The following is a 144179-nucleotide window of genomic DNA, read 5'->3' as shown; positions in this document are numbered from 1 at the left end:
CCCGCTCCAGTACTCTTGCCTGCAAAATTCCATGGTCGGAGGAGCCTGGTAGGCTGCAGTCCATGGGGTCGCTAAGAGTCGGACACAACTGAGTGACTTCACTTTCACTTTTCACTTTCATGCACTGGAGAAGGAAATGGCAACCCACTCCAGTATTCTTGCCTGGAGAATCCCAGGGACAGAGGAGCCTAGTGGGCTGCCGTCTATGGGGTCACACAGAGTCAGACACGACTGAAGTGACTTAGCAGCAGCAGTGATAGAAACATCATTTTAAATTTACTGATTCAAGATAAATCCTACCACAGCTCCATCATCCTCAGCTTCCTCATTAGGTAACAGTGTAGCAGATTGACAGCAAAGTGGTGTGTATGATCTGATAATTATTGTGTTCTAATATAAACACCTCAGTTCTAGAAAGAGTGAGATACTTAAGTATGTAAGGAGCTGTGCATCTATTTTACAAGTAAGGTACATACTTAAGTATGTGAGAAGCTGTGTGTCTGTCTGTTACGTGTAAGTAACATTCTGACATTAATTTCAAATTCTAGAAAACTGCTAAACTGTAATAATGTTGCTTCTGGCCCACCCCTTCAAAACTGAATAATGGCAAGATTAAAAGTTCATGGAATATCTCCAGTAGGAAACCAGTTAAGTGGGTCTGCTGAGGGACTTAAACCTTATTTTTAAGACCTTACATGTGATACATTAACTAAAATAACTTATACAAGAATAATATAGTTTTGGATGGAAAAAAATATGAAAATAGTTATTGGGTACAACATACTGAGGGGAAACCTGAAGAGAGAAATGAAACTTTCTAAGTTAGTAACTCGGAGGAAAAGACCGTACCTGGGTCAATGACAGTATCAGCAGATTGTCAGCACTTCTTCTTCGTGACTTAAGTTTGAGGATACAATTTTTTAATTCTTCAAAATACTTACCTTTAGAGTTAGATTCCACAAAAGATGAAAAACCCTCTATAAAACAAATCAGAATATGAGATAATTTCAAAGTTTTCCCCCATGGTGGCAGTATCAATCACAAAGATGTATTTGGAGCATTCTTGTAAAATGCAATTTTATAAAATGATATTCTTTCCTAGTACATGGTAATGTATTCTAAATGGAAATTTAATCTTTTGAAAAAACACATTATTCTGCATTTATAATCTTTTAGTGCAAATATGACTCACTAATATTGTTATAAAAGTATTCTACAATTCCAAGGAAAAAAATTAAGGCTGATTTTGGTAATGCTATTCCATTTTAATGGTTTACTTGGTACCATCTTCTTAATATGAATTAAGAATTAATGTGAACAAAAGAATTCAGTTCGCTTCTAATAGCTTAGCCAGCGAGCTTGTTAGATTATTCCAACAAAGCATACTGGGAAACATCACTGATTCAACACATTTGACCATTTGTAGTTGCTATGTACTGAGGTAAGCGCCACAGGGCAACACTGATGAACTGTAAAATGAGTTTCAAACCAGTCACTGTGTTGTAGGAGAGTAAAATGTTTACAAACGACAAAAATGTCCTGAGTGTCACTGAAGAAAACCATAAAGGAAGATCTGTGAGGACAGAGATTGCTTACGTTCTACTTTCTGTTGAATCTTATGTACCACAAAGATAATTTTGGCACTTAGTATGTATTCCTGAAAAATAAACAAAAAGGTAGCATGTTCTTGATGTAATGGTATGTGCTGCTGCTGCTGCTGCTAAATCGCCTCAGTCGTGTCCGACTCTGTGCGACCCCATAGACGGCAGCCCACCAGGCTCCCCTGTCCCTGGGATTCTCCAGGCAAGAACACTGGAGTGGGTTGCCATTTCCTTCTCCAATGCATGAAAGTGGAAAGTGAAAGTGAAGTCGCTCAGTCGTGTCTGACCCTTAGTGACCCTATGGACTGCAGCCTACAAGGCTCCTCCATCCATGGGATTTTCCAGGCAAGAGTACTGGAGTGAGGTGCCATGCAAGAAATGATAATAGGGGCTTCCCTAGTGGTTCAGGTGGTAAAGCATCTGCCTGCAATGCAGGAGACAAGGGTTTGATCCCTGGGTCAGGAAGAGCCCCTGGAGAAGGGAATGGCAACCCACTCCAATATTCTTACCTGGAGAGTCCCATGGATGGAGGAGCCTGCAGGGCTACAGTCCATGGGGTCGCAAAGAGTCAGATACAACTCAGTGACTAATACACACACACACACACACACACACACACACGACATGATAAAGCACATTTGTAAAAATCAGAATTATTTGTGGTTTTTCCACTAATTCAGTTCTTTTCCAGCTGTTGATAAATGGCATAGCATGATTTCAAACTTTCCTCTCCACATTTCCCTGACATTGCGAACCAGGAAATCATCAATCGGCCTAAGGGTACTGCAGGCCCAGTAGGAAGTGCACTGAATCATGGTTCATCCGTCCAATGACTGTTGTTTCTTTCAAAGGAGTTACTTTGAAATACGTGGCTCAATTATGCTACCATCACTCAATATATGCTTGAAACTCTTCTTTGTAAATTACCTTCAGAATCTGCATCAGTTGCTTTCAAACATCTTCATCCTCCTCTGTGTTCACAAAAGATTAGAAATCAGAATGACCTTGGACCTCTCAACAGGAAAAAATGGAAAATAAAAAATGGCAGAGCAAGGGCTGCACAATTTTGAAGAAATTTTCTTATGAGACATATTTACCTTCTGTATTACAGATTTCTTTATTTAATCTTTACAATGATTATGAAATATGTTAGCTTTTAGGGGGGAAAATTGAGAATAAATCCCTGTCTTCCTCCACCTCAAATCACTATTCATATGTCAGAAAATGTCCTTTTCCTTAGAGCCATAGAATCAGGATTCAGAAAAAAAAAAAAACTTGGTTTATAAAAGAAGGCAGTGGTGAGCAGAGATCTTGTCTGGTTAGGAACGGTATGTGAACTTGTAACAATGAATAATGCATTAGACACGTGTATGTATTTGCATAGTTTTATACATATGTATATGTTGAATAATAGTAAACTGTTGTAGAATTCACAGTTAATTCAGCACAGTTTCTACTTCTGCCTTTGATAAAGATGCTCTCTGACCTGTTGTTACCACTTCTTTGTTTTTTCATTTGCTTTTATTGAGATATAATTGACATAAAACATTGTGCAAGTTTAAAGTGTATAAGATGTTTACTCAAAACATTTGTGTCTTGTGATATCATGACCACTGTGGCACCAGTGACACGTCTGTCGTTTCACATAATTACCATCTCTTTTTGTGGTGGGAACAATTATGTTCCAGTCGCCAAGCAACTGTGAGGTTTGCAATACAGTATTGTTGGCGTTAATTACCGTGCTGTGCGTTAGATCTCCAGGACTCATTTATCTACTGGTTAAAAGTCTACCCTTAACAGCATCTCCCCACTTGCCCCAGCTCCCAGCCCCTGGCAACCACCATTCGACTCTGTTTTTATGAGTTTGGTTTTTTTTTTTTTTAATATTCCACAGATAAGTGGTGATGTCATACAGTTTCTGCCTTTTTCTGACCCCTCTTATTTTGCATAATGCACTCAAGGTCCATCCAGCCAGGTTGTCACAAATGGCAGGATTTTTTACTTCTCATGGCTAAAACATATTCCATTGTGTGTGTATATATATGTGCGTGCATGCTCAGTTGCTCAGTCATGTCTGACTCTGCAACCCCAAGGACTGTAGATCAGGCTCCTCCCTGCATGGAATCTTCCAGGCAAGAATATTGCAGGGGGTTGCCATTTCCTCCTCTAGGGGATCTTCCCGACCTAGGGATCGAACCCACGTCTCCTGCAGTAGCAAGCAGATTCTTTATCATTGGGCCACCTGGAAAACCCATGTATATGTCAATACATACATGTGTGTATATATATTTGTATGTGTGTGTGTGTGTGTGTATGTTTTTAAAAAAATGTATCTTCTGTTTCCACTCATCCATTGACAAACATTTAGGTTGTTTCTATATCTTAGCTACTGTGAATAATGCTGCTATGAACTTGGGAGTGCAGCTATCTCTTTGATATCCTATTTTCATTTCCTTTGGATATATACTCAGAAGTGGGATTGCTAGATCACGTTGTTGTATGTTCACTCATGTCTGACTCTTTGTGAACCCATGGACTGCAGCACGCCAGTCCTCCCTGTCCCTCACCGTTTCCCACAATTTGCCTAAGTTCATGTCCATTGAATCAGTGATGCCAGTCAACCAGGGCAACAGAAGATAAGATGCTGAATCATATGGTCAGATCAGATCAGACCAGTCACTCAGTCGTGTCCGACTCTTTGTGACCCCATGAATCGCAGCACGCCAGGCCTCCCTGTCCATCACCAACTCCAGGAGTTCACTGAGACTCATGTCCATCGAGTCAATGATGCCATCCAGCCATCTCATCCTCTGTCGTCCCCTACTCCTCTTGCCCCCAATCCCTCCCAGCATCAGAGTCTTTTCCAATGAGTCAACTCTTTGCATGAGGTGGCCAAAGTACTGGAGTTTCAGCTTTAGCATCATTCCTTCCAAAGAAATCCCAGGGCTGATCTCCTTCAGAATGGGCTGGTTGGATCTCCTTGCAGTCATGGGACTCTCAAGAGTCTTCTCCAACACCACAGTTCAAAACCATCAATTCTTCAGCGCTCAGCCTTCTTCACAGTCCAACTCTCACATCCATACATGACCACAGGAAAAACCATAGCCTTGACTAGACGAACCTTTGTTGGCAAAGTAACATCTTTGCTTTTGAATATGCTATCTAGGTTGGTCATAACTTTCCTTCCAAGGAGTAAGCATCTTTTAATTTCATGGCTGCAGTCACCATCTGTAGTGATTTTGGAGCCCAGAAAAATAAAGTCTGACACTGTTTCCACTGTTTCCCCATCTATTTCCAATGAAGTGATGGGACCAGATGCCATGATCTTCATTTTCTGAATGTTGAGCTTTAAGCCGACTTCTTCACTCTCCACTTTCACTTTTATCAAGAGGCTTTTTAAGTTCCTCTTCACTTTCTGCCATAAGGGTGGTGTCATCTGCATATCTGAGGTTATTGCTATTTCTCCTGGCAATCTTGATTCCAGCTTGTGTTTCTTCCAGTCCAGCATTTCTCATGATGTACTCTGCATATAAGTTAAATAAGCAGGGTGACAATATACAGCCTTGACGAACTCCTTTTCCTATTTGGAACCAGTCTGTTGTTCCATGTCCAGTTCTAACTGTTGCTTCCTGACCTGCATACAAATTTCTCAAGAGGCAGATCAAGTGGTCTGGTATTCCCATCTCTTTCAGAATTTTCCACAGTTTATTGTGATCCACACAGTCAAAGGCTTTGGCATAGTCAATAAAGCAGAAATAGATGTTTTTCTGGAACTCTCTTGCTTTTTCCATGATCCAGCAGATGTTGGCAATTTGATCTCTGGTTCCTCTGCCTTTTTTAAAACCAGCTTGAACATCAGGAGGTTCACGGTTCCCATATTACTGAAGCCTGGCTTGCAGAATTTTGAGCATTACTTTACTAGCGTGTGAGATGAGTGCAATTGTGCGGTAGTTTGAGCATTCTTTGGCATTGCCTTTCTTTGGGATTGGAATGAAAACTGACCTTTTCCAGTCCTGTAGCCACTGTTGAGTTTTCCAAATTTGCTGGCATATTGAGTGCAGCACTTTCACAGCATCATCTTTCAGGATTTGGAATAGCTCAACTGGAATTCTATCACCTCCACTAGCTTTGTTTGTAGTGATGCTTTCTAAGGCCCACTTGACTTCACATTCCAGGATGTCTGGCTCTAGGTTAGTGATCACACCATCGTGATTATCTGGGTCGTGAAGATCTTTTTCGTACAGTTCTTCTGTGTGTTCTTGCCATCTCTTCTTAATATCTTCTGCTTCTGTTAGGTCCATACCATTTCTGTCCTTTATCGAGCCCATCTTTGCATGAAATGTTCCTCTGGTATCTCTGATTTTCTTGAAGAGATCCCTAGTCTTTCCCATTCTGTTGTTTTCCTCTATTTCTTTGCATTGATCGCTGAAGAAGGCTTTCTTATCTCTTCTTGTTATTCTTTGGAACTCTGCATTCATATGTTTATATCTTTCCTTTTCTCCTTTGCTTTTTGCTTCTCTTCTTTTCACAGCTATTTGTAAGGCCTCCCCAGACAGCCATTTTGCTTCTTTGCATTTCTTTTCCATGGGGATGGTCTTGACCCCTGTCTCCTGTACAATGTCACGAACCTCATTCCATAGTTCATCAGGCACTCTATCTATCAGATCTAGGCCCTTAAATCTATTTCTCACTTCCACTGTATAATCATAAGGGATTTGATTTAGGTCATACCTGAATGGTCTAGTGGTTTTCCCTACTTTCTTCAATTTCAGTCTGAATTTGGCAATAAGGAGTTCATAGTCTGAGCCAGTCAGCTCCTGGTCTTGTTTTTGCTGACTGTATAGAGCTTCTCCTTCTTTGGCTGCAAAGAATATAATCAATCTGATTTCGGTGTTGACCATCTGGTGATGTCCATGTATAGAGTCTTCTCTTGTGTTGTTGGAAGAGGGTGTTTGTTATGACCAGTGCATTTTCTTGGCAAAACTCTATTAGTCTTTGCCCTGCTTCATTCCGTATTCCAAGTCCAAATTTGCCTGTTACTCCAGGTGTTTCCTGACTTCCTACTTTTGCATTCCAGTCCCCTATAATGAAAAGGACATCTTTTTTGGGTGTTAGTTCTAAAAGGTCTTCTAGGTCTTCATAGAACCGTTCAACTTCAGCTTCTTCAGCATTACTGGTTGGGGCATAGACTTGGATTACTGTGATATTGAATGGTTTGCCTTGGAACAGAGATCATTCTGTCATTTTTGAGATTGCATCCAAGTACTGCATTTCGGACTCTTTTGTTGACCATCATGGCCACTCCATTTCTTTTGAGGGATTCCAGCAGTAGTAGATATAATGGTCATCTGAGTTAAATTCACCCATTCCAGTCCATTTCAGTTTGCTGATTCCTAGAATGTCAATGTTCACTCTTGCCATTTCTTGTTTGACCACTTCCAATTTGCCTTGATTCATGGACCTGACATTCCAGGTTCCTATGCAATATTGCTCTTTACAGCACCAGACTTTGCTTCTATCACCAGTCACACCCACAGCTGGGTATTCTTTTTACTTTGGCTCCATCCCTTCATTCTTTCTGGAGTTATTTCTCTTCTGATTTCCTGTAGCCTATTGGGCACCTACTGACCTGGGGAGTTCCTCTTTCAGTATCCTATCATTTTGCCTTTTCATACTGTTCATGGGGTTCTCAAGGCAAGAATACTGAAGTGGTTTGCCATTCCCTTCTCCAGTGGACCACATTCTGTCAGATCTCTCCACCATGACCCACCCGTCTTGGGTTGCCCCACGGGCATGGCTTAGTTTCATTGAGTTAGACAAGGCTGTGGTCCTAGTGTGATTAGACTGACTAGTTTTATGTGAGTATGGTTTCAGTGTGTCTGCCCTCTGATGCCCTCTCGCAACACCTACCATCTTACTTGGGTTTCTCTTACCTTGGGCGTGGGTATCATTTGTTGAGGAACCTCCATACTGTTTTCATAGTGGTTACCAATTCACATTCCCAGCAACAGTGTACACACTTCCTTTTTCTCTGCATCCTCTCTGTACTTATTATCTCTGATATTCTTGATAATAGCCTTCTAACAGGTTTGAGAATATGTCACTGTAGTTTTGATTTGCTTTTCCCTAATGTTCAGTGATATTGAGCATGTTTTTATGTATCTTTCTGCCATTTGAATGTCTTTAGTAAAATGTCTGTTTAGTTCCTCTGCCCATTTTTAACAGCGTTGTTGAGTTTTATTATTGAGTTGTATTAGATCTTTATATATTTAGACTTTAACACCTTATCAGATACACAGTTTGCAAATATTTTCTCCCATTCTGTAAGTCATCTTTTCATTTTTTGATTGTTTCTTTTGCTGTGCAGAAGCCCTTTAGTTTGAGGGACTTCCCTGGCAGTTCAGTACAGGGCACACAGGTTTGATCCCTGGTCAGGAAACTAAGATCCTGCATGCCTCATAGCATGGCAAAAAAAAAAAAAAAAAAAAAAAAGAGGAAGACTTTTAATTTAATGTAGTCCTATCTGCTTTTTGCTTTTGTTGCTTGTGCTTCTGATACCACATCTAAAAGTTAATTGCCAAGACCAATGTCAAGGAACTTCTTTCCTATGTTTTCTACTCGAACTTTTATTATATCAGGTCTTATATTTACTCTTTAATTCAAGTTAATTTTGTAACTGTAAAATGGGGTCCAACTGCATTTTTCTGCCTTAAGTTATTCAGTTTTCCCAAGACCATTTTTTGAGGAGACTGTCCTTTTCCCATTGAGTGTTCTTGGCTCCTCTGTCAAATATTAGTTGACCATAAAAGCAAGGGGTTATTTCTGGGCTCTCTTCCGTTCCATTGGTCTGTTGTCTAGTTTTTTAAAATACCAGTACCATACATTTGAATTACTGTAGTTTGAAGTCAGGAAGTGTGATGCTTTCAGCTTTGTTATTCTTTCTTTGATTGCTTTGACTGGTGAGGGTCCTTTGTGGTTCTGTACTTATTTTAAGATTGTTCATTTCTTTTCTGTGAATAATGCCATTGGGATTTTGATAGGGATTACACTAAATCTATAGATGACTTTGGAAAATATATTCATTTTAAGAATAATTAGTTTTTTATATCCATTATACTACCTTTCCATTTCTGTGTTGTCTTCCATTTCTTTCATCAATTCTTGTAATTTTCATTGTACAGATCTTTCACTTCCTTAATAAGATATATTCCTAAGTACGTTATTGTTTTTGATACTATTGTGAATGGGGTAGTTTTCTTTTTCAGATGTTTGTTAGTGTATGGAAATGCAACCGACTTCTGTATGTTGATTTTATATCCTGCAGCTTTGCTGAATTCATTGGTTCGTTCCAACAGTTTTTTTGGTTGATCTATAGCATTTTCTCGGAGAAGGCAATGGCACCCCACTCCAGTACTCTTGCCTGGAAAACCCCATGGACGGAGGAGCCTGGTAGGCTGCAGTCCATGAGGTTGCTAAGAGTCAGACACAACTGAGCGACTTCACTTTCACTTTTGACTTTCATGCATTGGAGAAGGAAATGGCAACCCACTCCAGTGTTCTTGCCTGGAGAATCCCAGGGATAGGGGAGCCTGGTGGGCTGCCGTCTATGGGGTCACACAGAGTTGGACACAACTGAAGTGACTTAGCAGCAGCATAGCATTTTCTATATATAAGATCACATCATCTGCAAATACAATTTCACTTCTTCCTTTCTGATCTGGATGCCTTTTATTTGTCTTGACTAATGCTCTAGCTACAGTTTTCAGTATTAGGATGAATAACAGTGGTGAAAGTGGGCACCATTGTCCTGTCCCCGATCTTTGTGGGACAGCTTTTAATTTTTTACCCTTGAGTATAATGTTAGCTGTGAGTCTGTCATATATGGCCTTTATTAAGTTATGTTGATTCTAAACCAAATTTGCTCAGGATTTTTATTAAGAAAAGATGCTATATTTGGACAAATGCTTTTTCTGCAGTTATTAAGATGATTGTGTGATTTTTCTTTTTCATTCAATTAGTGTTGTTATCACATTTATTGATTTGCCCATGTTGAACCATCCTCGCATCTCGGGGATAAATTCCATTTGGTCATGGTGTATAATCTTTTAAATATGTTGTTGAATTTGGTTTGCTAATACTTTGTAGATATTTTCTACCTATATATTCATCAGGGATATTGGTCTAGTTTTATTTGCTTGTAGTGTCCTTGTCTGGCTTTGGTGTCAGAGTCATGCTAACACCATTTTGGCCTCGTAAAATGAGCTTAAAAATTTTCCCTCTTCTTCAGTTTTTTGGAAGAGTTTGGGAAGAATTGGCATTGATTCCTCATTAAATATTTGGTGGAATCTGACAGTAAAGTCATTTGGCCCTGGACTTTTCTGTATTGGAAGGTTTTAATTTCTGATTCAACCTCCATACTAGTAACTGGTCTTTTCAGACTTTCTGTTTCTTCCTGATTCAGTTTTGGTAGATTGTACATTCCAAGAAATGTATCTATTTATACACTATCGAATTTGTTGATGTAGGATTGTTTAATAGTAGTCTCTCATGATCCTCTATTTCTGTAGTATGTTCTAGTGTCTCCTCTTTTACTTCTGATTTAATGAATTTGAGCCTTCTCTCTTTTTGTCTTAGCTGACTTATCTAAAGATTTGTTAATTTTGTTTGTCTTTAAAAAAAAAAAACCAACTCTTAAGTTTTTAATTTTTTTCTATTGTTTTTCTGGTCTCCATTTATTTTCTTTCTCGTTATTTTCTTCCTTCTGCTAACTTTGGGTTGAGATTATTCTTATTTTTCTAGTTCTTTGAGATGTAAAATTAATCTGTTTATTTGAGGTACTTCTACTTTCTTAATATATGCATTGATTACTATAAACTTTCCTGTCAGAAATGTTTTTTGTTTTGCAGCATCCCATCAATTTTAATACATTGTTTCCATTTTCATTTGTTTCAAGATTTTTTAAACTTTTATCGCCTCCTTTTATATTTATGTTTATGTAATTACCTACCTCTTTTTATATTGTATATTTATTCCCAGATTTTAGTAGCTATGACTATTTTTAATAGTTTTCCTTTAACCTTTATACTGTAGCTTATTTGTTAACACACTGTCCTATTACAGAATTATCATTTCCTAAGTCTGACTACACATTCAGTTTTACCAGTGTGTGTATACTTCAATATGTTTTTATGTCCCTGATTAGTGTCTTTTCATTTCAACTTGAAGAACTTTCAGCATTTCTTGCAAGCTGAGGTGATAAACTCCCTCAGCTTTAGTTACTTCTCCTCTGTCCAGAAAATAACTTTATCAGATAGCATAATCTCAATTAGCATTTTTTAATACTTTGAATGTTGTTCCACTCTCTCCTGGTCTTTGGGGTATCTGCTGAGAAATCCACTGATTGCCCAATGGGTTCTCTGTAGATGAACAGGAATCTTTTTTCCCCTGGATGTTTTTAACATTTTCTTTACCTTTAGTTTTAACAGTTTCATTACAACATGTCTTGGAGGAGGTCTTTTTGCACTCAATTAGAGATAGCTGCCATTTTTCAATGAGCTAATAATGAAGATTATGGTTGTTCTCAATCTAAAGAATTAATCTCTGTTCCAAAAATCCTATTTTTTAAAATTTTTTAATTAAATGTATTTTTAACTGAAGGATAATTGCTTTACAGTGTTATGTTGGTTTCTGCCAAATGTCAACATGAATCAGCCACAGGTTTACCTGTGTCCTCTCCCTCTTGAACCTCCCTCCCCACCTCATCCCTCTAGATTGTTACAGAGTCCTGGTTTGAATTCCCTGAGTCATACAGCAAATTCCCATTGGCTATCTATTTTACATATGGTAAAGTTTGTTTCTCTGTTACTTTCTCCATGAATCCCACCCTCTCTTTCCTCCATCCCCCACCCTCTTGTCCATAAGTCTGTTCTCAATGTGTCTCCATCATTGCCCTTCAATTAGGTTCATCAGTACCATCTTTCTAGATTCCATATATATGCGTTATTATACAATATTTGTTTTTCTCTAACTTCACTCTGTATAATAGACTCTAGGTTCATCCACCTCATTAGAACTGACTAATATGCATTCCTTTTTATGGCTGAGTAATAGTCCATTGTGTGTGTAGATAGATAAATAGATACCTTACAACTTCTTTATCCATGCATATGTTGATGGACATCTACGTTGCTTCCATGTCCTAGCTATTATAAATAGTGATGCAATAAACATTGGGGTACATGAGTCTTTTTCAATTATGGTTTCCTCAGGGTATATGGCTAGTAGCGGGATTGCTGGGTCATATGGTAGTTTTATTGCTAGTTTTTTAAGGAATCTCCATATTGTCTTCCATAGTGGCATATCAATTTACATTCCCACCAACAGTGCAAGAGATTCCCTTTTCTCCATACCCTCTCCAGCATTTGTTTTTTGTAGAGTTTTTGATTATGCCCATTCTGATCAGTATGAGGTGATATCTCATTGTATATTTAATTTGCATTTCTCTAATAATGAGCAATGTTGAGCATTTTTTCATGTATTTATTAACATCTGTACAAATATCCCATTATTATATACTACCATTCCCCAAACTCTTCCAATTTATGATCCTATTATGCTGCTCTTATCCTTAGACTTGCTGAGGTAATTATCAGAATTTTGAAATTATATCACTAAGGCTTTATTTAAGAAAGGATGCCAGAAGGGTAACATAAGTAGAATGAAAATGAAAAGATTTCTCTTTAAAAGTCCCAATATTCCAGACTAAATACTACTCATAAAATAATATTTCAGAATATATGAATAAAATAAATTATCTGGTGACTTCTTAGGCTGAGCAACTTAAACCATGCCCCCATTTCTCTTTCATAAGACAAGAACAATTTTGTTTTCCATGGCTAAGTAATTAAAATGGCAACTATCATAAAACTGTTATTTGTTAGTTTAATAAATGGTTATCTTACTTGGCACTCCACATATTTCAAACTGAAAACAGCCCTCTGGGGGACTCCCCTGGTGGTCCAGCAGTTAAGACTCTACATTTCCACTGCAAGGGGCAGTGGTCAGGAAACTAAGATCCCACATGTGGCATGGCATGGTCAAAAAAAGAAAGAAAATAGCCCTCTGGCCAAATAAGAACATATGTAACTTTTAGAAAAATGATTACACAGGAATATTTTCTCATAGCTCTAAAGTTATTCTCATATATGTTTTTAACTTACCTAGTGTACAAAGATAAATTTTTCTGATAATATTGTTGGTCTTGAGTTTTATAACCATCCTGGATTTCCAAGCCTCAGATATTCAGTATCCCTATAGCCTTCACAGAGTCATAGAGTCAGTATTCAAAAAAAGAACAAAAAAATCTTGGTTTATAAAAGAAGGCAGAGGTGAGAAGAGATCCAGTCTGGTTAGGAAGGGTATGTGAACTTGTAAAAATGAATAATGCACTAGATATCTGTATGTATGTATAGTTTATAGTTTTGTACATATGTATCAGTTGTATAATAGTAAACTGTCGTAAAATAATAAATTATTATAGATAGAGGGAGCTTGTCTTTTTCTTCATCTCCTATTTTCTTCCCCTATTTTTACTTGATAAAGAGAAGATCTTAAGGCAAGAAAAAAGAACTTTTCATATTTTATGCTACAAAGTTCTAAGGTTTGCCTCAAAAGATGTTTGATATCAGGAAGAGAAAGGTGTACAACAGCTATTCCATTGTGAAGAAATAAAGAGACTTTACTTCATTCTCAGGAAGGCCCTCCCAGGGACCTTGCAATGAGGGAGTGGGGGGCCTGTTTCGCACCTTTGAGATTGGGGCGGGGGAGTGGGGGGTGCTTTCTCAGGCTGCAAAAGACAGAGGAACCCCTGCAGGAGTTGGAGGAGTGGGAAAGAACTGAGTGACCAAAGGCCACTCTTGGGGAAAATGAGGAAATACTTTATACCTCTCTGTTCTTTATTCGTGCCTGCGTGCTCAGCCTGGAGAAGGCAATGGCAACCCATTCCAGTGTTCTTGCCTGGAGAATCCCAGGGACGGGGGAGCCTAGTGGGCTGCCGTCTATGGGGTCGCACAGAGTCGGACACAACTGAAGCAACTTAGCAGCAGCAGCGTGCTCAGCTACTCAGTCATATATGACTGTTTGGACTGTAGCCTGCCAGGCTCCTCTGTCCATGGACTTTTGCAGGCAAGAATACTGCTGTAGCTTGCCATTTCCTTCTCCAGGGATCTTCTCAACCCAGAAATGGAAACCAGGTGTCCTGCATTGGCAGGCGGATTCTTTACACTGTGCCACCTGGGAAGCCCTTGTTCTGTATTCTGTGTGTGTTAACTGGTGATAAGAGAATTTTTTTCCCTTGGTAATGGAGTGTATGTACCTCAGTACTTTTCCAGATGCTGTAAAAAACATGAGCAATGTCTGTCTGTCTGTCTATCTACTGAAGGAAAGTTTCAAAGATTATGCACTGAACTGTCAAATAATAATAGGGAAGAGTACAGAATTTTTTTCTACTTCATTCACTTCCATATATTTTGAGTCTTAAAAATTAAAACATAAATTATGGGGGAAAACTGTTGCCAGTATTCTTTTCTCTGATTGTACTTTTTCCTTAGGGGAAGAATCTCAGAAAGATGAAGATTTGGTTTTCAGTCTTTAATTATGTTCATCCGTCTTTAGTCAAAGGGTATACAGCAATCAATGTGACTTCCTGGTGGCTAAGTGGTAAAGAATCCACCCGTCTGGGAATGCAAACTAATACTGCCACTATGGAGAACAGTGTGGAGATTCCTTAAAAAACTGGAAATACAACTGCCATACCACCCAGCAATCCCACTGCTGGGCATACACACCAAGGAAACCAGAACTGTACCCCAATGTTCATCACAGCACTGTTTACAATAGCTAGGACATGGAAGCAACCTAGATGTCCATCAGCAGATGAATGGGTAAGAAAGTTGTGGTACATATACACAATGGAATATTCAGATTCAGTTTCAGTTCAGTCGCTCAGTCATGTCCAACTCTTTGCAACCCCGTGAATCACAGCATGCCAGGCCTCCCTGTCCATCACCAACTCCTGGAGTCTACCCAAACTCATGTCCATCGAGTCAGTGATGCCATCCAGCCATCTCATCCTCTGTCATCCCCTTCTCCTCCTGCCCCCAATCCCTCCCAGCATCAGGGTCTTTTCCAATGAGTCAACTCTTCGCATCAGGCAGTCAAAGTATTGGAGTTTCAGCTTTAGCATCAATCCTTCCAATGAATACCCAGGACTAATCTCCTTTAGGATGGACTGGTTGGATCTCCTTGCAGTCCAAGGGACTCTCAAGAGTCTTCTCTAACACCACAGTTCAAAAGCATCAATGGAATATTACTCAGCCATTAAAAAGAACACATTTGAATGAGTTCTGATTAGGTGGATGAAACTGGAGCCTATTATACAGAGTGAAGTAAGCCAGAAAAAAAAACACCAATATAGTATATTAACGCATATATATGGAATTTAGAAAGATGGTAACAATGACTGTATATGCGAGACAGCAAAAGAGACACAGATGTAAAAAACAGACTTTTGGACTCTGTGGGAGAAGGTGATGGTGGGATGATTTGAGAGAATAGCGTTGAAACATGTATATTACCGTATGTGAAATAGATGACCAGTCCAAGTTCGATTCATGAAATCAGGGGACTCAAAGCCACTGCGCTGGGACAACCCTGAGGGATGGGATGGGGAGGGAGGTGGGAGGGGGGTTCAGGATGGGGGACACATGTACACCCATGGTTGATTCATGTCAATGTATGGCAAAACCAATACAATATTGTAAAGTAATTAGCCTCCAATTACAATAAATAATTTTTTTTAAATAGTAGCCACAAGAAAAAAAGAATCCACCTGTTGGGAAGATCCCCTGAAGGAAGAAATGGCAACCTGCTTCAGTATTCTTCCCTGGAGAATACTGGGAATTCTGGGAATTCTGAGAATACTCTGTCCCATGGACAGAGAAACCTGGCAGGCCACAGTCCATGGTGTCAGAAAGAATCAGACACAACTGAGCGACTTAGTACACATGCATGTGGACAGCTTTCTGCTCAGGAACCTGGAGGGAAAAAAATGTTCAACTTCAATTTGGAGGGATGAGGCTCTGAACACGAGAAGCAAGTGAGGGAATTTCCTGGTGGAGTCAGGGTTCAATCCCTGGTCAGGGAAGATCCTGCAAGCCACGCAGTAAGTCCAAAAGAAAAAGAAGAGTTGTGAAAATTGACTGAGATAAAGCAAAAGTTATACACCTGCAGGTAGTAATATTTATTGCATGACCAGACAAGGAAGTGAGGTGATTACTCACTTAGATTAGTCAGAGAGAGGAATCAAGAGAACCAGGAGAAAGATGGTCAGGTCACTTGCTATAGACCCACAGTTGACAACTAACTTTTTAGTGTGTCATGTCAACAGAGCATTTGAAAATTAGCTGTGGGAGAGTCAAAGAATGATGAGAATAAGCTACAAGGGGATATATCGTACAGTATAGGGGATAGAGCCAGTATTTCACCATAACAGTAAATGGAGTATTTGCTCGGTCTCATCCGACTCTTTGTGGCCCTATGGAATTGTAGCCCACCAGGCTCCTCTTCCCATAGAATTTTCCAGGCACGAATACTGAAGTGGGTTGCCATTTCCTCCTACAGGGGGTCTTCCTGACCCAGGGATTGAACCCACATCTCTTGTGTCTCCTGTATTAGCAGGAGGATTCTTCACCCTAGCGCCACCTGGGAAGCCCTAAATGGAGTAAAACCTTTAAAAATGGTGAATCACTATATTGTACATCTGTAACATATAATATTGTACAACAGTTATACTGTATTTCAGAAAGAAGTCCAAGTCTAATCTAGAAAGAAAAAGTCCAGAACTTAAAATACAGTAAAAGAAAAGCTAAAAAAAAGAGAGAGAGAGAAAATATGAGTAGAAAGAATAAAGTCTAAATTGGAGGCATGTAAAGAACTTAAAAGAAGCTCTTCTCTTCAGAGTCCCAGAGCTTTAACACTGGCAGAAATTTGATCAGCCAATCCCTTTCAATTTACACGTGTCTGTAAACGAGGCTTAGAGAGGCTCAAATAACCAGAGAGAGGTTATACAACCAGTTTGCTGCAGAGTAAAGGCTAGAGTGCTGATCTCTGGACTTGTGACCCTTCACAAGAATTATATCCTTATGGTCTTGGTTTGTTTTTTCTAAATAAAAATAATATTCACATATGTACCATTTTTTTTGAATCTATAATAGTGTTTGAGAGCATAACCATGAAATCCAGAAAATTATACATGGTAATTCTAAGCTTTCTTTGCATGAAATTTCCTGAGAATGGAACTGAATTCCAGAGACTGTCAGCCACCCAGTAAGTTACTTGGGTGCCTCTCTGACTGTTTATTTGGATAACATTTGGATGTTCTGAAGAGCTGAAGATACCACCGGGGCCTAACCCTTCTTTCCAGGGAGGTTTTCTAGCCCCAAATAGAAAAAGATTCTCAAGGTGAGGGCAAGCATTTGAGAGAAACCATTTTTACCTTTCAGGCAATTTTTCATGCAGATTCAAATTGAATCCCCGTCACTGGTTTTAATGAAGAGGATTTAGCGTCTTTCAGAAACTCTTTTACCACAGTATCTGAAAATCAGTGACACCGTCAAAGCATATTCTCATCTCATACTCAAAACCTTTTGTGAGTTTAGAGAAATTCTGTATTTTTGTACACTTAAATAGTTTAACACATAATATACATGGAAAAGATTGTTTTGAGTTAGCTTTATCAAAGCCGCTCCTGGAGGATGTCAGACTGGTAGTGCTGTGCTGTGAGGGGAGGTGCTGAGGGAGGTGCCCACAGGGAAGTTCAATGTGCTGCTGCCCCCTGGCTGCCAGGAGACCCCGGGGCTGCAGAAATGCACCCTCTGCAGAACCTTCTCAGAGGAACACACAGTTGCCAGAAGAAAAAAATTCCTTCCTTCTGAGAGTCTCTCCTGACAAAGCTTGATATCACGCCCACTGGCAAGGGAGAAATATTTTTAGGGCCGATTGTTACAGAGAAGAAAATAAGGGGGAAATCAGAGCTGCCAGGAGCTTCCCAGGTGGTTCCATGGTAAAGAAGCCGCAGGAGCTGCAAGCTCAGTCCCTGGGTCAGAATGATCCCCTGGAGAAGGAAATGGCAACCCACTCCAGTATTCTTGCCCGGAGAATCCCATGGACAGAGGAGCCTGGGGGGCTGTGGTCCATGGGGTTGCAAAGAGTTGGTCACAATTTAGCGACTAAACAAGTTTGTCACTGTAGGGGGCACACTTTTCAACTTTGATCTGTTTCTCACTTGTTTTATTATCTTCCCTATCATACTTTATTTCTACTCCCATTCTCTCCTCCTCCCACCTCGATTGTGGCTCCCATATGGTTGTATGTGTTTTGGAAATATACGTTACCTCTGAAAATGATATGATTTTATGTAGAAATATAGAAACAGCGACATATCCCTGTTTATAGTATGCAATTGAATCTTACATAGAGATTTTTCTTTTGCTCTGCAGAGCTTGTTCTCTCTTGACCTACATGAATGATCTGCACCATAGACATCATCCTCTCTTCCTTAATTTAATACTGTTGCAATACCCATCCCTGTAGCCGTTCAGTATGCATGGAGCTGATTTCTGCTGGCTGACACACGGCACTCCCTGCTTGCGTTCTCTAGGACACATTAACCTTTTCCCTGAAAGTGGACAACTAGCAGCCTCCAACTCCCAGTGGTGCTGTGATAAATAAATATCCCTGTTCACATCCCAGATATCCTGAGTCGGTCAATTGAGGGGTCAAAAGGTCAATGCACGTTCAGTTTCACCAACCTCCAGAAAGGCTGAGTCTGTTTGAATGTCCACCAGCAATGCATGAATAGTCCTATTTCTTCACATGATCCCAAGTACTGCACATTATCCAGTGTTAAAACTTTGGTCAATCTGATGGATAAGAAGTCTCTCTCTCTCACATACACACATACATACATACATACATATATCCTTTCTTAGGACAAACTGTATAATTAAAACATTACTAAGAATAATAACCAACCAGTTGAGAGTAAATACATAAATAGCAAGGTGGGAAGGGAGGGTGGAAGGAACTGGGAGACTGGGATTGACACATGGGCACCACTGATGTGTGTAAAATAGATAACTGATGGCAACACTCTGTACGGCACAGGAGCCCCACTCAGTGCTCTGTGGGGCCCTGAATGGGAAGGAAGTCCAAAAGGGAGGGGATATGTGTATATGTGTGGCTGATTCATTTTGCTGCGCAGTAGAAGCTAACACAACATTGTAAGGGAATATACTCCAAAAAATTAATTAGAAGAAAAAAAGAGTGAACAACCAAAGTAAAGTACTTGGGACCTACAAAAGCTTTGAATAGATCAGGTGCGCCCTGAAAGGCTGTATTTTGACTGGGTGAAGAAACTAAAGTTAACAGAGCTGTGAGTTAAGACAAGTAAGGTGCTGAGTGAATTTAAGAGCAAATCTGACTATGATTTTGCTCTATTTGGTGCAAAAATGAATAAATCATGTTGAAATTTTCCCACTGTATTTAAATAGCTGCAATGCAATCTTTAAATTTTAAGCCTGGAAGAATGGCTGAAAGTCAAGAGTCACTGTTTTTTTTTTCCTTATTGCAAAAGTGTATAATAGCTTATAAAATACATTCCTATTAGCCTTCACGTAAGTTTTAAATGATATCACCGATACATTTCTCCATTTCAGTTTTCCCTTCGACACAAGACCTATTCATGTATTTTGCCCATTTTTAATTGGGTTTTCTTTTTTTCCCCTTGATTCATTGGAGCTGCTTATATGTACTAGAATAATGTTTATTTCTTGTTACTTTCAGATATTATAAATATCTTTCCCCTCTCATTTCCTAATTATGTCTTTGGTGACATCACATAAGAAATCCAACTTTCAGCCACATGATTTATGCTTTGAGGTCTGGTTTAAACAATCATTTCTTATATGTATGCCACAAAGATATTCCCCTATATTTTCTTTCATAAGCTTTATAATCTTACCTTTCTTATTTAGGCTTTTAAAACACCTGGTATATTATTTTCTATAGGACAGTAAAACAATTGTTTTTTTCCAGTGCAAATAAATTTCCTGATTGATTTATGAGGCCACCTCTATCATAATATCAAGATTGACCACTTATAAAGATTATCTCTGGGCCTTTGTACCTTTGGTTTACTTTTCTATCCTCATGTTAGCTCCAAACTCTTTTTTACAGTTATGTTCTAAAGTGTGAGAGGGCAAGTCCCTTGCCTTTATTCTTCATTTTCAAAATTATCTTAGCTGTTAAGAGACCTGTGTTCTTCCATGTCGTGCTTATTATTAAGCTGCGTCTTTCAGCTTCTAGCCTACCCTTTACAAGCCTCTTTGATGCTGAAGCTGGGGTCAACAAATCACATTTCTCATTTACTGAGTGGCTACCTGTCACCAAAGGATAACTGGGGGCTGGAGAGGAACGAGGGCTTGTTCCTTAACGTCTGCCTTTTGGTTGCTGCCTGTGTTGCCCCAGCCCGACTCCTTCACCCCAACAGCAGCAACTGACTCCAATTTGCGGTGCTTCCTGTTCTCCAAAAACCAGCCTCATCACACTGCCTTTGGTTTCCTGGAATCGGCTGGCTGGGCTGAGCTTGTCAGCGCTCTGAGCATGAACTGCCCTCCACCCAACTGTCTGAGTCCCAGCTCCAAGAGACCAGACCTCTAGCCCCATCTCTTTGTTTCTCCAGCCCTAGAGAAACTCACTGCTTTCTTTTTGTCTCTTAGTTCCGCAATACCTGCTAACAATTTTATATATATTAATTTACCTCTGCTATATAACTGGTGTGGTTTTAAATTTCCAACTGTATCTTGACTGGACAAATAACAAGTTCAAAATCAATCTGTCAAATTCAAAAAGAAAAATTCCACAATATTTTTATTTCTTTTTTTCCCCCCAAACTTTATAAACTTTTTATTTTGTATTGGGGTATAGCCGCTTAACAATGATGTGGTATTTTGAGGTGAACAGCAAAGGGACTCAGCCCTACATATACATGTATCCATTCCCCGCCAGACTCCTCTCCCATCCAGGCTGTCACATAACATTGAGAATATTTGTATTTCAATTGCTCTAAATGTGCAGATTAATTTTGAAAGAATTTATTTGGAAACAATATTAAGTTGGCCACATATTAATATGACAGCTCTTCATTTACTCAGATCATCGATATAGTTCAATAGGGTTTTAGAAACTTTATTCATTTAAGACTAGTGTGCTCTTTGGGAAAAAAGGAGCAGATTCAGGTTTCGTGGGGCCCAAAGCATATGCTTAACTTAGAGAACTATCTTTTGGAAAAAGAATATAAGATTACACATAAAGAATTAAATACACAAGTAAATTGATTTAGAATGAGAACAGAATAAAAATAAATTACACGTTTTTTAAACTTTACAATAGCAATGATGTAAAAACAAATGCAGAAAGATAACAATGCTTTTATTAACTAACTACACAGCACACCTCTATACATTTTGACTTCACATTCATTGATCACATATCCACACAAAAACAATTTTATAATATTTTATAGAATAATATAATGCTAATTCAGTCTCTTTTCATAGTAGATTGAAATTTGTTTTTTCTTATTGATAGTTTAGAAATTTTTTCTTTCAGTTTCATGTCTCATTCTTTGTAAGTCATACATTTTTTAAATTGTTACCAAATTTGTGACTTCAAGTTTTGTTTTTTGTTTTTGTTTTTTTACTATATATAGGAGTATAAGATTTTAGGACATTTCAATAACTAACAAGTCTTAAGACAGACTTTGAATTGGTGATATTCAACCAGTTTGCTGTTGATGTGTATTATAAATCTTGTGATATAAATGTAAATTATTTCATGGAAAACTAGCAGAAATTTTAATTTTTTTCAATTTTTTCATATGATTTACTGTTCTATAATTTTCTAACATGGCTGTATAAAGCCTCTAGTCAAGAATGGTTATTTTTCTCCCCATAGATCTATTCATTGTTGCTTTATATATTTGATCTATATTACTAAGTGCATTAACACGACCTTGAGCAAAATCTCCTGATCTATGTTTTTATATGTTTATAATGTCCTTTTTTTTTTTTCCCCCACTAACGGAGGCTAAAATGTTACATGTAGTAAAAGAAATTTAAGTAATTTTTAACAAATATCTGTGCCTTTGCTGTTGACTATTTTTTTTTAGTTTTATTTTTTAATAGAAGTATAATGGCTATACAATACTATTTTAAGTTACAGGTGTACAATATAGTGATTCACAATTTTTAAAGTTATACTCCACTTATTGCTCTTATATAGGTTATATTCACCATGTTTACCAATATATCCTTGTAGCTTATTGCATACCTAAGAGTCTGTACCTCTTACCTCCTACCCTGTTCTGCCCCTTCCCACTTACCTCTTCCTACTGGTAACCACTAATGTGTTCTCTGCATCAGTCACTCTGTTTCTTTTTTGCTACATGCACTAGTTTGTTGTAGTTTTTGGATCCCACATACAAGTTGTATCATACAGTCTTTGTCTTTCTCTGCCTTATTTCACATAGCATGATGCCCTCCAAGTCCATCCATCTTGTTGCACATGGTAAAATTTGGGGGCTTTTTTGTGGCTGAGTACTATTCCTATATATGTGTGCATGTGTATATAGATACAGATATAATGAGTGTGCCTGTGTGTGTGTGTGTGTGTGTGTATAAATTCTATATCCACTCATCTGCTGACAGACACTTAGCTTGCTTCCATATCTTGACAGTTGTAAATAATGCTGCTATGAACACTGAGGTGTGTGTATCTTTTCCAATCAGTGTTGCTATTTTTCAGTATATACTCAGGAGTGGAATGCTGGGTCAGTTCTATTTTTAGTTTCTTGAGAAACTTCCATACTGTTTTCCACAGTGGCAGTACCAATTTACATTCCCACCAACAGTATTCAAGGGTTCCCTTTTCTCCACATCCTTGCCAACATTCGTTATTTGTGTTCTTTTTCATGATGACCATTCTGACAAGTGTAAGGTGATATCTCATTGTGGTTTTGATTTGCATTTCACATTTCCTCTTTGGAAAAAAAGTGTCTATTCAGTTTTCTACCCATTTTTTAATCAGATTTTTTGTTCATTTGATATTTAGCTATATGAGCTTTTTATATAAGTTGAATACTAATCTCTTATTGGTCACATCATTTGCAAATATTTCCTCCTATTCAGGAAGTTGTCATTTTGTCGATGGTTTTCTATGCAAAAGCTTTTAAGTTTAATTAGGTCACATTTGTTTGTTTTTGCTTTTATTTATTTTGCTTTAGGAGACAGATCCAAAAAAATATTATTATTGCTATGATGTATGTCAAAGAGTGCTCTGCCTATGTTTACCTCTACAAATTTTACAGTATCTGGCTTTACATGTAGATCTTTAATCCATTTTGGGTTTATTTTTGCATATGGTGTTAGAGAATGTTCTAATTTCTTTCTTTTACATGTAGCTGTACAGTTTTCCCAGCACCACTTGTTGAAGAGATTGGCTTTTCACCATCATATATTCTTGCCTCCTTTGTCATAGATTACTGGCCATAAGTACATGAGTTTATTTCTGGGCTCTCTATTCTGCTTCATTGATGTGTCTATTTTTTGTACCAGTTCCATACTCTTTAGATTATTGTAGCTTTGTAGTATAGTCTGAAGTCAGGGAGCCTGATGTCTCCAGTATTGTTCTTGTTTCTCAAGATTATTTTGGCTATTTGGTCTTTTGTGTTTCTATAAAAATTTTAAATTATTTGTTCTATTTCTATGAAATACACCACTGGTATGTTGATAGGGATTGCACTGAATTTGTAGATTTCGTTGGGTAGTATGGTCACTTTTACAATATTGATTCTTTCAATCCAAGAACGTGGTATATCTTTCCATCTGTTGTATTATCTTCAATTTCTTTCATTACTGTCTTAGTTTTCCAAGTACAGGTCTTTTGTTTCCTTAGGTAGGCTTATTTTTAGATATTTTATTCTTTTTTATGTAACTGTAAATGGGATTGTTTCTTTAATTTCTCCTGTCGATAGTTTGTTGTTAGTGTGTAGAAGTGCAGCGGGTTTCTGTATACTAATTTTGTATCCTGCGATTTTGCCAAATTCATTGATGATCTCTAGTAGTTTTCTGGTGGCATCTTTAGGATTTCTTTTACATGTGGCTGGCACAGTCTTCCCAGCACCACTTGTTGAAGAGATTGGCTTTTCACCACCATATATTCTTGCCTCCTTTGTCATAGATTACTTGACCATGAGTGCATGAGTATAGTATCACGTCATCTGCAAACAGTGAGAGTTATACTTCTTCCTTTCCAGTTTGGACTCCTTTTATTTCTTTTTCTTCCCTGATTACAATGGGTAGGACTTTTAAGACTATGTTGAATAAAGATAATGAAAGTAGGCATCCATATCAGATGCCTTTTTGTTTTTTAATTTACCTGCAAAAGTGGAAAAACAACATTTTTCAGATTCCCCTGGAGCCATGGCTCAGAATACTGATTAGGTTCTGCCAATTGGAGGTACACACCCAGGATTGGGAGGACGGCCTTTTTGGCTATTTTTCAAATCAAAGTTATAGAGACGTGAGTTTCTGCACACTTACATCCACATCTGCTGTCCAACTTCTTGTGTAATTAACAAGAAATTCTGGTGGTTGCAGCAGTCGGACTCTGGATTCTGGTGCCCAGCCACAGTGGATGCAGCATTGCTGGCATGAACCTAGCCTAGATGGTGGTGTGTCTTTGAACTCAGGGATTCCAGGGATGACCTCTACAGTAGTAAGTCCCCTAGTAGGTCAGATGTGGGGTCTGGGAATGATTTCTGGAGACCTAGGCTAGATTCCACTCTTCTGGCTGTCCTGTGATTTTCAAAGCATTGATTACTGCTATTGAATCTTTTTCTACTTAATAACTGAAGACAGTCACTATTTTCTGCAGTGAACCTCAAAGGCTTATTCAGTTTTTCCTCTTTCATCATACAAATCTAAGAAGTAAAAAAAAAAAGCCATTCCTGCTTCCAGAAATTCTTATATCCAATCACCCTTTTCCCCTTTCATAGTTCAGGCTTTTAGGATATAAAGGGAAAAGCATCAGCTTTGGATCCTGGAATCAGTTTATGGCCATACCACTCACAAGCCATTCCATGCCTATCTACTAAGTAAAATTTTTGAGATTTTTCTACATCCTTGCTTATTTTTTTTTTCCAGTACACTTGTCTTATTCTAAAAATATGTACATTAAAGTCTCTCACTATGGTTGTGCTTCTGCCAATCTATCTTGCAGATCTAATACTGGTTGCTTTATACATTTAGCTGCTCTATCTCTTGGGGTGTGTGATTCATTAAATTGTTTTCCTAAATTGCACTGTTATGATGCCACAGTGTCTCACTTTTCCCATTAATATATCTGCTCTTGTGTGAGGAGGACACGGTTAAGTTTGAGGTCCCCAAAGGCTATAAGGAAGGTTGCTCTCTTACAGCATATCAACACAAGCTTTCCATCTTTCCAGATGATGCATTCTACTTCTTCAGAACAAGCCTGTCACTTTTTTGGCCTGGGGCTATACTTCTCTCTCATCTACCCTTCAGGAACTTGGGGGCAGGGTTGTACAGGAAGATACCTGTACTGATATGTTTTCTCATCAATCTTACTTTTCACTCCCAATTTCTGTGACATGTGCTGAACCCAAACCAAAGTCAGTCTGATGTTCTGAAGGGCAGAGAGGAAGGGAGAGACAGAGGGGAAGAGAAAGACAGAGAAGGAAAATCAGTCTGGAAAGTTCAAGGTCTGTTATATTTTGATTTTCCTGACGGAAGAACGGATTCTTCTTATGGTTCCATTATTGGCTATGGGTTCCTCATCAGAGGAGCTAGTGGTTAAAGGCATGAGTTTTGAGATAGACTTCCTTGACTCAAACCCTGTTTCCATCATTTAGCAGTTGTGTAACTTTGCGCAAGTTACATAATCTGTAAATCTCCAGTCCTCAATTTACAGAGCAAGACTATAATCATTTCTGTCTCACGGTTACTGTGAGGAGCAAATGATATAATGTGCTGTGTTTCATACAACACTTGCCACCCAGGACCTCTTCGTAAGTAGTAGCTGCTGTTACTGCTGTTATTAATATTGCTACCCAACAACATCACGCTCCTGCATTCTCATTTTCAAATGCAGGCGCTGGGAGTTAATTTAATGCTATTTCCTTAGAAATGTGTGCATGTAAAGTTTTCTCTGTCAGCCTTCCTGGCTCGGGTTTATTTAAATCTACTTTAATTGTGGAGGACACAGAGTTCTTTTTGTCTGACCTGGTATTTGCTTCATCCCATTAGCAGCTCCCTGCAGCGCCTGATGCTCAGTACTTACAATTACTCACCTATCACTGAGATCTCGGCTCTCCAGCAACACTGGTCTTGGCAGCTTCACCTTGCCTGCCCCTCCTTTGCCTGCCCCTCCTTTGAGGGAAGGGCTTAGGTTGCACTTCCAGCTCCTGAGGCAGGATGAGGTGCGGAAGGAGCGAAACTTTCCTTCTCTCTGAAACAAAATGAGAATTAAAAATGAACTCTGAACTTACACAAATCCCACACAAGCACCTTGAAAAGTTGATGCCCTTTTCAAAGGAGGTAGGAAATCAGATTTCCTTATTGACAAGGAATGAACATGGAACATTTTAAGTGCTAACAGCAACCTCTTAACTGCTTGTGAAAGGAGAAAGGAATGAGATTCTGATAAGCTTAAGAAAAGACATAGTAAAAATTACAGGAGTAGGACCTTGCAATATACTAATGCTATTTGTTGGAGCAGGAGATGGCAGCCCACTCCAGTATTCTTGCTTGGAAAATTCCATGGACAGAGGAGCCTGGCAGGCTACAGTCTAAGGGGTCACAAATTGTCAGACAAGACTGAGCGGCTAAGCACAGCACCAATGCTATTTGTAATACCATATTGGTTACTTTTTGTCTTTTAAGGAATGCTCATATGCATGTGGATAATACACATTTGCAGTCTGGTCCCCCAAACATGCATGTCTAATCAAAGTTTATTAGAGAGAGAAACAGTCATCAGTCTTGTCTATACTTTGTAGAGTCCAGGGTAAATGTCTCGTATCACAGAGTAAAAGCCAGAGCCTCATAGGAGTCCTTGTGATGAAATAAAGAGAAAAGGGCTTGGTGTCAAGGCTGTTTCTGAAATAAGACTCTATCCTTTATTATCTTGATGATTTTGGACATATTTATACTTCTACTCTATAAAATATTCCTAGCTATTTCATCTCTAAAATATTATAACAGCTACTTTAAAATATTGCTGCAATGATTAGAAATCATTCTTGTAAATACCCTAGAATATATAAGGTATTTAAATGGTAGCTACTACAAAGAATGGCTTCTTGTCAGACTGATGTGAGGTATATTTAAACTTTTGTTTAGATGTGTGTGTTGTAAAGAACTCACCCTTGCTCAAAGAGGTCTGGAGAATATCCCACCTAATAAAAATGTCTTTGTTTACCTGGGGGTTTCAAGTCTCCAAGATAGTCTAACAATGTGATTCAGGGTGGGGATTTGGGTCCCATGATATTAGCTCAGCCTCTCCAGGAGCTGGGGACTGAGGTCAGCCATATGTACAGCCAACCAGGTCTACATGACCAATAAAACAAATGGACACCAAAGCTCCGGTGGGCTTCCCTGGTTAGCAATCCTTCCTGTGTGTTGGCATACATTGTTGCCAGGAATGTTAAGACTATTCAAGACTCCACAAGAGGGCAGTAGGAAGCTCCATGCATCTTGCTTTGGCTGATTTTAATCTGTATCGTTGTAGTGTAACAAACTGTAGCTGGGAGTCATTTCAGTGAGTTCTATGCCTCTTTCTAATGCTAATGCTAATGCTAAGTCGCTTCAGTCATGTCCGACTCTGTGCGACCCCACAGATGGCAGCCCACCAGGCTCCGCCATCCCTGGGATTCTCCAGGCAAGAATACTGGAGTGGGTTGCCATTTCCTTCTCCAAGTGAATATAAAAACTGAGGATCGTCTTGGGGAGCTCTGAGCTTGCAAATGGTATAAGAAGTGAGGGTGATTCTGTGGAATGTTCCCTAACCTTGCAAATTGATTTGCAACTTCTTCATATGTCTAGAGTAATTTCAAATAAAAATGTTCACTTGAAAACAAAACAACAACAACAACAAAAAAACCCAGAATATACCCGAATCTTCTCTGGAATATAAAGCAGATATAGGATTCTAAGTGGAGGAGTCTTAAGGTTAAAGAACAAAGCCTCAAATCACACCATTAAATTGTGTTAACACCAGGAACTTGACTTTACTGCAACCACTGTAGCTCTTTCACTAGGGCTGTTTCTGCCTTAGAAACTCAACCCTGCAAGCACTAGAAAAGCAGCGCTACTGCTGCTCCTGTGACCTGTGCCAGCAGAAAGTGGAGCCCCGTTGACAGCTTTCTATCCTATACCTTAACTGCAAAGGAAGCTTGCAACTTGAATTCTGACATCTCCCTTTGGGGAGGGATGGCTTATTTGTGGGAAAAAAATTAAAAAAGAACAACTAAATGGATGATGGAATAAATACACAAAAGAGAACAAAAAAATTGCAGCTCTAACTAATTCACTCATGATTAGAAAGATATTATTAACTCCATACATTACCATGCGACCTCACTTCAGTCATGTCTGACTCTGCAATCCCATGGACTGTAACCCGCCAGGCTCCTCTGTCCATGGGATTCTCCAGGCAAGAATACTGGAATGGGTTGCCATTTCCTCCTCCTGGGAATCTTCCCAACCCAGGGATTAAACCCGTGTCTCTTATGTCTCCTGCATTGGCAGGCGGGTTCCTTACGAAGAGTGCGATCAGAGGCAGAAGTGGCAAATATAAAGCAATAAAAGGTATCATTTGTTTAACATGGGCTTCCCTTGTGGTTCAGCTGGTAAAGAATCTGCCTGCAATGTGGGAGACCTGGGTTCGATCCCTGGGTTGAGAAGACCCCCTGGAGAAGGGAAAGGCTACCCACTCCAGTATTCTGGCCTGGAGAATTCCATGGACTATATAGGCCATGGGGTCACAAAGAGTCAGACACGACTGAGCGACTTTCACTTTTAGCATCTGTTACGTGCCAAGCACTATATATACCCCATCTCTAAAGTCTTTAAAAACCCCGTATGGCAGGTATTAGTATTCTCACGTCACAAATATTGGGAACAAAACTGGAGTCAGAGAAGTGGGCATGCCAGGGTCACACAGCAGCGGATCTGACTCCTATCCCTCTCCTTGTTGCTGCTTCAGAATGTCCCCAGACAGGGCCCCTGAAACTAGGTTCGCATTTCTGCACAAGAAGTTGGTAAATATATTAAAAGCCTATTAACGTACATTTTCTTGAAAGAGTGGTTTCAAGAAACCAGTCAGTGTCACGTGTTCCAGGCATTGTGGTAGTGGAAATCTCTCAGCCCAGGTAAATGCTAGTGGGCAAGACTCAAGAAAGCTGTCCATGTACAGGCGGTCCTGGAGTGGGCTCTGCTGGACAGGTGGTGGTGGACATGGAGGATCAAGAGGCACCATCTGGCCTCAGGATCACTGTGGAGGGAGGTTCGCCTTCCTGGGGATGGGAAGATCAGGTCCGGCCATTGCCCCACTGTTCAGCTCCCCAGCTGGTGCATCCTGCCAGACGCCCTGATGATGACACATAGGAAAAAGAACACTGGCCTTTTTTAACTTCTAGCAAGTGTATCATTAGGACATTGTATACCTTTTACCTTGTGAACTTCCATTAGGTTTTCTGCCAAAGACTTAAAAGACATATTTCTTTGTTTTAGCTGAAATGTTACTTTGGGAAGGTTATGATTTCCTAATAGAAAATTCACACATGGGAGAATATGAACGTGACAGGCTAAACCCTTTGTCTGACTTAAATTTAAATTTCCTTCTAGTCATCCTTGGAGATTTCAATGATGTGGACTTGTTTTTGCATAATGCGTATGGTATAAATGGTTCAGTACCCATGAACAATGCTCTCTTTAGTATCAAAATAGAAGCGTAGCAGAGTGATATACTTAACATGTAAATTGAATCATGGGCCTCCTCTCCTTCAGTGGCATTCCTTTGCTTTTATAATAAAATCCAAACTCTTTACCTCAACAGAGAAGGAAAAAAATAAAGATTTGCTCGCCTTTGATCTTTTGATCTTGACTTTATAAGTAGGAGTACAACATGTTACAAAGATGCACAAACTATAGTTCAACTTAGTTAAACAATATTAAGTACGTATCATATGTCAAGTTCATGGTAGGCGATGGGGGTATATATATGTACATAAAATATGGACAATGGTGTAGTCTGTTGGAGGAGACATATATAAGTCAGTAGTTACAGAAAAATGAGACACATGCAAGAAAAGTACATTCAGGATGGAGTTGTGGGGCAAGGCAGAGAATGACTGTTGGGAGGTAGACAGCCAGACAAGACTGCACAAAGATAAGATGACTAAATAGGGGACTGGAAGGTGAAGTCAATAAAGCAGAAAAAAGCGGTCCAGGGAGAGGAACCAGCATGTTAAAAGGCCCAGGAGCATTAACAGCACAGTACAGGTTTTGCTATGTTGGGCCATAAAGCACATGAGGACAGGTCATAGAGGGGGGTGACAAGGCTGGGGCTAGACACGAGGGACTTGAATGCCATGCTAGTGGGTTGATTGCCAGTCTTCAAGCCAACGCTTTCCAATACTCCATGAGTCTATGGTAGCAACTTGAATGGAAAATGACATGGTGACATCATGTTTAAAAAATACACCAAGATATACAGCAGTGTGTGTGCGAATATACGAAGAAAACAGTATTTATATTCTGCGGTGCTGTGCTAAATCGCTTCAATTGTGTCCAACTCTTTGTGACCCTATCTGTGGCCTGTAGCCTGCCAAGCTCCTCTGTCCATGGGATTCTCCAGGCAAGAATCCTGGAGTGGGCAGCCATTTCCTTCTCCAGGGGATCTTTCCAACGCAGGGACTGAACCTACGTCTCCTGCACTGCATGCAGATTCTTTACCGTAATTGTGTGTACTTTTGTGGAGAGAGAATCCATAGCTTTATAAATATTCAAACAGGTACAAGACCCAGAAGAGAAAGCTTTAGCCTAGGAAGGCAAAGAGAAATGCCATTCCCTCTCAGGGAGGCACGTAGGTCAGCCCTGAGTGAATGGTAGGAAGAGCTTGTTGAGGATGAAGAATGACTGAGCCCTGAACATGCAAGTTACTATGAAGATTCTTTCCAATGGAGACAAGGAGATGGGCGTGTTGAGGCAGCAAAGTTTTCAGGAGTCACTGATGAGGGAGCTTGAGATGGCGGTGAAGCATAAAACTTTCTCAAGTTTGTGTCAGGACTTTCATCAGAGCCAACTGAGAAAATGAGCACCGGCCCAGGGTTTACAGAATGGGTGGGGGAGGTAAACGCGGCATGCATGGATGCACGCTAAGTCACTTCAGTCGTGTCTAACTCTGTGCGACCCCATCAACTGCAGCTCACCAAGCTCTTCTGTCCATGGGATTCTCCAGGCAAGAATACTAGAGTGGGCTGCCCTTCCCTCCTGCCAGGAGATCTTCCCGACCCAGGGATCGAACCCAACTCTCTTATGTCTCCTTCATTAGCAGGTGGGTTCTTTAGCACGAGGTGTTTCCAAATAGGGGAAATGATGAAGGAGGAAGCTCCTGTGTTAGTGGTTCAGGTGTCAAGTGACCAGAGACAGTGCTAGTGGCCGGGGCAGTGCTGGTCCACACAGGGTTTGTGAATCTTTAAAACCATCCCCGCTTCTTCTAAGGGGGTGCCATCTTGTAAACCCCACTCATCCCCTCAGCCATCTGCCGTGTACACCAGCCCCACCTGCACAACAGTGCGTAACAGCCCTGCCCCGGTGTGTGCAGACAATCAGACAGCATGTCAATAGCCCTTCCGTGAATCCTTTCAACCTGCTTTTGTGGCTCCCTTCTCCACACACCAGTTGCCCCAGGCCCCCAGTTACTCCCCCACCACTGTACCCTCAGAGTCACACTAGAAACTCTCCACGCCCTTGCCATCTTCTGCATGAAAAGCTTCCTCACCCATCATTTCCCTCCCTCTAAACATGCCTCTTAGGTAGAAAGCCTGGAGACATCTTCCCAGCCTCAAGCCCTGCCACGCATGTGCTCTGAGTTCAGAGCATCCCTGATGGTTATCAGGCCTTTCTGCTCTCCCTCTTCTCATTCTATCTTCTTCCCTTCATATCACCTCTCTCTCTTGCCCTCTGTTCTTTTTTTTTTTTTTTTTTGCTCCCTCAGGCTCTCTGATCTTTGTTACTTGCTTTCTTTGTAGAATCAGGAGCTTAAAGCCAGACAAGTCTGGAAGTAAAACAACGTCACTGTGACTGTCAGCACTCCACAGCTGAGTGCCTCCGTGTTCTGCCAAAACCTTAAAACTCAGTGCTTGATCTAATTCCTCTCCACGGTTCTGGGACCTGAAGAGGGCACCTGATGTGTATTATGGCAAGGCCTCTTTGCTGCCTGTTGGCACCTGCCATTCACTTTCTCGGTGGTCTCAACTCAGCACGGTGGTGGTTTCTGCCTCTGCTGGGACCCCAGTGGCAGGGTGTGCAAGTCGTCCCCACCATCGCTTCTCCTCGGGGCAAGGCTGCCAGTGACTGGAGGTTAAAGGTGCTGACACCTGCCCAGGGTGCCAGCTGCCATTGGTGCCAACACCCGTGCTGCTAGCATCTAAGGCGTTTAACATCGCAACGTCCTTTTCAGTATTCCTAATGCCGTCCTCAAGAATCAATTCACCTGCTTTTCTCTTGTCATTGTCTAAAGTTATTCAAACTAAGCTGCCAACACTTTGATAAATTGTCAAATGTATTTCGGTTAGCATAAAATAACAGTGAATATTTAGGATTCTAATACCTGGATCAGGCCTCTGACCATCATAAATTAATTTTCATTCATTTAACAGATTTTCTCTAACATTCAATTTCCACAATGCTATTTATTAAAGCAGCCTGTGATCTTAATTCTGCATCAGAATTCGCCTGTGAAAGATGGTGAGGAAGACACAGACCATGCCTTCCAAGGAGTTTCCCATAAGATCCTTACTAACTGTTATGGCTTGAATTGCATCCCCACAAAAGATACATGACCCCCACATACTTCACAATGTGACTTTATTGGGGAATGGGGTTGTTGCAGATGTCAGTAGTTAAGATGAGGTTGTGCTGGAGTGGTGTGGGCTTTTAATCCAATATGACTGGTGTCCACATAAGAAGAGAGGGATTTGAACAAAGACACAAAGCAAAGAGGGCCATGTGAAGGCTGAAGCAAACTGGAGTTGTGCTGTGCAAGCCAAGGAACATCTGGGGCTTCCAGAAGCTGGCAGAGGCAAGAACAGAGTCTCTCCTGGATGTTTTGTAGCAGGTATGGCTCAATGACACATTAATTCCAGATGTGCAGCCTTCAGAACTGAGAGAGAATAGATTTCTATTGTTTGAAGCCACTCAGCTTGTGTCACTTCATTACAGCAGCCCTAGCAAACTAATACACCATCCAAGAAATAGCTCTGCTGCTACTTCACTTAGTCAATGAGTATTTGGGTGTCCACTGCTGTCTCTCTACACCGTGTGCTAGGAATTCAGAGATTAATGGGATGAGCCCCATTTCCAGGGGAGCAGGGCTGGGGGAGGCAGACACACCAAAGGCCAACACTAAGCAGAGGGTTGCCCAGAATGAGACAGAAATGAGTACCAAAGACAGTGAGTGCAAACACGTGAGCTGTGCCCCAGGGAGTTGAGGAGGGCTTCACAGAAGAGGTGCTTTTAGGCCAGATGGAAGGAACACATAGGAATTCTAAGGAAATGGAAGGAACAAGGACTTTTGAAATGGAATAGTATTAGGAAAGGACCCCACAGTAATATTTTACTGTGGGATTTCCCTGGTGGCTCAGACAGCAAAGAAACTCCCTGCAATGCAGGAGACCCAGGTTCAATCCCTGGGTTGGGAAGATCCCTTGGAGAAGTGCATGGCAACCCACTCCAGTATTCGTGCCTGGAGAATCCCATGCACAGAGGAGCCCTGCGGCGGGCTACAGTCCATGGTGTCGCAAAGAGTCAGACACAACCGAGCAACTAACACTTCACTTCATAGCTGAATCACTGTCCGTGTTCAAACACAGCGATGACCTCCTATTCATTCAAACAAACCTTATACCTTCTGACAGTGAGAGGAGTTAACCCTAAGGTATCCCTTTGTTTCGTGCACAAAGTCTGTTTCATTTCCCAAGACGGCACAGCATACCATGGATGCCACAGGGGGAGCAGTGGGATTAGTCAGGAGGCAGAGGCAGTTGGAGGAGAACATGACAAAAATAACCTTTGTTGTGGTTTCTGTGGGGAGGAACAGGAGGAGCAAGGTAAGCAGGCTGGGGCTGGCTGGTTTGGATCATTTCAGAGGGCTCTGGGGTGTGAGGGCTGTCTCTGGTTGTCTGGTGCCAGGGTGAGCAGGGTGGGTGAAGAGCAGTCCAGAGTGTGAGAGCCAGATAGAGGATACATGGTGTCCATGTTTGGGCTGGTTAGTTTGTGTATGAAGGTTATGCTCCTGGCTTTCCTGAGTTTACTGCCTCCAGGACTTGGCAGCCCTGGGAGGAACAGACTCTCTAGGGTCAGCAAGGCATCCAGAGTCAAAGCATCTGAAACGCAGAAGATAAAAAGGCGTGATGAAGGCAAACACCTTTACTACCACTGAGTCCAGTGTAGATCAAATGCAATTCTACTTCCTAAGTTGCCCACCTTAAATTATTTTAGCATTAAACACCTTTTTTGGAATGGTAGGATCCAAAACAAATACCAGTGGCAGGTTTCAGGTTCCAGTGCTGTCCCAGCGTGGCATCTCATGGGAATATGTCTTCTAGGTGAGACACATTAGGACTTTTGCTAGGACATGTGTGTGTGTGTGTTAGGAGCTCAGTTGTGTCTGACTCTTTGTGACCCCAAGGTCTGTAGCTTGCCAGGGTCCTCTGTCCATGGATTTCTCAGTCAAGAATACTGTAGTGGGTTGCCACTACCTTCTCCAGGGGATCTTACCAACCCAGGGATTGAAGCCAGGTCTCCTGCATTGCAGGCAGATTCTTTGCCATCTAAGCCATCAAGGAAGCCCAGAACTAGAAGGAGACCCTTTTATTTCTTTCTGTATGAAAGAAAGTCAGATGAGTAGCTAGCAAGGAGTCATTTGGACTAAGTGATTCATTCATTTTTTATGCAGAATACCAAGAGAACCAGATCCATCATGTCCACAGACAATTATCTGAGGAGTAACTTTAACATAATGATTCCTTTAAAAAATAACTTTTCTTCCTTTTTTCCTTTAGTCACCCTTTCTTCCTTCTTTCCTTGGTTGCAGGTGGGGGACTATATTGGAAGTTAAGAAGGCAAAACTAACATAAGAAATTCAAATTCTTCCTCGACATTTGCTATCATTGACACCTGGTGGGCTGCAGTCCATGGGGTCACTAACAGTCGGACATGACTGAGCGACTTCACTTTCACTTTTCACTTCCATGCACTGGAGAATGAAATGGCAACCCACTCCAGTGTTCTTGCCTGGAGAATCCCAAGGACAGGGGAGCCTTGTGGGCTGCCGTCTATGGGGTCACACAGAGTTGGACATGACTGAAGTGACTTAGCAGCAGCAGCAGCAATATCAATCCTTAACCTTCACTGACTATGTTCGTTTGTTCTGTTTGAGGGGGTTGCTACGCACCGTGCTAAGAGCTTTACGAGCATGACCTCATTTTATCCTCCTATAACCGGTTGACATAGGTACTCTCACTCCCCTTGTATTGGACATTTAAAAACTGAGGCGTAAAGACATTCAGGTAACCACAGGGGCCCACTTAGAAGAAAGCATGTGATAAATCGAACTCAGAACCAAGGCCACCTGATACCATACCCCGTGTTTCTGACCTCTGCTAAGGCTTATCCTGCCTGGAAACCTCTCCAGGATCTTGTTCAAATGCAGATTCTGACTCCTCCCCCTTCAGCAGGGGCCTTGGGAGGCCTCAACTCTAAGGAGCTCCAGGTGATGATGGTCAGTGCCCGCGCCCTCTAGCAAGGTGAGGCTGTTTGCTGGCATTGGGATCTATTCTTTCAGAAAAGCAAGAATCCCATTTTTCCAAAGGCCACAATGAATGGTGAAATTGCATATTACATTTTAAATCTTAAGATTGTTTCTATTTGTACCTAAAGTTAATTTTTTTTTAATTCAATGAATTTCAAAGTTTTTCTAGCTGCAAAAATTCTTTTTAGAATTATTACTTTATGTTTTAGAACAGTTTCTGTTTACAGAAGTTTACATAGTAGAGTCCCATATACACCCTCTCCTCTCCCCACACACTTGTGTGTGTTAATTGCTCAATCATATCCAACTCTTTATGACCCCATGGATTGTAGCTCACCAGGCTCCTCTGTCCATGGGATTTCCCAAGCAAGAATACTGGAGTGGGTTGCCATTTCCTTCTCCAGGGGACCTTCCCAACCCAAGGATGGACCTGGGTCTCCTGCATTGCAGGCAGATTCTTTACCATGTGAGCCACCAGGGAAGACCCACATGCACCCTTAGTATTCCCTTTTATTAACATCTTGCATTAATGTGGGTCACTGTGCAGCAGAGTCAATATTGATGAGCTATTATTAACTGAAGTCACAGTTCACATTAGGGTTCGGTCTTTGGGTTGTACCTTCCCTGGGTTTGGATTCTGCCCTCTCAGACAGGACCCAGATGTTGGCCATCCTGTGGATGTGCTCCTCACCATACCCTTTGCCTCCCCAACATCTACCATTGATCGTATGTGTGTGCTATGTCATTTTTCTTACGAAAGAAAAACACTTTTGGTACTCATGTCTAGACCAAACATAAGAAAATGAAAGACCGGAAAAAGCTTCATGCTTCCAGAAAGTAGATGAGCGGGTATCACATAGCTTCACGTGCATTTGTCACCTGTATAGTCCAGAGAGTTTGAGATGCTCAGTAGAGAACTCCTCTGTCCTGCGGCTTTGTCCTTTATGCCTCCAGCCAGGTGGGATAACCATGATAGAGGAGGACGGGACACTTCCGGAAACCCAGCGTGCTCCCAAGGCACCTGGTTCTGGCCCCTCTTGCAGCCCTCTTTCAGCCACTGCTTCCTTCCCGTCCCTGCCAAAAACTGCACCAGCGTCAGGCCCCATCTCCTGCTGCAGCCCTGCGTCCATGCTGAGACTGTCTCGGGTTCCTTTGAGATGAAAGAAAGGCCCGGTTAAATCTGAACTGAGTATATTCATTGGATTAATCATCTAGCGTGTCCATTGGGACTGACAAAAACGACACACAATTTTTTCTTTGAAATTCAAATGTGACTGAGTGTCCGGTTTGTTTTTGTTCCTGTGTTGCATGTTCTGCTTCATTTTGTTATCAAATCTGTCAGCGCTGCCTCTAAGATTCCTTCCTGCCTGCTCACATCTCCTCCCAGAGACCGTGACTCATCTTTTGCTAGGACCTACCTGCTCAGCGTTCCCTCCCAAGGGAACCCACTATCTTAAGTCAGTGCCCCTGTCTCCACTCTAACATCCTAGTTGGAAAACGAAGTGTCCTGTCACATTTTTCTGACGTGACAGTAGCAGTAGACTCTAGTCATTTCCACTCCTTTCTGTCTTTTCTCTGTCACCAAGGCAGACATTAGGGCAATCCTGAAACAAACTGGTAAAGGAATGTTCTTCCTAGGAATCCTTCCTTGGCCCCACCATCTTCCCAGGAACAACCTCGTATTTTTAGGCTGCACTTTAAAGTCTTTTTTCCCCAACTTTATTTGGCACATTTATGTGTTGCTACTCACTCCACTCTTTTTATTTGATCCAATTTTGAAGTGTCCCCTTTCTTTATTAGGGACAGAATAGTATGTGGTTACAAGCTTGCTCTTTTATATATTAGGATTATTTATGTGATGAAAACATTTCTAAAGACAAAGATATAAAATAGAAAATATTTCCCCAACTCTGAACTTAATGAAGCCATGGCAACTGGATCTCTGAGCACCTTGAGTGTAAAAGGGATAGACGTGTAGACCTCACAAAGTCCTGGTGATTTGTTCTTATGTCACAGAGGTGGACAAGTGAAGGGACTCATTTTATATTTATTTCCCTCAGAGGTTGCTAAGCTTTCCAGCGGCTCTTCTGGCCTGCCCACTCTCTAAATTCCCCAGTCAATAAAGGATTTCAGACCTTTTCAGATAAAAGCACATTCTGGTCTCTTCCATTATAGACTTGCTGTAAAACTAGGAGGAAAAAGCCAAAAGAGCTGGAGGTCATTTTGAGAAGTAATTTAAGACCTATAACCTAGCCTCCGAGTTTAAAAACTGAGAGGGCTGGGAATTAGGGTGGACCATGAAGAACTGTGCAAGTGAATATCAGAACACAAAATCCTCCACGAAGGAGCCTTATCAATCCTATATCCAATTCCTCAACAGAACTGGTTCTCACCTGCCCAGGAAATCAGCCTTGTTTATCATGAACTTTTTGTATAATACACCAGGTATAGCGTCAGATAACTCATCCACTGTATTTACTACACTTGACTATTTTCCAAAATCAATCACACCCTCAAAGGTGAAAGATAATGCCCCTGAGAAGTATTCAAAAGAATTTGCCAAAATATGTTAATGTTTTTTGTATCTTCTTAGTTATCCCTACTATCTGCATTAAGTGACTGGACACAATTAGGTTTCAGTCCATTAAACTTATAAAAATAACCAACTTGGGGAGAGAGAGGTGGTCTGGTGACCAGTGCAGTGAGGTGCATTATCACTTGCGGTGAGAGGATTTTTCATTTCTAATTTATTCATAGCTTATCTCTCAGTTCTGCTTCTGTAGTCATTATGCCCTTTCACTAAGAAGTTTTATCATTCTAAAAAGATAATGAATAGACCTCTACCATTCCTGTGGCAAAAGCACTTAAGAGGCAGATTTGTGAGGAAAGCTAAGTCAGAGGGAAAGATCCCAAGGCAGTAAATAAATGGCCACATATAGACATCATGGATACACAACCATTGATTAAAACGTGGTTTTCTGTGTGTTCCCTGATAGCTCAGTCGGTAAAGCATCTGCCTGCAATGCAGGAGACTCCAGTTCAATTCCTGGATTGGGAAGATCCCACTCCAGTATTCTTGGGCTTCCCTTATGGCTCAGCTGGCAAAGAATCCACTTGCAATGCAGGAGACATGGGTTCAATCCCTGGGTTGGGAAGATCCCCTGGAGAAGGGAAAGGCTACCCACTCCAGTATTCTGGCCTGGAGAATTCCATGGGGTGGATAGTCCATGGGGTAGCAAAGAGTCGGACACAACTAAGTGACTTTCACGTCACTTCACTGTGTGTGTGTGTGTGTGTGTACACAGAAGTGCCTTTTGAGATTTTAACTTAGAAGATAATGATCTGACACTTCTCTCTACTATGGATTTAGGTTCAATGGAGGTACTTTTGCTTTTGTCTCTACAGTTGATGCCACGTAATTTTTTATGTAGTGCTATTTTCTTCACAAAAATATTTTCCCATAAATTAAATGTCCAGAATAATTTAAAAATAGAAATTTCAAATTTGTAACATTGAGGATTATGAATGTGAATGAAAGTCTCTCTCATGGATCCTTTCTTAAAGCCAAGTAACCATTGTGTTGTGCTGTGTGCCTAAGCACTTCAATCATTTCTGACTCTTTGTGGCCCGATCCTATGGGCCACAGCCCGCCAGCCTCCTCTGTTCATGGGATTCCCCATGCAAGAATACTGGAATGGGTTGCTGTTTCCTCCCCCAGGGGATCGTCCTGACCCAGGGATCGAACCCGAGTCCCTTACACCTCCTGTATTGGCAGGCTGCTTCTTTACCACTAGCACCACCTGGGAAGCCCGATCATTGTGCTGGGTAAGCCTATTGTGCCTTGACAGTCTGGGTAACGATCCAAATGGGAAACTCACTCTGGTGACCAGGCATTAAGGGTCTGGCTGCGTGTGACTTGGAGGCAGAAGGCAGCACCTGACTGCTCATGCTCCTGCTGCTCCTCTGGGTAAAGTTGGGCTGAGTCCGGTGCTGAGATGACTGACCCTGATTACTGAAAGGAAACTGGGTTGCTGCTCTACATGAACAGAGAGGATTATTTGGATTCCGGGAATTCCTCTACGCCCCTCCAAAGCAAGTGCACTGAAGATTCTGACCCTTCAGGAATGAAGGTTTAGAACACCCCACCAGGCATGAAACCATGACCTTCTGAAGTTACGGCTGAGGCCAGGAAACATGAGATGGGAGTGGGAGAAGGGAGTTACATCCTGTGACTAGCTGCAGAAACAGTGAGTAAAATGGCTCTACGTTATTTCCTCTTTGCTTGTTCTATGAGTGGGTGTATGTCTGTGTATTTGTAAATACAAATTTATTTTTCTTTCATGTCCTTCCACTTATACAAGTTTACAATTTAGGTGACCAAATATTCAGACAGAACTGGGACTGAAGTTCTGGAATAATTAATACAGCCCAGAGATAAATAGTGTGACTAACAATGAAGGTAGATTCATTTATTTTCAGAAAAGGGTGAGAATATATTTGAACCAAGCATAGTTGCATTTCTGGGTGAAAACGTTGTTGTTGTCATTGTTTGAAGAAAGATAGGCATATAAAGGATATGGATGTGCTGAGTAGTTGAAGGAATGGAGTTTGTCAGTTATTAGGTAATTAATTGTCCCTTCGCTTTAAACCCACCGTTTTGTGATGTTGGGTTTGGAACTCTACAGATCCCTTTGCTTTGCCAGAAGGCTTTATTAGTCTCTGCCACTAGGGGGCGCCAGAGGAAAACTACTGGACAGGTGGGCTTGCCTATCAATGTCGCCTCATTCACTTTAAAAGTGGCAACTCATTCTCTGACATTTGCAAACCAGCCTCATCAGCCCATCTCAGGGACACAAACACCAGCTGTCCACTGCCCTCTCCTCAAAGGTCTGGGCTTCAGCTGCTCAAATCACTATCTCTAAGCTTCTAAGCTTAATCATTTCAACCTCTCCATTTTTACTCCCAGCCCTAGAACTGAGAGCTGCTTTCTGGAATCTTTCTGATATCTTAGTGTTCTCTTTTTGCTTTCTCAGTTCTTCAGTAATTACTTAATAAGTCTTTATATTAAATTAGCCCAGTAAAAGTTCCTGGTATGGTTTCTATCTCCTGCATGACCCCTGATTCAAAAGATACAGACTGGATCATAAAGCATCCTACGAAACCTGGTAAGAAGTTTGGACTTCTCCTCAATAAAATGGTTTAAGAGTTTTTAATGCAGGAAAGTGACATAATCAGATTTGAATTTGAGAAAAATTGTCCTGGCTGCACTCAGAATAGGTTGGAGGGGTCAAGACTAGAGACAGTTAAGCAGGTAGGGCAGAAATACAGATGAGATACTGGCTTGAGTGAAGTGAAAGTGTTGACGGAAAAAAATGAATGCATGTAAGAGCCGTTAGAATCAATAGGAATTGGTGATGAATGGCACCAAAGTGGGAAGGAAGAAGGAATTTATTTCACTTGGAGGAGAGAAAGGACACCATCGAGGATGATATGCAGACTCTGGTGAGTCAGTTCAGAAAAAGAAGCCCCAACACTGAAGGGTCATCAGGTTTAGGGCAGTTCCATCAATTCAGTTTTGAACTGTGGTCTTTAGGTCTTAAGACATTGAGGGGGGTGGGGGGTTGGATTCAGAGAGATAGTGCTCAAGAAAAACAAATTTGACCTGGAGACTCATCTCCCCCAAATACTTTAGAAAAGTTGGTTTAAAATACTGACGAATTCAAATCCAGTTCATTCAACTGTTTTTACCATAATCTTTTTGTTTAATCATATTTAAAAATCAAAATGCTTTTGAGTGAGCTTGTCTTACAAGTTCATTAATAATATATCTTTAAGTTTAAAATTTTACTATTCTTTTCTATCCTGGTGGTTGGTTCCCCTTTCAGTCATCTAGGGTGAGTGGCAGTATCATTAGATATGCTATTACTATGCAGATATTTATTTCAAAGTTGCTTAGCAACAATTATTCAATATTCAACTTTTATCAGCTTTTGCACTAAGATGTTTTAAACCCTGAAGAGAGTGTACTATTTCAGGTATATAGCACTGAATTCTATTATTTCTTTGCTAAAATAGAATCAGTTAATCTTAAAATTTGTACAGAAATGATACATCTGTTAAAGCTCATGATAACTGCCAACTGAACCCAGCATTTCTGTATGTTTCTGTCAGAAATCCAGAACACAAAATTAGTTGGAACAAGTGAATTTCTGTTTCACATTCACTCATCTTGAGAGTCAAAACACATTTCTAAATCATTTCTGAGAATGAAAGGATGAAAAACAACATTAGGCTATATAAACTTACCATCATCTTCAAAGTCAATAATTTTGTATGAACCTAAGTGACATTACAAAGATCCTCTAGTCTTTTTTCTACCAGGTCTCTGAATGAAAGAACAAAATTACAAACCAAAGAGAAAATGCAAACAACCCCAAGTGTTCACTGCAAAGCCAAGTTTATTTGAAACATATCAATATAAAATGGTGCCAGGGCTAGAAAGCAAAGACTTTTATAACAGATGAATTAAAGCGACAAGTGCAGACACAGAACTAACACTTTTTATTTCTCTCACAAATGGGTAAGTTCTTACATCACCATTTTGACCAACTTCATGAAATGTTATGAATACATCAAAATTGTGGAGAGTTGGTTTATGCTAAAAGAGGGGAGCTAACTAAGCTGACGGAAAGAAAACTTGTGGTTGCTCCTTAATTGAAATAAAATAATTATTCCCCTGCTTTATTGGTTTTATTTAATGATGGACTGTTGTTTTTGTAAAGCAGTAAAACTCAATCTCAGAAATTCATCAAAATTTCCTAGAGAGCTTTTAAAAACTCTAACCCTCTAAACTGGTAATCTATCCCATACCAATAAAGAAGGAAAATAATTACCCAGTAATTTGTAGTTTTAAAAATCCAACACCATAGTCAATGGTGAAATGCTTTTTAAACAAGGCCCACTATGCTGGGTATTGGGCAGAGCAGGAGGTTATTGGTATCTTCTTCAACCATCTTACCTTTTTTCTATGACCTTAAGCAAATGTCTCCAAAAGTCTTTCAGTTCAGAGATTTTTATTATTTCTCTGTTTCCTCTGCTGTTATTTTGAACAATAGCTATCTTTCCCACTTCCAAAGTTTTTACTAGTTTAAAAAATTAAATAGTGAGGTATACCATATATACAGGAGAATGTATAAAACAAAATTAAAGAATCATGATAAATATTCACACGAATATCACCTAGTCAAAATATAAAACACTGCCTCCTAGGACCACAGAAGACCCTATGTGTCCATTCCCAGTCACACAACCTTGTTCCCATGCAAATAACCATCCTCCCAGTTTTTATGACTATTATTTACTTGCTTTTCTTGACAAGTTTACCATTAATATCTGCATCTCTTACAACTTTTGTTTCATTTGGCCTGTTTTTGAACTTCTTCAAATGAATTCATACTATATATATTTGACTTCTTTCAATTAGTATTATGAGAAGGTATACCATTCCGTTTCATTTCTACATGACTATACCATAACTTCTTATCCATTCTACTAATGAAGGACATTAGGACCATTTCCAACTTGTAGCTGCTAAAGTGATTCTCTCTTCACATGAGCATTCTTGTATAGCACCCTAATCGTCCACAAGTACACGCAGGATGGGTTGTTGGTGTGAAGTAATATTAACAACAACGGGATTCGCAGGTAACAATGACAGCAAGCACTTTGTAGTGTTTATTCTTTTCCAGGTACTGTTCTGAGTAGTTCACAATGATTGACTCACTTCACCCTCACAAAAATCTTAAGAAGGCAAAACTGATTCTTGCAGGAAGGGGCTAGGGGAGGAGAGACAAAACCTTACTCTTTTTATGTATCAAGTCCTATGCTCAAGGTCACAGAACTAGAAAGATGGGAATCAAGTCCATACAGTGGGCAGCAAAGTCTGTACTCAATTACCACATCATAATGCAACAGTAAGTACAGACTATGGAAAGGAAAGGAAAGGGAAGTCGCTCAGTCATGTCCAACTCTTTTCCTTGGCTGTAGCCTACCAGGCTCCTCCATCCATGGAATTTTCCAGGCAAGAGTGCTTGAGTGGGTTTACTATAAACACCTTCAAATTTGTAAGAGAATGTCAAAATGTTTTCCAAAGAGGTTATAATCCCATTAGTAGGATAACAGAGTTTCCATTACTTCCTATCTTTGACAGCATTTGTTATTTGTCAACTTCCTTATTTTAATCTGGAAGTTGTGTGATGCAGTACCACTGATTTATATTTTCATTTCTCTATTACAAATGAGGCAAAGGATATCTTTTATGTTTACTGATCATGTGGGTTTCCTATTTGTGAATTACTTGTTCAAGTTTTTTTGCCTATTTTCTATTTGATTTTACATCTTTCTCACTGATATGTAGGAATTTAGATGTTCTGAGTATTATTTCTTTGGCCATTATCTGAGGTGCAACCATTTCTTCATACTCTGAGGCTTGCATTTGTACTCTTTAATCCTTTTAATGAAAAAAAAGTAATGGATTTTGTTCCAATCACTACTCTACCAACTTATATGTTATTCTTGTGTTTTTAAATCCCTCACTTCTTAACCCCAGGAAACATCATTACTGTTCCATATGGTAAATGTTCCTTTAGATTAATCTAAGTAACAGTCTTGGTCCTTTATTCCTTCTTTCATTACCTTTCTATATACCATATAAAGCATTTCCTTTAATAAGAACAAACCTGCAGGGGGCAACCATGCTCGTGCTTTGCCGTCTTAAACTGTATTCAACCATCATTCTTGAGATAAATTTGCTGAGTGTAGAATTTTAAGTTGAAAATTATTTTTCTCTCACACATTGTAGACAGTTATCCAACTGGTTTCTGGCTTCCACTGCTGCTGTTGAGAAGTCAGCTAAAGAAAAGTCTAGCTGGCGCTGCTCTGAAGGTTATTACATGACTTATGTTAGCTGCTTTCACAGCTTTTTGTCCTTAGCATCCTACTGTTTCACTATTGTTTACCCAACTGAGCATTTCATCCTTGTCCTACTTGGGATAAAATCTGTGGACTGATATTTTTCATTGATTTAAAAATTCTCACCAGTTATTTCTTCAAATATTGCTTCCGCACCATTTATCTATCTGAGACTATTATCAGCTAGACATTAGACCCTTTAGCTTCATTCTCCACTCTCATTTTCAAGTTTCCCTTCAGTGTTACATCCTGTTCTGTTCTGTATTCACTGGTTCTCTTTTCAGGCCCATCGAATCCTGAGTTAAACCTCCTCATTGGCTTATTTTTAATTTTAATTATTCTATTTTCCATTTCTAGAATTTCTACTTGGTTCCTTCTCACATATGCTAAGTCAGTTTTCATAATGCCTTGTTCCCTGTAGATATTTTAAAACTTGATTTTTATTTTTTAAACATATAAACACAGATGTTTTGTACTATACATGTGCTAATTTCAAAGTTGTTCTCTTGTGGGCTTTGCTGCCTTTCATTCATGATGCTAGTCTCTTCCTTACGGACTTTGTTCATTTAAACTTAAAAGGCATTCATTTCCTAGGAAAACTGTTTGTGAACCTAGCATCCTCCAAAGATTTGTCCACATCTGCCAGGTATTCATTCTGGGGCCGCTAAATTCACAACTTAAGTTGTTTTAGCACCCAGACAATTTGAATTTGGGGTGACCAATTCTGCAGCAACACTGGAGCTGGTTCACTTCTGGCACACTCTTACCTTGAGGGTGTAGTCCTTAGGGGCTGGCTTTCCCCACCTCTGCTGGGCTGTACATTTTGTCTTCTGCCTACTGGGTTCAAAAGGACCATCAAAACCAAAGCTGAAATTCACCCCTGGGGCAAAAGAGGCTTCAGCAGTTTCACTGAGATATTGGCCTTATAATTACATAATCTCTTAGGATACTGCCAACTCTAAATGCTCCTCAAACATGCTTTTAAATTCTGCCTAAAAGTTCATTTTCATGAGAACTGTTAACAAAGTCTGCCACAGTACTGAAAAGGAAATCTAACATCTTTGTTGAGAATGTTGTCTATTTCATAGCATCCTTTCCATGCTTATTAATGTCAAGAAATTTCCCATGTCCTTAAAAACCGTTTGTAAACCTAAATTTAAATTTTTCGATTATCAAGTAATTACAACTCAATCTTTCTGACATATGGGAAATTTTTGTTCTCAAATTTTGACTCTTTTAAACACCAATTCTAATAACATGTTTATATCAAAGGTTTTGTCCACACTTCTAATTTTTTCCCCTTAGGATAGGATTCTAGAAAGAGTTACTAGGTCCAAAAAGGTATGATAATTTTTAAAGTTATCAATACACATTGCCAACTGATTTCCACGGTGGAAAGGAGCTACCCCACGTCCAAGGTAAGGAGGGGCAGCTGTGCTTTGCTGGAGCAGCTGTGAAGAGATACCCCATATCTAAGGTAAGAGAAACCCAAGTAAGATGGAAGGTGTTGTCAGAGGGCATCAGAGGGCAGACACACTGAAACCATAATCACAGAAAACTAGCCAATCTGATCACACGGACCACAGCCTTGTCTAACTCAATGAAACTAAGCCATGCCGTGTGGGACCAACTAAGACGGGCGGGTCATGGTGGAGAGGTGTGACAGAATGTGGTCCACTGGAGAAGGGAATGGCAAACCACTTCAGTATGCTTGCCTTGAGAACCCCATGAACAGCATGAAAAGGCAAAATAATAGGACACTGAAAGAGGAACTCCCTAGGTCAGTAAGTGCCCAATATGCTACTGGAGATCAGTGGAGAAATAACTCCAGAAAGAATGAAGGGATGGACCCAAAGCATAAACAACATCCAGTTGTGGATGGGACTGGTGATAGAAGCAAGGTCCGATGCTGTAAAGAGCAATATTGCATAGGAACCTGGAATGTCAGGTCCATGAATCAAGGCAAATTGGAAGTGGTCAAACAGGAGACGGCAAGAATGAATGTCGACATTCTAGGGATCAGCGAACTAAGATGGACTGGAATGGGTGAATTTAACTCAGATGACCATTATATCTACTACTGTGGGCAGGAATCCCTTAAAGAAATGGAGTAGCCATCATGGTCAACAAAAGAGTCCAAAATGCAGTACTTGGGTACAATCTCAAAAAGGACAAAATGATCTCTGTTCGTTTCCAAGGCAAACCATTCATATTATGGTAATCCAGGTCTATGCCCTGAACAGTAATGCTGGAGAAGCTGAAGTTGAACAGTTCTATGAAGACCTACAAGACCTTCTAGAACTAACACCCTAAAAAGATGTTGAATCATTATAGGGGACTGGAATGCAAAAGAAGGAAGTCAAGAAACACCTGGAGTAACAGGCAAATCTGGCCTTGGCGTACAGAATGAAGCAGGGCAAAGGCTGATAGAGTTCTGCCAAGAGAATGCACTGGTCATAGCAAATATCCTCTTCCAACAACATAAGACAAGGCTCTACACATGGATATCACCAGATGGTCAACACCGAAATCAGACTGATTATATTCTTTACAGCCAAAGATGGAGAAGCTCTATGCAGTCAGCTAAAACAAGACCGGGAGCTGACTGTGGCTCAGATCATGAACTCCTTATTGCCAAATTCAGACTTAAATTGGAGAAAACCACTAGAGCATTCAGATATGACCTAAATCAAATCCCTTTTGACTATACAGTGGAAGTGAGAAATAGATTTAAGGGACTGGATCTGATAGACAGAGTGCCTGATGAACTATGGCCAGAGGTTCGTGACATTGCACAGGAGACAGGAATCAAGATCATCCCCAAGAAAAAGAAATGCAAAAAAGCAAAATGACCGTCTGAGGAGGCCGTACAAATAGCTGTGACAAGAAGGGAAATGAAAAGAAAAGGAGAAAAGGAAAGATATGCCCATTTGAATGCAGAGTTCCAAAGAATAGCAAGGAGAGATAAGAAAGCCTTCCTCAGTGATCAATGCAAAGAAATAGAGGAAAAAAACAGAATGGGAAAGACTACAGATCTCTTCAAGATAATTAGAGATACGAAGGAAACACATCATGCAAAGATGGGCTCAATAAAGGACAGAAATGGCAGGGACCTAACAGAAGCAGAAGATATTAAGAAGAGGTGGCAAGAATACACAGAAGAACTATATAAAAAAGATCTTCACGACGAAGATAATCATGATGGTGTGATCACTCACCTAGAGCCAGACATCCTGGAATGTGAAGTCAAGTGTGCCTTAGGAAGCATCACTATGGACAGAGCTAGTGGAGGTGATGGAATTCCAGCTGACCTATTTCAAATCCTAAAAAATGATGCTGTGAAAGTGCTGAGCAATATGCCAGCAAATTTGGAAAACTCAGCAGTGGCCACAGGACTGGAAAAGGTAAGTTTTCATTCCAGTCCCAAAGAAAGGCAATGCCAAAGAATGCTCAAACTACCGCACAATTGCACTCATCTCACACACTACTAAAGTAATGCCCAAAATTCTGCAAGCCAGGCTTCAGTAATATGGGAACCGTGAACTTCCAGATGTTCAAGCTGGTTTTAGAAAAGGCAGAGGAACCAAACAGCAAATTGCCAACATCCGCTGAATCATTGAAAAAGTAAGAGATTTCCAGAAAAACATCTATTTCTGCTTTATTGACTATGCCAAAGCCTTTGACTGTGTGGATCACAATAAACTATGGAAAATTCTGAAAGAGATGGGAATACCAGACCACCTGACCTGTCTCTTGAGAAACCTGTATGCAGGTCAGGAAGCAACAGTTATAACTGGACATGGAACAACAGACTGGTTCCAAATAGAAAAAGGAGTACGTCAAGGCTGTATATTGTCACCCTGCTTATTTAACTTATATGCAGAGTACATCATGAGAAACGCTGGGCTGGAGGAAGCACAAACTGGAATCAAGATTGCTGGGAGAAATATCAGTAACTTCAGATATGCAGATGATACCACCCTTATGGCAGAAAGTGAAGAGGAACTAAAAAGCCTCTTGATGAAAGTCAAAGAGGAGAGTGAAAAGTTGGCTTAAAGCTCAACATTCAGAAAACGAAGATCATGGCATCCAGTCCCATCACTTAATGGCAAATAGATGGGGAAACGGTGGAAACAGTGTCAGACTTTATTTTTTTGGGCTCCAAAATCACTGCAGATGGTGATTACAGCCATGAAATTAAAAGACACTTACGCCTTGGAAGGAAAGTTATGACCAACCTAGACGGCATATTAAAAAGCAGAGACATTACTTTGTCAACAAAGGTCTGTCTTGTCAAGGCTATGGTTTTTTCAGTGGTCATATATGGATGTGAGAGTTGGACTATAAAGAAAGCTGAGCACCGAAGAATTGATGTTTTTGAACTGTGGTGGTGGAGAAGGCTGTTGAGAGTCCCTTGGACTGCAAGGAGATCCAACCAGTCCATCCTAAAGGAGATCAGTTCATTAGAAGGACTGATTTTGAAGCTAAAACTCCAATACTTGGGCCATCTGATGAGAAGAGCTGACTCATTTGAAAAGACCCTGATGCTGGGAAAGATTGAAGGCAGGAGGAGAAGGGGATGACAGAGGATGAGATGGTTGGATGGCATCACCGACTCAATGGACAGGTTTGGGTAGACTCTGGGAGTTGGTGATGGACAGGGAGGCCTGGCGTGCTGTGGTTCGTGGGGTCGCAATGAGTTGGACACAACTGAGTGACTGAACTGAACTGAACCTGTGTTAGCTTCCCCTAAACTATCACCACCATGGTAGGATGCTAAGTGTACCATTTCCAAATCAGATTTGCATGTCAATAAGGCAACGTTTACAGCCGCATAGAGAATATATTAAGAAGTATGCCAAAGACAAGGAAACCACATGTAAGTTACTACAGGGAAAAAAAAACTCTAAGTCTAAAATCTCAGGTAGAGAAAAAGTAATGATTTTAAAATTAGTTATTTTTTCTATATAACAAAACATAGGGATTTAAAAGAACTCTCCTTTACTTAACTTACACTTGGCAGTCTGGGCTGGTGGGATCAGCCAGGCGGTCCTTCAGAGCTTGGCTGGGGTCCTTGGTGCGTCTGCACTTGGCGTGAGCTGGCTGGTGCAGGATGGCTTTGCCTCTGCTCCACATTCTCCACAGGGCTGGGTTTGTTCCCACAGCAGCCGGGCAGGTTTGCAGCAGCACAGGCGTGAAAGGACACAGCTCCACAGCCTAGCGCCTAAGCTTCCCTAATGTCACACTGCCCACACTCTTTCTAGCAAATCAAGAAACAAGACCAGTTCCAGGTTTAGGGAACTATAACATGGATGGCATTGCCAATGGGAGGAGCTGCGCAGTCACAGTGCAAAGGCCATGGGTACCAGGAACGATAGAGAACTATGGTTATTTTGCAATCCACTACCTGGAGTTGTTAGAACTGAATAATGAGGCGGCGGCCTCCAGGCAAATCGTGAAGATCTAGGCTAAGTTATAGAATTCTGGACTGAGTATATGTTAATATCATTCATTCCCTGAGGAGGGAAGAAAAATAAGTGTAGTTTTAAATATGAGTTGGAAATGCCAAACAGAATTTCAAACACAGATCTGAAGCTCAGAAATGAGGTTTAGGTTGGTGCTATAGATTTGAGTACAGCTAATATCTGAAGTAATGGATGTATAAAGTGGGAGTCCTAAACATGAAATCCCAGAGAATACCACTATTTTAAAAAGAAGAACTATAACCTAAAGGAGAGTTAGGCAGTATACAAACCAGGCAGTAGTGATTTAAAAGCAGGAGAGAGTTAATAACATTCTCAAGTCTCATAGGGTAACATATCGATCTTATACTGATGAATACACTATTAATTTTGGCAAGTGAGCGGTTACCTTGGTGGAGCAGCAGATGAGGAAAAAGCAGACAGTGACATCAAGGGTATAGCTACACGGCCGAAGTGAAAGATCACAGAAATCAGGGCAGATTGGGATGGAAAGGAAGGTAATAAAGGAATAACAGGGAACAAACTGAGTGGTAAGACTAATGAGTTAATGAGTTCAGTTACACACCATTCTCCAATACTGCTGATTCCACCAGTTTGCACAGTACACCTACATGAAACGGAATTCCACAACAGTTTCAGAACACAGTTCAAACAACTCAGAGGTATTAAAGGCCTAACAATTTAGCACCTGTTGGACACCACAGTTTCTCAAATATTGTAATCATACCGAACATTTTCTGTCACTAATTTTTGTGTGCTATTTGCTTTTCTCACATCAATTGCTAAAGCCCAGGTTTACAAAGATACGTCATCCAAAAGAACGTTGCAATAAACAGTAAACTATGAACTACCTCAAGCAAGTAACTGTGTGATATCCAATCAACAGAGCTGTGATTTCCTGAAAAATCTGACATACGCGGTAACACCACTGCAGGGTCTCTGTGGTGCCCTGGGGGATCAGCGTTCATAATGTGGGAACCACGGCTCTGTCCCCCACCCCTGCTTTATTTTTCTTCATGATTCTTACCACCTACCTATTTTGTGCATTTCGTTCCTCTCCTTTAGGATGTAAATTCCGTAGGGACAGACATTTGGTCTTTGACAAGTGTTGTATTCGTCTCTAAAATGATGCCTGGCATATAAAGGTTCTCAACAGGTATTTTATTTACTTATTTATTTTTAATTAAAGGATCATTGCTTTACAGTATTGTGTTGGTTTCTACCAAACATCAACATGGATCAGTCACAGGTTTACCCATGTCCCCTCCCATGTGAACATCCCTCCCCATCCCACCCCTCTAGGTTGTTACCGAGCCCCAGTTTGAGTTCCCTGAGTCACACAGCAAGTTCCCACTGGCTGTCTATTTTACATGTGGTAATGTATATTTCCTGGTTACTCTCTCTGAGCCTCTCACCCTCTCCCTCCTCCCTGCCAGCCACTTCCAGAAGTCTGTGCTCAGCGTCTGTCTCCATTGCTGCTCTGCAGATAGGTTCATCAGGACAACAGGGATTTGCTGAAAGAATGACCAGGTACAGCAGGAGTGAAAATCTAATCACATTAAAAAGCAATGACAAAAGCATGGAATGCTGCAATTAATAATTTCAAAATTGAAGCTTTATTCAGTTTTGAATAAAGCAGTTTTAAGTGTAGCCAAGAAAATGGGTGGCTGCATTAGTGAAACCAACAGAGAATCATCTGGTTACTAGGTAAGTCGGCCACGTGGATTAATACTAAGGTCACTAAAATGCTGGCAGACATGAGATGAAGAGATATGAGTCTGGAACCAAAGAACAAGAAAAACAAAGTATAACCAAATTGAAAATAGTACTATACAGTTTTGAGGAAGTAGTGTATCTGTTTATGATGAAACAGCATTCCTGCATGTAGCTGAGATTTTAAACTTCAGGGTAAGAGTTTTATATTGTTCACTGTCTATTCCTAGAGCCTGTTATAATGTAAAGACTAATTACTGACCACTTAGCTTATTCGGAAAGCCTCACCCATCCATCTACGGACTGACTCCAAGATAGATGGAAGAAAGGACTGAGGGACCTGGCGGCCATACATGTTCATTTTAAAAATATTACTCTGATATTTGTATGAGATAGATTGTATGTGGTCACAGAGGATGCAGAGAAAATGATTAGCAGTAAGTTCTTAAAATTCCAAGTAAGAGAGGTGAGAGTTTGGACTAACAAGGACACGACAGCAAAACAGAGCAAATATGAATTAATTTTTTAAAAAAGCTGATATAAACAACTGCATCTGAAAATGATCACTTAATCTCAGAGTAAACATACATAATTAATATCCAAGTCATTTTAGTGTGTAATATATTTTTAAAATTCATAAGCATTTTAGAATATGAATGGTATTTTCATTTGATTTTTTCAGTTTATAAATCAAGTGTAAGAAAAAAAATAATGAAAGTGTTTTTATCTCCCCATGAACTAGGCCATGAGATTCTCCAGGTAACTACAAATTATTTAAGGGGTCATCTGTTACTAACAAACACCACAGAAATGTATTATACATTGTATAATCTATTAGACAAATGATAATATGTATAATACTGAATTCTAAAGCTACTTTTTAACCTTTCATTGTAAATAAACTGACTTAGGAAGACGAAACACTTAAAAGAGTAATCTTATGTATTATTAAAAGCAGAAATGAAGTTTTCAGGATAACAATGTATTTAAATAATAACCTTGCAGGACTTCAGGTCACTGCCTCTCATGAAAACACCAAAATCACAACTGACTGCTGAACAACCATTGACAAATTAGACTTGAATCCGCCCCCAAAGACTTTCTATACCCACAGACGAAGAAGTCACAGTGAGAGGAGGAGGGGCACTTTCACAATATAATCAAATCAAATCAAATGGAAAATAATTACATCACAGATGTTCTTCCACAGGAGTGAGGCTTCTGGCCCCACGGCAGGCTGCCCAGCTTTCGGGGTCTGTCACTGGGGGGAGGAGCCCCCGGAGTTCTGAAGGGCAGCAGGGCTTGAGTGCAGGAGCTCCACAGGACTGCACGAAACAGACTCCACTCTGGAAGGGCGCACACAAGGCTTCACATGCACTGGGGCCCGGGACAAAGCAGTGGCTCCACAAGGAGCCTGGGCCAGACCCACCTGCCGCTCTTGGAGGGTCAGGTGGTGGGGCCCCAGGAAATACCTGTTGGTATGAGCTCTCCTGGAGGCCATCATTTTGACACTGAGACCTGGCCCCACCCAAAGGGATAAACACAAGGAGGAACACACCAAGACACATATTAATATCTGATTAAATATTAAAGACAAAGCGAGAACATGGAAAGCAACAAGGGGAAAGCAACAACTAACTTTATGGGGATCCCTTATATGTTAGCAGTTGATTTTTCAGTGGAAACTCTGCAGGCCAGAAGGGAGTGGCATGATATATTTATTTAAAGTAATGAAAGGGAAAAACCTACAACTAATAATACTCTGGGGTCTGGAATTCTCAAGGAGGAAGAAAGGACTAACTTTTTTTCCCTCTACGTTTCTTAGGATTATATAACAATAATGTATCCTGCTTGAGGACAGTCTCTGGAAAAAACCTTCTGGCTAGTCCTGTAATCTTAAAATGTAAATTATGGGAGCAGGTTTAGTGAGGTCTTTACAACCTCCAGATATTCTTTTGATTCCCTGGTGGCTCAGACGGTAAAGTGTCTGTCTATCAATGCGGGAGACCTGGGTTCGATCCCTGGGTCGAGAAGATTCCCTGGAGAAGGAAATGGCAACCCACTCCAGTACTCTTGCCTAGAAAATCCCATGGATGTAGGAGCCTGGTGCAAGCTACTGTCTATAGGGTCACAAAGAGTCAGACACGACTGAGCAATTTCACATTTCACAATAATAGTCTACCCAGCAAAGCTCTCATTCAGATTTGACAGAGAAATCAGAAGTTTTATAGACAATCAAGAGCTAAGAGAATTCAGCACCACTAAACCAGTTTTATAACAAATGCTAAAGAACTCTATAGACAGAAAAGAAAAAGGCTACAACTAGAAATAAGAAAATTACAAATGGGAAAGCTCACCCATAAAGGCAAACATACAGTAAAAGTAGGCAATCATCCACACACAAATCTATCAAAACCAGTGACTGTGAGAAGAGAAGAGAGTACAAACGCAGGACACTGGAAATGCATTTGAGACCAGCAACTTAAAATATAGACTGCTGTATTAAAACTTCATGGTAACCATAAACCAAAAAAAAAAAAAAAAAAAAAAAAAGACCTACAAAAACAAATTCAAAATAATTAACAAAATGGCAGTAAGACCATACATGTTGATAATTACCTTAAATCTTAATGGATTAAATGCTCCAACCAAAAATCAGACTGGCTGAATGGACACAAAAACAAGATCCCTATAAATGCTGTTTATAAGAGACCCACTTCAGATCTAGGGATACTGAAAGTGAGAGGATAGAAAAAGGTATTCCATGCAAATAGGAATTAAATAATGACCTTGGAATTCTGTATCTATCATGATATACTTATCTGATACAGCTAGAGCCACAAGATTAATGCTTAAACATGAATAGCATTAAAACAAATTTACATATAAAATTTGGGGGAAAATTTCACAAGCTTGTCCAGTTTACAACCATTCTTTCTTATGTAGTCCAAAACACAAATCCTACCCAGCAACTGTTACTACTTCAATAAATGCAGTTTCATCCACTCATGATCCTGATCTGTATATTACAACATTCAAAATACCCCAAATAAAAGAATATTTCATTAACACCAGGCATTCTCAAAACCTAAAAGCTTAAGAAACAAATTTTAAAAACAAATTAGTTAAAGGGCTCTGAACTGGAAATGCTTTTTGAAACTGTATTATATAGACTAAAGCTTCGGTTCCCTAGACTCAGTAATATTAAATTGCCTGTTGGGTTTAGTGGCTTCTTGCATCAGTTCCTGCAACTGTCCAATCTGTTCATCACGAAAGTCATTAAGTTTTTCTTCTGGTAGGGAGATTCCAAAACACGCTTTTTCAGTTGAATTTTGTCTGCTTTCCTTAGCTTGTTGCCACAGCACTGCTGCATATGCCTAGTAAAAAGAACAACAACAAAAAAATGAAGGCAATATATATTAAAATAAGATCTGTATTCATTCATTTAACACTGAAGGACTTAATTCTACCACCGAGTCTTATGTATTTGGCAAATCAGATATGAACAATATATAGCTGTGTCTTCACTACTCAGTGATAATTTCAAATACCCTGTATCTTATTATTAGCATTTTAAGAATTTTACCAAAGTGCTGAATCGGAAAATCTGGAAGTCTCAAAGGGAGTAGGAGCGGTCCACGAACAGGCTTCAGGAACACGCATAAACTACCCAAAATCATATGCAAAATGGCACGTACACGAAAACACACACAGTTCCCAGACATAAATTTCATCACATTTTCAGATGCAGAACTATGGGTCTTATAGGCTTAAAAGTGAGTCTTGAAATTCTTAAGGTTCATTCCTCTGTCTTCAATTTGAAAACCAATTTAAATCACAGAGAGAAACTTTTCAAACTTTAAGCTTTCAATATTTAACAAACATCTTTGTCAGAAAAAAAAAATTCTACATTTTTCACACTGTATTTTTTCTCCCATTCAGTCAACTTGATACTACAACTACCATTGTTCAACACAGATTAATTAGCAGCAGATTCTCACTCTAAAATCAATATTGTAATCAGGCAGGAAGTACAGTTCACAAAGTTAAAAAATTACGTGCCCCTCTGGGCAAGTAAACAAATTAAGTGAACTCTGGATAATGCTGCTATTTTATCTGGTTTAAGACAATTAAATTGCTTATAACTGCTGGATTACCAGCATCACCAAAGAAACCTTCATTTTAATTCCAGGTATTCCAAATAAAACCTTTACTTGAATTGGAAATAATATCTTCATGTTTTATAGAAATCCATTAATATAATAACAAAAAAACTGTACACATCCTGAAAGTCAAAGTGTTAGTCATTCAGTTGTGTCTGACTCTTTGTGACCCCATGGACCACAGCCCACCAGGCTCCCCTGTCCATGGGATTCTCCAGGCAAGAACACTGGAGTGGGTTGCCATTTCCTTCTCCAGGGGATCTTCCCAACCCAGGGATCAAACCTGGGTCTCAAACTTTGCAGGCAGATTCTTTACCACCTGAGCCACCAGGGAAGCATTCTAGGGCTTTATAAATCCCACTTCTAAGTATATGCCCCAGAGCAGAGTTTCTCAACCTCGGTACTATTTGCAAATTGTATAATTTGGATCATGCTTTGTAGTTGGGTGGGTGGGAATCTGCTCCACCACTGTGGCATGTTTAGCAGCACCTCCGGTCTCTCCCTGGTGGCTCAGACGGTAAAAGCATCTGCCTACAATGCGGGAGACCTGGGTTCGATCCCTGGGTTGGGACGATCTCCTGGAGAAGGAAATAGCAGCCCACTCCAGTATTCTTGCCTGGAAAATCCCATGAACAGAGAAGCCTGGCAGGCTGCAGGCCATGGGGTCACAAAGAGTCGAACACGACTGAGCAACTTCACTTTCACTTTCTGGTCTCTCCACCTGCTACGTGCCTGTAGCACTCCTCCTCAGTCTTGATAGTCAAAAACGTCTCCAAACACTGCCAAATGTTCTCTTGCAGACAAAACTGCCCAGGTTGAGAACTACTGTCCTAACAAAACTTTCCAACACATGGACAAGTATCATGCAGAGAATGTTCATTATGGCATTGTTTATAAAAGCAAAACACTAGAAACAATTCAATTGTAGAAGAAAGGACAAGTGTTTAGACACTTCTTTATAATCCATTATGTGAATTAAATGTCTGTATTGACCTGATTAAATCTCTAAAGTAATCAGAATCCAAAAGCAAGTTTTTTAAGAAGTTATTCATTTGTAGAAATGGAAAAACCAAAACTCAAATTCATATGAAAATGTGAAGCCTTGAGTAGCCAAGACAATCTGTTGGAGTATTCAGTTCTCAATTTTAAAACTTACTACAAAGTTACACTAAATAATCAAAATAGTGTGATACTGGCTTTAGGGTAGATATATACACCAATGGAATAGAACTGAGAGTTCAGAAATAAACCCTTACACATATGGCAAACTGACTTTTGATAAAGGCAATCAAGTCCATCAATGGGGGGAAAGAATATCTCTTCAATAGATACTGCTGGGAAAACTGGGTTTCCACATGCAAAGGAATAAAGCTGCATCCCTACCTCCCACAACATACAGAAATTAGTGCTGTGAGATGGATGAAAAACATAAACAAACAAGCTAAAATCATAAAACTCCTAGAAAAAAAATGGGTGAATTTTCATGACCTTGGATTTGGCAGTGGAGTCTAAAATATAGCAAAAGTATAAACAAGAAAAGAAAAACTAGATAAATTGGATTCATTAAAATTAAAAATTTTGTGCATCAGAAGACACTCAAAGTGGAAAAACTACAGAACGGGAAAAAATATTTGGAAACCATGTCTGATAAGCATTTAATAACCAGAATGTATAAAGAATTCCGACAAGTTAACAATAAAAAAGACCACTCAAAAAATGGGCAGAAAACTTGAATAGACATTTCTCCAAACATATATAAACCATCAACAAGAACATGAAAAGACACTCAACATAGTCATTGCTGCTGCTGCTGCTAAGTCGTTTCAGTCGTGTCCGACTCTGTGCGACCCCATAGACGGCAGCCCACCAGGCTCCCCCGTCCCTGGGATTCTCCAGGCAAGAACACTGGAGTGGGTTGCCATTTCCTTCTCCAATGCATGAAAGGGAAAAGTGAAAGTGAAGTCTCTCAGTCGTGTCTGACTCTTTGCGACCCCATGGTCTGCAGCCTACCAGGCTCCTCCGTCCATGGGATTTTCCAGGCAAGAGTACTGGAGTGGGCTGCCATTGCCTTCTCCAAGTCAGTCATTAGAGACACAAAAATCAAAATCACAATGAGACACCACTTCATACCCAGTAGGATGACTATAATAATAAATAAATAAAAGGAAAATACATGTGGGCGAGAATCTGAAGAAACTGCAAACTTGTAATTACTAGTAGGAATATAAAATAGTATAGCCACTGTGGAAAACAGTTTGGCAGTTCCTCAAGAAGTTAAAGAATTACCATATAATCCAACTCTACTAATAGATATATACCCTAAATAAATGAAAGCAGGAACTCAAACAGACACTTTTACATCCATATTCATTACAGCATCCATTATTTACCACAGCAAGTATGTGGCAACAACCCAAATGGATATTAACAGACCAATGGATACATAAAACCTATCTGTACGATGGAATAGTATTCAGGCTTAAAAAGAGTTCTGATACATTCTACAACATGGATGAAACTTGAAAACATCATGCTAGAACTGAAATAAGCCAGACATAAAAGAACAAATATTGTAGGATTCCACTCATGTGAAATATGTCGAACAGGCAATTTTATTGAGACAGGAAGTATATTAGAGGCTACCAGAGGGTGGGGAGAGGGGGTGGGGATGCACTGCTTTTGGGACACAGCCTCTATTTGGATAAGAAAACGTTTGGGGTAAAGACAGTGGGAACTGATGAACAAGACTGTAAATGCAACTAACGCCCTGAATGTACACTTAAAAGGCTAAAAGGCAATCTTTAAATATATTTCTACCACACTAAAAAGAAAAGTTATGTGAGGAGTGCCTTCTCTCAGACCAACCCTTCTACAGGTAACATGAAGTCCAGACGAAACATAATCCAAAACATAATCCAACAGCAATCCAAAGACGCTGGAGAGCAACCAGTCAGAAAGTAGAAAGGATTTGACAGAATGGAGAATGGCAGAGAACACTGGGTCAGGTTGTCATTTTTATGACTTTTTTCCTGAGGGAAGATGCCAGTTGGTACTGCAAGGTGACTGAGGACTCACAGCAGTGTGGGAGAACAGGAGGAGTTGAAAAATAAGAAAGGGAAATCTCAGAAAAAGAACTGCAAAAGAGGATCCCCAAATTCTGTAAATAAACTCTGACAAAATCTCTAGTTAACCCCTTAACTATGTATGCCCAGGACAAAGATCAGCTAAGGCAAAAAGAACTAATAGATAATTCTTCTGGTGGTTCTTGTCAAGGTGAACACAGAATTTAGAGAACGGCATTGAAATACGTATAATATCATATATGAAACAAGTTGCCAGTCCAGGTTCGATGCATGATACTGGATGCTTGGGGCTGGTGGGACAACCCAGAGGGATGGTATGGGGAGGGAGGAGGAAGGAGGGTTCAGGATGGGGAACACATGTATACCTGTGGCGGATTCATTTCGATATTTGGCAAAACCAATACAATATTGTAAAGTTTAAAAATAAAATAAAATTAAAAAATAAATAAATAAATAAATAAGAATTTAGAGACGACCCAGAGGGATGGTATGGGGAGGGAGGAGGGAGGAGGGTTCAGGATGGGGAACACATGTATACCTGTGGCGGATTCATTTCGATATTTGGCAAAACCAATACAATATTGTAAAGTTTAAAAATAAAATAAAATTTAAAAATAAATAAATAAATAAAAAAGAATTTAGAGAACGAGTCATACCAAGTTAACTGCTTTATGAAACAACATTCAATACACTTTGAAAGAATATAGTGGAAGAATGTCTCTACAATTTATATACCATCACAGTGTCCAGAAAAAAATCTAAAATCACAAGAAACATGAAGAAACAGAAAATGTGACCGATAATCAAGAGAAAAGACAATGCCTGAAATGCTTCAGACATTAAAATTAGCAGCAAAGGATTCTAAAGTAGCTATTATGAGTGTGTTTAAATACACAAAAGAAAATATGGTCATAATAAAACGCACAGATGAGAAATCTCAGCACAAGTAAAAAACTGTAAGAACCAAATAAAAACTCTAGAACTCTTAAATGCACTGTCTGAAACTTAAAAATCTTCACTGACTGTTCAGTTCAGTTCAGTCGCTCAGTCGTGTCCGACTCTTTGTGACCTCATGGACTGCAGCAGGCCAGGCCTCTCTGTCCATCACCAACTCCTGGAGATTACTCAGACTCACGTCCATTGAGTCAGTGATGCCATCCAGCCATCTCATCCTCTGTCGTTCCCTTCTCCTCTCACCTTCAATCTTTCCCAACATCAGGGTCTTTTCATCAGGTGGCCAAAGTACTAGAGTTTCAGCTTCAACATCAATGAACATTCAGGACTGATTTCCTTTAGGACAGACTGGTTGGATCTCCTTGCAGTCCAAGGGACTCTCAAGAGTCTTCTCCAACACCACAGTTCAAAACCATCAATTCTTTGGTGCTCAGCTCTATTTATAGTCCAACTCTCACATCCATACGTGACTACTGGAAACACCATAGCCTTTACTAGACAGACCTTTGTTGGCAAAGTAATGTCTCTGCTTTTTAATATGCTGTCGAGGTTGGTCTTAACTTTTCTTCCAAGGAGTAAGCATCTTTTAATTTCATGGCTGCAGTCACCATCTGCAGTGATTCTGGAGCCCAGAAAAATAAAGTCTGACACTGTTTCCACTGTTTCTCCATCTATTTGCCATGAAGTAATGGGACCAGATGCCATGATCTTCGTTTTCTGAATGTTGAGCTTTAAGCCAACTTTTTCACTCACCTCTTTCACTTTCATCAAGAGGCTCTTTAGTTCCTCTTCACTTTCTGCCATAAGGGTGGTGTCATCTGCATATCTGAGGTTATTGATATTTCTCCCAGCAATCTTGATTCCAGCTTGTGCTCCTTCCAGCCCAGCGTTTCTCAAGATGTACTCTGCATATAAGTTAAATAAGCAGGGTGACAATATACAGCCTTGACATACTCCTTTGCCTATTTGGAACCAGTCTGTCGCTCCACGTCCGGTTCTAACTGTTGTTTCCTGACCTGCATACAGACTTCTCAAGAGGCAGATCAGGTGGTCTGGTATTCCCATCTCTTTCAGAATTTTCCATAGTTTATTGTGATCCACACAAAGGCTTTGGCATAGTCAATAAAGCAGAAGTAGATGTTTTTCTGGAACTCTCTTGCTTTTTTGATGATCCAGCAGATGTTGGCAATTTGATCTCTGGTTACTCTGCCTTTTCTAAAACCAGCTTGATCATCTGGAAGTTCACAGGTCACATATTGTTGAAGCCTGGCTTGGAGAATTTTGAGCATTACTTTGGTAGTGTGTGAGATGGGTGCAATTGTCTGGTAGTTTGAGCATTATTTGGCATTGCCTTTCTTAGGGATTGGAAGGAAAACTGACCTTTTCCATTTGTGTAGCCACTGCTGAGTTTTCCAAATTTGCTGGCATATTGAGTGCAGCACTTTCACAGCATCATCTTCCAGGATTTGAAATAGCTCAAGTGGAATTCCATCACTTCCACTAGCTTTGTTCATAGGGATGCTTCCTAAGACCCCCTTGACTTCACATTCCAGGATGTCTGGCTCTAGGTGAGTGTGAGTGATCACACCATCATGATTATCTGAGTCGTGGAGATCTTTTTTGTATAGTTCTTCTGTGTGTTCTCACCACCTCTTCTTAATATCTTCTGCTTCTGTTAGGTCCCTACCATTTCTGTCCTTTATTGAGCCCATCTTTGCGTGAAATGTTCCCTCGGTAACTAATTTCTTGAAGAGATCTCTAGTCTTTCCCATTCTATTGTTTTCCTCTATTTCTTTGCACTGATCATTGAGGAAGGCTTTCTTATCTCTCCTTGCTATTCTCTGGAACTCTGCATTCAAATGGGTATATCTTTCTTTTTCTCCTTTGCTTTTCACTTCTCTTCTTTTCACAGCTATTTGTAAGGCCTCCTCAGACAACCATTTTGCCTTTTTGCATTTCTTTTTCTTGGGGATGGTCTTGCTCCCCGTCTCCTGTACAATGTACAAACCTCCATCCATAATTCATCAGGCACTCTATCAGATCTAGTCCCTTAAATCTATTTCTCGCTTCCACTGTATAATCCCACATTCGTTAGGGATTTGATTGAGGTCATACCTGAATGGTCTAGTGGTTTTCTGTACTTTCTTCAATTTAAGTCTGAATTTGGCAATAAGGAGTTCATGATCTGAGCCACAGTCAGCTCCCGGTCTTGTTTTTGAGGCCTGTATAGAGCTTCTCCATCTTTGGCTGCAAAGAATATAATCAATCTGATTTCAGTGTTGACCATCTGGTGATGTCCATGTATAGAGTCTTCTCTTGTGTGTTGGAAGAGGGTGTTTGCTATGACCAGTGTGTTCTCTTTGCAGAACTCTATTAGCCTTTGCCCTGCTTCATTCTGTACTTCAAGGCCAAATCTGCCTGTTACTCCGATGTTTCTTGACTTCCTACTTTTGCATTCCAGTCCCCAATAATGAAAAGGACATCTTTTTTGGGTGTTAGTTCTAAAAGGTCTTGTAGGTCTTCATAGAACCATTCAACTTCAGCTTCTTCAGCATTACTGGTTAGGGCATAGACTTGGATTACCGTGATATTGAATGGTTTGTCTTGGAGACGAACAGAGATCATTCTGTCGTTTTTGAGATTGCACCCAAGTACTGCATTTCGGACTCTTCTGTTGACCACGATGGCTACTCCATTTCTTCTAAGGGATTCCTGCCCGCAGTAGTAAATATAATGGTCATCTGAGTTAAATTCACCAATTCCAGTCCATTTTAGTTCATTGATTCCTAAAATGTCGATGTTCACTCTTGCCATCTCCTATTTAACCACTTCCAATTTGCCTTGATTCATGGACCTAATATTCCAGGTTCCTATGAAATACTGCTCTTTACAGCATCAAACCTTGCTTTCAATAACCAGTCACATCCACAACTGTGTGTTGTTTTTGATTTGGTTCCATCTCTTCATTCTTTCTGAAGTTATTTCTCTACTGATCTCCAGTAACGTATTGGGCACCTACTGACCTGGGAGTTCATCTTTCAGTGTCATATGTTTTTGCCTTTTCATACTGTTCATGGGGTTCTCAAGGCAGGAATACCAAAGTGGTTTGCCATTCCCTTCTCCAGTAGACCACATTCTGTCAGAACTCTCCACCATGACCTGTCCATCTTGGGTGGCCCTACATGGCATGGCTCATAGTTTCACTGAGTTAGACAAGGCTGTGGTCCATGTAATTAGACTGGTTAGTTTTCTGTGATTGTGGCTTCAGTCTGTCTGCCCTCTGATGGAGAAGGATAAGAGGCTTATGATGGGATAGACTGACTGAGAGGGAAACTGGGTCTTGTTCTGATGGGCGGGGCCATGCTCAGTAAATCTTAAATCCAATTTTCTGTTGATGGGTGGAGCTGTGTTCCCTCTCTGCTATTTACCTGGGGCCAAACTATGGTGGAGGTAATGAAGATAATGGTGACCTCCCTCAAAGGATCCCATGCATGTACTGCTACAGTCCATGCCCCCAGCCCTGCAGCAGGCCACCACCGACCCACACCTTCACCAGAGACTCCAGGACACCCAGAGGCAAGTCTCCTGTGGGTGTTTATACACTGAATGTTATACATTATCACTGAATGTTAATAGCATATTGGCATTGAGAAAAGATCCAGTGAACTTGAAAGTATAACAGAGAAGTTATCCAATCTGAAAAGCTATTAAAAATGAACTTAAGATCAAATATCTGTGGGACAGTGTCAAAAACATGTTTCGGTGGAATCCCACAGGAAAATGAGGCAAAAATATTTTTGGAAAATCAATATCTGAAAAATATGTATATAGGTTCATAAAGCTTAGCAAGCCCCAACAATATAGATTCAAATGAAGACACACCTAGGCATATAGTAGTCAGATTGTTGAAAAGGATCCATAAATTAAAATCATAAAGAAATTTATCAACAGTATGGCCACATGTATAGAAAATATATATTCTTTGTAGATATATACATATGCTCAAAATAAATGAAAACAAGTATGGAAAGAGACACCAACGTCAGGATACTGATTTCCTCCTTCCTTATTCTGTAGAGGCAAAGACTGGGATAAAGTTTTAGCTGTACTTTTAGTATTCAATTTGCTTTTTAAAAGGCTAACCTAAAGCAAATACTGTAAAATGTCAGTATTAAATGTGGGTGGTGGATACACACATGTATATAATTTTCTTCTTCTTGTATATTTTGGAATTTTTCCTAATTTTACACTTATAAGTTTAAAAATGTAAAATACCAAAATATTTTCACTGGGGTATAATTTATAATAAGGTAACAAACTAATGCTTATCTAAATTTTTTAATTTTATTTTTAACTGGTGGATAATTGTTTAACATCCTTGTGTTGGTTTCTGCATTACAACACGAAGCAGCCATGTGTGCATGCTAAGTTACTTCGGTCGTGTCCAACTCTCTGTGACCCTATGGACTATAGCCCAGCAGGCTCCTCTGTCCATGGCATTCTGGAATAGGTTGCCATCCCTCCTCCAGGGGATCTTCCGGACCCAAGGATCTAACCCATGTCTCCTGCGGCTCTGCCCTGCCATAAGTATGTCCCCTCCGTCTTGAACCTCCTTCCCCCATCTTCCCTACCCCCGCACCCACCCAATCCCGCCCCTCTAGGTTGTCACAGGGCACCGGGTTGAGCTCCCTGTGTCATACAGCAAATCCCCACTACCTATTTTACACATGGTAATGCATATGTTTCAATGCAACTCTATGTTTCTTGAGAAAACTAGAAATGCATTTCACAAAGAAGTGTGAAGAGGAGGTCCCAGTTAAAGATGATAGGTAACAAAAGAAGGCTCCTGAATGCCTCTCTTCCCACAAACACACCAAATCCACAACTACATATGGAACAATTCCCTCTGAAAAACAATGCAGAAACTAGCTGCATGACTCTTACATACTGGATAAATAAGAAAAAAAAATCCACACTGAAAGAGGTAAGAGGCTGAGACATTCTCCCCATAAACCCCGTCTCAGCCCTGAGGATCTGCAAATAGGCGGGCACCATCCTGGTACACTCCCAGCTTGCCCCATGCTCCCAGGTTGTCAGTAACTATAAAAGCAGCCTGCGCACAGGTCTGCTGTCCCATTCTTCATAGCTGCTGCCAAGAGGACACATCTCTTGATGGCCTGGTTCTGGTGGCCACTTAGGCTTGCTTTCACTGTTTCAGAAGGACATTAGTAAAAGAGGGAACAATCGGTAACCACCATCCAGGGCTTCCGTGCAGACAGAGTAGGCAGAAACGCCCACCTCCCAATCTTCCCCTGAAAGAGATCTATCTGCATACTCTAAAGCCCTTGCCTGATGGCCCAAATTCTAAACAGTCTGCATCAAGGTACTGACTGAGATCCCACTTTGGGACACTGATATGAGTTGGCACACCCCAAGTACCCAGAGCCATTAAGACACAGAGGGCTCCTTAGACAATCGCAAAGGTTTCAGAGACAAAAGACAGGGAAGGTTGAACGATAAGCTTCATCTCCTAAACAAGGCCACTCGTTCAGGAATGGAGGAAATTAACTGTTTTATCTAATGCACAGAAATCAACATGGAGTCCAAGAAAATGAAGAAATATGTTCCAAATAAAAAACAAGATAAAACCCCAGGGGAAAAGCCTTATTAATAAAATGGAGATAAGTGATTTACCTTATAAAGAGCTCAAAATGATGACAATAAAGATGCTTATCAAGGTCAGGAGAATGATGCATGAATAAAGTGAATTTCAACAAAGAAAAAAATATAAGAAAATACTAAACAGAAATCACAGAGCTGAAGAATACAATAACAAATGAAAAGCTCCACAGAGAGGTTCAGAAACAGATTAGATGATATAGGGGGGAAAAAAGATGAGTGAATTCCACAAGAGGACAGTGAAATTCATCCACTCAGAGGAACAAAATGAAAAATAGTGAAGACAGCTTAAGGGACTTCTGGCACAACATCTTTGAATCAATATTTGCATTACCAGGGATACTGGAAGGAGAAAAGACAGAAAAGAGGGAGAAAGCATATTTAAAGAAATAATGCCCGAAAACTTCCCTAACATGGAAAAGAAAACAAATGCCCAGAGCCAGGAATCCCAGAAAGTTCCGTAAGATGAATCCAAAGAGACAAAGACACACTATGATTAACTTATTGTCAACTACCAACCGGCACCTGCCACCTACCTCTACAAGACTAAATCATGGCCACTGCAGCTGCTGACCTTCAACACCCCTGAGGAGAGGTCAGGGTGGAGAGCAGAAATGAGGCACTCTGTGCTCTGGAAAAACTGGCGGAACAGGTCTTCACATAGATATATTCAGGAGCCCAATTCTTGCATCTCCTCATATCCAGAAAAGCACTAAATTCCTTCATGATGATGTTTGCTCCTCGTGACTAGGAGAAATCTCTTCTGCAAAAAATATGTGCTTGATTACAAGTATTTCCTCTTCACCAAGATCACATACATACTGACCTTCCCCTTACCTCTTTGGAGCAGTTTTTCAGAGCTATCTGAAACGCTATCTCCTGGGCTATAGTCCTCATATTGCCAGTAAAACTTAACTCATAACTCTCACATTATGTATTTTTTAAAGTCAGCATTATCAAAAATTAAAGGACAGAATCTTAAGAGCAACAACAACAACAAAAACTTGTTATGTACAAAGGCACACCACCCATAAGACTTTAAGCAGATTTTTCAGTAGGTACTTTGACTACATTGTGTTACTTTCTTCTTGCCTGCAAAGTGCCAAAAGAAAAAAGAAAAAAAAAAAGTCAACTCATAATATTCTACCCAGCTCAGAATTGAAGGAGAGAGAAAAAGTTTTCCAGAGACATGAAAGCTGAAAGAGTTCATGAGTATTAGATCAGCCTCACAAGAATTGATAAAAGACCTATCCAGCTGAAACAAAAGGATGCTAATAAATAACAGGAAAACACAGAAACACAAATGTCACTGGTCAAGGTAAGTAGTGTAGTAGTATAGAGTGCTCAGTTGTGCCCGACTCCTTGCAGCCCCATGGACTATAGCCCGCCAGGTTCCTCTATCCATGGAATTTTCCTGGAGCATGTTGCCATTTCCTTCTCCTGGGGCTCTTCCCAACCCAGGGACTGGAAATGCATGTCTTGTGTCTCCTGCATTGGCAGGTGGATTCTTTACCATTAGTGCCACCAAACTGAGAATACTCTAATGTTATAATGATGGTGGACAAATCAGTTATAAATCTAGAATGAAGGTGAAACACAAAAGTATTTAAAAATTATTAATGGATACAGATGGTAAAATGGTGCAAATTGTGAAATCAAAAATAGATGGAGCAGAGGAGTGAAAAGCGTGGAGTTTTAGTGTGCATTTGATGTTATCAGCTTAAAATAACCTGAAATGTTTCATATAAGCTTCACAGTAAACACAAAGCAAAAATCTATGAGATTCACAAAAGACAAAGGAAATCTAACAATACCACTACAGAAAATCCTCAGATTACAAAGGGAGAGAGCATGAAAAGTAACCAAAGAATCACAAAACAGAAAACAATTAACAAAATGTCAATAGTAAGTCCATATCTATCAATAATTATTTTAAATGTAAATGAACTGAATTACTCAATCAAAATATACAGAGGGCTGAATGGATTAAAAAACGGACCTAACTATATGCTGCCTATAAGAAACTCAATTCAGCTTTAAGGACACACAAAGACACGTGGAAAAAGATATTCCATGCAAGTGGAAACCAAAACAAAGCTAGGGTAGCTATATATCATAAGACAGATTTTAAGACAAAGACTAAAAAAGACATAAGGAAAGCCATCAAACAAAGAAAGAGTCTTTGAGTATAGTGAGAGAAGATGTAGTGGGCTGAATGGTGTCCTCCAAAGATAACAAGTCTTGAAACCAGTGAGTGTTACTTTATACAGCACACAGTCTGCAGATGTATTTAAATTAAGAATCTCTGCACCGAGGAGATGATCCTGGTGTGCTCTAAATATCATCACACATGTTCTTAAAGGAGGGAGGCTGAGAGAAATTAGATACGCCAGAGGAGGAGGTGTCGTGAACACGGGATGGTGTCGCCACAAGTCAAGGAATGCCCCCAGCCTCCAGAAGCCAAGAGCAGCAAAGCGGATTCTCCCTGAGAACCCCCAACGTCTTGATTAGGACATACAGCCTCCAGAACTGTGTGAGAGAATAAAATTCCGTTGTTAAGTCACCAAGCTGTGCTCATTTGTTACAGCAGTCCCAGGAAACTAATACAGCAGCAAACTACAGAACACGTCAGGGAACTTTTGTAACAAGAAAAACTACCCTTCATGCTATGATAACAAACTGTTACCAAAAAGGCAAATTAAGTGTGGCTTGCTAATTCTGCTTCTCACTAGAGTTTTTGAAAAAGCAGAGGACCTACAGTGCCAGGGTACCTAGTCTTATTAGGGATAATAATTAGAAATATTTTGAGAGACTAGTTATGACTTCACTGTACTTTTATTCTCTACCTATGAATTAAACTTGTCTACAGTCTGAAATCAATTGATACCACTGAATTACTGGGAACAAACTAGACAGAATCTTTTATAATATGACTTTAAAAGATTTAAAAATAAGCTATCAGTGTAATAAAATTACATCAAAGTATCAACAAAATGCTGGCAAAGATTTTTTTATGAATAAACTGTATTGATTTTTTTTAAAACCAGATTTGAGACCTAAAAAACTAAAGGAATAACACAAGAGAAACAATCAGATATTATGGCCTCCTGATAGAAGTACCTTCCCTGGTGGCTCAGTCAGTAAAGAATCTGCCTGCAATGCAAGAGACCTGAGTTTGATCCGTGGGTTGGGAAGATCCCCTGGAGAAGGAAATGGGAATGCACTCCAGTAGTCTTGCCTGGAAAATTCCATGGACAGGGGAGCTTGGCAGGCTATAGTCCATGGGGTCACAAGAGTAGGACACAACTTAGCGACCAAACCACCACCACCTGATGGAAGTACTTAACCACCTACACTGAAAATCAGTCTGTACGGAATACGCCTCTACTTTTAAGACAACTTACAGAATATGTGAAATATCACTCTGGAAATTCCATTAGAGAAATCGAGACTCTGAAAAGACAAAAACAAACAACCCCAGTCTTAGAATCAATAAAGAAAAAACATCAACTTAACCGTGGAGAAATCTAGAAGACTGAGCAAATGATCACAATTAACACCACCAGTAATGAGTGATACTGAAAGCATTGTGATGAAATGAGATGCTCCCTTTGTCTCTCCCCTTTAAGCTGCAACCACTAAACATCTGTACTCAACAAAGGTACCTCTGCCCAACACACTGTGATGCCCGAGTTTCACACATCTGAACACCTACCTAAAGGTGGGTAGACTGGAACACACAGAGGAAACAGACCAGAAGAATACAAAGGCTGCCGCTGCTAAGTCGCTTCAGTAGTGTCTGACTCTGCGCAACCCCATAAATGGCAGCCCACCAGGCTCCCCCATCCCTGGGATTCTCCAGGCAAGAACACTGGAGTGGGTTGCCATTTCTTTCTCCAATGCATGAAAGTGAAAAGTGACAGTGAAGTCGCTCAGTCGTGTCCGACTCTAGCAGCCCCATGAACTGCAGCCCACCAGGCTCCTCCGCCCATGGGATTTTCCAGGCAGGAGTACTGGAGTGGGGTGCCACTGCCTTCTCCAGAATACAAAGGCAGTGCCTGCCATTCCAACTACTTGGTCGCAGCAGCTGAGCCCACAGCCCTAGGGAAGCCGGTAGCAGCAGAGGAGGTAGCACATGTGACTCCAGCCTCCTGGCCACAGTGGCTCTCATGGTCACAACTAACTGGACAGCAGTGGCAGAGGGGCCTATGACGCCATTCCTTCAGGTATGGAGGCACCCACAACTCTGACCCCTTGCCCAGAGCAGTGGTGCCTGCAAAGACAACAATCCCAGACACAGCAAGGGCAACCTTGCCCCAGCTCCTGCCCACCTGCGGCAGGGCCTGTGGCTTGAGAGATCCTGGACACAGCAGAAGCATCACCATCCCAGCGTGCCAGGTGGCAACGCCGGCAATGCCACAGCAGCAACACCAACAATGTCAATGGCAACACCTATGACAGGGGCGCAAAGTGCCAAGGCTCAACGTAACCAGAGGCAGCTACGGTTAAGAAAAACAAAAAGTTTGTGTCATAGTACCACCCACTGGCAAACAAAAGAAAGGACTCTAATTTCTAAACTGTTGAATCCTTAGAATCCAAACAAAAACAAAAAACCCAAACCAAAAACTACCTAAAGAAGAAAGACGTTTGCTACTTCAAATGAACCAGCAGAGGAATAGGTCATCAAAAAGAGAAAAAAGAAATAATGCCCTTTGCAGCAACATGGATGGACCTAGAGACTGTCATACTGAGTGAAGTCAGGGAAAGACAAATATCATGATATTGCTTATATGTGGAATCTAAAAAAAAAAGTACAAGTGAACTTATTCACAAAACAGAAAGAGAGTCACAGATGTAAAAAACAAACTTATGGTTTACCAAGAGAGAAAGTGGGAGGGCAGGGATAAACTGGGAGATCGGGACTGACATGTATACACCACCAGATGAAACAGGTTACTAATAAGGACCGACTGTACTATATAGCACAGGGAACTGGACTTGATACCCTGTAATGACCTAATAAGAGGAAATAATCAGAAAAAGTGTGGACATATGTATAGCTGATTCACAATGCTGTACAGCAGAAACTAATACTGTAAATCAAATACTCTTCAATAATAAATAAGTAAAATATTTTTTAGAAAGAAGAAATTCTGTAAGAACTATCTGACTCTTTTAGGAAAGGCAACATTAGGATAACAAGCATCTGAGAAGGAAGCATAGTTTGTCCAAAGAAATAATAGCTGAGAACTTCCCAATCCCCAAAAGGAATTGGATATACAAGTCCATGTACCTACAAGAACACATAATCACCTCCGTGCAAAAATACTTCTCCAAGACACACTATATTAAAACTGTCAAAAGTCAATGATGAAATTCAGAGGCAGCCAGGAAAAAAAACATATGGTAACCGACAAAGGCACCACCACTAGGAAATGAGCAGATGCTACAGCCCAGGCTGTAGTGTACAGATAGTGAAATGAAAAGCGCAAAATTCTCAAAGATAAGCACTGTCAGCCAAAGACCCTCCAGCCAGCAAAGTTATGCAGGTATGCAGGACAAATACTTTCCCATCAAACAAAAGCTGAAGGAGTTCAACATCAGACCTGCCTTACAAGAAATGTAGAAAGGAGCTCTTCTACAAGAAACAAAAGACAAGAGTACAGAGGACTCTGAATAAAGTGATGAGTAGGCAGAAATCAAAGATTTCAACTCTATATCAGGTGTTTTTTTCTCTTTTAAATTATGAAAGTATGATAACACATTTATAGGAGACTTGGAAAATACAGAACAAAGTTACATATAGTTCTACAATATATTATAATTATTTTTTAAATAGAAAATTAAGATTTTTAGTTGGGAGTTTCAGTATCAAACTTTAAAAAACTAATAGAATGAACATACAGAGAAGTAGAAGGATATAAACCTGAAAAGCACTATGAACTAATTCAACACAATTAAGATTTATACAATTTTCACACAACAGCATAATATAAATTCTATTCAAGAGACTATAAATCAGGAGACACTGGAACACATTCAGGGACGTAACACAAGATGCAAAAATTTCATGGTCTAACGGTATTGAAATCATATTGAGTCTGTTCTCTTATCACTGAATTATGTTAGAAATCAGTATCAAAAGATACTCAAAAGTAACCTACATATTTTCAAGTGCAGTGTGACACTTATCAAGAGAGATCTTTGACTTAGCCACTGGAAGCCTCGATAAAGGTAAACGACTGAAAAAACACAATAGGTGATTGCCAAGAAGAATGCATTTAAATGAAAAATTAATAAAGATACTTTAAAAATCCCATGTATTTGGAAATTAAATGTCCATTTTTAAATGATGGGTGTATCTAAGAAGCCATAACAAGTAAAATTAGAAAATACCTGTAACAGAATGAAAGTGAAAAGAGAATTTATCAGAACTTGTTGCATGCAACTGAGTTGCTCGATGCAACTAACCATAGTGCAGAATTTTTAGTAAGGTATGAAAACAAATAATGGACACAAGCATAAAATTCTGTGAAATCTGAACAAAATCTATACTTTAGTTAATACTGTATTACACATTACTTTCCTGTTTGCTTTTTTTAAAAAACAATATAATATTTCTTTATATTCTCAGAATTGGATTAGAAGTTTCAAGCCTCAAAATAGGTTTTTTCCACAAAATAAAAAACATTAAAGCATAAATGTTAAAGAGAAAAAAAAAAGCAGTAACAGTAACTATAGCTACTTCAACTTGGTAATAAACTCACAACATAAAAAAGGATAATTTGAGACAACAAAAACAAGGGTGGCAGAGGAGAGGAAAAGGCCAGAACCCATATAGGCAAAAGAAGACAAGAAGCTATCATCAGAGAAAGGACTATTTTAACTTATGAGACATTCTATACAAAACTCATGGTAACTTTAAAACACAAATCCAGAGCAGACGCAAAAACTACAGGGAAAAAAAAATGGAAACTGAGGGGAAAAAAAAAAAACAACAACACAGATACACAGATCAATGGAACAGAAATGAGAGCCCAGGGCTAAACACACTTATATGTGGTCAACTCATTTATGACAAAAGAGTCAAAACTATACAACAGAAATAGGATGGTCTCTTCAACAGATGGTGTTGGCAAAACTGGATAGTCACATGCAAAAGAATGAAACTAGACCCTCATCTTATACCATACACAAAATTAACTCAAAATGGATTAAGGACTTGAATGTAAGACCTGAAACCATAAAACTCCTAAACAAAAACTATAGGCAGTACACTCTGACATCAGTCTTAGTGATATATTTCTGGATATGTCTCCTCAAGCAAGAAGCAACAAAAGTAAAAATGACGGAATGGGACATCAGACTAAAAAGTTTCTGCACAGCAAAGAAAACCACCAGCAAAATAAAACACAATCTATCAAATGGAAGAAGATATTTGCAAATCATATATTTGATAAGGGGTCAATATTCAAAATACATAAAGAATGCATACAACTCAAATAACCTGATTAAATAGGCAGAGGAACTGAATAGACATTTTTCCAAAGAAGATATACAGATGGCCAACAGACATATGAAAAGATGTTCAACATCACTAACTATTAGGGATAGGCAAATCAAACCCACAATAAGACACTGCCTCTTACACGTCAGAATGGCTATTGTCAAAAACAAGGGTTGGCAAGGATCTGGAGAAAACACTATACTGCTGGCAGGTATGTAAATTGGTTCAGTCACTTTGGAAAACAGTATGGAGACTCCTCAACAACAACAACAAAAGAACTACAAAATAATCCAGCTGAAAAGGAGAGTGAAAAAGCTGGCTTAAACTCGATATTCAAAAAACTAAGATCATGGCATCTGGTCCCATCACTACATGGCAAACAGAAGGGGAAAAAGTGGAAGCAGTGACAGATTTTATCTTCTGGGGCTCCAAAGTCACTGCAGATGGTGACTGCAGCCATGAAATTAAAAGAGACTTGCTCCTTGGAAGAAAAGCTATGACAAACCTAGACAGCGTATTAAGAAGCAGAGACATCACTTTGCTGACAAAGGTCCATAAAGCTATGGTTTTTCCAGCGGTCATGTATGGATGTGAGAGTTGGACCATAAAGAAGGCTGAAAGCCAAAGAATTGATGCTTTTGAACTGTGGTGTTGGAGAAGACTCCTGAGAGTCCCTTGGACTGCAATGAGTTCAAACCAGTCAATCCTAAAGGAAATTAACCCTGAATATTCACTGGAAGGACTGCTGCTGAAACTGAAGCTCCAATACTTTGGCTACCTGACGTGACGAGTCCATTCATTGGAAAAGACCCTGATGCTGGGAATGACTGAAGGCAACAGGAGAAGGGAGCAGCAAAAGATGCAATGGTTAGATAGCATCACTGACTCAATGGACGTGAATTTGAGCAACCTCTGGATGACAGTGGAGGACAGGAAAGCCTGGCATGCTGCAGTCCGTGGGGTCGCAAAGAGTCAGGCAGGACTCAGCAACTGAATAATGACAAATGATCCAGCTATTCCTCTTCTGGGAATTTATCCAAAGAACACGAAAACACTAATTCAAAAAGATATGTGCTTCCCTATATTAATGGCAGCATATTATACAACAGCCAAAAGATGGAAAAAAACAAATGCCCATTATCAGATGAATAGCTAAAGAAGAAATGGGGTGTGTGTATGTGTGTGTGTGTCTATAACCACTCGGTCATAAGAGATGAAATCTTGCCTTGTGACAAAAGAGATAGACCTTGAGGGTATTATTCTAAGTGAAATAAGTCAGACAGAGAAAGATGAACACCATATGATTCACTCGTGTGGAATATAAAAAAACAAAATAAGTGAACAAGACAAACCAAACAAAAAGATAGAAATAAACACATAGGCACAGAGAACAGAGTAGCAGTTGCCAGAGGGATAAGTGTGGGCAGCGCAGAGCGAAATGGGTAAAGAGGATGGACTGTATGGTGACAGCGGACATTAAACTTTCAGCAGTGAGCACACTGTACTGTATACAGAAGTAAAATTATAAGGTATATGTAAAACAAAGTTATAAACCAATGCTACCTCAATAAAGAAAAATAAAAAACAACAGGTGATACTAATACGTTCCCTCAGATGGGTACACACTGAGACAGGTATATTGTCTCTGTAATATTCTTCACAATAATGCACAACCTCAATCTAATCAAAATAGACACTCTACAAAATAACAGACCAGGAGCCTTCAGAAGTTTTAATGTCCCCAAAGATAAGAAAGAACTACGGAACTATCAGATTAGAAGAAACTAAGGCAGCACGACAACCAAATGCAATGTGGAACACTAGATTAGGTCCTGGAACAGAAAAGGAGCATCAGTGTAAAAACTGGGGAAATATAATACACTTAGTAACTAATATTGCACCAATGTTAATTTCTTAGTTCTGATAACTGTACTATAACTATGTAAGATGTTAACAGGTAGGGAAGCTGTACTATTTTTACAACCCTTCTGTAAAATTAACTCAAGGGAATTCCCTACAGGTTCAATCTCTGCTTGGGAAACTGAGATCCCTCATGCCAAGCAACATGGCCAAAATAAAAAAAACCCGCAAAACATTAACTGAAAATATAAAGCTAAAAAAAATTTTTTTCAAAAAGAGATTTAATGGATATATTAACAAATTACAGTGCATCAGTTTATTTGGGTTCTTATTGAAACAAGGACTCCCAGGTGGTGCAGTGATAAAGAATCTGCCTGCCAATGCAGGAGGCACAGGTTCAATCCCTGGGTCGGGAAGATTCCCTGGAGGAGGAAATGGCACCCCACTCCAGTATTCTTGCCTGGGAAATCCCACGGACAGAGGAGCCTGGCAGGCTACAGTCCATGGGGTCGCAAAGAGTCAAACATGACAAAAAGACAACCAGGAAATTTTAAAAACTGATTAGATGTTTGATGATACATGTTATTAGGAATTATTTCTTGTTTTGGAGGTATTATGGTCATTATTATTAATGACCATGGTATTATGGCCATTATTTTAAAGTCTCCTAGAGAAATACTGAAATATTTGTGATTAAAACTATATGCTTGTGATTTGTTTTAAAATAACCTAGGGTTGAGAGGAACAGTAGGTGGGAGTACAGAGGAGACAAGATTGGCCTCAAATTGATAAATGTTGGAAACCAAGTGATAGGTACATGACGGTGGTTCATGATATTCTCTCTACACTTGTCCATGTCTGCAAATTTTTCCATTTACTAAAAAAATGTGTGTGTATGTATACACACACACACACAACACATACCTTAAATAGAATTAACTATGTGTGTATACACACACACACACACACACAACACATAATTAGAATTACCTATGTTTAAATAGCATTCAACTAAAACTATTTCAATCACTTCTAAATTTAAACTATGAGTTTGAAATTTAACTTGCCTAACAAAGCTTCCCAAACACTGAAATGCTACCTTTGGCCTAATCTAACCCGAAGACTCTAAAGAGTTCTCTCATATCGCTTTAACTTCTCAAACCGAAAATCATAGCCCTCAATTCTTCTCGTTTCAATGAGTGAGAGAGATTAAGTGTCTTCAATACTAAATTTAAGTTAATTTTTATGAATCAGCACAGAAAAAAAGCAAACTTTTATTCAGATTCAAATATTATTTGTTCTTTGCTATCTCAACTTCTAAAACTCTTCAGGGTTTTTTGGTTTGTTTGTGAATTTGTCAGGGTTCAAATAAGAAAACTAGTTAGCTTTGAGGGTATCTTTTCTCAATCTTGAGAACTCTGTTTCCAGTGAGGCCATAGTGATTACCTGGGTAACAAAGTTTAGTCCCTTTTAGTTCTTGCTGTTACTCTTACTTAAGCCTCATTCTCTCCTGCTGCCAATTTACCATTTCTTTAGGTTTGTCCTTCCTCTCTATTAAGTGTTCATTAGAGAACACACTAAGGTTCTTTAGTTTAAAAAAACCCTACACTTACCATCAGTTTTTCTATTGTTTGCTTCTGGAAATATTCTTAAATAGCTTAGAAATATTATTTTTTAAGACAGACATTTTTAAACCTAAGTAAAACATATCAAAATCATTTAAAACTAGATTTCACAACAATTTCCTCACCAAAAGAACAGAATTTTTAATAGTTACTTTAACACACACTTTTGACTGCTGAATTAATTAAATGTGCACCATTTAATTACCATCTGTATTTCTAATTAATGTGAATCACTGGATTTGTGCTACCTGATCCCACAGGCTAGCATCCAAGTGCAATAAAATTCCTTATACACCTGACATATAAAACTTGAGACTGATTGGTTCTTACAAACATATCTGGGCCACGACTTTCTAAGATGCCAATAAGAAACACCACTGGAAAGAAGAGAAGAGAATGAAATTGAATATGAGATGGTGACGGAGTCTCAGAACGCCAATAATCTACAGATTTCAGAGAACAGAGACTTTAAGTGCAAGCAATAGGAAGACTGGCTTCCCTGGTGGCTGAGTAGTAAGAATCCTCCTGCAATACAGGAAACCCAGGTTCAATCCCTGGGTCAGGAAGATCCTCTGGAGAAGAAAACAGCAACTCAGTCTAATACTCTTGCCTGGGAAACCCCACGGACACAGGAGTCTGGTGGGCTATAGTCTTCAGGGTTGCAAAAGAGTCAGACAAGACTTAGCAACTAAGCAACAACAACAGGAGCATTAGGGCAGAAAAGCTACTGACATATTCGTATCTTGAAGAAATATATGTATACAGAAAAAGATATAAGGATTGGTCAAATTAACTATGGTACATCTATACTATAGAATAGTATGTAACAGTTAAAAGAATAAAGTAAAAAAAAGTACTGACATAGTTTCCCAAAACAAGCGAAAAAGGCAACTTGCAGAATACTATGTAAACACGATGCCATTTATATGTTTATTTTTAAATATGTACAAATTTAAGTGCTAGATGTTTATATACTTATTTATGTAAATAGAGAAGCTGACAGAATGCCCACAAAAGTTTGGGGCGTGGTCTTTCACATTTTTTTCTGAACATTTCATCTCTGTATTATTTTGATATTTTACAAATGAACATTATCTCAACAGTTAACATTATTTAAGTAGTTAAATGGGAAGGAAAGAAAGTAAAGAGGAGAGAAGCTTATAGGAGAAATTTTAGAATGGAGGAAGTTTATAAGTGCTTTTTCATCACTTGTACAAGTTGCCTGTTGTACTTAATTAACTCAGCGATAAAGATTAACAAAAGGAAACTCAAATTCCATTACTGTGTTTAATCACATTTGTCCTTCTTTGTTCCTTGAAGAAAATTACAACTAACTATCCCAAAAGTAGTCAGAGACACTTTGGATCCTGTAAGAAACCATGACACATGAAAATTGAAACTGTCAAACTCGGTAAATAAAAGGACAATTGTATCCCCCAAAGTATTCATACTTAGAAATGCATTTATCATAGACCCCTTTAATGAAACCAAATGGTTTAAGATACCTATTTTGCTTTTGAACTACATAAATCATTATTATTCGTTCCATTGTAAGACATATATAGTGCTGCCATACCCACAATTTCCTGAAAGGCTAAAATGACAATAATTTTTCAGTTTTGGAGAACTAAATTATTTATATTCCTTAATGTAAACTCACAAACTGGATGACAGCTATTAGATCTAAAAGGACAAAGTTCTTTCTGCCCAAGTTATTCAATTATTTTAAAATTTTATTTAGCAACACTGAATCAACAAACTTAAGTTTGGAGCATGTAGTCAAGCTTTCCCCCAGAGAACTGATTAAAAATGCCATGCCTCCTCACGGAACAAAGCAACAAAAACACCCACCCTGTAAGAAACCTTGAAGTTACCTGAATTACAATGACTAAATTCAAAGACACCGTGGGGATTTGAGGCACAGCTGCCCAAGTCATTAATATAAAATATTTTACATTACAGGAAAAAGGAATCTATGTTGACCATGATAATAAATTTGATTTCTTGGCTCTCTTTATTTAGGTTTTATGATTTTCAAGTCAAAGATGACAGATAATCCATTTTTACACCACACACACACACACACACAGATCAAATACCACCGATGCAATCTCATAGGCCCCAAACACTTTTATGCATCACACTTTTATGCATCACACTTTTATGCATCACACTGACTCACCGAACACAAACAAGAATAGAAAGTAGCATTGTGTCACCAGAGTATTTCTCAGGTGGCCATGACGCTGGGCCCCTCTGGAAATGAGCTCCCCAGGTTCACCTGCCCAGCACAGTAAACCAGACTGAGGCCTCACCTTGTGACTCCAGAGACGAGTTGCAACTGTACTTAAAGCAGGAAACAAAAAAGACTAAAAACCAGAGCATGGAGAGTTCTTGGTTAGGGAAATAGTAAGGAAATGTAGACTATCTAGTTCACAAATGCTCTGTACACTTGTTTACTATGAATTCTATAGACATATACAAATCAAATATGTCATGATGGCAGAAATGGGAAGTCAGGACAAACAAATAAGCACATTCCTATTTATGAAATTCATCTAAAAGTTCCTGCTGCTGCTGCTAAGTCGCTTCAGTCGTGTCCGACTCTGTGCGACCCCATAAACGGCAGCCCACCAGGCTCCCCGGTCCCTGGGATTCTCCAGGCAAGAACACTGGAGTGGGTTGCCATTTCCTTCTCTAATACATGAAAGTGAAAAGTGAAAGCAAGTCGCTCAGTCGTGTCTGACTCTTAGCGACCCCATGGACTGCAGCCTACCAGGCTCCTCCATCCATGGGATTTTCCAGGCAAGAGTACTGGAGTGCCTTCTCGGATAAAAGTTCCTAGAAGCCTATTAACAACAGACTGTACTTAAGGTGAATATTACTATGCAGCATGTTACTTAAAGGCAACTCTTCGCCACCTAAAAATATATTCATAAAAGTACTTTGATGATGATCAAACCCAGGTCTCCTGCATTGCAGGAAGATAGATTCTTTACTGTCTGAGACACTAGGGAAGCCCCCCACCACCTAAAAATATATTCAGAAAAGTAATTCCATGATCATTTTACTGATCACTTAGAGAACTATGAAATTAAATGGATTATATGTACATTTTATGCTTTATATAATAACTTTATTCTTTCTGTAATTTATATAATTTGCCTAAGTTTTACAATAGGGGCTTCCCTGGTGGTTCAGCACTAAAGAATCCTCCTGTTAATGCAGGAGATGTGGTTCTGTCCCTGGGTTGGGAAGATCCCCTGGAGAAGGAAATGGCAACCCACTCCAGTATTCTTGCCTGGGAAATCCCATGGACAGAGGAGCCTGGCGGGATATAGTCCATGGGGTCACAGAGTCAGACACAACTTAGCAACTGAACAACAACCAAGCTTTACAATATTCAATTATGTTATAGATAATAGAATCAAGCAATAATACTGTGACCCATTAACACAGGATATTGAAAAATGATTTTAAAATGTTACCAAGCATTCCAATTAACTGGACATTCTTATTAGACCCACCAAATGTGTACTGTACAATACTGTTGTGAGAATTAAATGACAAACTATTTTTTAAAAGGTGTTTGTATCTAGGGTGCAAAATACTATAGAACCCTCTTGGTGGTTATGTGTCTTTGGGAGTATGCTTGTTTGAAATGTTCTTCTTGTAGCTGGCTGCTGCTTCTCCCTCAGGTCACAGCTTAAATGTCACTTCCTCAGACAGGGCTTCCTTATTCACCTTATGTAACCATTACTCTCTTTCTCAGTACCCTAAATTTCCTGCTTGGCTCTTACCCTAATATATTATTTTAATCCCCCCACTGGAATGAAAAAATCCACAAAAGATAGGAACACATCTGTCTTTCTCACTACTGAATTTCTTTGATCTCGCATGGTGCCTGGATTAAAAAAAAAAAAACTGTTCAGTAATTATCATCTTAAAGATGAATAAATGAATGCTGTCCAAACATCTACTAGAAACTACTCTTCCAGGCACAATGTCAAATGTCTAATCTTCAAATACACTCTAGTTTTTTAAAAGAATTCATAATATAAGACTTTCATATTTTTACTTTATGGAAACAGTGATACTACCCTTAATATCCTATTTCTTACTGATGACATTTTCAAAGGTTGCCTTCTCCGCTCAGTGGTCCTCAAATGTTTTGGTCTCAGAATTCCTTTGTACTCTTCTAAAAAAGAGTTTTTGTTATGTGGATTTTACCTATTTTATCTAAACATTTATCAATATTTATATTAGAAATTAAAAGATTTTTAAAAATTCATTAAAAATAATATAGGTATTACCCATGACTTCATAAGCTTGACAAATATAATCCCAAAGTAACTGCACATTTTTATTTAAAAAGATTTTTCAGAAAGAAAAAACTTCTTAGAAGAATGGCACTGTTTTCTAGTTCTGCAAATATAATGTCTGGCTTAATAAAAGACAGCTGGATTCACTTATGTGCTGGGATATATATAATTTTGGTTGAAGTATATATAAAGAAAGCCTCACACTGACATAAGAGTTGGAAAAGGGAGTATTTTAACACTTTTTTCTGATAACTGTAGATAGAATTTCTTGACACTACAACAAAACTGGACAATGCCAGCTTCTGAAATGTTAGTTGCAATATATCATATCAATGAACATTTTTTACTCTATTGCGTAAAAATTCATTGCTGTATTTCACCTTCTGAATAAATTTTTTGATACATACATAATTCTCTAATATCATGCATTGGTCATTTGAAAACCACTGGCTCACTGGGTTATGCTGATCTCCCAAATCCTGATATTATACAATATAATATGTACTTGTTAATATCACCTCTGATAAAAATGAGAGAAATATTTAAGTGTGGGAACTGTCAAGCTTACAGTGGTAAATATAAGCAAAAAAATCCTAATTTTTTTTCTTGAAAGCTCAAATTTTATCTTTGGCGGTGAATGTCAGTTATTTTCCATGAAGTGACAAGCTCATTCCACTAGTTTCTGAGAAAATGCAAATACCTAAGTTTGAATAATGATTATTTGCCAGTTGTATTTTTTAGATAAAACTGTTGCACAACTTAAAAAGTGACCGACATGCAACTCAAATATATGCACAAATGCTTTTACTCATGACAATCATGATACTTTGGTATGAAACTGTCAGGCAAGTGTAATCTCCTCAGTTCTGTCTCGTCTCAACAAAAATTTGAAGTGACGGACATTAAGGCCCTCGGCGTGTCACAGCTCTAAGACAGATCGTGTTATAGCTCTGGGGTCTTGAACAGACTGTGTTATAGCTCTTAGATCACTGTTACAGCTCCGTATTACAGCTCAGTTTTATTTAGAAAATAGCAGAAAAATACATCCTTGAGGCGCGAGGGCATGTCAAGCCAAAGAGAAGAGAGAGAGAGAGCCCCAGCCCTTTGGCTCCTCTTTTTATATGCTTTTCCTCCCTCCCTGGGCCTGCCCTGTGTAAATTGGGCTAGCCAGGAATGCTGTTTGTTCTACCGGAGGTCCTCACTCTGCTCCTCGGACCTTCCTTTGTTCTATTTTCGTGGGCTTTTCCCTTCCTTGTCTTTTAGCCACCGCCATTCTGGACTCCTTTTTCCTATTCTAACTACCCAACAAAACCAAACTGCTTCATGAGTGCTTCCCATTTCTTTACAGAGAAAATTAAAAAGACATGTACTCAAAGGTCAGGGTTTAATAAAATTGTTAATGTTTACTGTTTTGTTAAGGCAAGTATTAAAATTGGCTTTTAAAAAGTGCAAGTGCAAGGCAGAGATGAACAGAATACTACCTGTGCCAAGCTTCAATTTCTGCTCAGGTGCCAGTAGTTCTACCTAACACTGGTTTTGCACCATCAATTACACTGTTTCCCAAAGTGTCTTCCATGGATCTCTAATACCACTCTTCCTTAGAAAACAGAATTCTCTGTTTAGATGTATCTGGAAAATGCTGCACATTACATGCCATTATTAAGGGTTTGAAAAGTACCAAAGTAAAAAAATAATAATAATAATAAAAACTATAAAATTGATTAATACAATGTCCCAAAAACATGTCTACAGAACCTCTTTAATGAGGAGATTAAAAAGATCTCAAAGAACACACCTGCAAACATATCACTATGATTAGAAACTCTAAAATGAAGATTCCACCTTGCCTCAGAGAAGAGCCACTATTCTTTCCTGAGTCTGCATTTCTCTTGCATTAAATGCTTACTTCAGCTGTCAATTATCTAACTGATGTAAGGATTTAACAAAAATACAATCTATTAAAACACACAAATCTTTTTGACTTCTATTTAGGAGAAAACACAAGTCAAAATGAGATGTATGGGCAACTCAGTAAGATATAAAATAAGTGAGATAAAACTCCTGGAAAAGCGGAAAATTATTTGCATATAACATAGCTATTAACAACACTTTAAAAAATTGACTAAAATTATTAGGATAAATACAGGCACTCAGATAAAAGGAGTCAGTATCAAAATGCACAGCAAAATTAAAACATACCTATGTCAATTCTGCCCAAACTGATTCACAGATTCAATGTAGTCACAATCAGAATGACAGTATGATGTCTGTACAGGAACTGACATGTTGATTCTAAAACATCTATGTAAAGCCAAAGGAACTAGAAGAGTACAGTTTTGGAAAACAATAACAAAGTTGAAAGATTTGCTTACTTGATTTAAAGATTTTACTGTAAAACTACAATAATCCAGATAGTGTGGTACTGGCAAAACAAGGCAGACACAAAGAACAAAATGAAATGGAGAAGCCAGGTCTAGCCCCCACAGCCAAATGACTTTTTATAAGGTTCAAAAACAACTCAATGGAAAAAGGATCATCTTTCCAATAAAATGTACTAGGACAACTGGAGATTCATATGCAAAAAAGTGAAACTCAATCCATACAATACACAATTAACAAAAATTAACTCAAAATTGATCACATATCCAAAAGTTAAAACCTCTAGGGTAAAAAATCAAGGAAAGATTTTTGTGACCTTCAGGTATACAAAACTTTCTTAAACATGACACTAGAAAATCCATATAGAAAAAAAATGGTAAACTGGGTTTAGTAAACATTTTAAGCATTTGCTTTTCTAAAGACACTGTTAGAAAAATGAAAAGGCAAGGCATAGATTGGATTAATATATTTTATATTATATATTATATTATAATATGTATAATATATATTATAATATTATAAATATTATATTTATAATATAAATATATTATAATATTAATATATTTATCAAAGCATATCTGACAAATGACTAATACTAATAACTCAATAATAAAGAGACAACCAATTCAATAAAGAAGCAACCAATTCAAATAAAACCTTGAGACTGACAAGGGTTAATTTACAAATAGCTCATACAACTCTGTACCAAAAAAACAAACCACCCAGTCAAAAAATGGACAAAAGACCTAAATAGACATTTCACCAAAGAAGCCGGTCAACAGGCACATGAAAAGATGCTCAACATTGATAATTATTAGAGAAATGAAAATCAAAACCACAATGAGGTATCACTTCACACAGATCAGAATGCTCATCATCAAAGAATCTACAGACAATAAATGCTGGAGAGGGTGTGCAGGAAAGCAACTCCCTGCGACAGTTGGTGGGAATGTAAATTGGTACAGTCCCTACGGAGAACAGCATGGAGGTTCCTTAAAAAACTAAAAATTGAGCTACCATATGATTTGGCCACCTCATGCGAAGAGTCGACTCATTGGAAAAGACTCTGATGCTGGGAGGGATTGGGTGCAGGAGGAGAAGGGGACGACAGAGGATGAGATGGCTGGATGGCATCACTGACTCGATGGACGTGAGTCTGAGTGAACTCCGAGAGTTGGTGATGGACAGGGAGGCCTGGCGTGCTGCGATTCATGGGGTTGCAAACAGTAGGACATGCCTGAGCAACTGAACTGAACTGAACTGAACTGATGATCTAGCAATCCCAGCCCTAGGCATATATCCTGAAAGGACAAAAACTCTAACTTGAAAAGATACATGTACTCCAGTGTTCATAGCAGCACTATTTACAACAGCCAAGACATGGAAGCAACTGAAGTGTCCATCAATAGATGAATGAATAAAGACGACATGGTACATATATACAATAGAATATTAGCCATAAAAAAGAAGATCGCCATTTTCAGCAACATGGATAAACCTAGTGTATATCCTGAGTGAAGTCAGACAAAGACAAGTATTGTTACGATGTCATTTACATGTGAAATCTAAAAAAATTAATACAAATGAATCTATTTACAAAACACAAACAGACTCACAGACATAGAAAACAAATGTATGGTTACCAAAGCAGATGGTGGGGAGGGATAAATAGGAGTATGGGATTAATAGATATACAGTATTCTATACAAAACAGATAAGCAGCAAGGATTTACTGCTGTAACACAGGCAAATGATATTCAAGATGTTGTAATAACCTACAATGGAAAATAATCTAAAAAAGAATATATATAACGGAATCACTGTGCTATACACCTGAAACTAACACAATACTGTAAGTCAACTATACTTCAATTTTAGAAGGAGTGGAAGAAGGCAAAAAATTTGAACAGATACTTCACCAAAAATATAGGGATCACAATAAACATATGAAAAGATGCTCAAAATCAGTAGTTATCAAGAACATGCAGAACTTCCTTGGTAGTCCAGTGGTCAGAGCGACTAAGCCTATGCGCCACAATTACTGAAGACCACGAGCTCTGGAGCCTGTGCTCTGCAACAAAAGAAGCCACTGCAATGAGAAGCCCACACGGCACCACAGCAAGCCCCACTGCACCACAACTGGAGAAGGCCTGGGTGCAGTACCAGAGACCCAATGAGCCACAAATTATTAAAAAAAAAAAAAAAAATTAAAGAAATGCAAATTAAAAACACAGTGAGCCGTACTCACACACCTATTAGAATGGCTAAAATTAAAAGGACTTACCGTATGAGGTGTTAGTAAGGATGCAGAGCAACTAGAACTCTCAAACACTGCTGGTGGCAATGTAAAATGGTACAGCCACTTTGGAAAACAGTAGGGTAGTTTCTTAAAATGTGAAAGAAAAAAATGACCAAGCTATTTCAGTCTTAGATATTTACTCAAGAGAAATAAAAGCATATGACCATACAAAGACCTGAGCACATATGCTCATAGCAGACTTCTTTATAATAACCAAAATTAGAAAAAACCCAAATTGTTCAACAAGGGATAAACGAATAAAGAAATCCTGTTAGGGCCATACAGTGCATTATTACTCAGCTAGGGGTTCAATCCCTAGGTCAGGAAGATCCCTTGGAGTAAGAAATGTCAATTCGCTCCAGTATTCTTGCCTGGAAAATTCCATGGACAGAGGAGCCTGGCAAGCTATAGTCCATGGGGTTTCAGAGAGTCAGACATAACTGAGCACACACAGCACATTAGTCAGCTACAACACTGCTGCTGCTGCTGCTAAGGCGCTTCAGTCATGTCCGACTCCATGCGACCCCATAGACGGCAGCCCACCAGGCCCCGCCGTCCCTGGGATTCTCCAGGCAAGAACACTGGAGTGGGTTGCCATTTCCTTCTCCAGTGCATGAAAGTGAAAAGGGAAAGTAAAGTCGCTCAGTCGTGTCCGACTCCATGCGACCCCATAGACTGCAGCCTACCAGGCTCCTCCAGCCATGGGATTTTCCAGGCAAGAGTACTGGAGTGGGTTGCCATTGCCTTCTCTGGCAACACTGACAAATCCCCAAAATAAGTATAATGAGTGAAAGTCAGATAAAAACAAGTACTTACTGAATAGTACTATTTATATAAAATTTAAAAAAATATAAACTTATCTATAGTGACCAAAAAAAAAAAAATAGAGAAACAAACAGTGCTGTCTTGGGCCCATGAATAAGGGGAGGGGTGCAATAGAGAACAGAATAAAGTAAGGCTCATGGAATCTTTTTGGAGTGATGGTATTTTGTTACTGTGGTAACCCATGATGGTTTCATGGGTGTCTACACAGGCCAAAATTCACCCCATTTTACACTTTTAGTATGTGCAACTCACCATATATCAATGGTACCACAATAAAGTTTTTAAGAAAAAGGAACTAGCCAACTTCCTCCTTACCTACTCCCTATTCACAACTTGATGCCACTGAAAGGGAGGAGAGAGCAGAAAATTAGCTAGGAAATGAAATTAGCTATAATAGCTAAAGATGGCGAGAATACAGTGAAATACGAATACATATACGTAACTGATGTAATAAATTAGCTTTCATTGTTGATACACTGATCAAAGACAAAATTCAAAAGGCATTTAAAAAAACCCTCTTTCCTTATCAAATACGTATTAACCATTAGAATTTTAAAGCATCAAAAACAATGTTTAATAATAAACAAGAAAATAGGGGGGGGAAATGGGAAGATAATACTACAGAATTCAACATTATACTTTGATTTTTCTTTTCAAATTGATATAACCACCACACCACCGCCCCCCACCCCCACCCTGTTATTTCATTTATACAAGGGGAAAAAAAAAAATCACAAAAACATACAAGAAATAAAACGGTAAAATTTTTATAATTCACTTTTTCTTTTTCACTCTACAGCCACATATTTTGTAGATGAAAAGTTTATAAATTCTGCATATTTTCCTAAACTCCATTTGTTTCATTTACCAATAGAGAATTTTTTTTTACTGTTACCTGTTTATCTACAACACAAGATAATTCTGTATTTTAAGAAAGAATAAATAAAATTATTACATAAACTAAGAAAAATGATGCATTCAAATCATACTTTCATGTAATCTTTTTTAGAAAATCTTCAAGATTTTATGTTTTCTAAATAATTACTGTTTAATATTCTGAGGTACATGAAAAAAACCCATATTAACCCACAAAATTCTCAGACACTCTCCAAAGATATCTATTACAAGATCAAGTGAGTTACTTTATCAAATTAAAAATGTATTTTAAAGATCACATGAAATTGGCAGTAATTTCACACTTCAATGTTGGGTTGTATGCCACGATCCAAAACAGACTATTATTACATTAAATACTACTTTGTTTCTGAAAGACAAATTTTAACAGAAAATTAAAATATACTATGTCTTAAGTTATTTTTCTACACTTAAATATTATTTGAATGAACCAGATAAGGGAATGTAGCATTATCATCACAACAATTATGTTACACAAGCTACCCAGAAAACACATATCTATAACTAAAACAGAAACAAGCAAACAAAAAATAACTCAATCACTAAAGAGGACTGCATGATGAAGCATACAAAAAATGAACTTTAGGATATTTCTTCATAGGTTTAAAAAGAAAAATAACAGGATGAGGAAATAAAAATCAGTTTATAGAGCAATGCTTTTAAAACTAGTAAAAGGCATGAGGAAAACAAAAAGCCCAAGTGTAAATCCATCTGAATACAGCCCTCTTTCACTGCCCTGGTGTGAAAAAAGGCACTGAATGTTTTAAGATGTTATCAAGCATTTTCAAGTGACAGGCTAGAAATGAGTGTTTCAATCCTTGAGCACAAGCTTAGAGTAGAAAAGGCATATCACTGTAAAAGCTTAGTTGTAAAAGCCCTTACATAGTTGCTGCTGCCGTTGTTCAGTCACCAAGTCATGTCCGACACTTTGAAACCCAATGAACTGCAGCATGCCAGACTTCTTTGTCCTTCACTGTCTCCCCAAGTTTCCTCAAAACTCATGTCCATTGAGTCGGTGATGCCCTTCAACCATCTCATTCTCTGTCACTCCCTTCTCCTCCTGCCCTCAATTTTTCCCAGCATCAGAGTTTTTTCAAATGAGTTAGTTCTTTGCCTCAGGTGGCCAAAGTATTGGAGCTTCAGCTTTAGCATCAGTCCTTCCAATGAATATTCAAGGTTGATTTCCTTTAGGATTGACTGGTTTGATCTCCTTGTTGCCCAAGGGACTCTCAAGAGTCTTCTCCAGCACCACAGTTAAAAAGCATCAATTCTTCGGCACTCAGCCTTCTTTCTGGTCCAACTCTCACATCTGCACATGACTACTGGAAAAACCATAGCTTTGACTATAGGGACCTTTGTTGGCAAAGTGATCTCTCTGCTTTTTAAAACACTGTCTAGGTTTGACATAGCTATTCTTCGAAGGAGCAAGCATCTTTTAATTTCAGGGCTGCTGTCACCATCTGCATTGATTCTGGACCCCAAGAAAATGAGTATGCTTAATGAATAACTTTCAGATATGCATTTGCTTCTTCAAACTTCGATGATGGTAACAATTCTTTCTACTAATCTACTAATTAGACACTTCATCATCTGGCCCCTGCCGACGTCACCAGCCTCATAACAAACTGCCTGTAGTTCCTAGATACGTTCCGGCTCATTCATGCATCAACAGCCACATATTCCCTCTGTGTGGACTGTCCTTATACTTCATGGCAGAAAACTTCGAGACTCAGCTCAAATGTCACTTTCTTTTCTGTGATGACTGTACCCTCGCCCTAGGTTTGCTTCTAGTGCTCTGTGGGCACTCTGTACATATTTCTTACAGCACTCATCTTAAGGTAGGCAGTTTATTTATGTTATTATGTTGTTTGTGTCAGACTTTGAAGGCTTCACAAAGGAAATTACCAATTCAGCACTGTAGTCTAAATCACCACAAGAACACAGGGAACTTGACACATCAATCTGAATAAACTTGCAAATTTAAAATCAGACTTCAGACTCTGATTTATCCCAATAAAAAGGCTATTCATTGAAGATTACTATAAACATGATTATTTGAGGGTGGTTTTAAATTTCCCTTTATACTGTTTTACAATATCTCCCCTAAGATCACTTTATTTTTTAATCAAAAAATATTATTAAAGAGACAGAAAGGTCTCTTTAATCCTATATTTGAAAGTCAACTGTTAACTTTCAAATAAAATACTTAAAAAAACATATTAATAAAATACTAAACAGCAACCAAAAGCAAAACAAGCTACAAAACAAAAACAGGAAAAAAGTTTCGTATTCTAATTTGAAGTCAAGAAATTAATTTTGCTGTATATACAGCAAAACTTAATTGTATATACATTTATACAGTTGTATAAGTACAATTGTAGCTTGACCTCTTAAAAATTCAACCTCAAAACAGTTCTAAGAATGTCCATGCCTTTCTCTTTTCTCTCTATACATGTGAAACCTGCATCACTAAAAATAATGGTCTCTGTAGTAAATAATTTATCACATCAGTTTCCTTTAGCTTTTCTTTTATTTTTATTTAAAGGGTAGTTAGCATCAGTGAGGCTTCCCTTGTGGCTCAGACAGTAAAGAATCTGCCTGCAATGCAGGAGACCCAGGTTTCATCCCTGGGTCGGGAAGATCCCCCGGAGAAGGATCTCCACACTCCAGTGTTCTTGCCTAGAGAATTCCATGGACAGGAAGCCTGGCAGGCAATACAGACCATGGGGTTGCAAAGAGTCAGACAAGACTGAGCGATTTCACTTATATCAATGTAGCTACTTTATTTACGTGTAAATTTTTCAATTGATGATAAATCCTTGACTGCTTAACAAAAACCATTGTTTTCAGACGTGATTCTCATAAAGACACTGTCTCTTTGCTTTTCACAGCTACTATTAAATCTTTTAAAAAGTGAGTTACTCCACTGATCAAGGAACTCCAAGCTACTGCTTTCCACTAGAATTTCTTCATAGCCATGATGCATCACTTTAAACTATGTTCCTAATAAACTTATTTTGCTGTCTTTCCTATAGTTTAAGTTCACTATATAGTTATTATATGATGATGATATATTGGCTTCAGTATGCAGCAAAATTATGAGAAATTATGTTAGTCTATCCTATCCTCTCTCCTTCCCCAAATTATAAGCTAGTTTCACTCTGAAACTTCACCCCTAGTGATTCACTGTGAACAACTCAAACAATTCATCAAGATGGCTGATGGTGTTAACAGTCAGAGCAATGTAAAAGAACCATCAATCACCTTGTGTTTAGTTTGGAGGTAATTATTACTTTGCCACAACGCATTCAGAAACAATGACATTAACACAGTCATTCTTTTATGTTAGAAACCACAATGGTGTTCCAGTTCCCACTGGATCAAATTTAAATTCTATCAACCAACCCTAGACAACCAATCCAAAATTATTTTCAACTTAAATTTAATTGGTATTATCAATTCCCACAGTAATGTAATACATACATACACACACACACACACACACACACACACACACATATATATATATATATATCCAACTCTACTCTGGCTTTTATCACAGTTTTATTCATTTTTCATTTCTATATCTATCACAGCTATTGAGCCTAAATCTCCTCCTTGGAAGAAAAAATGTTTTTTTATTCACATAATAGACAATGAACCATCAATGAATGAACTAAGCAAGCAAATAAATACCAAATCACCTTTCTCATTGGAGCAATCTCTCTACCTGCTTTATCCTGCCTCTAAACTTCTACTTTAGCTATTCTCTCCACCTAAAATGCCCTTTTTTTTCTTGTTTATTAATCTAAAACTTTATAGGGATGATAGGGAGACCAAGGCTGAAACTATAGCTATAAAAGCCCTTCATATTTTGGGGTTCATATTATAAAAAGAACAACAATCGTAGACAGCAAAGTAAGGTCAGTATCAATGATATTTTATACATATTAAATCAGTATTATTTACTCAATTCTATTTATTTGTAATATTAGAAATGTTTATGCTTTCCCTTTTCTGTATTTCAACCATATGCTTATCAATATGTATGTATAGGTAACATACATATAGTAAAAAGGCATTTTAGTGTTCACGAGTGAGATCTATCAGCTGAACATTAATAATGTGACTTAGGATTTAAGAATGAAATGTGATTGCCTTTAAGAGGCAAAAATGCAGGAATGAAAAAGGAGAGGATAGGGTAATGATTTTTTTTTAATTATATATGTTTTAACTTATTAAACAAAGGTTTTTATAAAATTGACTTCTGAAACTATGCAAGCCTAAAACCTTTAAAAAAATTTAAGAGAATATTTGATAACATTGTCTCTCTGGCAGGTAGGATAGGTGTTTGTGAATTAGAACCAATTTTTCCATAACCCTGTTACCTAACTGCCTCTTAGATTTCTAACCTGCCTTCATTTCTAAAGTGAAGTCTTCCTTCTGATTTCCCTGTCAACCTTATCCATCTTGTTTCTGAAACAAAAAACAGTGTTGGCATCACCCGAGAACTTGTTAAATACACAAATATTCATATCTCATCCCAGATCTTCAAAATCAGAAACTTCGAGTGGGATCCAGCAACGTGTGTTTAAGAAGCCCTCCAGACGATTCTTAGGTACCCTAAAGTTTGAGAATAGCTACTCTGATGGCTTGACACTCTCTTTTCCTGACTACTTCCTTCACAAAGCCTGCGTCCTGTCAATTTCCACACAACCATATACATAAGTGCACAGTCCACACAGAAGCTCAGTTCTCTTAACATAAATACCTAGGGAGAAGGCACCAATCGTGATAAATACCACTCTTTATTCTGCCCTCTAATATCCAGGAACTGACAGGTATTTAGTCACAAATTTGAAATGTCTTTAAGTGTTTAATGAAAAGAATTAGTACAAAAAGGATGCCTTAGAGATCTTTTCACCAAATAAAAGTACCCTCCTTAACCGTAAGGTACAAAGACAACTATCAATACTCTAAATACACTAAAAAAAGTGGGTTTACTTTAAACATCACACTTTTTACCACTTTGACTTCTCTTCTAATTCTTGTAATCAAATAAAACCACAGAACATATTCTGTAGCACATGTTCATAAATGCTAATAAATCAAGACATAGCTTCTAAGGAATATTTTTAAACTTTAAAAACTTTATAATAGCAAAGCTTATCCAAATACAAATACTACTATTTTTAAAGTCACATCATGTGTCTTAAATACATCACACCAATAAATACTTGGAAAAATCAAGATAAAAAGCTAATGTGGACCCTGGAATGTTACTGAAACAACTGAATGTCTGTTGGAAAAGAAAGTAATAGAGTTAAATGGAGTTTAACTTAGTACCAAAGTAAGTTTCAATAGAGGTACTAAAATCATAATTTTTCACTAGTTTTAGTTTCTAAAAAATTATCAATATAAAATTACAGTGACTATTAAGGCCAGAGTTTTACTTAGTAAGATTTTTTTTGTAATTTTATTCTACTCTGGTACATCCTAAATTTCAAATTTTAAACAAACACAAAAATATTAACATTCGGATGCTATCAAGGGCTTGGGGGGGGTTACTTTCTTCAATAAAATCTTTATTCAATATATTAAAATGGAAATTTAACGTATTCAATATGATCTCAGGATGAAAGTAAGAGACTTATAATTCATTATTAACCTAAGAAAAATATTCTACAATATACAGCTTTCTATATATCATTTTGCACAGGAAAGCTTCTGGGGTATTCATGGACATAAACACATTAGCCTAGACTTATGAGAAACTAAGTGGTGCAGGTTATGTTACATATACCAAATAATCCCACCATTATTAAGTAAAACTTCTAGACTTAAATCATAAGGAGAAACTAGACACATTTGTATGATGGTCAATCATTACAATGACTCAAAATGAAAAACATGAAAATGTTTCTGATCATTTATAATGCATGTGCCTACTCTAAGTTATAAGTTCAACTGTAAGTTCTGGCTTATGCACTGTAATAAAGTCAGTTTAAGAAAAATAATTCTTTCACAAAACAAATATGCCATTTCATACAGTCTTATCCAATTTTAAAAAAAAATACTTAAACAGAATTCAGAACTTATCTTTTAAAAGACTCAAATATAACTTAACTACAAAATCCCAGTAAAATGTAAACATTATTAATTTCCATAACAAGCAATTCTCAATTATCATAGTACTGAAGAGACATACAGATCACACAGGGTTAAACTGATGTACACTCCACTCAGTTCGATGGTCACTTCTCTTAGGATCTTTTTCCAAAGGTGGTCTGCCCTGCTAGACCCCAGTTTTAAACAAGCTGAGATAGAATCACTAGAGCTACTAAAAATCTCAGTCCCTACACATTCCAAGAAGAATGAGACAATGACTGAGTAGGTGGGACCTGTCTCCCACGCTGCCAAGTGAGTAAAGGGGAACCCCGCCAGCACGCTCTAACTGTCACCGTCCTCATTCCCCAGTTTTGTAAGGTCATATTAAGACAGTAAGAAAACACAGAGAAGTGGAGGTGCTGCACTTGCAGGCCACAGGATTCTTGTCCTTATGTCCCTTTACAAGCTTCCCCATTTCATTGAGCTAGGCCCCGGCCTTATGAGACCAGCTTCCAAGGCGCGCTCATGACCTCCAGTGCATAGAGACAACGTAAGTTTTTACAGTACTCCTACAGACAGCGTAAGAATAAAGAATACATATTCACAAAAGCAAATATTCAGCTATAAACAGAATTTTCCTTAAAACCTGTATACTTTATTAGTCCATTTACAAATTGTTAACATGATCTAAACCAATACGCAAGGGGAAATGCTTTTGGTGTTTCTAAAACCCAGTCTATTTAGTATACTGTCCTATTCCAATTTTTCTAAAATGTTACTACTTTGGTAAAATACACATAGGGAGCAATTAAAACTTCCCTGATCATATCCTTTCTCTTACAGTCTAATTATGGATTGATTTTTAAAAGACAAATAACTTACAAGTCACTAGAGAGAAATTACTTTTGAAATTCCCAAGAGGTTATGATTCAGTCTATATTATATTTATGAACTACAATCTTGAAATTTAATGGGATTTTTGGCAATTGCAAATAATTAAAGCCTCCAGTATTTTATTCTGGAAATTGGTGAAGTATACTGGAATTTTTATCAATTTCATCTCATTGCCTTTTCATAAATGCCTGTAATTAAATATGAGAGAAACAAAGACTGGAAGGGAAAGGAGAATAGGAAGAAGTGGAAAACAGGGTAAGACTGGTTTGAATACTTGAAGGACTGGCTAGATAACAGAAAGTTGTGTGTGTATGCTCAGTTGTGTCTGACTTTTTGCGACCCAATGCTAGGCTCTTCTGTCTGTGGGATTTTCCCAGCAAGAATACTGGAGTGGATTTCCATTGTTAGTTTCACTAAATTGGTTGTTCAAAATGATTCAGCAGAGATTTTAAAAGTTCCGGCATTAATGGTAACTACAAATAATCTACCTGAGCTTGAGAAGGAGTAAGGAATTGACAAAGTCAAAGAAAAATGACAAATCAGCAGTCCTCTGATTCAAAACTAAGCAGAGTTATACTACAATTGGAGTAATTCCTTCTTCCAATCCCAACCAGTAACAGTTAATTGTGGAGTCCCAAAGACTATGTACACTATCTTTTTCAGAAATGACAGAAATTGACTCAATTAGAAACTGACGTTCTAGTTTACATCAAATTCCAAAAATAATTTTCCCAAAAATAATTTTTGAAAAAGAAGTTCTACTGCACCACACTAATTTATTTCCTTTTACACAACTATACTGTAGGCCATTCTCCAAATCTAAGGCCTCAGCAGCCCTTTACTATTCTTTCTACAAATTCACTTCCAAGTTCCAAGGGTCAACATCACCAAATCCAAAGTCTGACCTCAAACCCTGACACCTCTGCCTTTCACTACAGTCCCACATTTACAACTGCCTACAGTGTATCTGAATTTGGCTAAAAGACACTTACTCCTTGGAAGGAAAGTTATGACCAACCTAGATAGCATATTCAAAAGCAGAGACATTACTTTGCCAACAAAGGTCCGTCTAGTCAAGGCTATGGTTTTCTAGTGGTCATGTATGGATGTAAGAGTTGGACTGTGAAGAAGGCTGAGCGCTGAAGAATTGATGCTTTTGAACTGTGGTGTTGGAGAAGACTCTTGAGAGTCCCTTGGACTGCAAGGAGATCCAACCAGTCCATTCTGAAGGCGATCAGCCCTGGGATTTCTTTGGAAGGAATGATGCTAAAGCTGAAACTCCAGTACTTTGGCCACTTCATGAGAAGAGTTGACTCATTGGAAAAGACCCTGATGCTGGGAAGGATTGGGGGCAGGAGGAGAAGGGGATGACAGAGGATGAGATGGCTGGATGGCATCACCGACTCAATAGACGTGAGTCTGAGTGAACTCCGGGAGTTGTTGATGGACAGGGAGGCCTGGCGTGCTGCAATTCATGGGGCCGCAAAGAGTCGGACACGACTGAGCGACTGAACTGAACTGAACAGTGTATCTCCATTTGGGTACTCTTCCATTATTATCCAATGTGTAACATCTCCTTGTCATTATCACCTCTTGTTTCCTAATGTCCTAGGATAGAACCATTCTTGAACATTAAAAACTGTAGAACCAGATGTCAGCAAAAATGGTGGAATAGGGAACTCCCCAATAATTAACTCCTCCACAAAAGTTACAGATACACTGGCAAAAACTGTCAAAACCAACTTTTTCAGAACCCTAGAAACTAATAAGTTTGTGATAATCAGGTAAATGTTATGGAAACTCAAGGGAAAAAAGTTGAATCCCAGTCAGAGAACTCTGTGTATTTTAACTAAGTCTGGTTCTGTCCCATGCTCTCCAGATGAGGGGCTGGTCTTGAAGACAACAGCTCCTGGTCCCAGCACAGGTACCCAGTATCAGAGAGAACAGAACAAACCTTATCCTTGAACAACTGGGATTGCTGTGACCTGTTTGGTGACTACCTGGAGGAGCTACTGCTGCTGCTGCTAAGTCGCGTCAGTCATGTCCGACTCTGTGCAACCCCATCGACGGCAGCCCACCAGGCTCCCCCATCCCTGGGATTCTCCAGGCAAAAACACTGGAGTGGGTTGCCATTTCCTTCTCTAATGCATGAAAGTGAAAAGTCAAAATGAAGTTGCTCAGTTGTGTCCAACTCCTAGCGACCCCATGGACTGCAGCCCAACAGGCTCCTCTGTCCATGGGATTTTCCAGGCAAGAGTACTGGAGTGGGGTGCCATTGCCTTCTCCACTCCTGGAGGACCAGCATTCCTTTATCTCCTCCTACTTGGAACCTGCCCAGTGCTGGGGGACCTCCAAGACACATTTGTCAGAAACATGTAAGGTAAATGCACACTTATACCTGGGGCAAGGGATAACAGCTGAGGCAAACAACAGAATAACCGAAAGCCCAAGAAGGAAAGGCTGTTGAATGAGATGCCTTGGAGATTAACAATGAAATATTACCCAGTCAGTAAAAAGACAGTAAAAAGAAGGAAATAAGGCCATTTTCAGCAACATGGATGGACCCAGAGAGTGTCATCCTGAGTGAATTAAGTCAGAGAAAGAGGAATATCATATGACATCCCTTATATCTGGAATCTAAAAAGAAATGATACAAATGAACTTACTTTCAAAACAGAAAGAGATTCACAGACTGAGAAAGCGAACTCACGGTTGCCACGGGGAAGGGACTTTGGGAAAGTCATGTACACACTGGTATATTTAAAATGGATAACCAACAAAAACCTATTGTATAGCACATGGAACTCTGCTCAGTGTTATGTGCCAGCCTGGATGGTAGAGAAGTTCGGGGGAGAGTGGATACATGTATATGCATGGCTGAGTCCCTTCATAGTTCACCTGAAACTATCACAACATTGTTAATTGGCTACACCCAAATATAAAATGTTTTCACGTTCAAAAAAAATAAGAGTTTTGAAAAACTCACGTATTTCTGAGACTTTAAAAGGTCACATAATTGGCCACAAGTGTAAAATGCTGAAGGAGTTTAGACTCCAGAGTCACTGCTTAAAGGAGATCCTTCTGGGAAAGCTGTCTGAACAGAAACATCTACATACACTTCTCAAGACCAAGACAAAAATTTTTATATTAAGCCACTAAGATCTGGGGATTATGTGCTTCAGAAGTTGGTGTTAATTACATGAGTAATACAGACCTAGAATCTAAAGAACCTGGAAGATATACATGCTATACTGTTGTAAAAGAAAAGAACCTGCTTAAAGAAAAATGACTGATTCTTTATACTATGTTGCTGTTTATTTAGGCTCTCAGCAATTATATTTTATTTATATTGTTGACTCACTAACAAAAACATCGAAAGGAAAAAAAACAACAAAAAAAAAACGCTGTTTAAATGTGTATATAGATATACTTCTCAGTAAGTTAGAGCAGTGTATGTTGGCCACTGCCACCAATCTTACATTTTGTAATATAAATCATTAGGTAAATGGAATTATATATGCTCAAAGTTAACTTTGCTAGAATCTATCTTATAAGCAAAGTTTCATGTGAGTCAGAGTTTTAGTATTAGCAACTGGGAGAAATAACTGAAAATAATAACCATGACTAGTTCCGAGCTAAAGTTGTAGAGTAACACAGTCAACACAAATCTATTCAGAGTGTATTCAAATTCATTCAATTATTCTTCTGAATAATAATGCTTCAGATGAGGAACATATGACAAGAGAATAGAATAGCTCTCAATAATAAAGAGAATCATTTGAAACAATGGGAGGGCAAAGTAACAAATGAAAAAACATGCAATTGTTAACAGTTTACCAGGAATGATCAAAATCTGCATTTAACTTGAATAAATATTTTTAAACAAAAAATTTAACAAGTGTCACAAAATTTGTTAAAACACACACACATGCACTAAAACAAAAGAATTCAGGAAACAGCATCCCCAAAATGTCAAACAGACATAAAACACTAACTTCCTTGAGCATGCTGCCATACACCATACTTAGAAAGTATCATGAATTTCTTTTCCTTACTGTTGCATCAAAATGCCAGTTTCTAAATTTTGTAATTTACCTATCATATTTAAATACTTTGATTTTAGTATTATGTAGTTAGTGTTAAGCTGAATTTTCTGATTATTACATAGGCCACAAATGCTAAAATAAGTAAAAGTCACATAGAAATATTATATAATATATATATATTATATGAAGTAAAACAGAATACATTATACTTATTTTTCTTAAAAAGATTATAGATAATCAAGACCCCCCAATAAAATGTGTATCATTAACTTCTGATAATAACATTCAAGAGTATAGATTGTCCAAGTATTGCCTTATATAGCATCCATTAACTGGAAACTCTTAACAACAGGGCTACCCTGGTGGCTCAGCTGGTAAAGAATCTGCCTACAGTGTGGGAGACCTGGGTTTGAGCCCTGGGTTGGGAAGATTCCCTGGAGAAGGGAAAGGCTACCCACTCTAGTATTCCTGCCTGGAGAATGCCATGGACAGAGGAGCCTGGCAGGCTACAGTCCACGGGGTTGCAAAGAGTCAGACACAACTGAGCGACTTTCAGTAACAACAGGAATCAGTCATAAATGCCTGGAGATACATGCCTCACTGTATAGTGGAAAATTCTGAAAAAGTTTCATGAAACAAATTTTGACAAGTTGAATTATATTAAATGAACTATATACAATGAATGGAATGAATGGGTTTCTCTCCTAAATACTTTGTTAATGTTAAAAAATCCTTTGGAGATAAATAATCAGTCCTAATTCATCATGATTTAGGTTCATATGCTGTATACTGCATGTCCTTAAAATGATCCTGGTCTGTATTATTTTCTAATTTTTCCCAGTGTTATACACATGCATCTTCCCATTTCAAAGAATTATTCACAACCATTGGGGAAATAGGGAGGTGTTTATAAGATGAAAAGCAATGAAGACTTAAAAGGCGAAAGAGTGAAATCATTCAAATTCTATGTTCCTAGTTCTTGCCTGGAGAATCCCAGGGATGGCGGAGCCTGGTGGGCTGCCGTCTATGGGTTCGCACAGAGTCGGACACGACTGAAACGACTTAGCAGCAGCAGCAGCAGCAGAGAATATAAAAATGTCAGCCTCCTAGAAGTGCCCTCCTAATTAACCCACTCCCAAAAAGAAAACTTTTAAGACAAGTAATCTAGCAATGGCTGGGATTTCTATATGGATTCCAGGTTCTAACTAACTGGAACGTAGTAATGTATATCCAGTCTTGTTATCAGAAAACAAAAGGAATGTCATAACAAGGATATGGTGCACAAAGGAATAATAATGTGAGGAAGTCTGGAGGATGCAGAAAAGAATCAATTTAAGGAGGCAGTAAAATGATCTTTGAAATTCTTCCAGTTCTCTAGATCACTTGTCTCCAGAGTCAGATGTGAGCACTTCAGGGATACAGGGATTACAGCAAGGCAATCCACTGGGATTAAGGGAAGAAAACATCAGAACTTCTATTTAAGTTTCTCATTTAAAATATAAAAGAAATTTTATTTTCGTGGTATTTAAATTACAGGATGTCACTGGCATCCTCATAACTGTATAATATAGTCAAAGTCATGTAAAATTCAGACAAAAAAATAACGTGAGGTTAGTTCTCCAGTACCTCCAGGTCACCAAACTGAGACCTCACCATACAACCGGTGCATCTGCTCCTGGCGTGCTGTATTTGGATGTGCTCTACTGTGACAGGCAAGTTAAAAGGATTTACAGCTTATATTACCAAGTTTAAGTAAACTAACACAAAACGAACAATGGCTTTAAAAGATGTCTACAGAGAAACTTCTCATTCAATACAGTGTTAATAATGCAAGCACAAGCAAAGAAGACGATGGAGAATGGACACTTTTCCAATGACTAGAAGAAGGCAATGGCACCCCACTCCAGCACTCTTGCCTGGAAAATCCCATGACGGAGGAGCCTGGTAGGCTGCAGTCCATGGGGTCGCTAAGAGTCAGACACAACTGAGCGACTTCACTTTCTCTTTTCACTTTCATGCATTGGAGAAGGAAATGGCAACCCACTGCAGTGTTCTTGCCTGGAGAATCCCAGGGACAGGGGAGCCTGGTGGGCTGCCGTCCATGGGGTCACACAGAGTCGGACACAACTGAAGTGACTTAGCATAGCATAGTACATTAACAGTCACATTAATGAGGCAAAAACAATGGCAATAATGGCATTTACTTCTTCTGTGATCTTCCCCCCAAAATCTGTAATTCCAGGTTATTCATGAAGAAAAACATTAAATTCCATTTGGAGGACATCGCACAAAATACTCTGACTTCTCAAACTGTTAAGTTAATCAACAACAGCGTGAGAAAAGGCTAGAAAAGGCTAAAGAGATATGACAACTAAATGTGATATGGTCACCTGAATAGGATCCTAAATCAGAAAGAGGTCCTTAGGTAAAATCTAAGCAAATATTCATAAAGAATGGACTTCAGTAAGTAACAGTATTTCAATACTGGTTTATTAGTTGTGACAGAGGTACCATACTTTTTAAAAATGGAAATATAATCAGATCTAAAAAAGAAAAACTCAGCCACAAGTTTTCAAAAGTATCAAGACTATTTGAAACACAAATTTACAGCCACTGTTATTAATGATAAATGCTCCACTCTAAACTATAATATGCTGCAGATATTAGCTAATCATAACACAGGTTCAGATTTTATAATAAATATATATACTGTTGGGGGCCAGCGTGAGGCACTCCGCCCATGGCAAAGGTCTTGAGGAAGGAGGCTCGACATACGCAAAGGTGGGATCGAGCCTCAGGAGTCCCCCTGGAAATCCTCGAGCATCTACCCCCATAACCAGAGCCTGCCTACTTTACTACTTTGTGCTCTCACCTACACCTCTGACTTTACGGGGGGCTGTCCCCCACCACCTCTTTTGGAGAAGGAGTTAACCTAGAGCTCCAGTTAATAAAAACTCCTGGGTGTGACAAGAGTGTTTCAACCTACAAACTCCTCTGGAGGTTCTCTAGCTTGCCTGACAGGCTTGTCCGGCCACATGTGATTGCTCACAGCCTCCCAACCGTGAGAGGCACGGGATGCTTTAAACCTTCTAAAAACAGGTTCCTTAGAAAAGTTAGAAAACCATTAGTATAAGTATAGTGGGCTGATTAGAAATTGTATTGGTGAAGGGTTTTTCATTTGTTGAGCCAATGCTTGTTGCTAAGTCTCCATATCCCCTGCCTTTACACACCTTAATGAATATATAGAAGAAATAAGTATTAACCTTTGATATTAATCACATTAGACCTTAGACTAAGTAAATTCTTTCCTTAACTAAAACCCACTACACCCTCACCCTATAGGAATGTAACTTTATTTGGGTGGCATCTGTTTTAAGAATAATCACCCCTGGAGAAATAAGTGTCCTGGTTGACTGACCGCTGTCACAAGGACAGGATCATAAATTGTCAGCAGGACCCCTGGCCAGAAGATGATGTAACACCCCTAAGACCTCTGTATACATTTGTATGAAGCACCTGACTTTGATAAAAGTCAGGACTGCTGACCCCATGTGACTTTTGCATAACATCTCAGTGTATAAAAGTAGACCATGGAAAATAAAGAATTGGGATCAGTTCCTCGAAATACTGGTCTCCCCATGTCTTTCTCCCTCTCAAACTCTGGTTGAGTCTCCATCTGGAGCGTGGAACCCACCAAGCTTACTAATTTTGCCTGGGCTTCTAAGATCCGACCAGGAAGGCCTCAGTGTCTCCTCTCCTTTGGGAGAACGGAAGGACGCCTGCGGCCTACGTAAGTGGTGCAAGCTTCTTGTCTTGAAGTTTTATTGGTCTCCCGCGTAAACCAAGCTACTCAGCCTCTTTTCTCCACTGAATTTTCCTACTGAGCTATCCTCATTCTATTACTCTTTACATCTTTAATTAATATCTATTTGAAGCTATTGTATCCTGATCCTCGCCGACGCCGTCCCCACTTCGAACTCCCTGGATCAGCCGGGGCTGGACCTCGGCAATATACCATAGGTAATACATGCTCCAAAAGCTGAGGGGCCACAATTCTAGAAAATGGTAAGCAAATTAACTAGATGTGATACAACTATTCATATCTCCCCAATTATTTATATGTGAGGTACTAAAGATACAAGGATAATCACACAATTTGATTCAAAGTAGCTTATAATTTAGTGATGGAGCAGACAAGTTAAAAGGTAATCAACATACAATGCAACCCTGAACAGGAGTGAGTACATAATAATCACCATAAATAGAAATGAACATGGAGTTTGATGGGAAGACTTGGGCTGAGAAATGAGACATGGGACAGAGAACATGTCTAGGACAAGGTGCCATCTAAGCTGAGTCTAAAAGAGTAAGAAGTTGATTAACGCTTCTTGAATAGGAGAAGGATGTTCCAGAAACAGGGAAGAGTCTGGAACTACACTGTCTAACAGAGCAGCCATAAGCCAACATGACTTACTGAGTACCTGAAACAGGATTACTGAGAATCTGAATTCTTAATTTTATTTCATTTAAATTTAAAAACTGAAGTAATTCAGCGTGGTGAAGATTTCAACGCTCCAAACGATGAGTTTCCAAAGTTTAACAAGATTGCTGTTAAAAGCCTACAAATTATTTTTCTTTTGGACAGACAAACTTATCTTAAAATGTATATGGAAAAGGAAAGGTCCTAGAATGGCCAAAACAGTTTTGCAAAAGTGAGAGGAATCATACTTCCTGATGTTAAGGCTCACTCTACAGCCACAGCAAACAAGACAGTATATACACAAAGCATATACACAAAGATCAACATTACACAGAGAACCCAGAAACAGACTCACATAAACATACCTACTTGATTTTTCAGGTGCAAAAGTACTTCAATGGAAGTTAATTCCAATGGTGCTGAAGCTACTGGATACCCATAGGTCAAAAAATGAACTCTGAGTTAAACCTCACATCACATGCAAAAGTTAGTTCAAAATGATTCACTGCCTGAAGCTATAAAACTATAGTTTTAAACTATAAAACTTTACATTAAAAAAAATGGGAGCAAATCTTCGGACCTGTGAGTAAATTAGCAGTTCTTAGACTTGACATCAACCACATGACCCATAAAAGTAAAGAAAACAATAAATTGGACTTCATCAAAATTTAAAACTTCTGCTCTAAGAAAAACTCTGTTAAGAAGATGAAAAACAAACTACAGACTAGCAGAAATATGTACAAACCACATACCTGACAGAAGACTAGTATTAGAATATACAAAGGATTCTCAAAGCTCAAGAGACAGAAACTCTAATTAGAGATCACTGACGAAATCAGAGGAAATTAAAAAATACATAAAAAGAAATGACAACAAAAACATGACAACCCAAAATCTATGGGATGCGGCAAAAGCAGTTCTAACAGGGAAGTTTATACAACAGTATGATCCCACCTTAAGAAATAAGGAAAATCTCAAATAAACAGCCTAACCTCACACCTAAAACAACTAGAGAAAGAAAAAATAAAACCCAAAGTTAGTAGAAGGAAAGAAATAATAAAAATCAGAGCAGAAATAGATGAAATAAAAATGAAGAAAACAATAGCAAAAATTAATGAAACTAAAAGCTGGTTCTTTAAGATAAACAAAATTGATAAACCTTTAGCCAGACTCATCAAGAAAATGAGGATTCAAGTCAATAATATTAGAAATGAAATAAGAGGTATTACAACAGATGCCACAGAAATACAAAGGATCGTAAGAGACTACTGCAATCAACTATATGCCGATAAAATGGACAACCTAGAATAAATGGACAAATTCTTAGAAAAGTGCAACCTTCTAAGACTGAACTGGGAAGAAAAAGAAAACATAAGCAGACCAATCACAAGTAGTGAAATTAAAACAGTGATTAAAAATCTTCCAATGAACAAAAATCCAGGACCAGATGGCAAATTCTATCAAACATTTAAAGAGCCAACACCCATCCTTCTCAAATGCTTCCAAACAATTGCAGAGTAAGGAATGCTCCCAAGTTCATTCTATGAAGCCAACATCACCTTGATACCAAAACCAAACAAAGATATCACACAAAAAGAAAACTACAGGCCAATATCACTGATAAACATAATGCAAAAATCCTCAACAAAATACTAGCAAATAGAATCCAACAACACATTAAAAGAATCATACACCATGATCAAGTGGGATTCAATATATGCAAATCAATGTGATATATTAACAAACTGAAGAATAAAAACCATATGATCATCTCAATAGATGCAGAAAAAGCTTTTGACAAAATCTCAACACCAATGTATGATAAAAGTTCTCCAGAAAGTTAGTTTAAAAGGAACCTATCTCAACATAGTAAAAGCCATATAAGACAAACCCACAGCAAACATCATTCTGAATAAAGAAAAACAGAAAGCATTTAAGATCAAGAACAAGAAAAGGATGTCCATGCTTGCCACTAGTCAACAAAGTTTTGAAAGTCCTAGCCATAGCAATCAGAGCAGAAAAAGAAATAAAAGGAATCCAAATTGGAAAAGAAGTAAAACTGTCGCTGTTTGTAGATGACATGGTACTATACACTGAAAATCCTAAAAGCACGACCAGAAAAGTACTAGAGTTAATCAATGAATTTGGTAAAGTTACAAGATACAAAAATTACTGCACAGAAATCTCATATATTCCTATACACTAACAATGAAAGAACAGGAAAAGAAATTAAGGAAATAATCTATTTACCATCACAACAAAAACAAAAAAAAAATACCTAGGAATACACCTACCTAAGGAGGCAAAAGACCTATACCCAGAGAACTTTAAGATACTGATGACAGAAATCAAAGACCACACAACTAGATGAAGAGATAAACCATGTTCTTGGATTGGCAGAATCAAAACTGTGAGAATGACTATACCACCCAAAGCAGTCTACAGACTCAATGAATGGAATCCCTATCAAATTACCAGTGGCATTTTTCACAAAATTAGGACAAAACATTTTTAAAGTTTCTATGGAAACACAAAAGGCCTCAAATAGCCAAAGCAATCTTGAGAAAGAAAAATGAAGCTGGAGGAATCAGGCTTCGGATTTCAGACTGTATTACCAACAAAGCTACAGCAATCAAGACAGTATTATACTGGCACAAAAACAGAAATATAGATCAATGGAACAGGATCTATATAGAATCTATACAGGATCAATGGAACCGGACAGAAAGCCCACAGATGAGCCCATACAACTATGGTCACCTAATCTATGGCAAAAGAAGCAATAATATACAGCGGAGAAAAAAGCAGTCTCTTCAATAAGTGGTGCTGGTAAAACTGGACAGCTCTGTGCAGAAGAATGAAATTAGAACATTCTCTAACACCATACACAAAAATAAACTCAAAATGGATTAAGGACCTAAATGTAAAACTGGACACTATAAAACTCTTACAGGAAAACACAGGCAGAAAACTCTGACATAAATCACAGCAAGACCTTTTTTGACCTATCTCCTAAAGAGAATAAAAACAAACAGGATCTAATTAAACTTGAAAGCTTTAGCAAAGCAAAGGAAACCATAAACAAGATGAAAAGACAACCCTCAGAATGGAAGAAAATAATTGCAACTGACAAAGGATTACTCTCCAAAATATACAAGCAGTTCATGCAGCTCAATATCAGAAAAACAAACAACCCAAATCAAAACATGGGTGGAAGACCTAAACAGGTATTTCTCCAAAGAGGACAAACAGATACAGCCAACAAACATGCAAAGACGCTCACCATCACTCATTATTAGAGAAGTGCAAATCAAAACCTCAATGAGGAGTCACTACAACTGGTCAGAATGGCCATTATCAAAAAATCTACAAATAGGGCTTCCCTGGTAGCTCAGAGATAGAAAACCTGCCTGCCACTGAAGGAGACACAGATTCAATCCCTGGAAGACCGCACATGCCCCAGGGCACTAGGCCTGTGTGCTTAGCTGTGTGCCACAACTACTGAGCCTGTGCTCCAGAGCCCGGGACCCACAGATATTGAAGTCCAAATGCTCTAGAACCTGTGCTCTGCAACAAAAGAGGCCACCGCAACAGGAAGCCTAAACGGATAGAATGGCCCCTGCTCGCCGCAACTAAGGAATGGCCTTAAAGCAACGAAAACCTAGCACAGCCAAATAAATTAAATTATTTTTTAAAATCTACAAACAATAAATGCTGGAGAGGATATGGAAAAAAAGAGAACCCTCTTGCACAGCTAGTAGGAATGTAAATTGATACAGCAACTATGGAGAACAGTATGGAGATTCTTTTAAAAAACAGGAATAAAATTACCATATGACCCAGCAACCCCACTTCTGAGCGTATACCCTGAAAAAACCATAAAAAGACATGTACCCCAGTGCTCAATGCAGCACTATTTACAAGAGTCAGGACATGGAAGCAACCTACACGTCCATCAACAGATGAATGGATAAAAAAGTCGTGGTACATATATACAACGGAATATTAGTCATAAAAAGAACAAAATTGAGCCAGGTGGAATGAGGTAGATGAATGTAGTGTGTGTCATACACAGTGAAGTCAGAAAGAGAAAAAAAAAAAACCTTGTATTAACGCATATATGTAGAATCTAGAAAAACAGTACTGATGAACCTACTTGCAGGGCATGCACCGAGATGCAGACATAGAGAAGACTCACGGATGCAGCAGGGGAAGGAGAGGGTGGGACAGATACAGCGAGTAGCACTGACACACAAACACTGCCATGTGTAAAACAGACAGCAAGCGGGAAGCTGCTATATCACGACGGAGCTCAGCTTGGTGCTCTGTGATAACCTAGAAAGGTGGGACGGGAGGGTGGGAGGGAGGCTTGAGAGAGAGGACATATGTGTACACTCACAGCTGATTCACGATGATGCACAGAGAAACCAACACAACACTGTGAAGTAATTATCCTCCACTTTAGAGAATAGTTTAGAAAAAAAGTTTTATGAATAAATGCTGGAGAGAGAGAGGGAAATAGGGAACTCTCTTGCACTACTGGGCTTCCCAGGTGGTGCTAGTGGTAAGGAACCCACTTGCCAATGCAGGAGACATAAGAGATGCTGGTTCGATCCCTGGATTGGGAAGATGCCCTGGAGGAGGGCATGACAACCCACTCCAGTATGCTTGCCTGGAGAATCCCATGGACAGAGGAGCCTGGTGGGCTAGAGTCCATGGGGTCACAAAGAGTTGGACACGACTGAAGTGACTTAGCACAGCAGTATTTGCACCATTGCTGGGAATGTAAATTGATACAGCCACTATGGAAAACTGTATAGAGGTTCCTCAAAAAACTAAAACTAGAACTCTATATGATACAGCAATCCCACTACTGGTATATACCCAGAGACAACCATAATTCAAAAAGACATGCATCCCGATGTTCACTGCAGCACTATTTACAATAGCCAGGACATGAAGGCAATCTAAGTGTCCACTGATTAGACGAATGGATAAAGATGTGGTACATATCCACAATGGATTATTCTTTAGCCATTAAAAGGAACAAAACTGGGTGAGTTGTAGTGAGGTGGATGAACGTAGTGTGTGTCATACAGAGTGAAGTCAGAAAGAGAAAAACAAGTATTCTACATGAATGCATATATGTGGAATCTAGAAAAATGTTACACTTGAACCTATCTGCAGGGCAGGAACAGAGATGCAGATGTAGAGAACAGATGTGTAGACTTGGGAGGTGAGGGGGAAGGGGGTGGCATGAATTGGGATTGACATAGATACTCTGCAATGGATAAAGCAGACAGCTAGTGTGAACCTGCTGCATAGACATTTTACCAAATGGCAAATAAGCACATGAAAAGATATTCACCACCTTAGTCTCTAGGAAATTGCAAATTAAAACAATGAGATATCACTGCACACCTATCAAAATGGCTAAAATTAAAAATAGTGACAAGACACTAATGAGGATATAGAGAAATTGGACAATTATATATTGCAGGTAGATATATAAAATGGTAGTCACTCTGGAATATAGCCTGGAAATTCCTTTCAAATAGACTTACCATACATCCCAACAATTGTGCTCTTGGGGATTTAGCTCAGAAAAATCAAGACATTTCATATAGGAGCTTACATACAGTGTTCATAACAGTTTTATTCAGAATAGCTAAAAACTGCAAACTACCTAAATGTCTTTCAATGAACAGTGGTTTATTAAACCAACTGTAGTACCACTATACCACGGAGTATTACTCAGCAATAAAAAAGAACTGGCAATACACAAAGCAGTTTGGATGAACCTCAAGAGAGCTGTGCTAAGTAAAAAGATAAACCTCAAAAAGTTACAGGATTCCATCTATATAACATTTTTGAATAACAAAATTATGAAAGTGGAGACCAGATTAGTGGCCAGAAATTAGGGATGGGGTAAACGTGGCTACACAGGGATAGTACAAAAAAGCCCGATAGCGATGGTACAGATCTGTATCTTCACGGTGGTGATGTTTACCTACCCATTTAAAATCGCACACATCTACACACACACACAAGGGCATTTGTAACTAGGGAAATATGGATAAGTTCTCTGGATTGTAAACAATGCCAGTGACTTGGTTTTGATATGGTACTGCAAGTTATACATAATGTTAACACTGGGCAGAAACAAGTCAAGGCCCCTGTACATTTCTTTGCAACGTCCTATGAATCTATACTGAATTCAAAATAAAGTTTTTAGAAAAAGCAACCTGCATAAAATATCTTCCAGTAAATACAACTTTGTTTTGATTTCAGTGTAACAGTTGCTTTGTATAAGATATCGCTATTGTATTATACTAAGGAGAGGGGAATACAACCATTACTTCTAGTATTACACACAAGCATACCTCCAATCCAGTTAGCGTGAGTGGACTGGTTCAGCTCAAGTGGTATTTTCATAGGCAACAATGTAAGGTATATTAGAATATTTTATGCAAGACAGAATGACAATGATATCTATTAATTGGTAATTAAGTCAAAATACTTGTGAAGTTAAAATATAATTTTTAAGCTTAAAAAATAGTATGTACAACTTTTTAAATTTAATAGACAGACATGTTGATGCAGAATCGAGCAGATACAAAAGCTAGTACTATGACCAAAATATTAAAAAAAAAAAAAAAAATGGAAGAAGGTATTACAAACTTCACATTGAAATTTGAAAATAAAATTTACTAGAGCACAACAAAATGAGAAGGGTGCTCGTTTTTGTGCCAGCTATTAATTTATAGCCACAGCTCCAAATTCACCCAAAGCCAGCTCTGTGAAATGAATTTGGGCCCTCTGACTATGTTTCCTTTACCAGCAGGCTTGACTAAAGCTTAGTCAGGAGGGGGCACAGCTGAGAGCGCAGGGGGAAGATTCGCTCCTTATCTGGAGCACTGGAGCGTGCACAGTTTTCTCCAGACCCTCTCCTGTGGGACTCGCATCTCCTGCAGTACCCAGTGGCCAAGAGCAACCAGCAGCCCACACTCCTCTAGTCACCCCCCTCAGATGTCCACAGTGAGACACGTCCCTGTAAACGCTTTCCTAGCACGCTTAGGTGTTCATTTCTGGCAAGTTCCACCAGCATGGTACCACAGCAACTTCTCTGCTATCCCGACAACCATGGCTGTGCCCCCTCCAACAAGGTCTGGATCTCAGCTGTGTCCACTCTCTCTCAGTCCTGAAGGGAGTGGTGGTTCCATTTATGTTGATCCTAGTCTCTTCACGTCTTCCTGGCCAATCTCTCTGTTATTCCCATCTCCTGTTATAATTACTAGTGCTGTATATTATACTTTCCTATGCAGAGTACTGTGTGGTTTCCCCTCCTGACTGGTCCCAGGCCTGTAAAAAAGTATTTTACAGGTAACAGGAAATCTGAAGAGACATATTTAGTAAACAGTGATTTTGATAAGATTCCTCTCAAAAGTTAAAGAACTGATAAAATCAGTTACCTTAAATCAATTATATGTCAAATAAAAAATATGTAAACAATTTTTAACAAGACCTGAGCATATAGCTTTGGCCAGCTATGTAACAAGTAAAAGCAAGTACACTGGTCCAGAGATACAACTCCTTCTGGTCTGGACTAGAACAGTCAAATAAGTTTTTGACTCTACTTCCCTCACCAGATACTTAATCTACAAGGCAGTTCTGCTCCGGTCTGTGCTTCAGTCAAATACAAAGCAGCCATTCCGCAGGTTCACAGGAAATATGGGACATTATAGGTTAGATGCCTGTGAAATATATAAGGGAAGTATACGAGAGTTCCATCCTACCAGAGCAGTTTTGTCATTTAACATACAGCACGAATCTCTGTTTACAACTATTTATGTATATTGTCTGGTAATGCTTTTTCTGGTAATAAAGGACAGAAATGGAATGGACCTAACAGAAGCAGAAGATATGAAGAAGAGGTGGCAAGAATACACAGAAGAACTGTACAAAAAAGATCTTCATGACCCAGATAATCACGATGGTGTGGTCACTCACACTGACCTAGAGCCAGACATCCTGGAATGTGAAGTCAAGTGGGCCTTAGGAAGCAACACCACGAACAAAAGCTAATGGAGGTGATGGAATTCCAGTTGAGCTATTTCAATCCTGAAAGATGATGCTGTGAAAGTGCTGCACTCAATATGCCAGCAAATTTGGAAAACTCAACAGCAGCCACAGGACTGGAAAAGGTCAGTTTTCATTCCAATCCCAAAGAAAGGCAATGCCAAAGAATGCTCAAACTACCGCACAATTGCACTCATCTCACACGCTAGTAAAGGAATGCTCAAAATTCTCCAAGCCAGGCTTCAGCAATACGTGAACCATGAACTTCCAGATGTTCAAGCTGGTTTTAGAAAAGGCAGAGGAACCAGAGGTCAAATTGCCAACATCTGCTGGATCATCGAAAAAGCAAGAGAGTTCCAGAAAAACATCTATTTCTGCTTTATTGACTATGCCAAAGCCTTTGACTGTGTGGATCACAAGAAACCGTGGAAAATTCTGAAAGAGATGGGAATACCAGGCCATCTAATCTGCCTCTTGAGAAACCTGTATGCAGGTCAGGAAGCAACAGTTAGAACTGGACATGGAACAACAGACTGGTTCCAAATTGGGAAAGGAGTACGTCAAGGCTGTATATTGTCACCCTGCTTATTTAACTTACATGCAGAGTACATCATGAGAAACACTGGGCTAAAGGAAGCACAAGCTGGAATCAAGATTGCCAGGAGAAATATCAATAACCTCAGATATGCAGGTGACACCACCCTTATGGCAGAAAGTGAACAAGAACTAAAAAGCCTCTTGATGAACGTGAAAGAGGAGAGTGAAAACGTTGGCTTAAAGCTCAACATTCAGAAAATGAACATCATGGCATATAGTCCCATCACTTCATGGCAAATAGATGGAGAAACAATGGAAACAGTGGCTGATTTTATTTTTCTGGGCTCCAAGATTACTGCAGATGGCAATTGCAGCCATGAAATTAAAAGACACTTACTCCTTGGAAGGAAAGTGACCAACTTAGACAGCATATTAAAAAGCAGAGACATTACTTTGTCAACAAAGGTCTGTCTAGTCAAGGCTATGGTTTTTCCAGTGGTCATGTATGGATGTGAGAGTTGGACCATAAAGAAAGCTGAGCACTGAAGAATTGATGCTTTTGAACTGTGGTGTTGGAGAAGACTCTTGAAAGTCCCTTGAACTGCAAGGAGATCCAACTAGTCCACCCTAAAGGAGATCAGTCCTGGGTGTTCACTGGAAGGACTGATGTTGAAGCCAAAACTCCAATATTTTGGCCACCTGATGGGAAGAGCTGACTCATTTGAAAAGACCCTGATGCTGGGAAAGATTGAGGGCAAGAGGAAAAAGGGACGACAGAGGACGAGATGGTTAGATGGCATCACCAACACAACGGACATGGGTTTGGGTGGACTCCGGGAGTTGGTGACGGACAGGGAGGCCTGGCGTGCTGCGGTTCATAGGGTCGCAAAGAGTTGGACATGACTGAGCGACTGAACTGAACGCTTTTTCATTTTGCCATAAACTTTTGACATCAGTGTTTTAAAATGCATCTTGGGGCTGGTGCACTGGGACGACCCAGAGGGATGGAATGGGGAGGGAGGAGGGAGGAGGGTTCAGGATGGGGAACACATGTATACCTGTGGCGGATTCATTTTGATATTTGGCAAAACTAATACAGTTATGTAAAGTTTAAAAATAAAATAAAATTTAAAAAGAAAAAAATAGCAACTAACCAAATTAAAAAACAGAACCAGTAACAAAGCATAATATTAATAAAATATTAATAAAAAAAAAAAAACTTAAGCAGTTATTAGAGGGTGAAATGACTACTTTTGGAAGAGAGAATAAATACGGAGATATGGGGCATGAAATTACATGAATACATCATGGAAATCAAGAGGTACAGAGAGACTTTCTGGATGTCAAATCTGCATACCATATTCATACTAGCTGGTCAAGTCAGGAAAAATGAGCTTAAAAGAGGAAGAAAAAGCTCCATGAGTCCATGAAATGAATAATTAGTCAAAATTCAATCTTCTAGTCCAGAGGCCCTCCTTGTCGAGTCTCTTCTACTATTTTCTCTTCCCCACTGACATTTAATAATAAACATTTTTACTAATGGAAAAAAAAATGCATCTTAAATAAAAAATTAAGTATGGGATTTCCATTTCTAAAATAATTTGATAATAAATATGCAACATGGACACTATTGTAGTATCACTGACCACATGAAAAGCAGATGATACAAATTCACTGATTCAGCACCAGTATCTAGTTTAAAGATATTTTAAATTATTTTAAGAAGGCTGTACATGGAAACAATCTAATACACATAGCTACAGACAGAATGTTTATACATTATACTAATAGCATTTGTCTCAATTAGCTCAAATCCCTAATCGTCTAAATTAATTTTACTCATTTTTATCTTAGATTATCTTATGCTTAAATATAAAGCAATCATGAAATTGTTTGCAAAACAACAACTTTGCAAAAAGTTAAACGATATCAGCTTGGTATCAGTGATACCAGATGCTTCAAATAGAAAACCAATTACACTGAATCGAATAACAGCTTTATTTTTTTTATCCAGTTCATGGAATCAAAGTAAAGCTATTAGAAATTCTTCCTTAAAGGTGACACATCTGACGTTACTGAGTGCTACTATAAATTCTGTTTCAAAGTTCAGCATGAAAGGCAAAATTATTTGTTTTTAAAGTGATAACAGGAATATAAATCTTGGTAGAACAGAATGCCAAGAAGAAATATTATTATTAAATTTAGAGACCCCTAGAGAAGGAAGGCACTTGGCATTGACTGTGTTGTGTACCTAATTTATAGCTACGCCAAATTTATGCATTCTAATACTCAAAAAAAAAAAATCTGTTGTCAAAACTGACACTTAAAAAAATACAATTCTTTTTATACAGAAAGAATAATCTACAAAATTTTATCACAAGGCTGACACTGAACACAATTATTCAGCGTGGCTGTGGAACTTTCTCTTTGTACTGCCTATCATGAACAAATTTTAGAAACATTGGAGCTTTTAAAAAACTAATTTGTAAATTAACCTAAGTGTCCCCACAGTGATACTGAATTTTTGTAAAGGAATTTCTTATGTTTTGGTTGCATTTGTTCAAATCAGTAGGAATTCTTAAAATATGAGATACAGGCAAAAAGCTTAAGCTTTTAACTCTTAAATGGCATTTTTTAAAAGTAAAGTTTATAAACAGAAAAACTGAAATTTAGTGCTACAAAAACAAGAAAGAAGCTTTTGCACAATGAAGCAAACTATAAGCAAGGTGAAAAGACAGCCCTCGGAATGGGAGAAAATAATAGCAAATGAAACAACTGACAAAGAATTAAAATCCAAAATATACATGCAGCTCAATATCAGAAAAATGAACAACCCAATCAAAAAGTGGGCAAAAGACCTAAACAGGTATTTCTCCAAAGAACACATACAGATGGCTAATAAACACATGAAAGATGCTCAACACCACTCATTATTAGAGAACTGAAAATCAAAACCACAATGAGGTATCGTCTCACAATGGTCAGAACGGCCACCATCAAAAACTCTATATAAACAGTAAATGCTGGAAAGGGTGTGGAGAAAAGGGAACCCTCTTACACTTTTGGTGGAAATGCAAACTGGTACACCCACTATGGAGAATGGTGTGGAGACTCCTTGAAAAACTGAGAATAGAATTGCCATACAACCCAGCAATCCCACTGCTGGGCATATACCCTGAGGAAACCAGAACTGAAAGAGAAACACACACCCCAACGTTCACTGCAGCACTATTTACAATAGCTAAGACATGCAAGCAACCTAGATGTCCATTGGCAGATGAATGGATAAGGAAGTTGTGGTAAATATACACAATGGAATATTACTCACCTATAAAAAGGAATGCATTTGAGTCAGTTCTAATGAGGTGGATGAACCTGGACCCTATTACACAGAGTGAAGTAGGTTAGAAAGACAAATATGGTATATTAATGCATATAAATGGTACCGACGATTCTACATGCAAAGGAAACATAGATGTAAAGAACAGATTTGGGGGTATTCCTTCCAGTTCAAGATGGTGGAGTAGAAGGATGTGCACTCATCTTCTCCTGCAAGAGACCAAAATCACAACTAGCTGTTGAACAACCACTGACAGGACACTGGAACCTACCAAAAAAAAAAGTGTCCCACGTCCAGAGACGAAGAAGAAGCCAAAGGGAGATGGCAGGAGGGGCACAATCATGATAAAATCAAATGGGAACCTCCAGGAAATCTGACCTTGAAGCCCAGAGGGATTTGATTACAAGACTTCCATGGGGTGGGGCGGTGGAGGGGCCTGGCGGCAGCTGTCTAAGAAACTTACCCTTGGTGTAAACACTTTTCTTGTTGTTCAGTCACTCAATCCTGTCCAACTCTTGCAAACACATGGACTGCAGCACCATGGGTCGCCATTAACCCAACCATAGCGATGAGCCACCTCAGGCCAAAAAAATACCAGGGAGAGAGCACAACCCCACCAATCAGCAGATAATTGGATTAAAGCTTTACTGAGCAAGACCCTGCCCACCAGAGCCAACACCCAGTTTTTTCTACCACCACTCCCTCCCATCAGGAAGCTTACACGAGCCTCTTAGCTTCCTCCATCAGAGGGCAGACAGAAGCAGCAAGAACCACAATCCCACACCAACTAAAATAAAACCACATTACAGAAAATTAATCAGCATGAAAAAGCAGAAAGTTACATCCCAGAAAAAGGGACAACATAAAACCCCAGAAAAACAACTAAATGGAGATAAGCAATCTTCTAGAAAAAGAAATCAGAATAATGATAGTGAATATGATTCAGGATCTCAGAAAAAGAATGAAGGCAAAGACTGAGAAAATGTAAGAAATGTTTACCAAAGACCTACAAGAACTAAAGAACAAGCAGAGATGAATAGTTCACTAGAAGGAATCCACAGTGATTAACTGAATTCTGCCGCAGAATAACTGAGGCATAAACACGGATAAATGACCCGGAGGACAGAATGGTGGAAATCACTGTTGCAGAACAGAATACAGAAAAAAGAATGAAAAGAAATGAAGACAGCCCAGGAGATCTCTGCAACAACATTAAACATACGAATATTTGCATTATAGGGGCCCCAGGAGAAGAGAGAGAAAAAGAAACTGAGAAAATATTTGAAGAGATAATAGCTGAAAACATGGGAAAGGAAACAGTCAACCAAGTTCAGGAAGCCCAGAAAATCCCAGGAAGGATAAACCCAAGGAGGAACACACTGAGACACACAGAAATCAAACTGACAAAAATTAAAGACAGAGATAAAATTAAAAACAACAAGGGGAAAATGACAAATAACATACAAGGGAAATTCCATCAGGCTATCAGCTGATTTCTCAACAGCAACTCTATATGCCAGAAGGGAGTGGCATCACACATTTTAAGTGCTGAAAGGGAAGAACCTACAACCAAGAAGATTCTAGCTGGCAAAACTCTCCTTCAGATTTGATGGAAAATCAAAAGTTAAGAGAATTCAGCACCACCATACCAGCTTTACAACAAATGCTAAAGGAACTTCTCTAGGCAGAAAACAAGAAAATGAAAAGCCCTACCCAAAACAATTAAGAAAATGGTAATAGCATCATACATATCTTGGACATATATATTATACAGTTTCCTTAAATGTAAATGGATTAAATGCACCAACTAAAAAGACACAGACTAGCTAAAAACACATGCATGTATGCACTTCCACTTACCTCATCACTCTGCTTGACCCCTCAAATTGTAATTATTTTATATTGTTTGGTTAATCGTGTTCCCATTATCACCTGCAATTGTAATTACCTTTTATTTTTCATCTGGTTATTGATTGTGAAAACTGATAAACATCTTTTTTACTATTGTGATTATGTAACTATTACTCACTTAATACCAGTGTATCATGATTGGTCAATAGAAAAATTATAGAATTCTGTATCACCAAATTGAAAGTGAAAGTAAAAGTTGCTCAGTCATGTCTGACTCTTTGCAACCCCATGGACTATACAGTCCATGGAATTCTCCAGGCCAGAATACTGGAGTGGGTAGCCTTTCCCTTCTCCACAGGATCTTCCCAACCCAGGGACTGAACCCAGGTCTCCTGCATTGCAGGTGATTCTTTACCAGCTGAGTAACAGGGAACCCCAAGAACACTGGAGTGGGTAGCCTATCCCTTCTGCAGTGGATCTTCCCAACCCAGTAATTGAACCAGGGTCTCCTCCATTGCAGGTGAATTCTTTACCAACTATCAGGGAAGCCCTCTATATCACCAAAACTACCATTTAATAGAAAAACCTGTAATCACTTTTTAAAATCCAGATGCATATCAGAATTACCTCAGAATTTTTTAAAAAATACAAATGCCCAGGTACTGCTTTTTGTGTTTTTTTTTTGCCAAAGCTCCAGATATATTTCTAATGAGCATCCATGTTTAAAAACAACTGGACTATATGAGGATCTTCTACTTTTATCTAGTTTGTTTCACTTTTTCTATTTCATATTCAGTGTTCCCAATTCATCTAGTTTATGTTTTCCAATTTCTCCATCTCTTTTTTTTAAATGTTCTTTCTCAAACTTTTAGCAAGCATAATAGAAAAGCTTTTGTATACATATATATATACATATAAAATATATATTTTAGAAAACTTACAAATTTTTGCCTAACTAAAAAATTTATGACATTTTAATTTTATGTGACTTAGTATGAACAGAATGCTAGATTTCTAACTTAAAAAAATAGATATGCAACAAGCAACAAAGGTTTACTGTATAGAACAGGGAACTACAGTCAATATCTTGTAATAACTTTTAATGGAAAATAGTTTCAAAAATAACACGAGTATAACTGAATCACACACACAAAAAAGAATTCTACTTTTTGAAATTTAGTACTGTTTATCTTTTTGCCAGTTTTTCCAAATGTCCTATGGACATCTAATAACAATGTATGAGATACAAAATTTTACATACATTTATGTAGGATATGATTAATATAAATTAAGTATAAACCTATTATATTTAAATTATTAATGACAAAATTCAAGATGCTATTCTTTTTTTCTGCCCTTGATAAAATATTCTCAGAGAAATGTCAATATGTCAATGATTATATATTTTTCTTTTCCTTTATATTTCTTCTGATTTTTGCTTTATGTACCTTTGTTTCTTTGTTGTTGAAGTGTCTAATGGTTTATGATGTTTATCTTCTTTGTAAATTGTACCTTTTATCATTAAAACTATTCATCTCTGTTTCATTTAAATAAATTTTTTTTTTTTTTTTTTTTAAAGAACGGACTTTTGGTCTCAGTGGGAGAAGGGGAGGGTGGGATGATTTGAGAGAACAGCATTGAAACATGTACATTACCATATGTAAAACAGATGACCAATGCAAGTTCAGTGCAAGAAGCAGGACACCCAAGGCCAGTTGTCTGGGACAACCCAGAGGGATAGGGTGGGGAGGGAGGTGAGAGGGGGTTTAAGATGGGGGGGACACATGTATACCTGTGGCCAATTCATGTTGATGTATCCATCACCATATTGTAAAGTAATTATCCTCCAATTAAAATAAATTTAAAAAACAAGAAAGAAACAATAAAATTAAATTTTAAGAACACAAATGGTATACAAGATTTAACTTTGAAATTTTATCATTGCCTATTTATCTCAACTTACAGGAACAATCTTTTAAAGGAGTGCCAATATTTATAGTTGGATGTATTTATATTCACACCATTTGAAAAAGCAGAGACATCACTTTGCTGACTAAGGTTCGTACAGTCAAAGCTATAGTTTTTCCAATAGTCATGTACAGATGTGAGAATCAGACCAGAAAGAAGGCTGAGTGCCAAAGAACTGACACTTTTGAACTGTGATGTTGGAAAAGACTCTTGAGAGTCCCTTGGACTGCAAGGAGATCAAACCAGACAATCCTCAAGGAAATCAACTCTGAATAATCATTGGAAGGACTGATGCTGAAGCTGAAACTCCAATACCCTGGTCACCTGATGTAAAGAACCCACTCATAGGAAAAGACTCTGATGCTGGGAAAGATTGAAGGGAGAAGGGGGCAGCAGAGAATGAGATGGTTAAGATAGCATCATTGACTTGATGGACATGAATTTGAGCAAACTCGAGGAGATAGTAGAGAACAGAGGAGCCTGGCATGCTGCATGGGATCACAAGGAGTTGGACACGACTTAGCAACTGAACAACAATAATATTCATACAAAAATGGATGAAAATTTAAAAGGCATATGATTTTGGATCGCCTGAATTTGATAAAACATTCCAAACCACCAATAAAAAAGACAATTTACCTGACAAGTTTTGTCTCATAAAAGTACTTGTCCTGACTTCCCTGGCAGTCCAGTAGTTAAGGCTCTGAGCTCCCACTGCAGAGGGCATGGGTTCAGTTCCTTGTCAGGGAACTAAGACCCCGTTAAGCTGCATGGCACGCCAAAAAACTTTTTTTGTGTGAAAGAACGCTACTACATACAACAATCTCTATTTTTTTTTTTTGGCCAGGCTGCACAGCATATGGGATCTCAGTTCCTTGACCAGGGATCAAGCCCATGTCCACTGCAGTGCAAGTGCAGACTCTTAGCAACTGGACCACCTGAGAAATCTGAAAGCAACCATAAACGAAGATTGAAAAGTACTTGTCAAAATACTAGGGCTTAAATATTTACACAATTCCAATACAAAAAATATTGATTTTAAAATATCCTCCATCAAGAAGAATTTGCCCTGAGTTCCTTTGATATTTCAACACTTATGGAAAGATGGTTTTCTCAATTAAAGATGTCAACAATTCAATTGTATTCATTATAAAATGTAACTCTGATAAAGCTGGCAGGCAATTTTAAGAAAAAATTTAAATAAAACCATATTGCAAAATCAGGAAAAACTGACAATATTATGGGGAAAAACAGCTAAAAAGAAAGTAATATATCCCAAGAGTAACTGTTCTATTTATGTACTTTTTGTAATGCTTATATAGTCATTATAAAAGGCAATTATTTTTGGCCTTAAACAGATATATAGATATATATATATATAGTTTTTACATTTTAAAAACTTATTTTTGAGAACAGTTTTCATAAAAAACTATTTTTTAGTTCCATCAATAAACCAAATTTATAAGTAAATAAACATTTCAGATATGTGTTTATGATTTCATTTTAGTATTTCTAAACTCTCAAGTGTCCTAATTTTAACAAATTACACAATCAAATTCAAATATAAAACATCTGCACATTGAAAAGGTCAGATCAACTACAATAAAAAATAAAGTTTAATGAATATCAAAAAATAAAAATAGAATTTTCTTGATATACATCATTTACCAAAAAGGGGGGGGAGGCAACAGACTATTACTAACCAAAACAAAAAATGCCATGTAATCCCCCCTCACTTTTTAAACTAGATAATCTATCATCTAGTGTTCAAAAAAGAAACAAAAATACTTTGGTCTAAGCTTTCACAAAATTTCCAAATCTTTACTTTGATCTTTCTCATGTCATCATTCATCTAACTCATGCTTTCACAATTAATCTACCATACCTATGTAAAAGATGCATACTCCTTAAAATTTTAAGCAAAGTATATTGTTTTAGGTGGCTACCCAGCTGGCTCAACAGGTACAGAATCCGCCTGCAATGCAGAAGCAGCAGGAGACGCGGGTTCGATCCCCGAGTCAGGAAGATACCCTGGGGGAGGGCAAGGCAACCCACTCCAGTATTTTTGCCTGGAGAATCCCACGGACAGAGAAGCCTGATGGGCTACAGTCCATGGGCCCACAAAGAATCAGACACAACTTAGCAACTAAATAAAAAAAAAAAAAAATACTGTTTTACTAAGAATCACAAAAATTAACTCAACCACAATAATCTAATTGGTAGTTATCTGCCTTGTAAGATGTAAACTCCAAAAAATGAGGATTATATCTGGTGACTTTTTTTAATACTACGAATTATTAATGTTGAGGGCAGTATATGAAAAACCAAATATTTAATAAACATTTACAGAATGAATGAATTTTTCTTTTTTCTTTTAGCCACACCATGCAATGTACAGGATCTTAGTTCCCAAAGTGAAACTGAAAGTGTTAGTCACTCAGTCCTGTCTGACTCTTTGTGACCCCATGAACTGTAGCCTGCCAGGCTCCTCCGTCCATGGTTTTCCCCAGGAAAAAATGACACTGGAGTGAGTTGTCATTCCCTTCTCCAGGGGATGAGAGAGAAAATGAGAGAAAATGATGAAAGAATGAAATGACACTGGAGTGGGTTGCCATTCCCTTCTCCAGGGTATCTTCCCAACCCAGGGACTGAACCTGGGTTTCCTGCACTGCAGGCAGATTCTTTACCATCTGAGCCACCAGGGAAGCCAGCCAAACCCTGCATTTCAAGCACAGAGTCTTCACCACTGGACCCATTCATTCCCAGAATGAATGAATTTCTTAAATTACGACAGGGATGATTTTAGAGAAGACCTGACGGTGATAGAGAAGGGAGCCAAAAAACAAAACAGTTAAGACAGCATTAGGTGGCCATTCACACAAAAGAATGTATGTTGAGTCAGTTCCTTAATTTCTAAAATAAAGTCAAATAAAAGTACACGTATTCAGTTTCATACATTTATCTATAAAGAGTAAATAACTGCACTCAATTTTCTCAAACTGTCTTACTAAAAAAAAAAAGACATTTACAAAAACAAGTATTTAAAACACTATTCAGGGGAAACCCATGAAACCTTCAAAAATAAAATTATACACAAGAAATCAGAAAAAAAAATTCTTTTTAAAATTTTAAATCAGTGAAGACATTTAAAATGTTTTAAATGGCAATAACATATCTCTATCAGATAAATCAAGTATGAAAATTACTAGTAGAGATATGAAAAGACACATACTATTTTAGATAAAGTTGAAATACAAAGTTTTCTGACTTTCACTCAATAATGTGTTTCTAGATAAAAGGATCTTCTGCCATCATGTGGAAATTTTTGAAATTACAGTTACACAAAAAATTCCTCTATCTGACTGGAGTATTCCAGTCAATACTAGCAAGAATGACTCCACTTGTAAACAAGGTAAGTATTCTTAGAAAAATTTAGTGAAAATGACCAGGCACAGCTGTTACTATCTTCTCTCTTCTTCCAGAGGGAAGATGATGTTCACTGTAGCTTACGGAAACTGCATGCCTGACACGCCGCCTCTTTCTCTGTTTCCAAGACCCTTTGCAGTTACAGCCATCCTAGGACTCTCCCAGTTTGTGATCGTAAATTTCTTACTCTTTACTTATCTTTCCCCAACCTTAGGCACGTAAAACACTATATTAAAAGGGGAAAAAAAAAATCAGAGTAAGCTACTTTATCTTGAATCATTAGGAACCACAGATGCTTGATACAAGTTTCACACATAGCAAAAAAAACAATCATATATATACATATTTAAAAAGGAACCAGCTATTCATACATTGATATGCCTGATGACTTGAAAGTATATCTAGATTAAACACACAGATTAAAGTGCTTGCAATAAGCTTAGTATGCTATGAAATATAACACTGAATTCTCATTTATTTACAAAATATAATTTAAGAATTCCCATAATCAGGATAAAAGCCTTTCCTTAAATTATTAATTTTACAAACTATAATTCACATATTTGAATGGTTAAGTTTTTAATCCAACATGTTGTTGGTCTTCACCTGAAAAATTACATTTTTTCTTTTGGAGGAAAAAAAAACAGGATCTACTGAGCATCTATTATAAGCAAAATACTGTCCTAGGAACTTTAAAGCACACAAAGACAGGTAAAACATCATTTTTGTTCCCAAGGAATTTACCCTCTACTAACATAAGAAATGCTGGATTGGAAGAAACACAAGCTGGAATCAAGATTGCCGGGAGAAATATCAATAACCTCAGATATGCAGATGACACCACCCTTATGGCAGAAAGTGAAGAGGAACTAAAAAGCCTCTTGATGAAAGTGAAAGTGGGGAGTGAAAAAGTTGGCTTAAAGCTCAACATTCAGAAGACGAAGATCATGGCATCTGGTCCCATCACTTCATGGGAAATAGATGGGGAAACAGTGGAAACAGTGTCAGACTTTATTTTTCTGGGCTCCAAAATCACTGCAGATGGTGACTGCAGCCATGAAATTAAAAGACGCTTACTCCTTGGAAGGAAAGTTATGACCAACCTAGATAGCATATTCAAAAGCAGAGACATTACTTTGCCAACAAAGGTTCGTCTAGTCAAGGCTATGGTTTTTCCTGTGGTCATGTATGGATGTGAGAGTTGGACTGTGAAGAAGGCTGGGCGCCGAAGAATTGATGCTTTTGAACTGTGGTGTTGGAGAAGACTCTTGAGAGTCCCTTGGACTGCAAGAAGATCCAACCAGTCCATTCTGAAGGAGATCAGCCCTGGGATTTCTTTGGAAGGAATGATGCTAAAGCTGAAACTCCAGTACTTTGACCACCTCATGCGAAGAGTTGACTCATTGGAAAAGACTCTGATGCTGGGAGGGATTGGGGGCAAGAGGAGAAGGGGACAACAGAGGATGAGATAGCTGGATGGCATCACTGACTCGATGCACATGAGTCTGAGTGAACTCCGGGAGTTGGTGATGGACAGGGAGGCCTGGCGTGCTGCGATTCATGGGGTTACTAAGAGTCGGACACAACTGAATGACTGATCTGATCTGATCTGAACACAAGAAAAAGATGTACAGCAAATAACTATAATACACTGTAAACAGCATTCAGTAAAAAAACAAAAAGAAAAAATATAGAATTTTGCTTTTAACTGGGAGAATTAATCAAGAAAGAGTTGACAGCAAAGGACTGGAGCTGTTTGGAAAGACATTTTGGATTTGGCTATACAGAAAAAGACAGGAAAACCTTTAGGCCGAATGAATAGTGAGGCCAAGACAACATTAGGCCACATTTAGAGACAACGCTCAGTTGAATATGACTGAAACTGAGGAGATTTGACAAAGAATTTTGAGATGTAAGGCAGGAAAAACATACTCAAGTCAGACTTGCATAGTTTTGAACTCCACGTTAAAGAGACGTCAACAGGAAAACAGTGATGGCTTTTCACAAGGGCAATAACGTGATCAAAGTTGTGTTTTACAAGCTGCTAGTTAAAAGGGACTAAAGGCAAAATTATTCATGAAATTATGACAAACATCCAGAGGCAATGGAAATGGAGGCAACAGCTCAGAGTTCTGATATTGTAAAAGGAATCAACAGGTTTGACAACTAACTGGGTATGGGAGACAGGAGAGAAGGAAGAAGTAAGAATAATGAAATTACAAACTTTGTTTTCAGTACCTTTGAGATTTCTTCCTAGCAATCTCCTTCCTACCACACACTAGAGCTGAAACAGCTAACATTTACTGAGAACTTACTATGTGCAAGGCAACTACTGTGCATGTATTTATTATCCTATTCAATCCTTAGCTTCTGAAGTAAGTACTGTTGGTATTCTCATTTTACTGATGAGGAAACTGAGGCTTCACTATCCAAGTTCACACAGTAAGTGAAAGTGAAAGTGAAGTCGCTCAGTTGTGACTCAGTTGTGAAGTTGCTCTTTGCGACCCCATGGACTGTAGCCAACGGAATTTTCCAGGCAAGAGTACTGGAGTGGGTTGCCATTTCCTTCTCCAGGGGATCTTCCTGACCCAGGGATCAAACCTGGGTCTCCCGCATTGCAGACAGAGGCTTTACCTCTGAGCCAAATAGTAAACAGTTAGATGTTAATCAATGTCACTGTTGATCATTAAAGTATTAGTTGACAATAATTTAAAATGAAATTTCTCACAGGACAGTTATATTTTAAAAAGAAACTCAAAGATAAAAAGATCTTCAAAATCTAACAGAAGAGAGTCAGATGAAGGAACAGCAAGTGACAGGGTAGATATACTGAGCAGAAAACTATCTAATAATCATAAATTGGATGGCTAAGGGAAAGAGAAGTTTCCTCCTGTACTCATATCAGTTTGCCCCGATGCCAAAAGACCAACATTCTAAACTACGATTCTTTAGAATACGATGAGTCTTAGTCTTATACAGACCTGTACCAGGCTTAAAAACCCCTTAAATATACTGACCACATATTAATCTTCTGTATCCCCTGAAAAACAGTAGGTACTGAATGAATGAGGGAACAAATAAACATGGTTGAATTCCTTCTGTCTAGTTCTCCCTGGCAGAGTGTGACCAACATCCTCACACAATTCAAGACCTACGTTTGGAACAATTTCTCCATGAACTCGTTGCTGAAACCTCTGCTTCTGCTTCTCTGCTTTCCAGTTTTTGTCCTTACCAATGTCTTCTAGATTACCCCTAACACTCAAATTGTTAAAGCCATGAACAAACAAATGCTTGGCCTTATTTATTGGTATACTGGGAGATGTCTGTATGGGATCCCAGAACATTTCCAACAGTTCTCTAACCCACTGTGTTCTTCCTCAGTTATGGAGGGAAGGCTTTACTTTCCATGGAATCAAACGGTACCCATCTGAAATCAGGAGAGGATTCTCTTTTGACTGACTATCCAATAGGCTGTGCAGAGGGTCTGAGAAATGGGGTCAAGTTTCCAATACTCTAGAGTTTAATTTGTATATACTTTCCCAGAGAAACAGTGTAACAACTGGTAATTAGGCTTCCAGACAGCCCTGCAGAAAAAATCTATTTAACCACAGCGCAGTTAAAGTATTACACAATGGCAACTACATTATTTTTTTCATGATAAATCTACTGTATTTATGCTATACTGTAGACTAAATAAATAGCTGTTTATGGTTAATACTGGTTAATAAGACTTCAGTATCCATACTAAAAAAAGGATGAATTACCATCCAGGTATTAAGCAGAGCAATAAACTTCTGAGTATTATCACCAAACTACACTTAAGTAGAAAACTAACAAATATAATTAAAACCAACAAATACATCTACTTCTATAACTAAGGCAAAGCAAAATTTTTAAAGGAAAAGAATCATTAAGATGTGAGATTCCAGTTATGCTTTAAAAAAAGATAAAACTACTAAATAACTTTTTAAACTTTATATAACTTCATACTAGCCCTATTACTATTTAAGAAAATATAGTTTAAAAATATACTGCAGTTCAACCTTAATATATGAACTTCTTGCCACCTCTTAATTAAAGGTGTAGAGCATATTTTGATCGCATTTAGTTGAAAAGAAAAGAACTAAAAGAATCCGGTATGTCTCACTTATCAAAGGTGCCATATCTGAATTTTGTTCTTCACATCAAACAGAAATTAAATTTTCTTCTTTTTAGACACGTCTTGACATTTGTAGACATACCCTCTTTAAAACAAATTTGATGTATGCAAATGCAGGTTTACACAGAGAAAGAAATTATGGGCTGATTATTCATTTTACAAAAGGATTAACAAAAGAATTTCTTTAAATAGTTAATCCCGCCAGTATACTTAAAATACAGTTAAAATTTTTAAAAATCAACTTATAAACAACTTTTCAGAAATGTACTCATAGCATAAAAGTAGTTACAAAAGTATCAAGCCTCCAATATGTTATTATTACAAACTGTCTCAATTGCTTGACTAATCTAGCCTGGGACACAAAAAGACTAAATACAACTGCTTAAAATGGCACAGAAAGGTGTATTTACTATAGTTTTTAAATGCATATGTGCATGACTATCCTAATCATCAAGAAACTACCCAATTCTTTAAAATTTTATCCAGAGGCTAGCGAACAATGAGTCAATATGGCTAAAGGTAACCTAAGAAACCAAAGAGCAAAGGGGCTTCTCTGCCTTCATTGTGTAGGCAAGCCAGAGGTACAAAAAGAAGAAATATCCAGGGATCCCATCAGCACTGCAGCTGTTCCTTTGCTTCTGCAGTGTTCTGAGAAGACTCTTGAGAGTCTCCTGGACTGCAAAGAGATCCAACCAGTCCATTCTAAAGGAGATCAGCCCTGGGTGTTCTTTGGAAGGAATGATGCTAAAGCTGAAACTCCAGTACTTTGACCACCTCATGCAAAGAGTTGACTCACTGGAAAAGTCTCTGATGCTGGGAGGGATTGGGGGCAGGAGGAGAAGGGGACGACAGAGGATGAGATGGCTGGATGGCATCACCGACTCGATGGACGTGAGTTTGAGTGAACTCCGGGAGTTAGTGATGGACAGGGAGGCCTGGCGTGCTGCAATTCATGGGGTCGCAGAGTCGGACACGACTGAGCGACTGAACTGAACTGAAGAAGTGCTCTGAGATACAGAAGACAACCTCTGGGAAAAGGAAATCCAAATCTGATGATCTAGACATGGAGCATTTTGGAACAACTGAAGGAAGCAGGAAGGACTCCTAACGTTCCCAAGTGGCCAACTACTGAGTGTATTCCCTGTTCCATGCTCCACCCTGAGACCACGCCCACGAGCCCCACACCTCCACCGAAGACCAGACACACACGGGGTAACTGTACAGCAAAAAAGCAGCCTTCCAATAATAAGGCAGTGAGGCCGGAGGAGAAACACTAAAAAGGAGAAAGACTTAGCCAGATGAGGAAATCTGATGGTGCAAAAGAGACAGCTGCTGCCTGAAAAAAAGGAAGATGAAGAAGAGGACCGGAGGACAAGAGGGGGAGAGGGCTGGGAAAAGGCCAGAGAAATAAAATTGAGCATCTAACGCCATATGAATCCCAGAGCAGAGAAAACCCCATAAAAAACCTCTCTGAGGTGGCTCTGCCTGCGTTAGACTGAATTAGATTATGATCCTATTGCAGTTTCTAAAAGTGCACTGGGAATTTTAAGCAGTTTACATGAAGTAGCCAAGGGTGTTATGAACACTCTGAAACTATATCAAAATTGTACATATTTCCAAACATTTTAAAATAAGAAGTTTTGCTCACTCTGTGCATCTTGCTTATACTAGCTTTGTAAAGGCATTTAAACGTCTGTGGTATTTCTGCATGTGTGCTATGTTACCGCACTTTTGTTTGACTCTTTGCAACCCTATGGACTGTAGGCCACGAGGCGCCTCTGTCCATGGGAGTCTCCAGGCAAGAATACTGGAGTGGGTTGCCATGCCCTCCTCCAGGGAATCTTCCCAACCCAGGGAATGAATCGTGCCTCTTCTGTCTCTTGCATTGGCAGGTGAGTTCTTTACCACTAGCGCCACCTGGGAAGCCTCATGGTGTTTTTGAATGGTGTTAAATATGGTTACTGGCTAGAAATCCTGCATTATCAATTGCACATATCTGTACCTTACAGAATAAGTAATTCAGCCAGCCAGGCTGGGAAGTGTGAGGCAATGAACACGGTGCCTTTGGGAGGTGTCAGAGCTTTGGGCATGTGCTGTGAAGCTGCACCCATGGATGCTGTGTGCTGATTTTGCTGTAGTTGTTTATATATACATATATAAACATATATATACATGTATGTATTTGCTGTGTGATAAGCTGCCAATCTTAGTTTGAAAAGGGAGAAGTTCCTATCAGAAGTGCATGATAGTTTTCATTCAATGGGATAGTTTTAAACAAACTGTGGACTTCATCTTCACCAAAGCATCACTAAAGCAAAGTCCAGAATCCTTTGCAACTTAACCATACAGCAAACAACAGTCTACTTTTTTGTATGTGTATAATGTTTTTTTTGGGAAAAAAAAAAAAAGACTGTGTACATGTTTAAAATCTATTCAGATAAAGCAAAAATATTTCAGTGCCTGAAAGCCAAAATTCAATTTATTTTAGAAATGCTTCAAGTTCTACTGATTCAGGACCAAAGAAGACCAAAGACTTGTAAATAAGATAAATATCATCCTCCCTTGGGAACCGGAGAAGGCAATGGCACCCCACTCCAGTACTCTTGCCTGGAAAATCCCATGGACAGAGGAGCCTGGTAGGCTGCAGTCCATGGGGTCGTTAAGGGTTGGACACAGCTGAGGGACTTCACTTTCACTTTTCACTTTCATGCATTGGAGAAGGAAATGGCAACCCACTCCAGTGTCCTTGCCCGGAGAATCCTAGGGACAGGGGAGCCTGGTGGGCTGTCGTCTATGGGGTCGCACAGAGTCGGACAGGACTGAAGCGACTTAGCAGCAGCAGCAGCAGCCCTTGGGAACTGAGCTAATTAAATCAACATGCAATGGGAAATACCTGAATTCTCTCAGGCCCAGAAGACAGATCAGGTAGCTTAATCTATTAACACACACTAATAATAATAATAATGCTTTGACAGAAGAAAAAGGTGCTTAAAATAAAGTAACAAGAGGGGGCAAACTTCCTAAATATGTGTTCTGCACCGTCCAGGAGAAAAGGGTAGAGACGCAGGAGGCCCCATGATGTTTTCCACTGTTAACTAAATGGATGTTTTCTTCTACGAGCACAGTGAGCCCTGGTGAGCAATCTCTCATGCCGACTTGCTTCCCATTATTTTAATTCCATGTTTACCAGGCAACCTTCTAAACACTAATTCAGTTTCCCAGAAAGCTTAACAGAGGTCCACCATCCCTGACTCACAATTCTGAAGTCAAAGAAGTTTCAAACAACAAAAGAACCTTTTAGAACTCATCTGGTGGCAAATCCTGACCTAAATGGCCATGCAGCTTTTATTTACTCCACTTAATATGAAAAGTTGAAAGCTTTGCTGCAGAAATATGAATGTACTTGATTATAGGGTGCCACTCCAGACCCCACTGGAGGATTTCTTACAATCCAATCACACTCCTTACCTTTCTAAAATCTAAAAATTCTAAATTCTAAGGCACCTCTGAAAGAAGTGTCCCTGGATCTAAATATAAATATTCTGACTCCTGGGCTTCACCAGCCCCATTCCCCTACCCAGAGAAATCAGAATTCTACCATATAGTTCAGATCATATCAGATCAGTTGCTCAGTCGTGTCCGACTCTTTGTGACCCCATGAATCGCAGCACGCCAGGCCTCCCTGTCCATCACCAACTCCCAGAGTTCACTCAGACTCAACATCCATCGAGTCAGTGATGCCATCCAGCCATCTCATCCTCTGTCGTCCCCTTCTCCTCCTGCCCCCAATCCCTCCCAGCATCAGAGTCTTTTCCAATGAGTCAACTCTTCGCATGAGGTGGCCAAAGTACTGGAGTTTCAGCTTTAGCATCATTCCTTCCAAAGAAATCCCAGGGCTGATCTCCTTCAGAATGGACTGGTTGGATCTCCTTGCACTCCAAGGGACTCTCAAGAGTCTTCTCCAACACCACAGTTCAAAAGCATCAATTCTTCGGCACTCAGCCTTCTTCACAGTCCAGCTCTCACATCCATACATGACCACAGGAAAAACCATAGCCTTGACTAGACGAACCCTTGTTGGCAAAGTCATGTCTCTGCTTTTGAATATGCTATCTAGGTTGGTCATAACTTTCCTTCCAAGGAGTAAGCGTCTGTTAATTTCTGCAGTCACCATCTGCAGTGATTTTGGAGCCCAGAAAAATAAAGTCTGACACTGTTTCCACTGTTTCCCCATTTACTTCCCATGAAGTGGTGGGACCAGACGCCAGGATCTTCATTTTCTGAATGTTGAGCTTTAAGCCAACCTTTTCACTCTCCACTTTCACTTTCATCAAGAGGCTTTTAGTTCCTCTTCACTTTCTGCCATAAGGGTGGTGTCATCTGCATATCTGAGGTTATTGATATTTCTCCCGGCAATCTTGATTCCAGCTTGTGTTTCTTCCAGTCCAGCATTTCTCGTGATGTACTCTGCATATAAGTTAAATAAACAGGGTGACAATATACAGCCTTGACGAACTCCTTTTCCTATTTGGAACCAGTCTGTTGTTCCATGTCCAGTTCTAACTGTTGCTTCCTGACCTGCATACAAATTTCTCAAGAGGCAGATCAGGTGGTCTGGTATTCCCATCTCTTTCAGAATTTTCCACAGTTTATTGTGATCCACACAATCAAAGGCTTTGGCATAGTCAATAAAGCAGAAATAGATGTTTTTCTGGAACTCTCTTGCTTTTTCTATGATCCATATAGTTCAGTATTATATAAATTTAGTTAGTGTGATAAAGGACAGAAATGGTATGGAACTAACAGAAGCAGAAGATATTAAGAAGAGGTGGCAAGAATACACAGAAGAACTATACAGAATTACGACCAAGATAATCACGATGGTGTGATCACTCACCTAGAGCCAGACATCCTGGAATGCGAAGTCAAGTGGGCCTTAGAAAGCATCACTACGAAAAAAACGAGTGGAGGTGATGGAATTCCAGATGAGCTATTTCAAATCCTGGAAGATGATGCTGTGAAAGTGCTACACTCAATATGCCAGCAAATTTGGAAAACTCAGCAGTAGCCATGGGACTGGAAAAGGTCAGTTTTCATTCCAACCCCAAAGAAAGGCAATGCCAAAGAATGCTCAAACTACCACACAGTTGCGCTCAACTCACACGCTAGTAATGCTCAAAATTCTCCAAGCCAGGCTTCAACAGTACATGAACCGTGAACTTCTAGATGTTCAAGCTGGATTTAGAAAAGGCAGAGGAACCAGAGATCAAACTGCCAACATCCGTTGGATTATAGAGAAAGCAAGAGAGTTCCAGAAAAACATCTATTTCTGCTTTATTGACTATGCCAAAGCCTTTGGCTGTGTGGATCATAACAAACTATGGAAAATTCTTAAAGAGATGGGAATACCAGACCATCTAACCTGCCTCCCGAGAAATCTGTATGCAGGTCAGGAAGCAACAGTTAGAACTGGACATGGAACAACAGACTGGTTCCAAATAGGAAAAGGAGTACGTCAAGGCTGTATATTGTCACCCTGCTTATTTGACTTATATGCAGAGTACATCACAAGAAACTCTGGGCTGAATGAAGCACAAGCTGGAATCAAGACTGCCAGGAGAAATATCAATAACCTCAGATATGCAAATGACATCACCTTTATGGCAGAAAGCAAAGAAGAACTAAAGAGCCTCTTGATGAAAGAGGAGAGTGGAAAAGTTGGCTTAAAACTCAACATTCAGAAAACTAAGATCATGACATCTGGTCCCGTTACTTCATGGCAAATAGATGGGGAAACAATGGAAACAGTGACAGACTATTTTTGGGGGCTCCAAAATCAGTGCAGATGGTGATTGCAGCCATGAAATTAAGAGACACTCGCTCCTTGGAAGACAAGTTATGACCAACCTAGACAGCATATGAAAAAGCAGAGACATTACTTTGTCAACAAAGGTCTGTCTAGTCAAAGCTATGGTTTTTCCAGTAGTCATGTAAGGATGTGAGAGTTGGACTGTAAAGAAAGCTGAGTGCCGAAGAATTGATGCTTCTGAACTGTGGTGTTCGAGAAGACTCTTGAGAGTCCCTTGGACTGCAAGGAGATCCAACCAGTCCATCCTAAAGGAAATCAGTCCTGAATATTCTTTGGAAGGACTGATGCTGAAGCTGAAACTCCAATACTTTGGCCACCTAATGCGAAAAACTGATTCATTGGAAAAGACCCTGATCCTGGGAAAGATTGAAGGCAAGAGGAGAAGGGGTTGACAGAGGATGAGATGGTTGGATGGCCTCACCGACTCGACTGACATGAGTTTGAGTAAACTCTGGGAGTTGGTGATGGAGAGGGAGGCTGGACATGCTGCAGTCCATGGGGTAACAAAGAGTCAGACACGAATGAGAGACTGAACTGAAGTTAGTGTGAATATGTTATCATCTCTAGGTATACTGATAAAAGTCCAATTCCAAATCTACAAAACCAATTACCAGGGCTTATGCTGAAAAGCCCAGGTGGCACAAATCTGTCTAGAATCTCCATCCTAAGCCTACTGTCTTCCAAGCCACCTTCCATCCTCTGTCTGACCTGCCAGAAGACAAACTAACAGTTAAGCAATCTCCTCTGCCAGTTATAATTCACTGTCAGCCTTCATGCAACCTTCTACAATAGTTAGAAAAAGAAAAGGTAAAAAATTAAAATGGATTTCTACGTTAAGTAACAATTTTGATCAAATTAAATTATTGGAGAATTATCACTATTTAAACATGATCTCTAAGAAATTAACATGAGAAGATTCTTCACGTTGCTTAAAAAGACTTAAAACTATACCAGGTGGATAGTCCTGCTGACTCTTTTCTAATCTCAATTTACAGCTCTAAAGGTTCTAAATTCTTACTATATCTTCTAGTGGTTAGGGAAAAAAGAGTAGTAACTAAAGTTTCATTTTTAATCCACACATATTTATTCTTTTCCAGCAACAGTTTATAGTTTTCAGTGTACAGGTTTGTACATCCTTTATCTGAAGTTTACCTTCATATTTCATAGTTTTTTATGGCAAATGGTATTTTAAAATTTTATTTTCCAAGTTTTCACTGCTAGTATAAAAAAGTACAGTTAATTCTTATATATTAGTCATGTATCATACAACATTGCTAAACTGACTTACTAAATTCCAGAAGATTCTTTGTAGATTACATAAAATTGTCTACATAATCTTATCACCTGTAGATAAAGGCAGTTTTATTTTTTTCTTTTCAATCTGGATGCCTTTTATTTCTTCTCTTGTCTTATTTCAGTGGTTATTTATAATACTAAAAGTCTACACATTTAGATTGTTTTAATTTTACAAAGCTCAGCAAGAAATAATAAAATATATCACTGAGATTCATTAAACATGAAGAAGTCTAAGTTTACCCTAAATAATTTAAAGGGTAAAATTACAAAATATATTTATAATGTGCTGGTTGACTCACTGGATGAGATTGCCTGTGCTTTGTGATATAATCAGAAACAGAAATACTGAGCATATTCAACTGCATTTTTTAAAAAATCACATTTATTGGCTTTCCTATAATTACTAAAGTAGCACATCATCTGGAATTTTGAGATACAAGGAAGAAAATAATAATTATCCTTAATCCTATCACCCAAAGATAAACACTGTTTATGTTTAATTGTATCATGAGCAGTTTTCTACAGCATTAATTTCTCTGAAGCACCATTACTAAGAGCTCCATACTAACCCATCCATCATATGGCTATGTTATAATTTCATTCTTCTCCCATCACTGGATATCCACACTGCTTTAAAGTTTTCACTATTACCATATACATTAAGCACAGCAGTTAAATTTGTATATAAATCAGAACGACCTCTTATTAGAGTCCCTTTTGCCCGTTCCTTTATTAAAGCTACCAGTGTTTTCCTAATCCAAGCTCTTCTTATACTAATGCTATCAATCATCTACCACATTAATCCCAAATATATTTCATTTGCCTTTCTATTATTTTTTAATTCAGGAATTATTAATTTTATGTTAATGGTAACTATTACAAAGACAAATAAAATATATTTTGTTTTTATTATCCATTCTATCACTATAGTAATACAAAGCCCTGAAACTAAAAGAAAAGATTAAAGAGAAAAATCAGTGGTGCCAATGAAAAGTGTAAAGTAGGTTAAGCCATTTGATATAGTTTTAACTCATCTCCTAATATAACCATATCTTAGGTAAAAGAGAACTCGGTCCATCCTTAATCTCAAGGGTAAAATATTACTTCCCCTACTAAGACAAAAATAAGGTCCAAAGAAAATTCCCAATAATCACACAGGACACATTTGTCTGACACTGCAGTAACTTCCATTTTCATTTCGTTAACGAAAACAATCTTTGAGAAAGAAATGTGTCCCAATTAGCATCTTGGGTTAATAAACATTAAATTATTACCTAAACAACACCTAAACATTTCCCTATTAAGCTAGAGGTGTATTTGATAGAAATATGACTTTAAAAAACTTCTCTGTCCCTTAAGAAAAATATCCAAAATGGAAAACAAACCAAATATACAAATAAATTGTAGTAAGAAAAAAATATGTAATCATTCTATATTAAACAAAAGTTGAATCGTTTTAGGGAAACATTTCAAAAATAACTGATGATCATGAGGTAAGAACACAAGGTTTTCACTGCAACTGCTTGTGTGACACCACACAAGGCACCTCACTTCTACAAGCCTTAGTTTCTTCAGCTTTAAAATGAAAAATCTAAGGAGCCCCAGTTCAAGACGGCAGACTAGAGAAATCACAGCAGCTTATTTCCTACTTCTTCACCCTTCCAAAATTCCACTGATCTGATAATAAAGACACTTTTAAAGGAGCAATCCATAATAATTAAGGAAAGGAGCCATTAGAAGCCAGAGTTCAATAAATTTCTCAAGATGGAAAGCAGGTGGAGGAGTGTAATTAATAAAATAGCCTCGATAAAAGCAGTCACAGCTTCAAAACAGAAACGATCTGAGGACAAAGCCAAACTGCTAGAATCAACTGAACGCGAACACCGGGGAGGTAAAGAGGAGGAGGAGTCAGAAGCAAATGCAAGGGAGATTAACTGAAACTCTGTAATTCAAAAAGTAATTCTCTAAGAATAAATAAATAAATGTTAACTTTCTAATCAACACACCTCACTATATGCAGAGTTCTTAGTTTATTATTGCTTTACTTATAAATTTAGACAGATAACCAAAGTTCACAAGATATTGGAAAACTGAAAAAAAGACACCAAAGTAAAATAAAAACTGTCCCCAGAAGAGAGAAATTAAGGAATAAAAAAGAATATTGGCCCTTATTATAAGCCCTTCTACACAACTTAGTTTTTTTTAACCACATGCATACATACTTTGGTTTTTCAAAAAAGCTTAAGTACATTAACTGAAAAAAAAGTTTACTGAAGTCCTTTCAATCAATTCTAATACTCTCCCTATGTAAAATTTCAGACATTTGCTCTTATTAAGCAACTGTAACACATAATTATGTCATAAAATAAGTAAACCAGTAAGATTAATACTATGCATACAAAATCTTTAAATTCAACGCAAAACTTTCAAATTCTTAACTCTGTGTGGTATACAGATACACACACCTCTACAAACACATACAGTCTTGTTTTAGAACCATAACCACTAGCATATTAACATTATCATGCTATTATCATTATTTTAAATCTATAAATTCAAATACATTTAAAATCATTTAAATAAAAAGACATACCCCTATGTTCCAGTAACATAGTATAAAGTCGATAATATATGCAATGTTGATCAAACTATTATTTTTTAAAAACATCTTTAGCTACTTCAAAGATAAGCACTGTTATAACACGTCTCATGACACCAATTAAAAGTATTTCTCTAAACAAACAGTATCTTAAAAACTTTCAAATGGTTCAGAAATTTAAAACAGAAACGTTTTATATTCCAAGGATATACTGTTTCAAATCCTTTCCTTTAACCCTTTTTCTGGAGAACGCAATGGTACCCCACTCTGGTCCTCTTGCTTGGAAAGTCCCATGGACGGAGGAGCCTGGTGGGCTGCAGTCCATGGGGTCACTAAGAGCCGGGCACAACTGGGCGACTTCCCTTTCACTTTTCACTTTCATGCATTGGAGAAGGAAATGGCAACCCACTCCAGTGTTCTTGCCTGGAGAATCCCAGGGACAGAGGATCCTAGCGGGCTGCCGTCTATGGGGTCGCACAGAGTCGGACACGACTGAAGCGACTTAGCAGCAGCAGCAGCAGCAGCAACCCTTTTTCAACCATTAGTTAGGGACCACAGCCCAACTAAAATTTTTTAAATGGTAAAGCTTACTGTAGAAAACACATGTGTAACACATCACCATCCAATCAACCATCATCATCCAGTAAACCATCACAGAAACAGAGGAACACGCACAGCAAACGGTGCAACCAAGAGGCTCCCAGATGACTCCCTCACACTTGGTAGATGATCCCCCACATGTATAATCCATCAACAGAGGTAATTCATTCCCTTTCTCCCACAAACTAAAATACAAAGTACAAATCAGGATGTCCAAAAGCAAAAAAAATAATGAAGTCTTCAAATTAGGTAAGAGAGGTGTACAATTATAAAAACTGCAAAATACCCACCTACCCTAATTATATGAAGTTAAGGAAACTCTGAACATAGATGACATGCAACTTCATCATACATTGTTAAATCTGATAATCAAAGTTATAAATAAGAAAAAGATATCTCATGTGAGTTACAAATGGACAATTACATGAATCTGAAGCATTTTCTTGTCTCAAAAATGAGTACAACAAAATAAAAAAAGCAAATATTATAATAAGGACTATCATACAAGCCTAAAGACTTAAACATCCTCAGGAAAGGAAAGAGAACGTTGCTTTGCAGAAGTAGCTAGGAACAACAGAACACAGAAAAAGGAAAGAAGAGAGCATTCCAGCACTACACTACCACCTTCATTCTCTTCAAGGTTAGTGGTCTATCTTTGACCACCTTCCAGCCTGGGCACTTTTATTCACATCTTTGGCCTACCGACCGACTACAAATAATAAATTTTAACTCTCTATCTCCAGTCACAATCTGTCACCTGAGTATCAGAGGAATATGTATTTTAGAACATTGTCACTTGACTGTCCCATCAGAATTTTTAACACAAAAATGAACGATAATGAACTCATCTGCCACTGTTCCCTCTGTACACACACACACACACACCCCTATTCTGGTTATTGGTATCATATTGCAAAACTTAAGAGTTATCCATTCTATTTCCTCCCCTCTAACTAATCTTGTATTGGTCACCAACTCAAGTTCTAGTCTACTGTAAAAAGAGTAACACAAAAATCCATACTCTCCATCCTCAACAGCTCTGTCTTGGTTCAATTACATAAATATATTAGGGCTGTTAGTTACATTTTATATATATCTTATATACATAAACATATATATTTATATATAAATTATACACATAAATTAATATATTTATATTATTTTTAATATAAATTAAATATTTATACATCACATATAAATATATTTGAATATATTATATTAATATTTATATTGTATTTATATTAATATATATCAGATGTTTATAAATGTATATTTATATATTATATAACATATTATCTATATAAAATATAAATGAATAGTTTATACATAAATAGTTACATTAATACATATTATATATATTAGGGTTTATATATATATTATATATATATAAAGTTCTGTAAAACCTTCTTTTTTTTTTTAAATCTTACAGAAAAACTCAAGTGAACTTTTTTCCAACTCATATTTGGGATTACTACATCTCTCCTAAAAGCTCTCCCTGCCTTCAATCTGGCTTAATTCTTCAATCATTCCTTTCTACTCCTGTTGAAATTATCTTTCTAGAATATAACTTGAATCATTTTCATCACCATTGCTTAAAATCTTTCAATGACTCAAAATAAAGACCTAAAATCCTTAGAAGAATATCCTGTTTCTTGTCACCTCTTTAACTTTAATCTCTTTCTAATCTCCCATATAATACACTAAATTCTGATCACTGCAGATCCTGGAAAAACTTTTACTGTTTCTTACCTCAATACCTCTGCATGTTTTATTTCCACTTTCCCAGGGTTTTTTTCTTGACAAGGCAACTCTGACTTGCCCAAATGTCCTCTCATACACTACACGTGGCCTCGACTTCCATTCCTTCTTTGGTCCCACAGCATTTTAACAGACACCCTTCCATACTATAAACATCTACTAACTTGAAACTTGGACACCATAAAAGTGAAATACATATATTATTCATTTTTGTGTCCCACAATGCTAGCACTCTGCCTCGCAATAAGTGATCAATAACTAAAGAATGTTGAAGAATTTTTGCTTTTTCCAGAAACTTTCACTGTCAGCCTTGCCCAGAAACACAGAACAAAGCAGCTACTTAAGGAAAACAACTGAAACCAGGCAAGAAAGCAGTAAGTGGGGCCCAAAAAATGAAAAATTAAATATACTTTTCAAAGTTGTTCCTGAGAAACGTCTCACATTCTAACACTAACGTGTCATACTTGCTATTTAATTTTCAGTGCTTATTCTGATTTCCAAGAAAATAAATGGTAAAAAGTTGTTCTCTCTACAACTGGGTCAGCACAGAAAGAAAAATGGGAAGTATTACCTAAATCAGCTATTCTTCAAAACTGAGCATAGTTAGAATTTTTAAAGTTCTATAATAAGTAAGAACCCCATCTGATCCACCCAACCCCAATTCCACTCTTTATAGAGTTGTCTCTTAAAAGACTTGGGAGTAAGATTACAATGGGTATTTTACTGACCAGTTATCATTCTCCATAGAGTCCCAACATATTTTCCTGAACTTAACTTTTTTTCTTTTATCGTAAGAAATTAACATAAGTTCACTACTTTGCAAATATGCATTTACATTTTTATCCTTAAGATAAAATGAAATACTTTCCTTTTACCATCCCTCAAATGGTCCGTGAATAGAAATTTGCCCAGTTGAACTCACTCTAATATTTGTAACAGTTTTCTGGGATCAGAGAAGGGAATAGAGAACTCTCCTCCCAATACTGAGCCCCCTAGCATTCCTGATCCTTCCCCTTTCTCTTCTCCAGTAGTACCCACACACAACTTTGCTCTTTAAAGTAAAACAAATTCAAGTTCATAAGTAATTTTAGAAGTGTGTGAAAGAATCCCAGAGACCAAGCCACACAGCACTGGAATAAATTTTTTTTTTTTTAAGCTGAATTCCTGACACCAATTCTAATGGGTTGATCAACAGTGTTTTTTTTTTTACTCTAGTTTATTTTTTAATGTATATTCTTATTACTGTCTCTAGCCTATTATCGGGCTTCCCTGATAGCTCAGTTGGTTAAAACAAAACAAAAAAACATACACCTGCAATGCAGGAGACCCTGGTTTGATCCCTGGGTTGGGAAGATCTGCTGGAGAAGGGAAAAGCTATCCACTCCAGTGCACTGGCCTGGAGAATTCCACCGACTGTATAGTTCATGGGGTCACAAAGAGTCGGACACTTCTGAGCAACTTTCAGCCTACTGGTATTCTGGGTTCCTATTCTTTCCCTAAAAAGTTTCCTAGTTTTAGGACCTCCCAAAATGCCCTTATTTCTTCCCAATATAGAGCTAAACTCCTGCTCCTGCCACAAACTGATCTGGCTTAAAAGATGTCACTTACATTTACATACACTAATTTAGAGCTGTGTGAGTGTGAGCTCAGTCGGGTCCCAGTCTTTACAACGCAATGTACTGTAGCCCGCCAGGCTCCTCTGTCCACGGAGTTCTCCAGGCAAGAATACTGGAGTGGGCTGCCATTTCCTCCTCTAGGGGATCTTCCCCACCCAGGTATCCCGTTCATCTCTCATGCATTGCCTGCACTGGCAGGTGGGGTTTTGTTTTTTTTTTTAAACCACTGAGCCACTTGGGAGGCCCTAATTTAGAGGTGCATATTGTAAATACTGTTATTATTCTGCAGATGAGATAATAAAACTAGGAAAAGCAATATAACATTTATAAATGCCAATACTTTAATTTGAATCCAGTTCTTCTGACTTCAAGATCAAGTTACCATATTAAAAGAAAGCAGTCTGCATTTAAAAAGATTCAACTTCCCTGGCTCTAGGCGACCTTATTGCATCTAATACATATAATTTTTAGGCAAATTCTACATTTCACTCTCGTCCTAAATGTCCCTTTTGAAAGCGTCAATGAGGCTTGTACAATAAAAAATTCTGCGACTCAGTTAAAAAGTTCTGTGTTCACCCTAAGGTTCACTCTTTTGGCTTTTTTTTTTAAACAGCCTTCAGTAGTTTCTGTAGTCATCAACTTTTTAGGGTAAGAAATTGCTTAACTAGGTTCTTCAACCAACAAGCACTACTACGTGCTTTCAAATACCTGTCCCTTTAATAGTCAATTCCATTCCTTTCTTGCTATTTGCAAATCATATCTGGGGGTAATCCTGCATGGCTCCTAACCCCACGAAATACCCTATTCTGGGGGCTTCCCTGGTGGCTCAGTGGTAAAGAATCCGCCAGCTAATACAGGAGGCACGGTTCAATCTCTGATTGGGTAAGATCCCACATGCCAGGGAGCATCCAAGCCCGTGGGCCACAACTACCGAGCCTGTGCTCTAAAGCCCAGGAGCCGGAACTACTGAGCCCACCTGCGGGCACCCACCAAGTCCGCGTGCCTAGAGCCCGAGCTCCGCAACGAGAGAAGCCACGGCAGTCAAGCCCACGCACTGCAACTAGAGAGTGGCCCTCGCTGGCCACAACTACAGAAACACCCGCGCAGCAGCGAAGACCCAGCATGGCAAAAAAATAAATAAAGTTACTTAAAAATATATACTCTGAATATCTTCTAACTTCACTCAGAAAAAGGAAGGGAAATCAAAGGAGCTAATGCCTCTGCCTACTTAAGATCTAGTGCAATGATACAAATTAAAAAGTAACGTGACTACGTGAAACAAAGTAGATGATTACGAAGAAACCAACTTTCACCTAACTTAACTCTGACCAGCATTTTTGCCCACCGCTTGTAATAAACCCCAGGCTTTTCCCATTTCTGTTATCAGTCATGTTATAAAATGAGACTATTAAGACCCAACAAAGAGCACTGGGGTTTAAAAATGGTGATTACAGAAACAAACCTCTAAAATTCTGAAAACCAGTAAGGAGTAAACTATTATCAACAGGCGCTTGCTAAGTGCAAGGCACTGGAGGGGACAAAAAGCTGCCAAACGGGAAGCTCTTTAAAAACTTGACCAGGTGACTTAGTCAATTTTGTAACCTCCATCCTCACCCCTCCAGCGCCAGGCAAAAGTCAACTGAATTTGAAGCGCTGGTGTATGACATGTGCTGCAGCGAGGACCCGTGGGACAGAGACCGGCTTGGGATGTAACTTTGGGAGGTATTGTTTAAACGGCTCTGCGCTGTTCAATTCAAACGGAACAGGCTGCCGCTCCGTCCGAGCTTGTGTGGGGCCCGGGAAACCAGCCAGGTCAGGCGGTCTCTCCTAACTACAAACCGGGACACCTTTGAGGGACCCCAAAGGTCTGGGGCGATGAAAACCAGAGTTACTTGCCTCCCATTCCTGCAGGAATCGTTCGGCCTCTTTAGAACCAGCGGTCTTGTGTCTCCTAAATTCGTCCTTCACGTACCGGTCGCCAAGGTCTTTGAGGTCTGGGGGCAGAACCCGGTGCAGCAGCAAAATACGCCGATACAAGGCCCGGACACGCGAGACGTGCCGAGCAGACATACTGCCGCGCGTGGACCCCAGGCCGCGCCTGCGCAGAAGGTCAGCGCCCCCTTGCCTCGCTTTCCAAGCCGGATATAAGTAACCCGAACACAAGCGGAAGAGGGCACGCGACCTTCATCCGGTTTGGTCCGTTCTAATATGAGGACCTTCCTGAAACACAAGCGGGAGCGGCAGGCGGGATACGGGCCAGTCCTCCTTCCAAAGGGGCGTGGCTTTCGTGGAGAGCTTGGGATGCTACCACTCAAGGACTGAGTCCTGGGCCGAGGGGGTCCTCCACCAAGAGTCTGACCTGGACCTCTTGTCACCCCTCATTTACACCCCATCATCTTGTCCATTAATCTTTCCCCTTTCTCTAAAAGCAGTCGTCAAAATCGGGCTCCTCCAGGAAGCCTCCCATGCCTAAATTCAAGCCATTTAAGATGTCTTAGAGTGTTCCTCCGGAGAAGGCAATGGCACCCCACTCCAGTACTCTTGCCTGGAAAATCCCATGGCCGGAGGAGCCTGCTAGGCTGCAGTCCATAGGGTCGCTAAGGGTCGGACACAACTGAGCGACTTCACTTTCACTTTTCACTTTCATGCAGTGGAGAAGGAAATGGCAACCCACTCCAGTGTTCTTGCCTGGAGAATCCCAGGGACGGCGGAGCCTGGTGGGCTGCCGTCTATGGGGTCGCACAGAGTCGGACAAGACTGAAGCGACTTAGCAGCAGAGTGTTCCTGCCTTCAGGCAATGAGATGAATCTCTTCATCCACAAGCCCAACCACCTACGTACCTTGCAGTGTTGTGCTCCTAATTTGTGCCCCAAAGGAGTGGATTCTTTCCTGTAACTCAAGTGAGACCTGAGCCAGCAGGTAGCAACCCTTAGTTGAACTCGGGTTGGCTGAAGAAGAATCATTAGGGAACCTTTTAAATGTATTGTTTCCAAGGCCATGATACTGGAGATTATGATTAAATAGTCTGAGAGGAAAATGTAGAATCGGGAGGTACACAAATCTTCACCTTTTACAAAGGCTATAGAGTGTGACCAATGAAAGCTGGCAGCAATTTGGCCTCCTTCTTTCTGTCCCATCACATGTTTGGTCCTTCAACAAACTCTGATGGCTCCCCCAAAAAAATGTATGCAGAATTTGATCACTTCTCACTAGTCCCTCCACCACTATCGTCTCTGTTTATTGGATGTGGTAGTACTTTTTGTGTTTCTGCTTCTGCCATGATCAACTTTGGTCATGAGTCAGTTCAGTTCAGTTGCTCAGTCATGTCTGACTCTTTGTGACCCCATGGACTGCAGCATTCCAGGCTTCCCTGTCCATGACCAACTCCTGGAGCTTACTCAAACTCATGTCCATCAAGGCCGTGATGCCATCCAACTATCTCATCCTCTGTCGTCCCCTTCTCCTCCTGCTTTCAATCTTTCCCAGCATCAGGGTCTTTTCCAATGAGTCAATTCCAATGAGTCTATGAGGTCACACAGAGTCGGACACGACTGAAGCGACTTCACAGCAGCAGCAGCCGCCTAATCTCACCAAGCCATTTACCAGCCTGGCCCCTTCTAGGCCCCCACCAGGACTCCAAAAATAGTCCATGCATCCTAAGTAGCTTCAGTCGTGTCCCATTCTTTGTGACCCCATGAACTGTACCATACCAGGCTCCCTTGTCCATGGGATTCTCCAGGCAAGAACACTGGAGTGGGTTGCCATGCCCTCCTTCAGGGGATCTTCCCCACCCAGGGATTGAACCTGTGTCTCTTACCTCTCCTGCATGGGCAGGCAGGTTCTTTACCACTCTTGCCACATAAGGGGCCCAGTGGGGGGGGGAAAAAAAAAAAAACCTCACCAGAGACTGCCAGGACTTTCCCTACTCTGGCACATGTGCTC

At 38.9% G+C, this 144179-nt stretch overlaps 1 protein-coding gene and 1 long non-coding RNA gene across 2 annotated transcripts; both read right to left on the bottom strand.

The window, feature by feature from the left end:
- Positions 1-41822: 41822 nt before the first annotated feature.
- LOC123334654 lies at positions 41823-51551 on the bottom strand. Its single transcript, XR_006552653.2, has 2 exons — positions 49819-51551; positions 41823-45641 (listed from the first exon to the last, which is right to left on the bottom strand). It is a non-coding gene; the product is annotated as an uncharacterized LOC123334654 (long non-coding RNA).
- Positions 51552-54686: 3135 nt separating this feature from the next.
- On the bottom strand, positions 54687-142398 carry SDHAF3 (succinate dehydrogenase complex assembly factor 3). Its single transcript, XM_006061076.4, has 2 exons — positions 142134-142398; positions 54687-55377 (listed from the first exon to the last, which is right to left on the bottom strand). The coding sequence occupies exons 1-2, from the start codon at positions 142305-142307 to the stop codon at positions 55174-55176; spliced, it is 378 nt and encodes a 125-aa protein (XP_006061138.3). The 5' UTR covers positions 142308-142398; the 3' UTR covers positions 54687-55173.
- Positions 142399-144179: the final 1781 nt, after the last annotated feature.

This window comes from Bubalus bubalis, chromosome 8 (genome assembly GCF_019923935.1).
Source record: "Bubalus bubalis isolate 160015118507 breed Murrah chromosome 8, NDDB_SH_1, whole genome shotgun sequence".
NCBI classification, from domain to species: Eukaryota; Metazoa; Chordata; class Mammalia; order Artiodactyla; family Bovidae; genus Bubalus; species Bubalus bubalis.
The sequence above is the reverse complement of the archived record's forward strand: the minus strand, read 5'-3'. Positions and strand labels throughout refer to the sequence as shown.

Excerpts from the sequence above, each read along its gene's own strand:
- SDHAF3 (XM_006061076.4), bottom strand. The coding sequence starts at position 142,307 with ATGTCTGCTCGGCACGTCTCGCGTGTCCGGGCCTTGTATCGGCGTATT. Across the intron at positions 55,378-142,133 it reads GATTCCTGCAGGAATGGGAG|GCATATGCAGCAGTGCTGTG; the intron begins GCAAGTAACTCT and ends TCTTTTTACTAG.